The following is a 144179-nucleotide window of genomic DNA, read 5'->3' as shown; positions in this document are numbered from 1 at the left end:
TAGATTCAACATCTTTCTTCAACAAAATTGCAGGCTGCACAGATGGTACCTTTCCAAAGGAAAAAGTACTATAGCTTACTAGGGTATATATATTAGACTTAATAGTCACTATATACAGTAATTGACTTCTATTCATTTTACATCAAATTAAAACTTTGGGTGTAAGATTCGGATAATTATTTATTAAAAGCTAGACATTTTAAATGAGAATAAGAAAGAAAAGTATGTCTTTGTGCCCCCTTTTCCCTGTTAATGCCCTATCGGCCCCCCTGGCTAAACTTTGCTAGATCCGCCCCTGCACAGTTACCAGCCGTCAGCTACGTAGAAAAAGATCCTCGAGTAGAAAGTAATAATAAATAAATTCTAACAACAGCTGATCAAGCTTAAACGTGCTGCTGTTGTTCAGCCGATGGTTTCCTCTTTCTGGTGCAAAGTGGGCCAAAAACAAACCAGAGAGACGGACTCGCGACAGAAAAGCCGATCAGCTGATCATTAAGCAGTTTCATGATTGAAGTAGCAGCCAGAAGAGGCAGTCGCTCCATATATCGTTTGGTAAGCTTAACGCAGGAATGCTTTACAAACATTCAGAGATGGACTTACAAACTTGCTTTACTTCTCTCGGGGATAACTTTGTCAGAGATGAAATGCCGGGTTGCTAGCGAAGCTCCAAATGCTATCCAGACCACCGACAGGTCCCGCATGCCACAGCCGCTCTATCACGTGATGCATACTGCTCCGACGTGCTAACGTTCTGAGGTGAGTTACGGCGTGTTGCAAGTTTTGTGAGGTGCTTTCGTGATATTTAATGGATCGGATTACATTTTTTATTTTTCTCCGATATCCGATCCAGTAATTTAGGTCAGTATCGGACCGATGCCGATACGTAATATCGGATCGGTCCATCTCTAGTTCAGAGTGATGTGCAGCGTTTTGCATTTTGGCCAAAAAGTTCCATTTTGGTCTCATCTGACCAGAGCACCTTCTTCCACATGTTTGCTGTGTCCCCCACATGGCTTGTGGCAAACTGCAAACAGGACTTCTTATGGTTTTCTGTTAACAATGGCTTTCTTCTTGCCACTCTTCCATAAAGGCCAACTTTGTGCAGTGCACAACTAATAGTTGTCCTATGGACAGATTCACCCACCTGGGCTGTAGATCTCTGCAGCTCATCCAGAGTCACCATGGGCCTTTTGGCTGCATTTCTGATCAGCGGCCTGTGAGTTTAGGTGGACGGCCTTGTCTTGGTACAGTTGTGCCATACTCCTTCCATTTCTGAATGATCGCTTGAACAGTGCTCCGTGGGATGGGATGGCTTGGGAAATCTTTTTGTAGCCTAACCCTGCTTTAAATTTCTCAATAACTTTACCCCTGACCTGTCTGGTGTGTTCTTTGGACTTCATGGTGTTGTTGCTCCCAATATTCTCTTAGACAACCTCTGAGGCCGTCACAGAGCAGCTGTATTTGTACTGACATTAGATTACACACAGGTGCACTCTATTTAGTCATTAGCACTCATCAGGCAATGTCTATGGGCAACTGACTGCCCTCAGACCAAAGGGGGCTGAATAATTACACACACCCCACTTTGCAGTTATTTATTTGTAAAAAAATGTTTGGAATCATGTATGATTTTCGTTCCACTTCTCACGTGTACACCACTTTGTGTTGGTCTTTCACGTGGAATTCCAATAAAATTGATTCATGTTTGTGGCTGTAATGTGACAAAATGTGGAAAAGTTCAAGGGGGCCGAATACTTTTGTAAGCCACTGTATACTGTTAAAGTGATATTATTATGTAGAAGCTCCATTTCCTTTTAGTAACATTCAAAACTGACCTGACTTGATGGCAGAAATCCTCAAGATGTTTCACAATGCACTATATCTGAACAACCACTAAAACAAAAAGAGCAAAATAGTTTGGGAAATACAAAGAAGACTGTTTTTGTAACATATAATAATTAGTTATTTACAGTTAAACTTATATTTGAGTTTTTTATATGGAAACCTTTAGAGTTCAATAATATTTCTAATCTTTTATGTTAAGAAACATTAATACTTTCAGTTTATATTTGCTAAAAACATAAAAACAAAACTACACCGACAAACATGTATCTTCTTTTAGCTTTTCTCCTGTTACTATAATGATCATGGCATATATACATATACCTCTTTATACCATCTCACCTCCTTAATGGGTGTGCCAATCATTGCCATACATACAGCATTAATTAACATCTATATGGGTTTTTTTTATGGTAAATGGGCTGGTTTTTACACGCTGCTTTTCTACTTTACTTGAGCACTGAAAGCACTTTAAACAACATGTCACATTCACACAAACACATTTTTTTCTTTGCCTAAGTGCTGTCTAGCATTCAAACACATTCACTCTCAGATGGATACATTGGAGAGCAATTTGGGGTTCCGTCTCTTACTCAAGGATACTTTGGCATGCAGGCTGGGGCAGTCAGGGATTGAACCACCAACCTTCCAACCAGCTGTATTGTAAATGCTATTTCTTCTGATTTTCATATTCATCATCCATCTGCAAACACAATGTTATGTCCTCAGTTTGCATTTGTTACATGTGTCACTTTAAATGTACTTTGCCAGTACATAACATAACAGTCACCAAAATTTGTATCTGCAACAGAATTTGATCCAGTCACCACTAAATACGAAATGAAGAACTTGCAAAAGCATCACTGGCCTATATACACAAATAATTGTTTTAAAGACAGGTTGGGCATTATGATTCCATGACAATTATAGAAGACCTTAATACATTTAAATGCATGATAGCATGCAGTAAATAAAATGACTACATCACTGATGGGTAATTTTGGTACTGTCATTTTAAGGGGCTGTATCTTTAAATGTTAGACTTCATTGATAGGCATGAGGAATTGATAATATTTGAGAGGGAAAAACTGCTGTTGGTGGTATTTGAGTGAACTTTTGCCAGTCTTTGTCTTTGATTTAAGCTTTTCTGTTCCAAATAGATGTGTTTAGCATCTGAAGCTGGAAAAATGGACACAGTTGCATCTCAGCCAGAAGACAGCTCCTCCACAGACCCTCTCCAACAAACTGCTATCAAGCCAGAGGTCAAGGAGGAGAGAGCAGACACTGACCTCTCCCCTGCCTCTCCTCACAAAGCAGCACTCTTACCTTCGCTCTACTCTCTCACGTCTACCTCCACTAATGCCATTCTCCCACAATTCAGCAGCCAAAATGCACTTGTCAAAAAAAAAGGTAAGAAAAGAGACGTGGCAAAGTCAAATGACAATGATGAGAGCCGGTGTTCATCAAAGAAAGTTATAAAGAAGGCTAACCCTTCAGAAAGCCTGGACAGTGTATTCAGTACAATCGAGTCAGTGGCTAAAGGGGTCTGTTTGGACACAGAGGAAAAGTCCAAGAAGAAGGATGACAATTGTCTTAGTGGTGGGTTGCCCAAAAAGAAGAGTAAGCCGAAAATCAAGAGCTTTGTCAAAGATGAAGAGGAGATGGATGACAGCAGTGGGCAGAGTGGACAGCACAGGTCCCCTGAGGTAGAAATGAAAGAAAAGTTGTCTGATATTGGCTCCAGGACAGAAGCAACAAACGTGGAAAGCACTGATTTCCAAGGACAGACAATAGAACCCCATAAGTCCTCTTGCAATCATTCACTTGTTAATCTTGAAGAGCACGACAAAGGAAAGGAAAGGTCAAGCGATGCAACTTGTGAGTCTAACACTGAAAATCGTGGGTCCAGGAAATCAGAGCGAACCTGTAAAGGCGCCTTATATAAAACTCTGGTCTCTGAGGGAATGCTGACTTCACTGAGAGCCAATATTGACCGAGGTATCTATTTTGATTCAAGAACGATGTGACTGATACATGTAAGGGGCAGAATTTAATTCGTGTTTTGCAAATATCTGCAGGTAAAAGAGGTATTTTCCGTACGTCTGATCATGACGCTAACTGGAGTGATGACAGCTGGACAGTTTCACAGATAGGACCTAATTGTCCCAAGAAGCTCAAGAAGTCCAAGTCCAAAGACGAGTCTTCTCAGGGGTGAGTTGGCTTTTCTTACAGTCATTCTGAGGAATAGGAGTAAGTAACTAATCCTTCATTTTTAATCCAAGTATCATTCTCACTCTTGTGCCCTGTAGTAACTTGAAAATATAATTATATATAGATATATTTGTAATATTGGTCCCAGAAAAAAAGAGAGGTCAATTGAATCAAAGTTTGAAATAAACTTTTTGGGGGGGCGGGGGGTGTAATAATTTTGCCTGTATTTATACATCATATTAGCACTATTCCACTTTTGTGTGTATGTGTTTAGATTTCCTTTGGTGAATAATTAAAAGGTTTTAGAATATATATGTAATACTGACAAAGCTGTAATAGAATTCCTGTCTGGAATGCTTTTAGAGCAGCGGTCCCCAACCTTTTTTGCGCCACGGACTGGTTTATGCCCGACAATATTTTCACGGACCGGCCTTTAAATAAATACAACAAAATAAAACTAGTACCGGTACCGAAAAAAAGAAGATTTATTCATAACACACGTGAAAAGACCCAGGAAAACCGAGTTAATGATAAAAACTATAACAAAATAACGCTGAAAACTGATAAAAACCCTGAAAACCATACATTTCACACCTGAGCCTCTACTCTCGCGGCCCGGTACCAAACGACTCACGGACTGGTACCAGTCCGAGGCCCGGGGGTTGGGGACCGCTGTTTTAGAGTGGTAATACATAAATGATATTTTTAGCTAATAGATTACCAGTGTTGGGTAAGTTACTTTAAAATAGTAACTTAGTTACATTACTAGTTACTTCTCTCAAAAGTAACTCAGTTACTTCAAGTTACTGGTTACTTTCAAAGTAACTAGTTACTAGGGAAAGTAACTTTGGTTTTACTCAGAATTCTCTTGTTAATGTGTTGCTTCCATAACTTTGCCAGTCTTCTAGCTTGCTTACTTGCCACAAGTGCACTGTGCCACCTACCAATAGAAAGGAAAAGATAATGTGCATATTTCCACGAGAGAAATCCCACGCCTGGACCGTCATTGACTACTGCCATGATTCTAGCCTACGTCACAGTGTCATGTGCGCCTTTTACATCCAACACAAAAACTGCAGTCGTGGTGCTTTCGTTTGTACTCAGAACTCAGAAATTCTGCCTTCTGAATAGGAAGATGTAGGCAACACCAGACTGCAGATGAGCTGCATACAGGGCTGGACTGGGACAGAAAATTGGCCCGGGCATTTTGACTAGAGACTGGCCCACCATTATAGGAAAAATCATAAAGCCTTTGAATGAAAATAAACACTGTTGTGACAGTGATGTACACTGTTTTGATGGTATATATGCATCAATCTATCAATCGTTTGTTGTAAGATTCAGATAATTATTTTTTAAAAGCTAGACATTTTAAATGAGAATAAGAAAGAAAAGTATTTCTTTGTGCCCCCCTCTCCCTGTTAATGCCCTACATGCCCCCCTGGCAACACTTTGCTAGATCCGCCCCTGCACAGTTACCAGCTGTCAGCTACATAAAAAAGGATCCTGGGGTTATTTGTCTCTCAGAAACAGTTCATAACTTCCCTTCAACTCATTCATGTCACCTAAAAGGTAAACCTGTTTCTCCATCACCTGTTCAGCTCTGATGATCCAGTAAGGACATCTCCTGGTTTCATCTTCATGTTTCCCTCTCACCAGATAACCAAACCATATCATGACCAGCAGCTTTTTTGCAGCTGTGGCTCCAGCAACCATCAGCTGATACTAGAAATTAATATTAAATAAATTCTAACAACAGCTGATCAAACGTGCTGCTGTTGTTTACCGCGACATCCGCTGGTTTCCTCTTTCTGGCGCAAAGTGAGCGATAAACAAACAAGAGAGCCGATCAGCTGATCATTGATCAGTTTTCATGATTGAAGTAGAAACGGGAGAGGGAGGGGGGAGAATGAGAGAAGAAGAGGCAGCTGTGCAGCAAAGACACAGAATAACTCCAGCTTTGTGCCTTTTTCATTGTAGCTGAATTACGGGACAAACTGTTCCTTTTCACCTCAATAAGAAACGCGTAATATTTTCTCTGAATACCAGACGGGACGGTTGGCAACTCTAATAACTTATGAACAAAATAAAGTTCAACATCATTAACTTCATAGCACCCACCCAGCTGTATAGAAACTCCGTCATGCTAGCTAGCACGCAGTACGGAAAAAGTCAGAATAACGAAAATAAACTCCACCTAAACTTGGTTCATATCTGACCCAGAGAGACTGCAGGTCATAACTTCTTACCTGAAGTTCAGTTCACACTTGGACCGGCGGCTTCCTCGGGTCTCTTTTCCTTCTGCGTCCCTTTTCCTTCATCCATCTGCTGGCTTCCACCACTTGCTAATGTTACTGAATCTGTTGGAAGCTCCGCGATAGCCACCACACGAAGTAACGACTAACGCGTTCCTGATTTTAGCATAATAACTAGTTACCGTGCTCGTTACCACAATAATAACGTAGTGACTGTAACGCGTTACTTAATAACGCGTTAGTCCCAACACTGTAGATTACACATATATAATAGTCAAGTATGTCGAGTATGCCATAATGAACCACTAAAATGGAAACCACACTCAACAGTTCATTGCACCTAAATTTTGTTGTGCAAGTAGTTGTAATGCCCATTCTTTCCCTGTGTCCAGTTTATTGTTCTGTGCTGGTGTTTGAAGAATTTACAAGATCACTGACATTTGGCTTTTTTTTTTTTTTAAAGCTTGTTAAGCTACCCTTTGTGAATCTCTGAAATTTACTTGTCAGCCTAGGTAAACTGGAGGAGGAGTTTGAGAAGAAGTTTAACAGCCTGCCACAGTATAGCCCGATGACCTTTGATAAAAAGGGCACTGCTGTTGCAAAAAAAAAGAAGTCCGACAGCACCACCATCCAAAGAGATGAGTCTAAGACCGGAAAAGGTAGGAACAAAGTTTGAGGTCCAGTCTACACTAGAATAAATAATGTGATATAACATATGAGTGACAAATTAAAGAAACACTCAAACCCTCGGCCCCTGAAGATTTGGAGGATTTTGTTTGGGGGGTTTGTGTTCCCTTTGACTGAAGATTGAATGGTTACTGGATGTGGTCTCTTGAGGATCACGATATCCCAGTGTATAGGACACAACAGTTCACAACATTTCATTGGGTGATTAGATGAGGATTATTTGAATGACATTCTATGGCCTTCACAGTCATTGGACCGTACCCTAACTGAAGATTTCGCCCAGTTGTTAGACAGCAATTTCCACTGCCGGCATCAAAACATCTAACTATAAATATATTTTCGATCAATGTTTTAGACACCTATGGACATTAAGGCACTAAAGCTTGATGTTGAGTTTTTTTTATTAATTTGTCACCCATTTCTACACCCTCACTTATCATCCATAATCCACTCTATACCTGTTTATACAGTCCTATTCAGGTACTAAGGACCAGTTCTCATTATGTATAAAAAAATAGAAACAAACCAAAGAAACCTTTGGACTCCATAACATTGAATTTCCATGATCTTCCTTTCTTTACCTATCTGTTTTTTTGTTGTTTGTTTGTTTTTTTTGTTTGTTTGTTTGTTTGTTTTTGCTATATCAGGGCCATCTCAGAAAAAGACTACATTCCACAAGATTGTTAGGACGAGATTGCACAAACAAAAAAAGGAGAAACCAGGTGCAGTGGAAAAAGGTGAAATAGATTGTTGATTTTTGCGCTTTATATAGCAGGTCCATGAACCATTTTCAAATTAAAACTGAAACACAGGGGATGAAAATGTTCAAAAGTTACCTGTTTTTGTGATTTCTAAGTTATTAAACAAAACTGTAACTATAGGACACAGGGGATATCTATGAAATACTCTGCAGAGAATTATTTGTAAACAGTATGCTTTTGTTTGGTCACAATGAATGATAAAATTGTAATCATTAAGTCATTGTTAAGAGGACTCAAATGTCTGTGCCGGTGATTTTCAGGTTTTTTTTATGTCTGTGCAATGGTCAAATGACTGAAACCATTGTGGTGATTGTGCTCCACAGCAGTGGGACAGACTGATTCCACACTGGATATAGGTTCGGAAGTCAAATTATGTGCTCCCGTTCCCATAATGTGCCCAGATGTCCAGGGCACTGCTACCATGGAGATACTAGTTGGTAGCCAGAAACGAAAGGCAAGGAAGACTAAGATTACACACTTGGTGCGCACGGCACATGGCAGTGTGTCTCCAAGTGAGGGTGAGTAACGTCAATATCCATTTTGTTTTTGCAGTTTAGCTCAATGTATCAATATACATGAAAAAAATGTCATTTTGGAAGTGGCAGGTCCAACTTGATAGTCCAGAATTTGTCTTATGCTGATATTATATTTTAATTTATTTAATTAGTAAGATACTCAGTCCACCCAGGCTGATATATTAAGGAAACTGGAACTAAAAGCTTATTAGCTTGTAGCAGCCTGTACCTACATTGTCTGATAATTCTTGTATACAGTATCTTGGCACTAAACTGTAAATTGAAAATGGCAGCAATGTATTTCTCAAAATCTCCGCAACTCTGAAAGTGTCCGTGTGGTCAACAACTGACACACATCATGCCGCTATCGTGTGACCCAATCAGAGATAGTCAGGGGCGGGACCTCTAAAATTGGCCATGGTCCTGTAGTTGTCCCGTAGTCCTTTGTGTGTACATTTGAAAGTGCAGGTGGAAGAGGGAGGTGAGTAGCTTGAATAAAGCGATATCAATTCATTAAATCCTGAATCAACTTTTAAATATAAATATATTTTGCCAGAAACGCCAGAATCTCAGATTAAAGCTCTCAAAACTATTTCAACAACCACCAAACAGCAAATGAGAGCAGGTACACGGATTCTGCACAAAGACGTAAACACAGAGCACCGACCCGACGCATCAGAATCAGCTTTCTCTTTCTTGGCTTTCTCACCCGACGGCACCTACACGGACACGTCTCTCTCCAACCAAAATTCACTGAACCAGCAGCAAAATAAGATCTAAACTACGCTTCACATTTGATAAATATTGTCATTACTTTCCTCTTACTTTTGCTGTTTTGCTTCCACCACGATAAAATCACACTTCGTGCACAGCTCTCTCTCTCTCTCTCTCTGTACTTCAAGAACAGTTTTCCCATCTCAAATCTTTGTTTTTTGGCGTTATTTATTCGCTTATTACCCACCAGTCTACCGTTGTTTACAGCACTAATGGCTGCTGTCTTTTTTTTTTTTTTTGGACTTGAATGTCCTCAGACAAGAAAGCCTAATTTCTGCTGTTCAATACTGTAGAAATTTATACTTTTTAAAATTATGCAGAATATTTTTAAGGTTATATGCTATAAAAAGCCAGGCCAGGAAAATCTCCTTCATGTTTTTCCGTGTTTTATTCTCAGTTACTTTGACACAAAGGCATCTGCTGTGATGTTCACACCTCTGATAAAGTCTCACATGTATCAGTACTGATAAATGATCAGAATTATAAACAGCCTTTTTGTGTTGTTCTTGTTAGTAAATGGTAAATCGACCAATTCTTTTTTTCCAAAGGTTGATTCTGTTCATCTGGATGTAGCGTTTTCAGATTCTGAAGATTTACTTAACTGGCTGATTGAGAATGCATTAAGATATAGCGCTTTTCTACTCAGTCTGAGCACTCAACTTGTGCAGTCACCCAAACTCTTTTTCTAAGCTGTTTCTACATGCTTCCTGTGTAACAATCACACAGTCTTTTTGTGGCAGAGCTGAAATGCAGTGGAAATAGAATATTTAGTCATATGTTTAGTTTTATGGTAAAGAGGGACCACTGCATTTATGCAAACTGGCATAATAAAAACTGAATCCACAGACTTTGTGAAAACTAATAATTTTATTCTTAAATTTACCACTTTATTAGATAAACCTGCTTAACTTCTTGTTAATGCAAATATTTCAACAGCCAATCAAATGGCAGCAGTTTAAGCATGCAGAGATGGTTGAAGTTCAAACCTAACATCAGAATGAGGAAGAAAGCTAGTCTGAGTAATACTCAACTATTTCAGAAACAGATCTACTGGGATTTTCCTGCACAACAGTTTCCAGATTTTCAATAAAATCCAGTTTGTCTAGGCAAAAATGCCTTGTTTGTGCCAGAGGTCAGAGGGGAATGGCAGGTGAGTGTCTAAAATGTATCCAGGAGTTTGTATCTCACGTATGGTATCGGCCACAATTTCATTGTACATGTACAAAAGGAATAAAGGGCTATTTTATTCTGTTCTACTCTGCTTAAAGCATTCTTCAGATAAAAGAATTAGCGAAAATATTCACGCACTCGTACTCTGACGGATGCATCAGGGGGAACTCGAGGTTCTCGCCCAAGGATACTCTTACACACAAACATAAGGAGCTGGGATTCAATCTACCGAAATTCCAGTCGGTAGATGACCCTTTCTGCCACCTGAGTCACAGCATCCCCAAACATAAGTGTTTGAATATAGCTCCTTCCTTCTTAGTACACCCTTTGCTGTGATGTGTGATGCTACATGTGCTGTAGATAGTGAAAGAACTGAGTGAGAGCACATTTGACCAAATTCATTTCTACGTACCACATAAATCAGCTAATATTTACTTATATGATCCAACCATTTCTACTTTTTGGTGGCACGATACACTCTGGCATCTCATGTCATGACGGTTTTTGGTAAAATTATTTTGAAACTTAATATGTGAGCAGAAACTATTAATGACATGTTCTGAAAAATATTCAGTTATGTTCCTGAGAATTGTACATATGTGCTTTGTTACTACAGAAGACAAAACAAGGGACCTGAACCAGGACCAGGATAAGAAGCCATTACCACAACAGAATTTATGCAATGAAATGGGGTGCTATAGTCACAGAGGAGAGGAGGCAGAAAGAAGCACCATATCACAAGAGCTGCCTGCCTTGTTCAGCTTGGCTGCCCTCGCTGAGGTTGCAGCCATGGAAAATATTCACAGGTAGAGACCGGTTACCGTATGCATGGACTTGGCTTGTGATTGTTATTCTTTTGCTAACACTTAAGGATTGTAATATACCAGAGATTAGTTAGGTTTTATTTATTGGGTCATTTTAATTAAGGTAGGCAAATTTTTTTTTTTTTTTTTTTGGGGGGGGGGGGGGGGGGGGAGTATTCCTCACTCAAATGTTATAAATTTGACCATTTAAAAAAATAGAGTGCACTGCTAGCACCCTTACATGCTGCTGTCTAGAATTTAGATATCTCATATGAACCATTCAGTTCAGTTCAGCTTTATTTATACGACGCATCCATATGACTCATTGCAACCCAGTATTTTTATTTTCATTTCTACTCTCTGATTCAGCTTTATATCAAATGACTCTTTATTTGTGTTATTCAGCACTGCAATAACAAAGCTTGGAGAGTTATAGCATTTTTAATACTCTTTCTTTTTATTGTATATTGTGTTATTTTGGTTTTATGACTGATTTGTCTTCTGTCAAGAATGAAGACATGAAAAAAGGAAAGAAAAAAATGCTATTCATATGTCATATAGTCTTTTAGACTATGGTGGAAATGCAGAGAACTTGAAAGAATTTCCAAGAACTTTGCATTAAAAGACAATGGGCCTAGTGCTTGAAAGCAAAATCTTTAAACTAGTTTAAAAAATGAAGCATACTCTTCAGTCTCTCTTACTGTCTTGTTTCAGAGGTCAGAGAGGCTTGGCTGAGAGTCAGAATAACGAACTTTCCCAGACTCCAGTTCTCATCTCCTGCGCTGATCAGTGAAACTCTTCTGCTGTTCTGAGAAGCCACAACACGAAGGTTTGCATTGGATCTCAACTTTCCTCTGTGGTAGCCCCACACTGAATGAAGACTTGATCGAGAAGCTTTGGACATATTCCACCTTCCGCTTTGTGGTAAATTTCCTCGAAGGAGAAGGAGACCTTCTCCTCCTCCTCCTCTTCTTCCTCCACCTCCTCGTTATCTCAGTGTTTCCCCTTAAACCTTCTTTTGGTTTGGGGGAAAGATGCCTTTCTTAAGTCCATACATCCCCATCCCCACTCCCAGATATGCTAATAGGGCCTTTGAAAGTATCAAGCTATCAACCAGTGCATGGCTTCTCTTATAGAGATGGATGTCATGGGTTTATTGTACATGTTTATCAAACAGAGGCCATTTTAAAGTTAAGGCATTTTAGATGGAAAGAAAAAAGAAACTGCATTTGTTTTAGAGACAAATCAGCTTTCTCTCATCTTTTATACCTCACACATACACCTGCTGAAGAGTTCCCTCCACCTCTGTTACAATACCTCTGCATTTAAATAGCTCTTAATCCCTTTTAGCTTCAACCCAAAATGGCTTAAACCAGGGTAACCAACCACGATTGGTAGACCATTACTAACTTAGTCTTACGGTGTACTCAAACACTGAAGAAATCTTGGTTGAGGTTTGGATATGTGTTAAAATTGTGATGCTTTACTACAAAAGTGTGGTAACCGCAAATAAATGTGTTATAGCCTGAATATGAAAAGTAGACCTGTGCATCACTTGCATGTAAACAAGGAGCCCTGTCTAATTTCTAGCAGTAGAATCACAGTGTGGCTGTGAGGCTTGTGGGGGAAAAAACACATTTTTGTGATGGGGAGATTGAGGAAAAGTGCTTAAACTATAGTCTTAACCCTCCCACCTACACCCTCTTTGCCACCAGAAAGCCCTCAAGCAGCTTCTTGCTCAGTGTCCCAAAGTCAGTGCAAACATTTCTGAAAAGTGAATGCAGTTTTTGTCAATACTTGATCTTATTGCAGTTTGCGTAGCAGTTAGAAAGGTTAATTTATGTGTACGTCTTACTTCATGAAAGAGGTGTTTTGCTTGTTTATACCATAAAAATAGACTAATCTTAAGTTTAAATTGCTCATGTAACGGGGTAATAAAATGCATCATCTCCACCAGAGGCAGTGTTCTTACTTAAGTCAGTAGTATCTTTAACACCCTCAGGACCTGGCTAAAACCAGCCACAATTTCAACATAGATGAGAGGAGTCTCAGTGGAATATATGTATGTATATATATATGTATGTGTGTATGTGTGTGTATGTGTGTATATATATATATATATATATATATATATATATATATATATATATATATATATATATATATATATATATATATATATACATACATACATACATATATGTATATGTGTATATATGTGTATATATATGTATATGTATATATGTATATATATGTATATGTATATATGTATATATGTATATATATGTATATGTATATATGTATATGTATGTATATATATATATATATATATATATATATATATATATATATGTATATGTATGTATATGTATATATATATATATATATATATATATATTCATTCCACTGAGACTCCTGTCATGTATGTACCACGAGGAGCCTTCCTCTTTGGAGACCAATACTTAGATTCAGTCACATTTAATAACTTTTATAGCTTTTAGCTTTCTATTTGATCGTTCTTTTTTGGGTGTGTGTTTATGATATTCTTTCAACTAAGTCCCTTAAGAACTTCACTGTTTTTCCTGAGGTGAAGTTTACTGGATTAGGACTGTTGTTAAAAAAAAAAAATTAAGCTCACGGATGACAAATGTGTCTCTACTGTGATAAGCAGAGAGGCACCAAAAAATGCACTGTCTTCAAATAATGAGGTGTCTTTCAGTGCTTTCAGACACTTAATGACAGGAGACAGAAATATTGTAATATTGGATCTCAGAGAAGTCATTTTTTTAGAAATACATTATTTCAGAGTCATTCATATCTTATATAGGCCTTACAATGCAAATATTCCTGTACATGCAACAAGTCTTTAATTCATCTAAGAACTTGTTTTATTAAAAAAAAAAAAAAGAGTCAAAGTTAAAGGAACCCCAAAATGCTTTATGATAATCCTAAGAATGGATGTATGTAGTTTTTTTCTGATATAAAAGAAAGTTACATTTCTGTCACTTGGTACAATGGTAAACTGTATAGTTCTTCCACTGGTGGAAATCAGTGTAGTTCTTTGTAAAGACAAAGAAGTTGTCTTCCCCCAGACCACACAGAGAAAAAAAAGAGACAGATACTAGCTTGTAGCAAGTGAGTATGTTGACATTTGCCAAAGAAGGGAAAGGTATATTCAGCCACAAATCCTGCTTTTTTTTTTTTTTGGGGGGGGGGGTGCTCTAGATTGTTTCTTTTTTTTTTGTTTTTTAGGTATTTAAATATTCAGGTAACATTATCAGCACAATTCATCCTGTGTGGGATACAGAGTTGGAATTAAGTGCAACAAAAAGGCACCACTAAATGCCTGTATATATTCAGTATTTGCACCTTATGACCCAAGGCAAAATGGTCATGGTCTTGGAAGCATATATAAATTTTACCCACTCTGTGGAAATTATGCATTTTAATGATATATGTATACAGTGTCATGGAAAAGTATTTGCCACCTTGCTAATTTCTTTGTTTCTTTGCCTGTTTGTGAAACACAGAGGTTTGAGAGCATTAAACAAAACGAATATTAGACAAAGATCCAAGTCCTTGGTGGCAAGAACTCATACACTGCACTCAGTCATCTCTGATAACTGGTGATTTTTTTCATAGTGCTGTGGAGGAATGTTGTTACATTCTTCTTTGCGGAATTGAAATCTGCCACATTGGAGTGTTTTAAGAATGAAAAACCTTTGACTAGGCCACACCAAACCCCTCACAGGTGGACTTTCTAGTGTGGTCTCTGGTAAGTCCAAATTCTCCTTCAGGATTTTCTAGTAGAGAGCAGAATTAATAGTTTAAACAATCATGCAAAGTCATCTGGGTCCCAGACCTCACACTACCATCATACTGTTTAACTGTTGGTATGATGTACTTTTTATGAAATGCTATTTTGGTTTTATGTTAAATTGTACGAAATGTATCATTTCCAAAGGAGTTCAACTTTTCCCTCGTCAGTCCATAGAGTATTTTTACCAAAATTCTTGGATCATCAAATTGGAGTTTTTTTGTTTATTTGTTTTTTGACAGCAGTGGCTTTGACCTTGGGTCTCTTCCATAGATATCCCTTATTGTTGAATCATGAACACTGCTTCATAACTGAGGCAAGTGAGCCTTGCTGTTCTTTACAAGTTGTTCAGTGTACTCTTGCAGTAATTTTGGTAGGCTGGCCACTCCAGAAAAAGAATCCCACTGTTCGCTGGAGTCTCAAAGCCATAGAAATCCTTTCCAGTCTGATAGATGTCATCTTTTTCTTTAAGTTATGGGATGATGTCCTTTCGTTTAGCCTACTTTTCTTTGTCAGACAGGTTCTGTTTAAGTAATGTCTTAATTCAGCAGGTCTGGCAGGAGTGTGGATAGTGAAAGTGAACTCGGGTTTCTAAAAATGTGGTTCATCACAATTTATTATGTAACATGTTGGGGCAAATACTTTTTCAAGGCACTATGTGTGTGTGTCAGTAACAAAACCACACATCTACAATACAGCCATAATTTTGTCATTTTCCCTCACTTTTTCTACCTAGAAAATGCTTCTATAATGTTGAATTCCTATATTAATGACCTAAATGATTATAATACCCTTTTGTGTTAGCACTGTCTTCTTGAATGTAATCATTTTGTACCTGTATTTTTCTAATTCAGTCTTGATTGTACTGTATTGTATGCTATGATGGTATACTGTTTCTAAGGTACATAGTTGTTACAACCAACAGTTCTCATGACAGAAAAGCTGCTGCACCTTATAGTCACTGGAAATGTGGGGCAGTTTTAAGTCCAAAGGACTGTCATGTCACCATCCATAAGACTGATAAAAGAAAGATTTGTGCATATTGAGTGGTTGGAAAATCTCTTTCCCCGGTTTGTTACTTTTTTCCTATACAGTAAAAGTAAAAGTCTGTTCAGAAGAGTTCAACTGGGACACTTCTGCAATCACAACAATGAAATGCTTGAGTCCCGGTTTATTTATTACTGCTCCTTTTTATAGTTTTAGTCAAATAAAAAAACAAACAAACAGTGAAATATAGAAATGAATATGCATCTGTTTATACATGCACATGTATAAGGTTATTTACCCTTTACTGGATGTAGATCATGACTTTTTTGTGATGAAGAGATTGTCGGATCTTCTAAGTATCTTTCCTCCAATAGGGTTGTATATCATGTGCTTACTCTAATTTATGTTACTGTAATCATTATGAAACGTCTGTTTTTGATTGTTAAAGCCCAGTTGTTACATGCAGCCTTGCCTTACTGGAACCCCTGCTTAGTGTGGGATCCCTTAGCCACCCGACCTTCCATACCCCACATCGTCCTAAACTATGTCATGACACTGTTTGCTGATGCAACTGTTATTCCTTTGACACTTTCTTCTGACGCAACTTTTGCTTCTTGAACACCTATTAAAATAACATCTACTACATCTGTGTGGAATAAGTGTTTTTATATACATTCTTCCATTGCCTCATTATATTTATAATGAACAGCTAGTGCCCTGTTTTGTGTGTGTGTGTGTGTGTGTGTGTGTGTGTGTGTGTGTGTGTGTGTGTGTGTGTGTGTGTGTGTGTGTGTGTGTGTGTGTGTGTGTGTGTGTGTGTGTGTGTGTATTAGGGGTGGGCTATGAGGTGCCGTAAGGGACATTATTACTGAAACGCTCTCACACACACAACTGAAACGCTCTCACACACACTACTGAAATTTTAGCTCTCACACACACTACTGAAACGCTCTCACACACACTACTGAAATTTTAGCTCTCACACACACTACTGAAACGCTCTCACACACACTACAAACACAAATAAATATACCAAAAAAATAGTTGATAACTGTACATGGACCACAGCACAACCACCATACTAACGTTGTTTAAAACAGATCTGACCTGTAAAGGTGTCCTGTGGAATCTGCCAATACGGCGAGAGCAGCAGGTTCTTTAAGTCATGCAAGTTGAGAGGAGGGGACTCCATTGATCAGACTTGGGATTTGGGAGGATTATCCATTTGAAAGAGGCCACTGCCACGAAGGGGTGTACATGGTCTGCAGTACTGTTCAGGTATGTGCTATGTCTAGAAATGACATCCACGTGAAGTCCAGGACCCAGGGTTTCTCAGAAGAATTTTGCCCAGAGTGTCACACTATCCTTGCCAACTTGCTTTCCTTCCCTCTTGCTGCCATGGATAGCTGTGGATCAGTCCCCATCTTCTCTGGTCTGCATGCCAAATATCCTTGGGCAAGATACTAATCCCATGCATGTCAATGTTAGATAAAAAGCACTTACATAGCAGAGCATAGAAAAAAGTGCTTGTGCGAATGGGTGAACGAACCAAGTTGTCTAAAGTGCTCAGAGTAGAAAGGCGCTATATGAGAACCAGTCCATTTACCATCTCGTCCACAGATAAATGCTGCACATGCATCTGTCTGTCCTCATCACGTAAAAGAAACCGTGATTCACCAGATCAGACTACCTTCTTCCAGCGCTCCAAGGTCAAGTTTTGATGCTCACATGCAAAGGGACTGTGACTGACCTGTGACTTTGCAATCCCATACAAAGCAAGCTGTGGTGCACTGTGTTTGGACTCTTATATGAAACTCTTTTCTGCTATTTCTGTTATATTAGCTCTTTTTTTTTTTTTTTTTTGTTAATATTGTACCACATGGGCCAGCCTTTGTTCCCTGCGCCAATCAATGAGCATTGGGCGCCTATGTCCCTGTCACCGGTTTACTGGTAGCCCTTCCTTGGACCGCTTTTGGTTGGTACTCACCACTGCAAGATATTTTTTAAAACACAAGTGTAATTTGGTCTTGCATTCTTTTAGTTTCTTCTCCACATTCAATGGCTGATTTTGTTTTAGGTCCTTTGATATCAAATATTCTATTTGTAATTAAACAAGAATATGTCAAATATCTCTTTGTTGTGTATCATGGACAAAAAGAATTCACTTTTTTAGTAGGATTGGAATTCAATTTCCAATATTTTTGGAAGATTACATTGGCCTCCAGCAACACTGTGAGGAATGCTGGAGTTGTTTTTGATCAGGATATTTCCTTCAATGCACATATTACACAAATATGCAGGACTGCTTTCTTCCATTTCCACAATATCTCCAAAATTAGAAACATTCTGTCTCAAAGTAATGCTAAAAACTAGTTCATGGAACTGTTACTTCTGGGACTTCTGTAATTCATTATTATCATTCAGATTATCAGATTATTATTTATCCTAAAACTCCCTGATCCAAAATGTTGCAGTAAGAATCCCTGGCATTGGCACTTGCATGCTCACTCAGCCCCATTTATCTCAAAGACCTTATAGTACCCTATCAACCCAATAGAGCACTTCACTCTTCAGATTACCGGCTTACTTGGTAAATAGACTGATTCTTATATAGCACTTTTCTACTATCCTAGAGTATGCCAACTGCTTGTGACTTTACTTGTGGCATTTAAAAGTAGAATGGGAAGCAAAGCTTTCAGGCCTCTCTTCTGTGGAGCCAGTTTCCAATTTGGATTCAGGAGACAGACACTATCTCTACTTTTAAGATTAGGCTTAGTGGCGCAAAGGTCAGCACTTTGTGAAATAGTCCATCTGTCACAAGCAACCTTGCCAAAGTCACTTAAACCACTTTTCTTCCTCATTCTGAGGTTCGATTAGAACTTAAACAGGTTTTTTCAACATTCCTAAATACACTAAGGTACTGTGACTTGATTGGTTGATTAGATATTTTTGGAGGATCTGCTAAACAGGTGTACCTAACGAAGCCCCAGTAACCCCCCTCTCACCTTTATCTGTACCATATATAACCAGTGTTGGGGAGTAACGGAATACATGTACCGCCGTTACGTATTTAAAATACAAAATATGAGTAACTGTATTCCGTTACAGTTACCGTTTAAAAAGGTGGTATTCAGAATACAGTTACTTTGTTGAAATAAATGGATTACACTGCGGTACTTTCCTGTTTAATATTGTCGCGGGTCAGGACTGTTTGGGTTTTGTTTGACAGCTACGTGCTGTTGTTCCAGGCGGCAGCGTTACGGTTGCCATGGTTACAGGGCGACGCTCTCTCTCTCTCTTTTGACTGTGTGTTTCCTGAGAGCCTTTTCGTTGTTGTTGTTGTGCTAAGCTAACAGGCTGAATGCTACAAGCATAGCTCTAAAGAATGTAGCATCATGGGCAGTGTAGTCCGTGTTGCAGGGAGAATGGACTGCCATACACGTTATGGGTCTGTGAGCGCGAGGAGGGAGAAAAAGGGGAGTGGAAAGGTACGAGTTGTCGTCGAGGAAAAACGGGAGCTGGAAGCATGTAAATATAATAATAACCACTGCAGCCAAGAAGAGTGCCTGACGAGCCCAGTTGTAAGTAACAGAGGTGTGGACTCGAGTCACATGACTTGGACTCGAGTCAGACTCGAGTCATTAATTTTATGACTTTAGACTTGACTTGAAAAAATGTTCTAAGACTTGTGACTTGACTTGGACTTTTACACCAATGACTTGGGACTTGAATTGGACTTGAACCGGTTTACTTGAAAAGACTTGATATTTTACCCCAAATACAAAATTTAACATGCATATTATATAGAGATTGAAAATGTGACGTCATTCACGGGTAGAACCGCAAAGGATTCTGGGAACTCGTGGCAAGCGGTACTAGCGCACGCAGGCTTTCAATTAAAATCAGTTATACAGCGATAAAAAGAAACACAAGAAGCCGTTGTATTATTAACTGCAATAGCCGGTCGCATGACAGCCACGGGAAGCCGACGGGTAAAGAGATCGGTTGTTATCGGATTACCTCGTTGAAGAGAAATTGTTCGAGCCATGTTTCCGAAGTAACAAAGAGGCGACGGGTGGCCTGGATTGGAGCCATTCAAAGGTCAAATATAACGTCCCAGAACCCTCCAGCTCACAGGTTAGTCTGCTCCAAGCATTTACACAAAGGTCAGTGTTTTTTAGTAGTTAATACGTCACTTTCATAACATAACTGGTGATATAGGTTACAAGCAAGTCTGAACAGAAATTGTCGCCCTATGCTCCTTTGTTTATTGTGCATAAATAGTGAATTGTCCTGACACAATATTGCGTTTCGCCTCTGTTATTATGGTACATTAACAAAAACATATACTTTTATTCACAGGATAAAACAGGTTTTTTGTATCACTAATTGCCCAGTACGATTACAGCATACAATATTATTGTCACTGCTACATTTCTGTGATGCTACCAGAAATTATTTCCACTACTAATTAATTACCGTTGAGCTCAAAGGTCCTATTAATAAACGGTTAACGAATGTGTATTTATGACGACGATTTGTGAGACTGGTAAACTTATGATACGTACGATGGTCTTTCGTTCTACACGGTGCATTTCAAGGTCCTGCACCCATCCGGCGGTAAACTGTACCTGGGCTTGTTGCAGTGACCGGAAGTTACTAAACTTCATGAGTGTATGCACTCACTCCAAGAACCGTATGATTATAAATATGCATATAAATATGCTACGATGAGATAGCTGACTTCATCTAACTAGCAAATGTTGTCCAGGCTACGTTGGTGATACAGTTTTTTTAATGTGTATGATATTTTTGTCATGCGATTTTAAAGCCGGTCCTACAACCGCATCCAAGAATAACATGCAGCTTATCTCAGAACTGTCGGTGAAAATTATTCTTGGAGCTAGGTTTAATTGAGCTGCATTTTAAAGAGGTGCAATTTCACAATTTGTGTATATTTTCTAAGTTCACTATTTTGTCATGTGTTGAGAAAAACACAGATTTTAAAATTACATGGTCTAATATTTACATTTAGCATATAACTGCAACATTATTTTTTCGTTGTTTTTTTTTTTTAAAGACTCGAAAGGACTTGAAATTCAAAGTTTCAGACTTGTGACTTGACTCGGACTTTTACACCAGTGACTTGAGACTCGACTCTGACTTGCCTGACATTACTTGAGACTTGACTTGAGACTTGAGGATAAAGACTTGAGACTTACTTGAGACTTGCAAAACAATGACTTGGTCCCACCTCTGGTAAGTAAGCTATTAAGACTCGACTGTACACCGTGTTCGTGTTTTCCTCCGAAAACAATAAGTTCCGTTGGAGCAGTCTTTCAACGCCTCTCTCTGTCTCTCGCAAGAAAAGTTGACCCACACAACAAAGTAAAGCTATTTTTCGGCTACGAGCCGACAGGGACCCCGCCGTATTAGTCAGAGGTCCCTTTACTACAGTTCGGAGTCGCGGACCTTCAGTAATAGTAATAAATCACACAGCAATAGTACATTCACGTTGTTGTAAAAAGCATGATAATATATTAAGTAATCCAAAGTATTCAGAATACGTTACTGTCATTGAGTAACGTAACGGAATACGTTACAGAATACATTTTGGGGCATGTATTCTGTATTCTGTAATGGAATACATTTTAAAAGTAACCTTCCCAACACTGTATATAACTGTAAACTGTATAACCGCTGCCATAGCTGGACTGGCCATCGGGCATACCGGGCATCTGCCCGGTGGGCTGATGGTGATTTTTCGTTTTTAATGGGCCGACGGTTTTTTTTTGTTTGTTTGTTTTTTTTGTAACGGTATAAACAATGAAAGGTGGTGGATTGGCCAAATGGTCATGATCGACTCTGGGCTGGACCAATTACAGCCGATGAGGTCGAACTTTAAAGTTCTGTATTTTGGTGTAAAGGAACGTCATTTGTCCCGAACTTCAGCAATTTTTTTTTATAAAAAAGACACAAAGCTGGAGTTATTCTGTGTCTTTACGCTGCATAGCTGCCTCTTCTTCTCTCATTCTCTCCCCCTCCATCTCCTGTTGCTACTTCAATCATGAAACTCATCAATGATCAGCTGATCGGCTTTGCTGTCCTAAGTCCGTCTCGTTTGTTTATCCCCCACTTTGCGCCAGAAAGACGAAACCAGCGGATGTCGCGCTAAACAACAGCAACACGTTTAAGCTTGATAAGCTGTTGTTATAATTTATTTGATATTACTTTCTAGTATCAGCTGATGTTTGCTGGAGCCACAGCCGTAAACTTTTCTTTCTTATTCTCATTTAAAATGTCTAGGTTTTAATAAATACAACCAAATCTTACAACCAAAGTGGTCATCTGATGTAAAATATATAAAAATTCATTATTGTATATAGTAAATATTAAGTCTAATATATGCCCTAATAAGCTATAGTACCATGTGTGCAGTCTGCAATTCTGTTGCAGAAAGATATTGAATCTATTTAATTACTGTAGAAAAATAACTGGTTTCTGTGCATTTGTTTTACCCTGGCAATACATTAAAGTCGATTACGTCGATTAAGCATCATGAGGCGGAGGGTGGGGGGGTGGTCCCCTATTTTTTTACTGGGAGTTGGCAACCCTGCTAGTTAGGTATATGTAATTATTGATTAGGTTGTTTGATATTTCTGGTAAGTAAGTACCAGAATAGGGAGGATGGTGTAGGTTTAAGTTTATTAGATTGATACATATATACCAACAAGACAGTGTACATCACTGTCACAACAGCATTTGTTTTCATTCAAAGGCTTTATGGCTTTTCCTATAATACCTGGTGGGCCGTTCTCTAGTCAAAATGCCCAGGCTGATTTTTTTGTCCCAGTCAAGTCCTGACCGCTGCTATATGAACAAATACACACATTTTTCTCTGCAGGGCCCTATTTCAGGAAGCCGGTTTAGTGCAAACTTTGAGTAAGTATACCCTGAGTTAACGAAAACTCTGGGTTTTCGGTTTCACAAAGCGAGTTTAGATTAATTCTGAGTGAGTTACTATGACGACACACTCCGTGAAGCTAACCTGCCCCCTAGCAGGTTTACTTCAACTAACCCTGACGTTCTCTGCCTCTTTGTCGGAAACCTGACTGTAGGAAGTGTCAGACATGGCGTGCCCCTTCCTTGAAGAGCCAGTAGATGTTGAAGCCCAAATTCTCCGCAGAGCTCTCCGCTGGGAGAGAGTGATTAGAGCGCGTTTGGACATTTTATCATTTCCTGATGATTTCCTGTGTGAACGTTACCGTTTTTCAGCACAATCTATAATTTATTTGAATAACATCCTCAGGCCTAATATTGCTCATGTGACACATCGCGGACATTCTCTCAGTTCTGTACATATTATTTGTATTGCACTTCGGTTTTTTGCAAACGGGAGCTTTCTGTATAATATTGGTGACGCTGAGCACGTTTCCAAGGCTACCGTCTGTCGGGCAGTCAGGAATGTTACAGTTGCACTGAAACGTCTCCTGTACTCGTTTGTGGTGTTCCCCGGTCATAGACCCACACGATTTATCAAAGAGGGATGCCACAAAATTGCAGGTATCAGGATGAACAAAACTTAATTCATGATGTGGTGATATTTGAACTACTACTTAAATTTTACATTTATTCTCACGGTTCCCAGGCGTGATTGGCTGTATAGATGGCACTCACATTCCAATCATTGCTCCTTCAGTAAATGAAGGAGACTGTGTGAACAGGAAGTCTTTCCACAGCATCAATGTACAGGTACATAGTTCCCTGTAGCATTTCAAACTAACAAATTATTTCACTATAGTAATGGATGCTAATTTGTGTTCTCTGCACTGTGAAGATCATATGTGATGCTGCCAACATTATCACAAATGTGGAAGCCAACTGCTCAGCCTCTGTGAGTGGTGGTGGTGGAGGACCCCCACCTGTTTTTCGGGCCTCCGCTTTTTTTTCTGTTGGCTATAACGGGTCACATTTGAGCATACAGAGTAAGCAAATATGTACTTGTAATGTGCTCAGATAATTTCAATAAGTGCTTACAGAAAGAAAATTAATGTAGCCTCTAACTGCAATCGATTTACATCGGACAAACAGACCAAGCACTATGGCTCATAATACAATTACACCACCTGTTTGGACTATATTTTTATATTTCATTTTTACTTGCTGCCAGGAACGTTTGGGGCCTGTTGGGTTGCACCTGCGCTCACATCACGTCACAAAATAAAATGTATGAAATAAAAAATAAAATATAATAAAATAACGTGTTAAATGGGTGGAAATCCCTAGATCAATGTTTAAATTAACACTCACGCATTGACTCTGTCGGCTATGTTTTGCCATGCATGCTCCCTTTCTTTTGCAGCTGAGCCTGTGTTACTTTTTTTCCGCGGAATTTGCATGTTATCGGCATATGCTGCCATCAGAATTTCGGCCTCAAGCGCTGTAAAATACATTGACCGCGCCTTCTTTCCCTCCGTCTCCATGGTGACTCGCTTAATCTGTGCTCCACTAATCAGGGCTTTATGTATCCTCGTGCGCGTGCTTAACTTGGGGTTAAAGCAACTCCGCGTTGACTGAACTACTTGTTATCAGCCTTTCTGAAACCGAATATTCCGAGTTGGACAGTTCGGGGTTACTCAACCCTGAGTATCGTTTTTCACTCTGAGTTTTCTAAACCGGCTTCCTGAAATAGGGCCCAGAGGTCTGCCTCATGCCTGCTATAGCCAGGAAATGGAGAACCAGCGATTTGGTCATGTGACTCACGTGTCACATGACAACACCCCAGTCTGCAAATACTAACAAAATGGCAGCGTTCTTACAGTGGAGGAAATTTGTCTTCTTTGATAAGGATACGGTGAAGGACCCAGATGACAATGGGAAAAACTTTCTTCTCCCAAAAGGGATCTCGGCTTCTGACTCCGGTCGGGGTCATATCGTTCTCGGAGATATCCTTAAATGGCAACAGTTAGCTACATTAGCTGATGTGATGCTAGCTTGCTGATAACTGACGCTAAATAACCCAGAATTCGTGACAGTAAAATTTTAATTCAGGTAATGTAGAGCATATCTTCGAGATAAGTAACTATTGTCTTTGCAGGTTATTGAAGCAGTAGGTTGTAGGCGGCGACAGAGCTAGGCTGGCTTCGTTTTCTGCGCCATATCAATCTACATGCAAATGTATACGTTATCGTTGGAGTTGAGGCTCGACTGCTTGTCTGAGACTGCACGAACCCTCGTGGACTTCTTTCCGCCTAAAGCTACATTTTACGTATTTCCCACTTAATCTTTAGCTTTACTGGGAACTTGTAGTTAGTCATCGTGTTTATTCCAGCAAGAAAAAGTAAGGGAAAAGCCGCGTAAAGTTCGTAAAAAATAGTGTACAACAGAAAGGGTTGACATGCACACCAGCACGTTAGATGCTAATCGAGCTTATTATAACCGCCTTGCACGGGTTTCCGATGGAGACCCACAGGGCTTTAGAAAATGATTAATACTGGCCTAGTATCCGCCTATATCCATTGTATCTACATAAATAATATATTTTTTAATATGCACCTTTTAAGACACACCTTGGAATGAAAATGTGTTTTAAGACTATCTTTTAAGATGAATAGATGTTAAATAAATGTTGGGAATGTGGTGCGGGAGACAGCTCCAAAGATTAGGGGCCACTCAACTGAGATGTTCAGAAAATCATGAAACTGCAAGACTGTGGAAAAAGTTCAATTAAGAAGCAGAATCTTAAAATTGATTCACTATTTTACATGATGCCAGTTGAATGACAGGAGTACACATGGTCTCTGAAAGTGTTTCTGGTAATGACATGATCACCAACATTTTGGAAGGTTTAAGGCAATAGAGGTGTCTGTGGTCAGCCAGAGAGGATGGATTTACTGTAACCAGAGCATAAACAAGAGCTGTAAGGGATGGGCTTAGCCAACTACATAAATGTAAATCTCCAGACGGTCTGATATAATTTTAACCTGGGAGGGAGGAAAGATTAGAGAATTTCAGCTAGGGCAGTGCGATATGACCAAAATCTCATATCCCGATATAAGACATCTATCATCCTGATAACGATATAAACCACAAAAATGTAACATTTTCTGTAATTCTCGGGCAGCTCGACTTGCGTGAAGTGTTTCCAGCTGGGCGTTGTTTACCTGGAGGCGAGTTTTTTAACCTTTGTATGAAACTATACATTTTTAGACATAAGTTGTAACGGCCGCCATTTTTTGTGTAAGTATTTATTACACAGCCTGCTGCTGGGAAAAGCCTATTCTAACGTTTGAGTATAAGGTTTATTTTTTAGCACCTGACGGCTCTTTTTTTTGCTTCTCATCCGTAAATACTCTGCATAGTCTTTCAAGTGATTCAGTTTATTTTGAAAAGTCTCAACAGGATCTTGAGCTTTATTGCGAAAGGTTTATGTGGAAAATAAACAAGCGGACACGCGATGGTTATACCGTCATTGTTGCTAACAATGCATAAAAACAGGCGCTTGTCCGTCCATAGTGTGGTTATATTAAATATAAGAGAAAGAGTGAACTTTAAGAAATTAATATAGCCACTACAGTGACCATCAAAACGATGACAAAATATTGCCGTAAACAGTTTATTTTGACACGCCTGGAAACAAACCATAGCGTAAAATGAAACGATAGACGTTTTTATATTGTCATCCGATATATATCGTTATATCGAACAGCCCTAATTTCAGTACACATAGAGATTTTTGGTTTCTACTAGAAGAACATCTGTTTTAGTGAGAGAAAAAGTTGAGACAGCGGAACTCAATTGAATGGCCATGAAACTATGTCATTTCTATGTCATTGGCATAGAAATGAAATTGAGTAAAAATCTGACCAAAACATAAATAATAAAATGGTGATCTAAGAAAGACCCACGTGGAAAAAAAACCACTGACAACTGGAGCAGCACAAGTATAGTTAAAATCATAAATGATCTTAAGTTTCTGTGGCTGAAAACGAGACTGCAATTGTTTAAACAGGTTAAACATTGTCTAGTAAGGTGATAGTAAGTTTTTCTTTTGAAAGAAAAGGTAGTTAAGGTGAAAGGGTCTGCACCAGGTTCCTCAAGTGTTGGAATTATCACAATTGTTTTAAGAGCGGAACAGTTAAATTAGACAAGAGTGAATAACGTCAGGAGAGGGGATAAACAGGACTTCCACTTGAGTTGAAGTGGGTTAAGATGACAGGCAGAAGGCCTAGATTTATTAATAAATTCAGGTATTTCCTCATCAGTCACAAGTATGAAACTACAAAGGAAAGGAGTATGACACTTTCACAATATAATATAACTTGTGAAATTACTTGGAACCAGGTCTTGATGAATAATATTAAAATAAAATATACTGTGCATATAGTATGTAAGCATATACATTTATGTAAGTATATTGAAAAGAGAAAAGGATGGGGTATTTTTTTTTAATTAATTTTGCAGCAATTTTATAAACAGCTTTTTTGTATTTTAGAAATTGTTTTGTAAATATATTTATCCTTAACCTTTGTAGTGTTACATATGGAAGGTAAGATCTGGCTTTTGATGCGCTCCTTGCAGCTGATGTCTTTTCAGGCCTACAAGTTGCGAGTTACACATCTCTACCAGCTTAAGCAACACAGCATCCTTGTGTCAGTGGGTCAGGATGAACATGGAATAAACCCTGTAGTAAGTCTGATGTTTCCCAGAGAAGTCTCATTTTCAAAACACACATACAGAAACCACTGCTAAACTTAATAATTCTTATTTCTTAGGTAAAGGTCTGGAACCTGGACAAGAGGGACAGTGGAAATCCTCTCTGCACTAGGATATTTCCTGCAATTCCAGGCAACAAACCAACTGAAGTTTCTTGCCTCAGTGTGCACGAAAACCTGAACTTTATGGCAATTGGTAAGACTCGAAGAAAGGTTCTTTTGGTCTACTGACCCAGTCGTCATTCTGAAAGGTTATAGCAGATTCTGTGTTTCCTGGCAGGCTTCACGGATGGCAGTGTGGTTTTGACCAAAGGTGACATCACCAGAGATCGTCACAGTAAAACTCTGACTCTGCATGAGGGAGCTAGCCCTGTCACTGGCCTCGCCTTCCGCCAAGTAGCAAAAGTTACCCATCTGTTTGTTGCCACCCTGGAGAAAGTCTACGTAAGTCACCATGTGCTATACAGAAATGAGGACCATCCTGTGCAATATCTTTGAAATGTCAATTAATGGAAGTGACCTAACAGTCGCTACATTCCTTCAAAGTTGAACACTTTGGCATTTGCTATTCAGGGATCTAGACTAACTTTTAGCCACGGTTACTTAACAAAAGTTAAGTCGCACCCAAATTTTTCAACTGCACCGCTTAACACTGCAGTTTTACATGTTCACTTTTTTGTGGGGAAAATTGCTGTCCATATAGACAATATTCATTTGTAAATGATTAACTAACAATCTTGTCAGCACAACGTTCTTTATTTGGAGCACAGTTCTACAAGAAAGATAAGTTACTGAAAAAGTGCTTGTGCTTAAAGTGCCAAAAAAGTATTAGTACTAGTATTGTAGACAATGTTAAACTTAATCATCATCTCTGCCTCCTCTGATGAGCTGTTTGCTGATTCGATTCAATTTTGCCTCAGACATACAGAAATATTATAATTCTGATCATCTATCAGTACTGACACTGTGAGACTTCATCAGAGGTGTGAGCATCACGGCAGATGCTTTTGTGTCAAAATAATTGAGGATAAAACAGAAAAACATGAAGCAGAGTTTCCTGGCCTGGCTTTTTATATTATATAACCTTAAAAATATTCTGCAATTTTGCATAATTTTAAAAGTGTAGTTTCTTTAGTATTGAACAGCAGAAATTAGGCTCTCTTGTCCGAGGCTCATTTGAGTTATTAAAAACAAACAAAACAAAAACAAACAAACAAAAAAAAAATATATATATATATAGCGGCCAACAGCGCTGTAAACAACGGTATGAATAATGCCGTTTTGCTTCGTGGTGGAAGCAAAATAGCAGAAGTTAGAGCGAATTAATGAAGACATTTTTCAAATGTGAAGCGTAGTTTGGATCTTCTTTTGCTGCTGGTTCAGTGAATTTTGGTTGGAGAGAGACAAAACCTGCAGCTCAGAATCTAGCGCAAAAAAGACATAAACACAAAGGGCGAACCCACCGACGCATCAGAATCAGTGAGCTCTTGGCTTTCAGCCCCAACGGCGTGTCCCTGTATGGGCCGTCGGGTGAGAAAGCCGAGTAAGAGAAAGCTGATGCGCCGGGTCCGTGCTCTGTGTTTACGTCTTTGTGTGGAATCCGTTTACCTGTTCTCATTTGCTGTTTGGTGGTTGTTGAAATAGTTTTGTGATCTTTAACCTCAGATTCTGGCATTTCTGGCAAAATACATTTATATTTAAAAGTTGATTCAGGATTTAATGAATCGATATCGCTTTATTCAAGCTACTCACCTCCCTCTATACACCTGCACTTTCAAACGTACACATGAAGGACTACAGAAATATCTGGACCACGGCCAATCAGAGAGGTCCCACCCTTGACTATCTCTGATTGGTTTAGACCACGATAGGGGCATAATGTGTGTATGTTGTTGACCACACGGAGACTTGAACAGCTGTTGGTCGCACCGGTGTGACCTAGGATGCTTTTTTCAGTCGTACCATTGAAAAAATTTGGTCGCATTTGAAACCACATTGGTCGCACTCTAGAGCCCTGCTTTTATGTAAGATTTAAAAGTGAAGGTTTACATTTACTAATATCAAAAAAGTACAGGACCCACAGTAAAAAACAAACAAAAAAACCACACAGTCTGCTGAGCAAATTCTCCTCGCCATCCAGAGGTCCAGATTAAAGGATTGGGCCTTTGCAATTTGTGTTCTGAAACTGTGGACGAACTACCCCTTCAGATCAGGAACTCTCCCACATCAGCTGCTTTCAAAACCCATTTGAAAACTAATTTTTATTCTCTGCTTTCAAATCAGAATGAGTTCAGACGACTTTTTTTTGTGTTGTTTTTTACTCGTGCTTTCTCATTTTATCTTATACTGTTATTTTGTTCTGTGATTTATGCTGTTAGAATATATTACATGTACAGCAGCGGTCCCTGACCCCCAGGCCAGTCATTTGGTACCGGGCTGTGAGAGTTGAGGCTCGGGTGTGAAATTTATGGTTTTCAGGGATTTTATTGTTTTTTGGGGTTTTTTTTAATAGTTTTTATCGTTAACTCGGTGTCCCTGGGATTTTCCTGTGTGTTATGAATAAATCTTTTTTTTTTTTTTTTTTTTTTTGGGGGGGGGGGTGTGTACTGGTTTTATTTTGTTGCATTTATCCACGAGACCTTAAAGGCCAGTCCGTGAAAATATTGTCGGACATAAACCGGTCTGTGGCGCAAAAAAGGTTGGTACAGCAATTTGGTCACCAGCTGTTGTTTTTAAATGTCCTGCAGAAATGACTAAAGGTTAATCTTTCACTTTTGTGCCAAAGATTAAATATGTTTTTGTGATACTATGCAATATCTATAGCACTTAGCCATCTTAAGAAGTTGATTCAATTCACCTGGATATATAATGGAGAAAAGAGGAGGTAGAAGAAAAATTTCACCCAAGTGATGTCTTCAGAGTTATTAAAAGAACAATCAAAATCAGCACTACTGCATAGCTTTCAGCCACAATATCAGTTTCATGATCATTAATATATCAGTTGTCATGACCTTAAGTCATGAATACTATTTGCATATAGTTGGGGGATCACGGTATTGTAAGATGGTGAAAGATGTACCTAGTCCCCCTCAGTGATTCAGAGATTGTTGTTTGTTGGCCATTAATTAATTTCTCGGATTATTGAGCGTGTATCAAGACACATACCCATCTATTATTGAGTGCTAGATTGTGCAGTCTGTATTGTCTTTTCAATGGTTTACTGATGCGGCTTTGTTCCCACTGGGGATTTAATTGGTCAGTGATCTTAATGTTCTGTCATTACAAAGGCTGACAATCATCATGTGGAGCCAAAAAGAACACATGCAGTAAACGTGGTGTTGATGTTGTCTAAATGTTTTTATTGTTCATAAGAGTTGAGATTATTTGAAGTATTGGACATTTAAGTGATATTAAACAAAGGTGTGCTCATTTCGGTTTTATATTGGATTACCTTGTTTATCCTGTAGGTTTTAAAGAGAATGTTCTCATAGTTTGAAGGTAAGCATACAGTCTTTCAGTCTTTTGAAGTACTCTTTGTCATCTTTATTTGTTTAGTGTTACACCCTGTCCATCAAGGAGTATCCAAAAGTGGAGCTGGATACACACGGCTGTGCACTGCGCTGCTCATCCCTGGCAGATCCATCCCAGGATTCTCAGTTCATTGTAGCTGGTGAAGAATGTGTGTACCTGTATCAGCCTGATGAACGAGGGCCCTGTTTTGCTTTTGATGGACACAAGCTATTGGCCCACTGGCACCGTGGATATCTGTTTTTACTCATAAGGGATGTAAAGTCACCCAACAAGTAAGAACAGGACTGAAAGAATGAGGTGACAGTAATATTCACGGAGTATTTCATCTGAAAGAAGAGAATATTGAATTTTAATATTCCGTTATTCAAAGCCATCTTTAAATCACAAATCTTAATTCAATAATCCATATTCATCAGGTGACTTACAAAAATACATGTCCTATGAGACAATGATTCTATTCATTTTTAATTCAGGACATGCTTCAGTAGTGGAGAGAGCTCGCCATCAGACAAACAGCTGCTAACTATCTATGACCTGGACAACAAATTCATTGCCTACAGTGCCTCTTTTGATGATGTCATTGACGTGGTAGCAGAGTGGGGTTCCTTCTACATTCTGACTAGAGATGGAAAAATGTTTGTTCTCCAGGAGAAAGACACACAGACCAAACTGGAGGTCAGTTCAGTCTCTGTAACTGCTGATTGAGGAGTTGTTTAAAAGCAGTGATGAACAGTGAATTGAATCATCTATAAATCTAGTTATTCAGGTAGAATAACTTTTACCTGAATGTTTGTCTTTAAAGATGCTGTTTAAGAAGAATCTGTTTGTGATGGCCATAAACCTGGCTAAGAGTCAGCACCTGGACAGTGATGGAGTATCAGATATCTTCAGACAATATGGTGATCACCTGTACCTTAAGGGGGACCACGACGGTGCCATTCAGCAGTATATTCGGTAATTGCATTTGCCAGGACTGGAACTCGCTGGATGAGAATGAGTTTTGCCATTATTCAAAGGCTCAATTTATTGAAAAGAGTGCAAAGATAGCAAGTGCTGAAATTGAGAAATTTCATTATTGAATGATGATATTATTATTATTTCTTAATTTTCAAGTGTTTTAATCACTGAACATATTTAGTGATATATACATTACAGATCAAATGAGCCATTAATAAAATCCCTCTTAAAAATACATTGTTTTCTCACACAGCACCATTGGGAAGCTGGAGCCATCATATGTCATCAGGAAATTTCTAGATGCACAGAGGATCCACAATCTGACAGCCTATCTGCAAGCCCTGCACAGGCAGTCACTGGCCAATGCAGATCACACTACACTGCTGCTCAACTGTTATACCAAGCTCAAGGACAGTTCCAAGCTGGAAGAGTTCATTAAGGTGACTGACTGGTGAACGTGAGCACTGATGTGTTGGGCTTTTGATGATTAAGACTGCTATTTAATTCGGACTGTCATTAAAACCCAGATTGGCAAGAGTCAATAATGGTTGGTATATCATAAATGTGTTGTCTTCCCACACTGTATTTAAACAGAGCAGTGAAAATGAAGTACACTTTGATGTTGAAATCGCCATCAAGGTTCTCCGGCAGGCTGGCTACCACAGCCACGCTGTCTTCTTGGCTGAGAAACATATGCACCACGAGTGGTACCTAAAGATCCAGCTGGAGGACTTGAAGGTACAAATGTTCAAACCTTTCTTTAGAGATAGATGTTCATCACTTCTCTGGGCTACTAGGAATTGTCCTCTTCTTTTTTTTTTTTCTTAACCTTAAAAAGCCATCCAATGCATTACTAACGTTTCCTTTGGCAAACATTGCAACTTGTAAACATTTTTTTATTAGCAACTAAGAGTCTTTCAGTTCTTGTCTGAAAGATTTTGGTCTGTTTTTCGTTCAAAGTTTTCTGTTTCTATGACGTTCCTAGACTGTCTGGACTTGCATTCACTGTTTTTGTGCTCTTAGAATTGAGATGGTCTTCAGGTAAGGCATATCTTGGATTTGGGTTACGATCACTGTGATATTTGCATTCAGAATTCTTCCATTCCACTACAGGACTTCTTTGCAAAATGGATCTACTGACGCTAAATTTTTGTTATGAGTGGGTCCCACAAATTGGTTTGTTATGTTCATAGCCATAGTATTATATTCTCTAAGCAGTGCTAGACAACTGCTTAGAGCAGCTCATGGCTGATTATTATTGATATAAGGTGGTGATTAGTCAAAATAATTTTTAAAGCTAATTAAGACCTTTTAACATTGTAAAAGTTATTTGTGAACTTGTGCACAGTCCTGTCCTTTTTACCCCTCCACTGTAAAAGGTGAATCAGAATCAGAGAGACTTTATTTATCTGAAAGGGGGAATTAAGATAAGGGCAATTAATGAGGGGTAGTGTCCTCACCCAACCTTGGGCGGGCAGTGTGGACACCCGAAGGAGGCAACGTAGTATTATCAAATTCATTTCATAGGTGCGTCTACTATTAAAAGCTCAAACAAGTTGGAATTTTAGTAACTTTAGTGTCTGTAAGGTCAGATGTCAAGTTTTCTGAAAATCTTGTGAATGCAATTACTCAAGAAGAAAGTCAGCTAGAATTTTGGAATTTATACCACATCAAAAATAAAATAGTATTTAACATATTAACTCTCTTTCTAATGGAGAGTGGATATTTGGCAGAGAGTGGCAGCTTGATAGTTTAGTGGTAAGACTACACGTTTTTGGAGCGGGAGTTGCAAGTTCGATTCCCACCCAGTATTCAGTAAGGCTAGACCCCTCTTGCTAACCTAAAAAAAGCCCTGGAATGGTGCGGCTACGTCTGCAGCCTGTCCACAGTACGAACACAAGAACATTTCACTACACATTGTACTCTATGATACCGTATGTGACAAATAATAAAAAGCTTGTTGTTATTATTTTCCCACAGAATTATCAAGAAGGGCTGCGCTACATTGGGCGTCTGCCTTTTGAACAAGCTGAAAGCAACATGAAGCGTTATGGCAAGACACTGATGCACCATGTCCCTGAAGGTACCACGCTCCTCCTGAAGGGCTTATGCACTAATTACCAACCCAGTGGAGACGCTGCTGAAAAAGACAGCCTGGACAGGAGTGTGGTCAATAAGGTCTCTGAGCAATACTGTTATTCTCCTAGATAATCATTAATTTTGATCATAAATTTGAAGTGTTTATCAGAAATATTCTCCTCCACTACTGTTTGTATTTTAGGCAAACTCTGAGGAATTCATCCCGATTTTTGCCAATAACCCTCGGGAGCTCAAAGCCTTCCTGGAGCACATGATTGAGGTGGACCCCCGTTCTCCCCAGGGTGTGTATGACACACTACTGGAACTACGGTTGCAAGACTGGGCACATGAACAAGATCCTGAGGTCAGTGCATAACATTTAGACAGTTATACAAGCTGCCATGAAGATTTTAAAAATCGAGTGTAATTGTCATTTCAGGAAATTGTTTTTCATTTACTTGTTTATTTATTTTAAACAAGGAAAGAATCCTTATAATAAACTTTTTTTTTATATGGATAAAAGCATTTCAATAAATATTTAGACAAAACAAACCTATATGGAATATTATAAAAACTTGTGGATTGGCGAAATGATTGAAAATGTGATCCATTCTTAAAAATGTACCAAAAGAAACGGAAACCGATTCTCATGAATGGAAATATAGAGGGTTTGTAGCAAGACGCAAAGGACTGGTTATGCTCACAGTTCTTGTATAGTGCTTTTCTACTCTGCCTGAGGACTCAAAGTGCTTTATACAATCTTATTCACACCAGCACATTTTTCTATTCTGAAGTGCTTTCTATCTAACAATTGATGCATTGGTGAAGGGAGTATCTGCCATCAAACAAGAAGACAGCCGCATGTAACTACGACGGTGTTTGCTAGTTCACCTTACATGCATTAATGTAATAACGTGATTAGCCTACTCAACGTAAATCACACACAAACAACATTAAGCTACTCACGCAGAGAAGAACGGCTGCTGCTGCCATCATCATCCGTCATCATTTCTGCTACACTGGCAGGGCTAGGGGCCAGGACTCTACTCTTCGGGTTTTTGGGGGATTTTGCTAACTCCGGGTCTGATAACGGGCAACCCACCCACAGTAGATGTGCTCGGTGTGAGGTCTCGCAGCAAGCTATCAAATCCGGCGCATTTCTCGGCTTTTAACAAAATGCTATGCATCGCCAGGTGTTTCATCAGATTCGAGGAGTTACCTCTGCACAGTATCAGCTTAAAGCACTTGTTGCAGGCTGCTGAGTTTGCATCTTTTGCTGTGAAGTACAGCCAGACTTTTGACCGCTTCGCCTTGGGCATTTTTAATCTGTAGCTCTGCTCTAAAAGAACGTACGTATCTGGGCCCGCCTACTATCCTCGGAAAGGTAAAATGATTGGCTAGAATCCAAAGTGTATGACATGTCAGGGGAAAAAAAAAGCACTGAAATAAAGCACCAAAATGTGCGCTGCTTTTCGGTCTGGTTACTACCGTTTATGTCAGAACCGGTGCTATAATGGCACCGGATACCGGTACCCATCCCTATCAATGACAAAACAATTAGTTGTCTGGCCATCAACCCACCAACCTCCCTCTCACCAGCCACCTCTTCCATCTTATCCAGGGAAACATGAAGTGTTCCCATACCAGTCAAGCGTTGTAATCTCTACAGGCTGTCCTGGGTGTCCTCCGGGGGTCTCCTCCTGGTAGGATATAGTAGTTATACAGTGGTCCCTTGCTATTCACCTTTTGCAGCCTCGCTTTTTCGCTGATTTTTTTTTTTTTTTTTGTGTGTGCAATTTTGCATGCTTTTTTAATTTTATTTTAAACAGCACATTGTGTTCTGTGTCCTGATTGGCTGTAGACCAGGGGTCACCAACTTTTTTGAAAGTGAGAGCTACTTCTTGGGTACTGATTAATGTGAAGGTCTACCAGTTTGACACACACTTCTGAAATAACAAATTTCCTCAATTTATCTTTAATTATATGTTATCATTAATAATTAATTATATTCATCTATGTAAAGACACTGATTATGTTAATTATTTTTCACCATAATTATAAAGAATGCAAGTAGGAAACAAGGTAGGAAACGGATAAATATCAATATGCAACACTTTATTTCTATAAATCTCTGCAAGTATTTACATTTTGAAGTGATCACTTCTACAACATTTTTACTTACCACTAACACATTTTAACAAATTATGCACTGTTACATAGGGCTGCTCAATTAATCGAATTTTAATCACGATTACGATCTGGGCTTTCAACGATCATTAAAAATGACTGAGCCGATTATTAGCCCCTCCCTCATTTATCCGCGACACCTTAAAGGCCGGTCCGTGAAAATATTGTCGGGCATAAACCGGTCCGTGGCGCAAAAAAGGTTGGAGACCGCTGATTAAGAGGACCCGAGGGAAGCTCGGAAAGCTAAGCAGAAGTTATTTGGAGAGTGACTGCCGTTGGTTGAAAAGAGAGTTAAAAAAAAAAAAACTTCAGTGGTGTTGCACACTATTTTATATTATTTTTTTTAAAGTCATTATTAACCCTTTAAAGCCGGTCAGAGCAGTAAGCTCCGTTTTGCGTAACTATTGTTAAATCCCTGTAGAACCTGAACCGTGTAAGCTAGCGCAATAATTTGTTTTGCATATGAAACCGGAGGAGTTGTACTCACATCTTATGCCATCAGCTTGTCCTCGGTCACGGTTTCGTTCCACATATAGCTTTGCAAAAATTGCATAAAAAGCGCTTGCAGGAACAAAAACATAATATTCCAGAAACACGCTTTGCCGTTCCTATCAGCTGTTCGTAACACTTCCCACAGTGAAATGATGCACATGCTGTTTTCTTTGCAAATTTGCATCATAGGATTGTTTTTTGTTTTTCCTGCAGTATATAAAAATTGCTGTATCTCCAAAATAAAACTATGAAGACACTCAAAATAAATTTCCTGTGGTGGGAAACTATTTTTTGCAACTTTATTGTATTTAAAGTTTTGAGGGATAAACCTCTTAAATTTCTCCAAGTAGAAATATATGTAAACAAAACAAAAGCGATTTTCAATTTTTTTTGTAGTTTATTGCACTTTTTTGCAATTTATGTAATTACTATGGACTTAATGCATACATATTATTAAAATATGGGCTATAACAGTTGTATTGATGTATAGCAACTTGAAATGCTCCCACAAATGGCACTACAGCATGTAAAAAAATAATATAAGCTCTGGTGGACTTGGTTCTATAGTAGGTCTTAAAGGGTTAAATAATTATCGTCAAATAATCGTGATCTCAATTTCAGTGAAAATAATCGTGATTATCATTTTTGCCATAATCGAGCAGCCCTACTGTTACATACATTATTTCTGTATGTATGTAACATACAAAAATCAACTTTCACATTTTACAGAACTTTTCACCAAATTTGCAGCATTTTAAAACAAATTATCATATGTTACACTTAGAATCAGAATCAGAATCAGAATGGGTTTATTGCCAGATGTTGAGGTTTACAACATTAGGAAATTGCTGCGGTGCTTCAGTGCAGACAATAAGAATTAAAGTGCTATGTAGAAAGAAAGATATGTGCATGAGATATACATGAGATATATATATGAGAATAAGAATTATGAGTGCTACGTAGAAAGATACATTTGTTTTTCAATAATTAAATTCAACTTTGACATGACACTGTAATGTTGCCACTGAGAACATCTAGTATGGCTTTCTTTGTCTGTTAGTGGGAAACCTGGCATTGCATGCTGTTCACCAGTGTGTTGTAATCTGGGGTATAACTTGACACTGCAACTCTGAGTGAGTCTTGCAGATGTGTATCAGATAGGCGTGTTCTGTGTTTGTTCTTTCATTTCATTTATTTATTTCACACTTGGTACAACAGTTTCCACAGTTAGTTCTTTCAGACAAACCAACCACACTTTCTATCGGTAAAGCACTGCAACCATGTGTGAAAAGGAGCAGGAAGAAGAAAATATTCTTATTAAACCATGCCCCCTATCTACAATCCAATTTATATTGCAAGTGGGCACCAAAAATCAAGGAACAAAGTAACATTTATCTCCGGTCCTAACGCAAACCAAACAACAAATTTACAATCAGAATATACCACTCCACATAGTAACAAGGAGAAAAGATGAGTAAATAGAATAAAATGAGGCAAAAAATAAAGTTCTGACATGAACTTGATGAAGTTCATGTCAGAAAAGGCTGATTCACAAAGATAGGTTGAACCAAACAGGCTGGCAACTTTTGTAGCTGCTGTGCATACACCACTGTACTTTTCTGTGTCAACAAGGCACCAAAAGTTTGGTGTACCCTCATAGGCTTTGAGGTGGAGGTCATTTTGCAATGTTACAATTTCGATTTCCACCTGTCCAGCATCCAAGCTGAACACTGAACTTAGTTTCTCAGCAATGCATGTTGTGTCCACATTCATGAAAGGATTGGAAATGAATGACACGCATGGCTCAAGCTGATCAAGGTCACAAAACCTATTCTCAAACTCTTGACCAAGTCGGTTTATGACTTGTGTACTTTTCTGCAACTTTGTCAAAAGTCTCAGATGCAGAAGCATTGTCTTTCAGCACCATCTGCACAAAGGGAAAGTGCAGCATCTTTTTTCTCTGTAAATTCACAGAGAAGATGCTCATCTGGGCTTTAAATCCATTTAAAGCACTTATCATGTCAGCAACAGTCTTACCTTTACCTTGCAGCTCACAGTTCAAATGGTTCAGTTTCCCAGTAATGTCCGTTAAAAACGCAAGGTCAAGTGTCCACTCAGTGTCCTCCAGCAGAGATGTGTCTTCCCCTTTGGATTGCATGAACTCTTTGATTTCACCCAAAAGTGACAAAAAATGAAGCAAAATCCATCCTCTGCTGAGCCATCGGATTTCCGTTTGTAGTAGCAAGTCACCATATTCAGCTGACAGCTCCTCCAATAGCACCTTGAATGTTCTGTGCTGTTTAGCTCTGGAGCGGATGCTGTTTATGATCTTCACAACGGGAGTCATGACGTGCTCGAAGCCGATCACCTTTGTGCATAACGCCTGCTGGTGAATGATGCAGTGGTAATGCATGAAGTTTGGGAACTCTGTGTCACCTTTACAGTGAGTGATGAATCCTGCATGTCGGCCGATCATAGCAGGAGCTCCGTCGGTAGTCATTGATACCAGCTTTTCCAGCGGTACCTTTTTCTTCGCAAAAAACTCCGTCACCGCGTTATAGATGGCAACTCCCCTCGTAGTTGTCTTTAACGGCAGTAATGTCAGAAGTTCTTCTTTTGTGGAGAAACCATCAAATACCACCCGATAAAGACCATCAGCCGTGCTCTACTGCTGCTGTCCACAGACTCGTCCCACTAGATGCTAAACCACCTGCACTTTGCCAGATCCTGATCCAACTGATCGGCCAAGTTCCCGGACATAGCCGACACTCTTCTAACAATTGTTAGAAGAGCGTTGGGCGACTCCTGTGGGTGTGCCTTTGGTTTCATTCTATAATACTGGACTTATTTTTCTACAAATGGTTGAACTTTGGGAGTGTTTAAACAAGATAGAAAAGCGAAAATTTTCTTCCCTGTTTGAGAAAAGTGTACAAAGTGTGTAGTGAGGGGTTTTACAGAATTAATAAATCTATAATTGTAAAAAATACACTTGGCTACTCTGCGGATTTCACTTATCGCAGGTTTTTTTAGAACGTAAATCCCGCAATAAATGAGGGACCACTGTACTCTCATTTCCACTGCTTGTATGCACAATCTCATTCTAATGGTGTTAACAAAAAGATCAGGCCTAGACTAACAGATTCATGGTGCTTCTCAAAAACGATGCTCCATCTTCATCTGGTCGTACATGGCAGCATAACAGTTAGGATACATCATTTTACCAGAATTGTGCATCAATAAAAATTATTAACAATTAGATTAAATTATTAGTAAATCTCGTAACAACAACGACAATCAGTCATCTAGTCAACTAGTTACACACTTCTCTAGTTTATACATCACTATTAAATTTAATAACTCTTAAATTTAATAACTCTTGAATTGAATTCAAATGAAGTGTTCAAGGCTATGTTCTCTGCATAGATTCAGTCAAATGCTGCGAAACGGATGGGTTAGCACTTCATGATGCAAAAGGATAATGACCTAAAGCGTTATACAAAAGCTACCCAAGTGTTTGGTCACCTGATCTCAATCCAACAAAGCATTTTTTTTTTAGTTACTGAGGAAAAAACTAAAGGCAGCAACTGAACGGTTAACTGCAAAACACTTGAATCAATTTTATACATATTACATTAAAAATAATGTTATTTTGTTCAGAAAATGAGTAAGTGACTAAAACACTTTTAACTCATAAACATTTCACGCAAAACTTTTGTTAAACCACTTGAATTAAAGCAGATAATCTGCAGATCTGAATGTTTGATTTAAAGTTCATTATAGTAGTGTTTAACAAAAACAAACATATTACATTTCAGTGCTTCGAGGCAACTGCTGTGTGACGTTATTCTAATAAAGCTCAATATTTATTGAATATGTAATATTCTGCTTCTCATTCTGTTTTTCTTTTTGGCAGAGAAAGAAGGTCCTGCAGGGGGAAGCTGTGTTGCTACTGAGGAGTGACAACACTGTGTTTGACAAGGCCCTTGTCCTGTGCCAGATGCACAACTTCAAAGAAGGCATCCTCTACCTGTATGAGAAAGGCAAACTGTAAGTGAGCAAACAGTCTGAATACTTATCAAGCACCACCTCACAACATCTCATTATTCACTGTTTTAGTGTGATAGGTAAAACCGAATGAAAGCTGTAAGATGTGTCAGTATCAGCAGAAGCCAGTTTAGTTCAGTAAATAAAGTCATTGTGTCACTGTTTGTGGTTGAATATTAATGATGCGAATGCACTCATTATGAGTTAATTTATGTTTTAAACATAACCCTAACATATTATTGAATCTAACACAGTAGTAATATGTAATAATTATCATTTCTAAATCTGGGTCTGGATTCAGATATAGTGTAGGTATAGTGCATGATGCAATCTTTTCACCAGAGCCACCTAACTGAGGGGAATTTTAGTCATGAATCACTTAAAAAGACACTCAGCTTTCATCAATATATCTCGTCTAATGAGGTGTAACAAAACATTGGATCATTGTTACACATCACTGAAGGATGTTTTATCAATAAAGGATGCTTTATTATACATCCTCAGCTTATGTGTATGTCAGCAAAAGATGCTTATAGGTCACTCCTGTTACCTACCTATGCTAATACCAAGCCCTGGAATGGCGTGGCTACGTCTGCAGCCTGTCCACAGCTCGGACACAAACACTTCACTACATGTTGTACTGTGTATGATTGTGTATGTGACAAATAATGGTTTGTTTGTTGGTGATCCTGCCTGTGTAAAATTACTGCTTTTTTATAAAACTGATGTAATTTACTTGTTCCAGTCTCTTGTGAAAACATGATAATTCCTTTCAAGCTTTTAAGTCCAACCCCATACTTGGATCTTCTCTTTGGGGTGATGGTTTGGATAATTATCTGTAAGAAACTGAAACTCATTCCATCAAATTGATAAATGGTCTGACTTGTGAGTTACAGCTGTACCAGCATGGCTGCATACCAGACAGTTAGAGCAATTAGCTGATTTAACTTGACTTTTTCCTTTGTGTAATGTCCTTCTAGATAAAGTTTTAAAAGTTTTAAAAAGTGCCCCAGCATGCATCAAATCATAGCTAGGATGTCCTACACAATGTGGTAAGGATTGTTTGTTGTACTGACTTGCACTGTGTTTCCAGATGACATTGTGATCTGTCATGAGAGGAATGAGTCATCTCTCATTCCTTTTTATTTTTCTAGAAAAAATTGAAGTCCCTCATTTAATGCGGGACTTATGTTCCCTAAAATAACCTGCGATCGGTGAAATCCGCAAAGTAGTCAACTTTATTTTTTACAATTATTACAGGTCTTTTAAGGCTGTAAAACCCTCACTACACACTTTATACACTTTTCTCCGACAAGCATGAACATTTTCACGCTTTTCTCTCTTGTTTAAACACTCTCAAAGTTCAAACCTTCGTAGAAAAAGAAGTCCAGTATTATAGAATGAAAACAAAGGCACCTGCAGGTGCCTTTCACGGTGCAAAACGTTTCGTCGACATTGTTGTGTTTGTTGGGGAGAAAACTTACAAACATACAGTACAGCACTTCATAGTCACACTGCCAGCGATCAAAGATTTCTGTAAGTTTGACAAGCCGAACACATTCTGTACTGTGCAGGAGATACAGCATGGAGGAGATCGATTGACAATGGTCTACAGCCGAGCAAGATGCAGAACACGATGCACTGAAAAGAAAAAAAAAAAAAATTGCACACACAAAAAAATCAGCGAAAGTTGAACAGCGTTATAGCATGGGACCACTGTATTTGCAGTGATTAACCTTAAGTCAATATTTGGCAAGAGTACTTTTGTTCTTTACAACACAGCCTGAGCTGTCTTAGGCAGACTTGTCACTTCTTTAAGTAGCCTTCAGGAATAGTTCTCGAGGCCTCTTGAAAAATTGTCTGTACATACCGATGATGATTTGAACCAAAAAAAGAAAACCACAAAGGAATTCATCATAAAAAATGTCCTAGAAATATATAAGACTCGCTGGCACTGGTTTTGAGTCCAGCTCTTGTGCAGTTTGGCATACTTCAGCCTTTCCATTTCCCTTCCTTAAAAATGACTTCCTGGTGATGGTGAGGAGGATGGCTCTAAACAGAAGCCCTGTTGATTTCGCAATCAATTGTTTTTGCCCAAATTATGGTTATTGATGATTCTGTTTTGACACATATGAAGCTACAGACACCAACAACCACTGTGAAACAATATAGCATCCATAACTGCACCAAAGAGTAAAACAGTAAAATATGGATTATTAAATATTAGGTCTCTCTCTTCTCTGTTAGTACATGACTTAATAATTGATCAACAAATCGATTTATTCTACCTTACAGAAACCTGGTTACAGCAGGAGTTAGCTTAAATGAATCAACACCCCCAAGCCATTCTAACTATCAGGGGACTGGGAACAATCCTCCCCTCCAGCTTATTAATAAACCAAAGACCCAGACAGTTTTAATTAATTTGAAAGCCTGATGCTTAATCTTGTCAACCCCCCCCAAAAAACAGTTTTATTTGCTATCTGTCATCTACTTAGCCTTTACTCAGTTTCTATCTAATTTCTCAGACTTATCTGATTTAGTGCTCGGCTCAGATCAAATAATTATTGTGGGTGATTTTAACATCCATGCAGATACTAAAAATCACAGCCTTAATGTAGCTTTTAATCTTTTATTAAACTGAATTGGGTTCTCTCATAATGTTAAAAATAAAAACAAAAAACAAACACACAGCACTTTAATCAGACTCTAGATCTGAATATTTAACAGTATTCCCCAAAAACCCTTGTTTGTCTGATCATTTCCTAATAACATTAAAATTTACAATAATGGATTACTCAGCAGCGGAGAGTACTTTTCATTACAATACATGTCTTTCTGAAAGTGCTGTGTTGCTTATATAAACTCACACTTTAAAGCAGAAATGGTGTCTCACTCATTTGTAAGCTGTTCGTGTAGCCTAGAAAAATAGTTTGTTGCTCTATTTAAAACGGGGAAAAAAAGCCCTGCGTAAAGCTAGAACATCTTACTATTTATCACTAACTGGAGACATTTGTATGCAGGTACCAGCAGATTATGCACTACCACATGCAGAATGAGGAGTATGGAAAAGTAGTGGAGGCCTGCAAAAGTTATGGGGACCAAGAGTGTTGCCTTTGGGAGCAGGCGCTGGGATACTTTGCCAGAAAGGAAGAAGACTGCAAAACTTATATCAGTGAGGTCCTACATCACATTGATCAAAACAACCTGATGCCTCCATTACTTGGTAAGTACATTTTTATCTTCATGCATTGGTTGTTTAGAGTGTGATCCACACGTTACAGTATAGGTTCAGGTAAAGATCATGTCAGTTGAATGTAATTTTAAAGGTGTCATATTTTTTTTTCTTTTGTTGCTGTAGTGGTGCAAACATTAGCCCACAACTCGACAGCCACTCTCTCCGTCATCAAAGACTACCTCATCAACAAATTGCTTAGAGAGAACCAACAGATTGAGGATGATGAACGGAAAATCCGACAGTATCGCGATGAAACGGCTCACCTTCGCTCAGAAATCCAGGAGCTCAAAACAAGGTTGGTCACATAAAGGATGGGATTTTCTGTAAACGTAACTCTTTCATAGCTAATACATCAAGTCCATGCCTATGAGTATTTGGAAAGTAACAATTATTTTTAACCCTGCTAAGAGGGTTTATGTGATTTGCTTGCTGTGTATTTGTCCGACTCTATTTCAGCTTAGGGGGAGCTACACAGTGGGGCTGCCACAAACGATTATTTTGATAGTCGACTAGTCGCCGATTATTTTTGCGATTAGTCGACTAATCAGATCATGCATCCATTGGACGTAAAACGTACAGCTTATTGCACCAGCATGCGTCTGCTCTTATATAGCTTACAGCTTTAAGTGTTTAAGGTATGTGCTAACTAAAAATAAAGACAAGATGATAGTTTATTAAATTTTAATGAAATTTGCAGATTGTTTCGGTGAAGTTTAATAAACTCCTTGCTATCTAAAATATAACAGGACACCGGAGTATATTCTCCAGCATCTCACACTTCTGATAATCAGTTGTTTGCTTGACGTTTATTCAGCTGTGTAAAAACTATAACTTTCATCTCAGCCAAACCGATTTTGCTCAGGAACAAATAAAATACTAAAAAAAAGCCAAACAATAACATTTTTAAGTTATCAAAGTGACTTATATATGTTTAACCTGAGTAGCGAAAGACGGCGGTGGGTTTGAAAACGATTTGCCAGGAGTCCGCTGTTCTCACGGGCTCTAGTGAGCCTTGCCCCCGGCTAGCTATTGAGCTAGTGGGTAACAGACGTCTCCGAAAACGTCGGAGCGCTTTTGAAAATATGTGGTGTCTTGATAAACTGAGCAGATATTTGAGGTTTACACAGTTACATTCTCGCCTGAAAATATGTTAAATGTTTATTTTGTGACCCAGAAAAAATAATAAGAGTAATATTAAAACAAACTAGCTGCCGCCATTGTTTGAAACTGAGCTGGGCTGCGCTATGAATTCTGGGACACAGCTTCTTCTTCGGGGTACAACGGCAGCTGGCATCCTTGTACATGCAGTGCTGCAATCTTCTGTTTCAGTCCGTTATTACACTCTTAAATCCTACCTAATCCGACGTGTTGACTATTAAATCAGTCGTCGACGATTTTGATAGTCGACGTAATCGTGACTAGTCGACTAATCGTGGCAGCCCTACTACACAGTCTCAGACTGCTCTTTGTTCATGATGTGTTCAGCTGATACTGGGAAGAAAAGTGTCCGTAAATATCAAAAACTTCATCAGATAGGAATTTTGCAGATCTCACATTCAGGTCATTTTCTGGGACATTTCCAAACAACTTGCAGTAGATACATTTCTCAGATATTTGTTCCATTCTGACTGCTTCCACTGTGAACTTTACTAAATTGTGTAAAAATCCAACTGTAGCTCTGACAAACTGACCTGATGTTCGTGTAATGGTGAGGAGAGTCGTGTCTGCTGCTATAAGGTCCTAAGCATCTGAGGGAGAATACTGAGAGAGAACAACCTGAACTGCAGTGTCATGGTTGCCAAGCCAATCTGTGTCTATGTGCATAAAGATTAATTTCGCATCACTCTAGCGACAATCCGCAGAGTGAATGGTAAATGGTAAATGGACTGGTTCTTATATAGCGCTTTTCTACTGAGCACTCAAAGCGCTTTACACAACTTGTGCATTCACAAGCACATTTTCTAAGTGCTTTCTAACTAACATTCACTGCACGTACCAGTGACACTGCACGTACCAGGTACAAGATATTGTCGACAAGACATGGAAAGAAGTGTGGGCTTACCTGGACAGCGACCCTCGTTGTAAAGTCACGAACCAGGCTTCCATTTTTAAGATTTAGGCCAGCTCACTTGGTCCAGTCAATCTTGAGTTGTGGTTCCTCACCCCGCGAACAGCTCAGTGTTTAATTGATGAGACATAAAATAATAATAATTTCCAAATAAACAAGAGGAGGGAAGCAGAACCCCAGAGATGCTTGAGTGGCCTCTTCTTTCAAAACTCTGCGTCTCACAGCCTTGCCCTGATTGAGGACAGTTTAATACACCTGGAGGCTCTCAAACCCATTTCCTTCACATCCTAGTGGCTAAATCCTTGAATAGGCATATAATTTCATTCCGGCTGTAAGTTTATTGACCATATTTTGACCTGGCACAAAAAGGTATGGCAGCTGAGAGCAGCTGCAATAACATGCCAAATCCCACCGTTACACCTGCTTTATTTTCAGTACTTGTATGCTTTCAAGTGAGTGAAATCTGAAATCCTTGTAAATTGCCAAATTCTTTGGACTTCCTGCTGACTTGCTGCTTGTTTGTGGTTCTTTCTGCTGTTTTGACTTCATTTCAAAAACAAGAGGAATATTTGGATCATTCCATTTATTTACCTTGAAATGTGCTTGAGTTGCTTTCACTGTGTTCACCACAGCTGATGGTGGTGTATGATGAAGTGTTACTGGCTTTCCATCTCTTATGTGTCTGCTAGTTCATTTTAGTTTCATATATAAATTTGTTGTTTATAAGTGTAAACAGAGGTTTTCATATTGAGGTAAATTGTTTGAATATTGTTGAAGAAGTCTTTTATTGTTGACTTTGACAGTAAAACTTGTTTTCTGAACTTGGTCACATCCTATTTTCTAGGTGTTTTGGTGATGCAAAACTCTCCCCTTAAGGATTTATTGATTTTTTGTGTCACACTCTAGCTTGTGTAAAAAGTGTTTACCCCCTTTTTGATTTTACTTTGTTTTTGCGTATTTGTCACACTTACATGTTTCTGAGTGAGTACAAAGATAACCTGAGTAAATACAAAATACAGTTTTGAAATGATGATTTAATTAATTAAATCACTACCAAATGTGAAATCATTAATTGTCTGTAACCACATTTTTGGAAAGATGAGTTCAGTTTCACTAGACACACCCTGGTCTGATTAGTGAAACACCTATTAAATTAAAAGAAAATCACTTAAATGACAAAGTAAAAGTTCACAGAAGAAATAAGTTTTGACATCAGTCTGGAAGGGGTTACAAAGCCATTTGTAAGGCTTTTGGGATTGGAAAACAGACATGGCAAAAATGGCAGAAACCCCCTCCTTGGAACAAAGACTCATCTTACACAATGATCTCAAAGATTTTGCAGAAAATACTCTGTTGACCGACAAGAGAAAAGTTGAACTATTTGGAAAGTTTCTGCCCTATTACATCTGGTATGAAACTAACACAGCATTTCACAAAAAGAACATCATACCTACAAACAAACATGGTGGTGGTATGCAGCTGCTTTGTTGCTTCAGGATGACTTGTTGTAGTTAATAGAACCTTGAATTTTGCTCTCTATTCTAAAATTCTGAAGGAGTATTTGGCCATCAGTTTGTGGCCTGAAGCTCAGGTGGAGTTAGGTTATGCAACAAAGATAACACAACAACAAGTCCACCTCATAATTCCTGAGGAATAAAAGGTGGTTTTGTAGTAGCCTAGTCAAAGTTTGGACAGATTATGTGTGAAAGCCCTCCAATGTGGCTGAACAAAAATGGTTCTCGAAAGAAGAGTGGGGCAAAATTCCTCCATAGCAATTTGCCTGTTATTACTGTTGCTTGTTCCAGCTCCAACTGTCAAGGGTAGCACAGCCACTTATTATTTTTAGGGGGCAGTTACTTTTCTATATGGCCAGATAGGTTTGGATAGCTTTTTTACCCTGATAAATGAAATAATAATTTAAAATTGCATGTTGTATTTGTTTGGGTTGTCTTTAATAAAATTAGTTTGAAACATGTAAATCTGACAAATATTCAAAAGATAAGAAATCAGTACCCAGGCACCTACTTTTTCACAGCACAGTATATCAACACCTCTGTGGACAACTTAAAAATTCCTTTAAATAGTTACTATGCGCAGATTGAGTACTTGTAATGAACTTCTGATGTCACGATACAAGCACAATTTTGTATCTGAGAACTAATTTTCCCATTGAGATTATGAAAGTAACTGAAACTGTTAATGCGGTATTTTTGGTAAACCCCTTAAATTAAACTCAAAAGTCTGGACTCCAGTCACATCTCGATCATGTTTCTTTCTATTGTAAGATGTATGAATCTTATTGTAGTGTACATCAGCAAAATAACAAAGAATATTGTCACCATCTATTTACTTATGCACCCAACTTATCTCTTACTGCTCATGTCAGTAGAGTGCTGTAGAGTTATAGAAACTGCCAAGTATGACCATAAATCTTAAACTTAATATTTCCACACAGTGCCAAGATATTCCAGAAGACAAAGTGTAACATGTGCAACAGCCCACTGGACCTGCCATCTGTTCACTTCCTGTGCTGCCACTCCTTCCACCAACACTGCTTTGAAAGCTATGCTGAGAGCGAGGCGGAGTGCCCAACTTGCACTCCAGAAAACCGAAAAGTCATGGACATGCTGCGTGCCCAGGACCAAAAACGCGATTTGCACGATCACTTCAACAGACAGGTAACAATAAGTCGTACACCAAAAGACAAAGAACGTGTTCATGTTGAATATGTGCGTGGTCTGCTTTAATATTGTCTAATAACCTGCTTTTGTTATTTAAAAAGCTTATTTGAAAACTACAGGAATATTGGAAAATACAAGTTTTCTTTTGTCTTTGCTCTGGTTTACAGTTACGCAGCTCTAACGATGGATTCTCTGTGGTAGCTGACTATTTTGGCCGAGGAGTCTTCAACAAATTGACCCTAGTTACTGACCCACCTGGCAGCAAATCTGTAGGGAATCTGGAAGTCAACCTGCAGAGGGACCTTCTCATCCACACCAAGAGAAACAGCTAGAAATCTTGTATTTACAATCTCAATTTTACCTGAGAGGCTACATCTTATTCAGGTTCAGGACAAGATGCTGCATGTGTTGCCCCCTTTATTTATCAGAAATTAAAGCCACCTGCTTTTAGTAATTTTGATGGTCCTTTTTACATAATTGTTTCAGTTTGGGCCAATGACTGGAAACTGCCTACATTTGTGTTTTAAAATGGTCATACTGTGATTTGAATAGTCACGTGTTGGAGGCTTTAGCTAATGCGTGTATGTGTATGTACTGTCTTGCACATAGCAATCAAAAACAAGTCAGCCATTGATCTTTATTGAAATTACGCCTGGCACTATAACCTGAGCATTACATTTGAAAATAAAGTCGTCATTAAGTGTTTCAGTGCTTCCTGACATATTTTGTGTTGTGTGCTCTGTAACCTTTAAACTGTCAACATTGCTCTTTGACATTACTGTTTATGGCATTCTGAGTATGTAGATGTATGTTGTTCGCTTTGAAGTGTTCATCATTTGGACTTGGCACGCAGCTTTTGTACACAAGCACCTTATAAACCACTAATTCTATTTCCTACATCAGGTAGTAATTTGCAACTGACTTCCATGCATGCATGCGGATTTCTATAGGGTATATATTAAAATCACACATGAAGACATTAAAACAGCCATTGTGAGAGCAAACAACATAAAGTTTATTAAAAAATTGACAAAAATGTCCTCACTTTTGTCAATAAAACAGTTTATTCCATGGAGGCACGTGGCGTGCTCACGCTTTACCTGGAAATTGCGTCATTCCGGATACGCCCACTATGTTGACGTGTAGCAATGGGATCGAGATTTGGGTTCAGGATTTCGCGTGGACCAATCACTAAGCAGTGCGTGGAACACGGTGGGCAGGCTCTAGCGTTACATTGGGACCAGTCGTCAAGACGGTGGAAAGTAATTACCGGAAGCTTAGAGGTGTCTCCTTCATAACAAGAGCACATAACTAGTTCAGCTCCTTTAATCAATAACACCAACTTTATACGACCCCCCCTGCGAAATTAGAAAATGTCAATGATAACAATTTTAATATATAAATATAAATGTGTTCTTTATTTCCAATTCAATCAACTGTAGGGAAAAACTAATAACTTGCGCTCGGTCGCTTTATCGTCAGTCTTCGATTGGTTTTCATCCCAAAAGGTAACCGGTTACAGTATACTTGGTTTTAAGTAACTTGACCACAGTTTTTCTCCCGGTCGCGGCTTCAGTGGATCCAATGAGGTGACGCCGCGTTCCGGGCCCGACAACTGAGAACAAGCCGGTGATAAGGGGAACCAAAACTACCGAGTGTGACAACAAAGAAGCTCTGAATAAAGATACCAACCGAGAAACTAACCTCATAACCCGCCTGGAAAAGCACAGTATGTTGGTGTCTTTCACTTTTATTTGTGCCGACTGAAGACTGATTCAATGCTAGCGCTGTAGCATTATATCGATAAATGTATGCTTTTATAGTGATGGTTTTGCAGACAGTATACTAGCTAACTGTAGCCTTCAACTTCTGTTAGTGGTCTTTGTATCAGCGTATCGGTACTTTTGTTTAGAGCGTACACTTCTGGTCCAGCTGTACTTGAGTAGACCGTTTACTGGTGTGTATCTCACCTGGCTCTGTAATGGTCAGGAGCGTGTTGGTCATCTTATCGTTAGCCAGCACGTATAGAGGTTCGGAAAAGCTAAAAAAGCGGTGGCGTATTAATATGTAATAAAATGAAAAAGTAAGGCTTTCTGGTGTACATCCGTTTTTCATTCATGTGTCATATCTCGATGGGTACTAGAAGTTTCTATTTGTGTTCCTTTTTGTTTTCTCCCTTTAACAAAAGCATTGTGCAGGTACTTGTGTGGATCTGAAGCTGTGGCTTCAGCACACTGTTTGACAATGCTATTAATGCCACGTGTTCAGAATAGTGTATGCCTAAGTAGGTGGAATCAGGTGCAATACATGTTTTTCATATCCTTAAGCCAAGGTCATCACCAGGCGAGGACACATTAAAACTTTTGGACAGTTGTTTAAAAACCGACACACAGCAGATAAAACAAGTCTGTTTTATCAAGACATATACTCTACAGTTGAAAAACGTTCAAGAAAAGTATAGGATAAATGAGCAAAAGAACATCTTAAAGCTTATGTGAGGATACTTGTTAGGACCAGCTAGGGTATATATCAGTTCTGCTAATGCCTTTATTTTTTTACTAAAATGTTTCCCTTTTCTGATTTTTACAGCTAGTGATGGAGGGTAGAAAGCTGGTGCCGGCTGCTCTCTTCTGTCTTGTTCTGGCAATGTTCCCTTCTCACATAGGTAACATAATAATTTAGCTTGACTTTTCTTCTGGTACTTAAGGTTAACAGTAACCATAGGTTACTGTTAAAAGCAGCACAGTTTGAAACATGGTCTCATTGATGAACACATGCAGTGGAATAGAAAAAGTACACTGTAGGTAGGTGTTAGCTGTCTGCCTGCTTTACTTAACAATTGATCTTTTTGTCTCCAGTGACCGTGGCTGTCATGTCAGTTGACCTGGGCAGCGAGTGGATGAAAATAGCAATAGTTAAACCTGGCGTGCCAATGGAGATTGTTCTAAACAAGTGAGAGCACATTCCCAAATAGAGAAAATGGCACCATTGCGTTCCTTATTTCTTGTATATGCTCAAAAATAGAAGAAAAGCATGCGTTGCTACCATTGTATGTATTGTCTTTTCCATCAGGGAGTCGAGGAGGAAAACACCCACAGTTGTATGTCTCAAGGAGAACGAGAGACTTTTTGGAGACAGTGCAATGGGAGTAGTAAGACTTCTTCTAAAATTTCCAGAATTGACTTAATCGGCTAAATCACAACTGCATATTCAGATATTGCCATGTATGCTGTTAATGTTTCCATGCTTTGTACCACATTTCAGTCCGTCAAGAACCCCAAAAGTGTTTATAGACATCTCCAAAGCCTCCTGGGTAAAAAGCATGAGAACCTCCAGGTGGCACTCTACCAGAAACGTTTTCCTGAACACCATCTGCAGTTGGACCCAGTGAGAGGCACTGTCCACTTTAAAAACTCAGAGTGAGCCTCTTTATATGCTACCTTGTTTTTATTTATTCACTACACATTCACGCATATTCATATTACAAAATCTGTATACACTAGGAACAGATGTAAAGTAAACACCAAAAGTGTGTTATTGTGTGCTACCAGTGTGGCTTCACAGCTTTGACATTGATTCTTGGATCTCTGGAATTTCACTGGTCAATGCCATTCCTCCAGAAATTATTACCTGATTTTGTGTTTTGTTGTTGAGAGTTCTGCCTAACACAGGGGTGGGCAATTCCAGGCCTCGAGGGCCGGTGTCCTGCAGGTTTTAGATCTCACCCTGGGTCAACACACCTGAATAAAATGATTAGCTCATTACCAGGCCTCTGGAGAACTTCAGGACATGTTGAGAAGCTAATTTAGCCATTTAAATCAGCTGTGTTGGTTTAAGGACACATCTAAAACCTGCAGGGACACCGGCCCTTGAGGCCTGGAGTTGCCCACCCCTGGCCTAACACATCAGTCCAGAATTTTACCGATGTTATTAATCGGTTATTACCAGAAACACAACACTCTCCTAGTGAGGCTCACCTAAGTGTATTATGTTTCTGTCAGAGAAATGCAGTACACACCAGAGGAGCTCTTGGGGATGGTCCTTAATTACTCTCGTGGACTGGCTCAGGACTTTGCAGGTTAGTTTGCTTGACGCAGATGATGTATCATTGTGAGGCATGTTCACATATGTTCAGGACATATTAAAAAATAAAAACATTCTCTTCAATTCACAGAACAGACAATCAAAGATGCAGTGATCACTGTCCCAGCCTTCTTCAACCAGGCAGAGCGCAGGGCAGTCCTGCATGCTGCACACATTGCAGGTCTAAAGGTCCTTCAGCTCATCAATGACAACACGGCCGTGGCCTTAAACTATGGGGTCTTCAGGAGGAAAGATATTGACAGCACAGCTAAGGTAAAGGTTCAAGCTTCATACCTAAATACATGCATTAACTCTCATCCTACCAACACATTTTACATACGTGGACTACCAACTGGCGATCTCTGCGGACACTGCAAATAAGCAATCATAATCAACAACTACTCTTCGAGTAGATCTTCCTACATTCAGCAATTGGAGTTTTCCTCACTTGCAGAAAGATCCTTATTCCTCAGATTGGAGCTTGTATTGTGTCGTGATCATGTCAGATTCGTCTCTCATGCTTTAGCTTTTAGGTACACTAGATTTAGCAACATCTCCAATTAGGGCTGGGCCATATTATACCGTTCACGGTAATACCGGTATAATGTTAGGCAACGATAGGAAAATGAAATATCGCGATAGAATGGGAGTAAAACGCGCATGCGCAGTGCCTTTGTTTTCATACGCACATGGCCGATTGTTGAGTGAAATAGATGAACCAGAATTGGTTTGTAAAAATGGTGCAACTTCCGTGATGTGGAACTGGTTTGGTGTTTGTCCGTCAGATACACAACAAAGCACATTTTTTTGCAGAACATGCAAGCGGCCGTTGTTATTGTCGTATTTGTCGGACTAAGATGCTCTTAAATCTGGGAGTAATCTGGGTCCTAAACTCCGTATGCAACACTGCAGCATCACTTAGAGTTAAAAACTGTCTAAATTCTTTCATCTTTAATAAAACGATCAGCATTGCTGCTTTACCAGGTGTAACTATAAAGTTTAACTTCCAGGCATCCATGAAAACAAAAGTTATTACATTTAACGGAGTTAGAAGTTAGCAGGAAGCTAGCGGAAGTTAGCTCGCTAGTTTCGCTAGTTACCTAAGCATGATATTACATGTTCTGACTGAGAGATTTCTGAAAAAAATCAAACGTACAGCTCTGCTATCACTTCCAACATAAATGAAGACAGGAAACTAAACAGCAGTGACGTTTGTAGGGTTACTGAAGTTGGGCTAGCTGGTATATAATGATGTGCTACGTGATCGCTAGCGACACAGCTATGTTAGCATAACATAAACAGTGAAGCTGGAGGACGAACACTAACACTTTTCCACTTATAAAAGTTAACGTGAAGGTTCCTCATGGTTAGAGACAAATGCAATCGCATGGCAGGATGCTGTAAACGGACCAAACTTCAGTCAGGAGAACAACTGAGATAATCCATCCACAATACGAGGTTAGTCATTAATATACTGCAACAACATGGGAATAGAGCCGCTGCCAGAGAATTCAACATTAATGAATCAATGGTACAGAAGTGGAGGAAGCAAGAAGAATGAGTTTAATAAAGTTTGATTTATCTGACTGCTTTTTTTCGCTTAATGTGCCTTATAATCCCGTGCACCTTATGGTCCGAAAAATGCGTACTGCACACTGCAGTTTAATGTTGCAAAGCACCTCTTTTTAACTTCAGTGGATATTATACATGGTTATGCTCAGGATATGTCAGCCCATTTCTACTGGAAATGCCTTTTGGTTAAACTTTCAGCAAGGAATTTGAATTTGCACTGTTACATTTTTATAAAGCTTTAATATACATAAAAACCAGCTTCTTGTTTAAGTGAAAATAAATGGAAGGTTGTCTTTTTGTGCTAGTAATGTTGTGGAGTTGTATTTTGTCTCGCATCAATTATATCGTCGGTTATATCGTTATCGCAAATTTTCAAATATATATCGTGATAAATATTTTTGGCCATATCGCCCTGCTCTATCTCCAATTATATGACAACTTGCAGTCTGGAAAATTCCCTTTCCATTTGATTTGATTTCATTTATTTCATAAAACTTTATTAATCTCAGAAAAAGTCTGACTACAGGGCTGATTGATCAGAGGTGATATTTGATGTTGTTTAAAAATGTGATGAGTGATTACAAACTGCTGAAAGCCTGATCTCGTTCCCTTCCAGCATGTGATGTTTTATGATATGGGCTCTGGCAGCACCACTGCCACAATCGTTACCTATCAGACTGTCAAAACCAAGGAGTCCGGGACTCAGCCCCAGTTACAGATCCGAGGTGTTGGGTGAGTCCATTGATCCATGCAGCGGCACTGCCACTGACAGAGAAGCAGATATTAGAGTTGATTCTGATAATGGTCGAACAAGAAAAAAACTTGGATATACCTAAACTAAAGGAGTTTGGAACTAGAGTAGAATAGAATAAACCTTTATTATCCCACGGATAAGAAATTTCGGTGTTACACAGCTCTTATAGCAAGGGGAATATAAAATATAAAAAGAAGACACAAAATGGTCCTCTATACATAAGCAACTGAAGTTCGTATATACAGGTAACAAAAATTGTATGGAGATGCGTACAAAATGTACAGGGATATGTATAAAATGTACAGTGGTCATCTTACTCACTAGTTTGTTTGTTCAAAGGATGTTAAACTGTGTTATAAACTACCTGCTTAAAATGTAATTCAGAGATTACAAAATATTTTTTGTTGGCTCTCTTATTCTATAAGCCTGATCACAGTCTAAGTTGCAGCTATAACAAGAATGCCAAATGCAGACACAAAACTTGCCTCTTATTTTATTATCTTAACAAAGATACACGTTCTATGTACAGTCCAGTAAGCTATCTGGGTATAGTTTTTGACTGTATACTGTATATGAAATACTGCATTCATACTTCTGATCATTTTACTTCCACTTAACGTTAATAACCACCTGTTTATTTGGCATCAGTGGGAAGTTTTTCCTTTCCCATGACGCTAAAGTGCTTGCTCACAGGGATTCGTCTGATTGTTCAGTTTTTCTGTGATATTGTAAGGTTTTTACCTTACAAAGTCCAAAAAGACATAGATGAGCGAGTTTGGTGTCGAAGTATAGAGTAGGTATGGCTGTTACTTATCTGCTGCATGGAAACAGGACAGTACTGTTTCCATTGTACGCCTCTGATTTCCAGTATATCTGCCATCTGCAGAAGTTCTCTGACACCGCAGTGGCAGGAGTTGGAATACAGGGAGCTGGTGCTTCATGCGTTTGCTTGTTTATCATGTTGTAGCTGTTACTAACTAGAAAGGGTTTTGTATTTGTTGGTCAGTATTAAAACTATTAAATTGTAATTTGCTCTATAAAATAACTGCCTACTTTACATCCATCCAGACTAAAGTGTGCAAATGTGTTCTAACTTAAGGTTTGATCGGGGTTTGGGGGGCTTTGAGATGGACCTGCGACTTCGTGACCACCTGGCCAGACTGTTCAATGAGCAAAAGAAGAGCAAGAAAGATGTGCGGGAAAATCACCGGGCTATGGCCAAGCTTCTCAAAGAAGCTCAGAGGCTCAAGACTGTGCTGAGTGCAAATGTAGACTTCATGGCCCAGGTGAGTCCAGAGACAGGAACTTCAAGCACTCACTCCGTCTTACCGGTTGCGTATGTCATTGTAATGGTCTATGTTGTAGCTAAAGTCACTGTGATAAACTGCAACACATGAAAACGCTTTGCCAGAATCTCAAAATCTGAAATCCACACTGCACTCTTAAACTCGCAGAAATCTTGCACTTTCTTACTTTATCTTTTTTCTTTTTTTAAATTACCCAGGTGGAAGGTTTGATGGATGACATTGACTTCAAAGCTAAGGTGACCAGGAGTGAGTTTGAAGAACTGTGTGCCGATCTGTTTGAAAGAGTGCCTCGGCCAGTGCAGGATGCCCTGACTGCTGCAGAGATGAAACTGGTCAGTATGCTCAACGTGACAGGATGTGGGCGGATTTGGCTCCAAACATGGGATACAACAACAGAATTAGAAGTTCTGTCATCACCAGACTATTAGACGTTTTATGTTTGTGACAACAGGAGGATATTGAGCAGGTGATTTTAGTAGGAGGCTCCACTCGTGTGCCAAAGGTCCAGGAAGTGCTCCTTAAAGCTGTGGGCAAGTAAGTGTTGTCCATAGAGATGTTTCCATCATTCTCAAAATTTTAATTTTCCAAACTATACTAAGTTTGTTTTCTCTACGTGCAGAGAGGAACTGGGGAAGAACATCAATGCAGATGAGGCAGCAGCCATGGGTGCAGTGTACCAGGCCGCTGCCCTGAGCAAGGCTTTTAAGGTCAAACCTTTCTTGGTTCGAGATGCAGCTGTTTTCCCCATTCAGGTCAGCATTCAGGTCCTCTGCTGCCTCAAACTGAGTGCATCATGAGTACAATCATACTTAACTGAGCTTTGATTAGTCTGATTAGAGTAATGGGAAATTCAGAGTAAAATCCATGTCAACACTGACTGCGTGACATCTCATTGTATTAGGTGGAGTTTACCCGGGAGGTGGAGGAGGAGGAAAGTGTCAAAACCTTGAAACATAACAAACGCATCCTGTTCCAGAGGATGGCAACCTACCCCCAGCGCAAGGTCATTACATTCAACCGTTACAACGATGACTTTGTTTTCAACATCAACTACGGTGACCTCAGCTTCCTCAGTCAGGAAGACCTCAGGTTGGAACTCTTTGAAAAATACTATGAAATGAGGTTCATTTTAACAGTTTATGGCAAAACCCCATAAAAAGAAGATATTTAAATGTATTCCATCCCATCAGTGTGTGCCCTCACGCTTTAATTGGATGCAAGTGTAAGGCAAAACTGTGTGCTTCTTGCTCGTGTGTCACAGTGTGTTCGGCTCTCTGAACCTGACCACAGTCAAGCTGTCTGGAGTGGGGAGTAGTTTTCAGAAGCATGCAGATGCAGAGTCGAAAGGAATTAAAGCCCACTTCAACATGGATGAAAGTGGAGTGCTCCTGCTAGACCGGGTCAGTTAAACTAACATGAGCTGCCTCACGACAGTCACTTATTCAAGTTCTGCCTTCTCCTCCTGGCAGAGTTTCAACAAAGCATTTCACTACTGTACTATCATTTGCAACTACTATTAAAAGAAGATAACTGTGCTTGTGGATTTCCTTTTTTTTAATCTTTGGCTGTAATGTTGGTAATTAGGATTGATGAATTTCAAGCCAAAACATTGGACTCCAAATGTGAAATCCAAACATGGGAGGATTGACGTTCCATGCTCACATAACAGCTTTCAGTGTTAATGGAAAAACTTTGTGATATTTAAGCAAACCAATGTTTAAAAAAATGTCATTTTCATACACAGGTGGAGTCTGTCTTTGAGACTGTGGTAGAGGAGAAAGAGGAGGAATCAACATTAACTAGTAGGTTTCTTGCAAACATGAGCCAGTGCTTGAATCCATTCTCAACTCATACTGCTAACATGAGGGGACTAACCCCAGACTGATATCTTGTGATGAAACTTTGACTGCAGCCAGACATCCAGTTAAAGCTGACACAAGCATCTGATACTGTTACATAAAAAGCTCTCTACTACAAAGTAGAAAAATGTAGCTTGACAGAGAAGTTAAATTGTTGGATTCTTGCTGATGTTTAGCACATAAGTTGATTAAGGCTCTGTGCCCTTTACTTTCTGCTTCCTGCCTTATTTGCTCATTATGCTAATGTGATAGCTAGTATTTAGTCACAGCTCGGACTCCTTTGGTGTCAGTAACAGTAACTGTTCAAAATTATTAGCGCTAAGACCAGCTTTATCAGTTGCAGTCATAGCAGAGGAGTTTATGCACTCCAGCAGCCAGGTCATTTTTAATTAAAAAGTTAATCATCTTAAATATTTTTGATGTTAAGATAAAAATTAATACGTTTACTTTTATTGAGTGACCTAAAGTCTGTTATAGAATAACTGCAAACACCTGTAGATGAGAACCCTCGTTCCTTGGCGACTCACTGCTCTTGTCCATCATTAACTCCTTTTTTTTTTTTCCACTCACTTATGTTTCACTACTTCTGTTATGCAGCACACAGGAAGTTCTGCTCGTTTTGATTGATTTGACATCGTATGTACTTTTGCAATGGCCTATATTGTAGAGCGTGTGAGTTGTCGTATTTAACTGAGGGAACGATTTGCTGTCTTCCAGAACTCGGTAACACCATTTCCACTTTGTTTGGAGGAGGATCGTCAGAACCTGCTCCAAATGTAACTGAACCTGTTCAGGTAACGTCACCTATAAAAAGCAATACATGCTGGTCTAGGAATGTTAATACGTTCTTGCCAAGTGTGATTTAAGGGTCGGCATGGCATTGGCTCTTGATTTGTTGTGCCTAGGATGAGGAGGAAGTACCTCCAGAATCTGGGAAGGACAGCAAGGATGAGGACGGCAAGGATGAGAATCACAAAGACAAGGCTACCAGTGAGAAACCCAGTGATTCAGAGAAGAATTCAAGTGAAGACAAAAACCAAGAAAAAGCCAAAGAGGCAGGAAGCACGACCGAGGCCAAGGTAAGAGCTTCATTTATAATACTCTGTGAAATGCCTCGGTCTGAATTCAAATGCTGACATTTATCTGCCTGTGCACCTTTTTAAAATTTTGTGTAGTGTTTGGTGAAAATGTATATTCATGAGAGATTAGCCTTCACAAAGCTGTTATTGATATTACCCATCTGTCTCCCGGCGAAGGAGGAAAAAGACGGAGACAAATCTGTAAACACTGAGGTGGAGAAGAAGGCCAGACCTCAGAAAAAGAGCAAAATCTCTGAAGAAATCACACTGGAACTCCTTATCAATGACATTGTTGATCCCACGGCCGATGACCTGACATCCTCTAAGAAAAAGTACAGCTTGATTTTCATTTATTTTCTGTTTTGGTTTCCTGGTTTTCTCAGCTAAAGGAGTCTTTGTGTGATTTCAGACTGCAGGATTTGACAGACCGAGATCTGGCCAAACAGGAACGAGAGAAAACACTCAACAGCTTGGAAGCTTTTATATTTGAGACACAGGTAAACAACATGAACATCCTGTGTGTACCTGTTTATGTTTATTTATTTACTGCAAGTGTTTTCTATCTGACATTCACACAGAAATACCCCAGCCCTCCCTCTCCCTGGCCATCACCCAGGAACTTTGATTCCAAACTTTTTTGTGTTAGGGAATGGCGACATGAAGGCTGAAAACATGTTAGCTTTTGGACCTTCTGATACTGAGCTAGGTCCGGAAGGGCTGAAGAAAGCTTGCTGGAAGTGATGTTGTAGTTCATGGACTGATGGTTTTGCTTCTGCTGTTGAGAACATCACTCTCTAGACTGGGAGAGAGGCAGCAGTGGTGGTGAAGAGCTGGTTAGTGGTGAGGTGAATGGCTTGTTGATAGGCAGGGTTTGAGTGCAGGGGTGTGGCTATGAAACTCTGAGTCCTAAGCATCCCAGAAACGACACAGAAAGTCATAAAGTCAAACATAATTTTTAAAAACACCAGTATAGGCTCATGAGGCCCTGATGGTAAAAAACTACATTTCCGCAAAATGACGTCACTTCTGGTTTCGGGCAGGACATGGCGGACATGCGATAGTTCGCGCTGATGGACGTAGGAAGTGTTACAAACAGCTGATCGGATCGGCAAAGTGTTCCTGGAATATTATGTTTTTGTTGCTGCAAGCAGTGTTGGTCAAGTTACTTGAAAAAAGTAATCAGTAACTAATTACTGATTACTTCCCCCAAAAAGTAATCCCGTTACTTTACTGATTACTTATTTTCAAAAGTAATTAATTACTTAGTTACTTAGTTACTTTTTAAAAACACGATTTACAACCTGAAGAGGTGATAAAGCGATAGATCTACTTTCTACATTCTACTTTTTCTGCATAATCCATCATACAAAATGTAATCAAATGGAAAAGTCTCTTTTTTTAAACTTGTTTTATTAGTTTTAATCTTTTAACTTTATGCATCAAGCAAAAATTAAATTATATGCAACATTCACTGACTGGAAGAAATTTGTTTAACATTTAAACCTAATTTTTGCACATTCCAGCACATAAAATAAAATATTTTTTTGTGTTTACACTCACTCTTTCAAATAAATGCAAGTAAAACACAGCAGAAAATATATAAAATCAAAGACTAGCGGTTCTGTTGCTCTATTCTCACCTATAAAGCAGGAGTGGCGTAGGCGGAGGTTAGGGTGCAGGTGTGCCACAGCGGTCAGTTGAAGAATCCGCGAGTTTCTCTCTGAATTTCACATTACGTCGTAGGGCACTAGGTGCTTGCTCGGAAGTTAAGGGGTTTTTTTTCGCTGTAAAAAGAAGTTTTCTTCCCACGCAGTGATCAGCGGACGCTAATGTTTTTGTCACTTTTTATGGAATCAAACTCAAAGTAAGGTCAGTACTTCCACGCTTTAAACGCTGCACGCTCATACTCTCTCCCGCACTCGATATATTATCCATTGTTCATCTGCACACAGCTGTTGCCACAAACATCGCACTCGCTTACGTCACTGTCATGAGACACTCTCGCAAGAAAATCACGGTTTTAGTAACGCAGTGTGCTTACGGGAAAGTAACAGTAATCTAATTACTGTTTTTGCAATGGTAATCCCTTACTTTACTCGTTACTCGAAAAAGTAATCGGATTACAGTAACTCGTTACAAGTAACGCGTTACTGCCCATCTCTGGCTGCAAGTGCTTTTTATTCAGTTTTTGCAAAGCTATATGTGGAAGGAAACTCTGACTTAGGACAAGCTGATGGCATAAGATGTAAGTACAACTCCTCCGGTTTCATATGCAAAAAAAATTATTGCGCTAGCTTACGTGGTTGCAGTGCTACCGGGATTTAAAAATAGTTATGCAAAACGGAGCGTGCCCGCTCCGACCGGCTTTAAAGGGTTAATAAACTCAGCCGTCTGCTCCTTGCTATCTAAAATATAACAGGACATTTGCGTAAATTCTCGATCATCTCACACTTCTGTTTAATCAGTTTTCCGTTTGACGTTTGTTCAGCTGTAATCTCAGCCAAACCGATTTACTCACAAAGAAATAAAATACTGAAAAAAGCCAAACAATAACATTTTTAGGTTATCTAAGTGACTTATATTTCATGTTTAACCTGAGTAGCGAAAGACCGCGGGGAGTTTGAAAACGATGTGCCGGGAGTTCGCTGTTCTCGCCCTGACTAGCTATTGAGCTGGTGGGTAACAGACGTCTCCAAAAACGTCGGAGCATTTTTGCAAATATGTGATGTCTTGTTTGAAGCTGAAGGATGTGGCCCCTAAATTTGGACACAGTGGGGGCTGCATCCTCCCAAGGCCTATTACGTCACAGCGATGTGACGAAGGCTGTCCAAATTTGTAGACTCCTCCAACGGAGTCAAGGCTCGCTAGAGCCGGCGAGAACCGCGGCACATCATTTTCAGAAAAAATAAGGCGACTAGTCAACTAATCGTTTGTGGTAGCCTTATTAAAGACCCTCAAGGTCACCTTACAACAAAATAAAAACATCAGGTAAACAAAAACTAAAAAAAAGAAGTTAAACAAGGTAAAAAATAGACTAAGACTGTGTCATGATAAAGCATATAGATGGGTTTTAAGATGCCAAGCAGAGTGCTGTTGTGTCTTTTGAGATGTGAAGGTGATGGCTGACAATGACAAAGCTTGAGTGCAGGGCCGCTCTTACAGCAACAGGGATAAAAGAATGAAAACAAATTCCTCTTACCATTTTGGCAATATCTGCTGGGGGCAGGAGCGTAGGAGGATGCTAATTCTTTGCCCCACTTCTTCCTTGCAGCCCATGCAGAAGGAACATAGCCACCATCCCAGGAGAATGAGAAACTGATTTTGAAACTCCTCGGATGCTGCGTCCACTGGGTCCATTCTGAGCAGAGTGTACAGTCATTAGGTGGAGTGTGAGGAGTGAGAGCTCAAATATAGGACACGAACACAGGCAGGCAGAATTATAATCTATAGAAACAACACAGTGGGTCCACATGAACTGGCATTCAGACAAAGAACAAGACTCTAAATACATAGAACGTGTGACAGCGGGGGAGAGGGACATATGGCTGAAAGGGAAGCAAAACTAAAAGTAAAGCATAAGGAACAGGCACTCTTAAAAATAAAGCATTAAGTGAGAAAACAGACACATGCATGAATGTACACAAGAGGTTATTTCAAGTTTCTGTATTAACCCTAAAGCATGGGTGTCAGACTCATTTTACATGGTGGGCCACATGTAGCTCACTTCGATCTTAAGCAGGCCGGACCAGTGAAACTCTCGTCACTGTCAGTGTAAAGAAGTTACATGTTTAATTGTTTTTCTGCATAATGAAGAAAAAGCTGCTGTGACAAAGGTAGAAATCTGCCAGCATGAAAAAGTTCTGGTAGCTCACTGCCCAGAGGCTGCCCAGCTTTGTTTTTTGTTTTTTGTTTTTTTAACTGTAGTTGTGGAAAAAAAAAACTTGAAATTTCTATAGTCTGTTTTTCACAAAGTTAGAAAGGTTTTATTAGAGACATAGCTTTTGCAAGCAGTGTTTCACAAATTATGCCAAATTGGCATCCTTTGCTGCTGGTTCAGTGAATTTTGGTCTAAGAATGATGAAACCTGCAGTTTCAGAATCTGTGAGATGTCAGCTTACAGCACCGGTAAACAGACATGTGGATCGTGTTTACGTCTTTTTATGGAATCTCCTGCTCTTTAATCGTTTGGTGTTTTACCTGTTTGGTGGTTGTTGAAATGGTTTTGTTGCTGAGATTTTGAAGTTTCTGTGGATACCACACGTCTATATTTAAATATATAGAGATATGGAACATTCCGTTTAACCTAATGTTCTCCCTCTCGCCCCCAGTACTGGGTAGCATTGAGTTTCAATAAGTTAATTGTTTATTGCTCAATTACTTTGTTTAGTGCGAATGGCCATATGGGAAGTTTTAATCATTAAGAAAAACTGTAAATACAGTTACAAGTCCATTTGTGTCTGTGTGCGGTGAGCACAGATCGCGCAAGTTAGGAATTCCAAATAACTTCAAGCGCACATTCAGGCCTATGAAGACTCACTTAGACACTCAGGCACTCTGTATCATTGACATGCAACCAGATGCTGCTAATTTTATGTTTTTGCTTGTTTCTTCACTTTTTCCCAACACGCTTGCATTTAAATCTGGCCCCCCATCTCTCTGTGTACCTGGCTGGTACTACTATACTTGCTGTCTTCAGAATGTCTGCCCCTCCTTCTTTCACATAATGGTATGATCCCAGTCTGACTTTGAGTCTGACTGGGCACATGGTGTGTCCATCAAAATAAAGTCCCACCCCCACTTGCATGGATTCTCAGCAGACCTAAAGACTTGTATACCAGCGATTAATAACTGACATATGAAACTATGTGGCACCCAGGCTGTACGTTTGACACCCCTGCTCTGAAGCAACCGGGAACTAGGACTAGAGTGAAAATTTCAAAGTTAAAAACAAATATACAACAAAATAAGAAATTAAATTCTTTTTCCCCATGTAAGGGTTCAGTATGCTCTTTTTCCAGGACAAGCTGTACCAGGAGGATTACCAGCAGGTGGTAACCGAGGAGGAGCAGGGACAGATCTCAGCCAAGCTGAAAGAGGTGTCTGAGTGGATGGATGAGGATGGCTATGCTGCCACCACCAAACAGCTGAGAGAAAAACTCTTTCAGCTGAAGAGCCTGTGCAAGGACATGTTTTTCAGGGTTGACGAACGACGCAAGTGGCCGGAGCACCTGGCCCGCCTGGAAAGCCTGCTCAATAGCTCCAGTTTCTTCTTAAAGTAAGTGGTTAGAAGGAAGGAAATGTAAAGTTAGTCATGAGCCAGTCGTTGACTGAGTTTTTGTTCTCTTAAAGGAGTGCGAGGCTGATCCCAGAAGATGATCAGATCTTTACTGACGTCGAGCTAAACATGCTAGAAAAAGTCATCAATGAAACAGTGGTAGGTGGTGACAAGCTTTTTCTTGCCTGAAAGCCTGTGTATCTGAAAAGCCTTTCCTCTTGAGAGAAATCCAGGGTTTCTCGCCCAGACTTTACATGCCTGTTCACATGGGCTGAATTTGTTGCTATGTTTATAACTGAGCTTCGTGTGTGAAGTCACCTCTGCTTACTTTAGGTGTGGAAGAACGAGACGACAGCAGAGCAGGAGAAACGCTCTCCAAAAGAGCGACCGGTCTTGTTGTCCAAAGACATAGAGTCCAAACGGACTCTTCTTGAGCGAGAGGTCAACTACTTGTTTAACAAGGCCAAGTTTGCCAAGCCTAAACCCAAAGCCAAAAACAGTACAAGCACAGATAAAAGCAGCAAGGCTAACAGCACAGCTGAAGAAAATGTCAGCCCTCCTATAGAGGAAAGCACAGACACCAAGAGTGGTGGGTCAAACAGAAAAACACACATTCTTTCCCCATTATTCTGTTAAACTAATTAGAAGTGTATTAAAAGAACTTCATTATATCTTTTTTTTTCTTAAATTTAGATACAGGAAGTTCAGAAGAGATACCATCTGATGAAACCCCATCCACTGAGAGTACTCTCGACAGCCAGTCACAACCTAAAGAAGAATCCGCAACTACAGGTTTGTACACCACACCTGTTAATTAGTGTTAGTTAATGGAGCCAATTAATGGTTTGACAATCTTACTGCTTCCATAGAAACTGGAAGCCAAAGTAGCAGTCAGATCCTCCTAATCAAATGTAGTTGATTAACTAATGATCCACCTGTGACCACATGTATACAAACTTTGACCAAGAACCAAGCTGAGGTGGGTGTCTCCCGAGTAGAACCCGGGATAGATTTGGGACCCGCTGGTGAGACTATATCTATCGGCTGGCTTGAGACACCTCCGGCAGACTTCAACACCTAAAAATATAATTTCACTCACTCACCACTGTATCTCCAGCTTGCAGAGAGAACATGGTCATAGTGGAGCTTTTACTGTTTTGCATATTTATGGTTCCGATCTCTGTCCTTTTTTCCAGGAAAACTGGAGAGAACCCAACCTGAAAACCACATAGAGGATGAATTATAACAGCTGGAACTGTAGAAGAAAAAATATTTATTGACAGTGTCTAAATGTTCAGCTTCTCTCTCAGACTGTTTTTTTTGTTTTTTTTTTTTGTTTTTTTTGTCTCGTTGACTCATTTGTTGAACCTCTGGACACACGGTGAATAGGAACTGGACATTTTTCTGCTCCTTGTCTCCACTTGAGTGTTTCATCTTCATGGATTCTATAAATGAGAAGTAGTTTCACATGAATCAAGCCCCAGACTGCATTCTTCCTGACAAAATGCCTTTTCACCATTATCTTATCAATGCTAATCCAGAGGGAGCTGTTTGGCTAGTTTAAAATGTCTTTAATAACAATATTTGATGTTTTAAGTTGGTGGATATACAAACCAAGTTAGTGCAGCACTTAACAGTTTTGGTTACAGTCACAGCGGATACAGTGTTCTTGTTTTTGCACCAACCTATAATTCCTTTGGCCCTTTAAATTGCTGCCAAAAGTGTCATCTAGTATATTAAGCATATGTAAAACTATAAGAATGAAAAATGTGTTAATTTATTGAAACTTTAACTACACATAATGTAGAGGAAGCCCCTATGTTTTTCAGCTAAAATTCTGAATCCAATGTTATCAGAAACATCCAGTGTAATGTTCAGAGGGTGGGATCCTGCCCTTCAGGGACAACTCGCTTATTTCTTTTTTTTTCTTTTTTTTTAAACATTTTTCCTAAAATTCTGCTACTCAATGGACATTTTATTTATTGGTAAATGTTCCGACATGTTATCCACCAGCAGCACTTACAGATATTCACATGGTAGTGTCCTTTATGTGGCCCTTAGTTTTGATAGTGGACTGCCCCCGTGTGTGCAGACAAAACAAGATAAATACTGAGCTCCCAAATGGTGATGATTTAACAGTTCAACAGTGAGTTCACGCATCTGCCTCCTGCTGTCATGATATGGCTGGATTTCAAAGACGTTTTCTACTGATGCTAATAAAGCTTTTGACAAGTGCTTCGATGTTGTTTTATGATGCCAGTCACACTGAGTGCTTTCAGAGTCTTCATATAAGCTGCTAGTAGAAGTGTTTAGCTTTTTGTTTACATAACAGTGTGGTGCACATGTTTGCACCATTTTTCCTGTTAGAACACGGGAGTAAGGGGTTTGGGTCTGCTATATCCTTCTCTGTACTCTGAATAATGCAAAAGAAATCAGGGTGGAACCAAGAATAAAATTTGGAATGGGAGATGGAAACGATTCCTGTATTCCTAAACTTAATAAAAATATTTTTGTTTGTAATTTTAAGACACTTTGAAGAGTAATGTATATGTTCCTCAGTTTTTGTAAGTGTCTTAGTAAGGCTGAACTGGGGTTGAACTGCATAGTCCCTGATTTACCATACTGTGTATGTTTAATATATGTACCTTTACAACTAAATTAAGGAAAAGATTTTAAAAGTGGCTTGGTTTGTAATTATTGAGGCTGCTCATTCAAAAACTGAAACAAAGTGAAAGGTGACATGAATCCTCCTGTCATTAGGATTATTACATTAAGAACTGAGGCTGGCTGAGGGGTTTAAGAATATATATAAATCACCCCTGGTGGCCAGAAATCCCAGGGCAGTTTTTTTTCCACACTTTGTGGAAAAAAACAACAAAAAATGGCATTGCATAAAGTATCTCCCACACAAATACCAGGACAGTAAATGAAATTCACCAGAAGTTGGAGGTGTCTGAGGATAATTCTCTCCAGGATCTTTATCAGGTGGGAAACAGACTACAGGTCAGGTTTGTGGCTCTGATTTGTCAAAACCACATAGAAAGTCTTACACTTCAGACCAATGCCCAGAGTACACTGCCGTACCCACTCCAAGGCTGGTTTTATGCTCTTGTGTCACGCAGCGATTTTCACATCACATCCTGTGTCACAAGACACAATCTTTGTTGCGCTTCAGCTGACAAGCAAAAGATCTTGGACAAGGGCAATGAGGTCATTAGCTGACTGGAAGAGAGCCAAGCAGATATGAATGGATATGGAACTAATTAAAAGCTCAAATTAATATTGTGTTTGTTCGTGGTTTTCACTTCAATTTATTTTAATATTTATGGTTATCTGCTAAAAGAATATGCAGACAGAAAATTCTGGTGGTCTCTTATTTTCTTGAATTATGCATATCTGTGGCTTATGGCATATTTAGGAGACCATCAAATATTGCTGGTATGTCAATATCAGTCACAGTAGTGTTGTTGTCAGCATGTAACTGTAACCATTTTCCAACACACTATGTTGGTTGGCTGTTGTATTGAATGTGTAATATATGACTCACCACAAAGAAAACATCTATACGTGCAGTTTATGAAATGTTTGGACCCTGAAGATTAAATTATGACCAAGGCAGGTTTCATTTTTTAATTTGTGTTTGTGTAATAAACATTCATTATATTTGTAAGCTTAAGTGGAATATGTTGGTAATAACATTAAATGTTTTCCATGAATACTAATGACAATAATATTGAGCCAAGTAACAGTTAACATATACCCTGCTGCAATGAAACAGCTAAACACTCCGTGCCAAGCCTTTGTAAACAGCATATGGCTAACTACAGGATCCTTCTGATTCTCATTTTTGGTTATTTTAAAAACAGACATTGAAAATATTGTACGTATTATTGAGAAAATGCATTCACTTTCAATTCAAATGGCCCTTGCAGAACTAATACTGGCAAAGTCCAAGTGTACTATGTGTATTTGTTAATGCGTTTATGAACAACAGCATACACACGAGGACTTCAAGCACAGGAGGGTCAAGAAATTTACATCTTCCGTTTAAATCGGGAGAAAATGTTCATGAATCATAAAAGAACAAAATTTTTAGTTTATTACAGTAACGTGAACTCAAATTCATAGCAACCTACTTTGACATATTAGTCAATGTGAAATCTTGTAAACACCTCGCATTGTTCCACTGAAGGCCAATCTCTTTTGTGAAAGGAAGAATCTAAATGAAGAGAGAGGGGAAAAAATACTTAGTACCCCTGAACACAACACCACAGCCAGAGAGGCCATTTCTGCTCAGCTGTCGTTTGTTCCATCGAAGAGACGAACAGCAAAACAACAAAAATAAAGACTTAACAGATTTCTTTATTGAAACACCATGACATAAACAATAAAACACATTTGCACGTAGCAGCATTGCGAAACTAAAACATGTTCCGGCCCATACTTGGTCCACTTTAAGAATGGATTTTTCCCCCCTATGGCCGTCATCACCACCCAGCCCGCAGAGTGCCTCCATTTTCCAGAGCCAAAAAACGCAACAACAGTCAATAAAAATGTCCCGATACTGTAAGTTATAACGCAGAAACAGCAACACCATCCCCGTTCGAAAGGTTGTTTATCAAAAAAAAAATATTAAAAAAAAAAGTGGCTGGCCCCACGGGAAACCTTTTGTCCCGGCTGAATCCAGACCTCTAGGCAGTTTGTTTTGTCTGTTTTTTACTTGCTCTTGGTCGGTTTCTCCGTCTTCTTGGGAAGGAGGACAGCCTGAATGTTGGGCAGCACTCCTCCTTGGGCGATGGTCACTCCCCCCAGCAGCTTGTTGAGCTCCTCGTCGTTTCGTACTGCCAGCTGGAGGTGCCGGGGAATGATTCTGGTCTTCTTGTTGTCCCTGGCCGCATTCCCTGCGAGCTCCAGGATCTCAGCAGTCAGATACTCCAGCACGGCCGCAAGGTACACGGGAGCCCCGGCGCCGACCCGCTCCGCGTAGTTTCCTTTGCGCAGCAGCCTGTGGACTCGACCCACCGGGAACTGGAGTCCGGCTCGAGAGGAGCGGGACTTGGCCTTTGCTCGGGCTTTGCCTCCGGTCTTTCCTCTGCCAGACATCCTTGATAATGTGGCTATTGACGACGTAAACAGTATAACAACCGTACAATGACGCCCTTAGAGCTTTACGTAATGCATTCGTGAATATAGCGCTATAAACCAGAAAGCGTTCTCCGATTGGACGAAAGGAACTGAACTCCACGAACCAATGGCACACCACATCCTTTACCAATGCAGGTCCTCGGATGAGCAATGGCCCAATCCTAAAGAAGGATCGGCACGCTTAGATTTACATAGACATGCTATAAATAGGAGATTGTGCAGGAGGCGGTATTTTGAGCTGTGCTGTGTTGGGGATTTAGTCAACGCGACGGAGAAACTGCCTGAGCCGGCAAAATTAACCCCGGGCCACAGAAAAGGCTCCCAGAAGGCCGTGAGCAAAACCCATAAGAGAAGGGGGCGCAAAAAGTAGGAAAGAGCTATGTTATTTACTTGTGTAATGGCACGGTAAGATAATGGCCATTGTTTTACACATAAGCAGGCATTACATTTTGTACTATGTATTTAATATGGTTGAAATACATCAAATGCATCAATAAACACTGTATGTAACTTTCTCATTTTCTTTAGACCACATAATTAAACGTTTATGTTACATAAAAAAAAACTGAAGTAATAGTCTTTGGTGCCAAAGAAAAACGATTACAGGTCACCAGAGAACTTCAATCTATACACCTAAAAACCACAAAACAGGCGAGAAATTTGGGTGTAGTGATGGATGCAGACCTAAACTTAGAAAAACACATTAAGACAATAACAAAATCAGCTTACTATCACCTCAAGAATATATCAAGGATAAAAGCTCTGATGTCTCAACAGGACCTGGAAAAACTAGTCCATGCATTCATCTTTAGTAGGCTTGATTACTGTAACAGCATCTTTACAGGTCTAACCAAAAAATCAGTCAGACAACTACAGCTCATTCAGAATTCTGCTGCTCGAGTCCTCACTAAGACCAAAGAAGTGGACCACCTGAGGTCTTCACACCGGCTGCCTGACCGTCAGAGGATAGACTTTAAAGTTCTGATGCTGGTCTATAAAGCTCTGAATGGTTTAGGACCAAAATACATCAGTGACCTCCTGACCCAGTATGAACTTTCCAGATCCCTCAGGTCATCTGGATCTGGTTTTTTATCAGTTCCCAGAGTCAGAACCAGACATGGAGAAGCTGCATTCAGCTTTTATGCTCCATATATCTGGAACAAACTCCCAGAAAGCCTCAGATCAGCTGAAACACTCAGTTTATTTAAATCCAGGTTGAAGACTCCCCTATTCCCAGCTGCATTTGAATAAAACACCAAATCCACACTTGTAAGCTTAAATTTCAAAACTTACATTTTAACTACTGATTTTATCTAGTGTTTTTTTTAATCAATTTTAAATCATGCTTTTTATTTGTTTTTGTTTTTTAATGTCTCTGTAAAGCACTTTGAATTACCTTGTTGTTGAATTGTGCTATATAAATAAACTTGCCTTGCCTTGCCTAAAAATGTATACCCCAATAAGTATATTACAGACAGCTACACAACACGAGGTCAGTCAGTTAGAAATACAAGTCTAATTTCAGCTTCACACTATTTTTCATTAGAAAAAATCAGATGGTTACATACTTAAATTTACATAAAGTGTCATAAATCTGCACTGTCATCAGCACATTTTTCACCAATGCAAAGGTAGTGGAGCCCAGGGTACGACTGGCCATTTTTGACTACTTTTCATTTTACCTTTAAAAACTATTTACTTTCCCTTGTTTGGTAAAATTATTTTCAGCATAATCTGACATGTCTGAATTTACAGTTATTTTTTTCATTCTGAGATACTGCATAAACACCAAATCACACAAAAATGAATTCAAAGTAGGAAGGGTTAGGGTTAGGGGTTAGTGAACCCCCCATGTTCAATGGTTTACTTTGCCAAATTCTTAATTTTTGCACCAGCACTGGAGAATGAAGAGAATGAATTCCATTAGAATCAGGCCTTACACTGAACGTCTTAATTCACTGGACCGGTCTGTTATGTTTTAATATAGTGTTTCATTTGTCTCCGATTTCTTCGTAGGGAACTTAAGTCTGACTTGTTAAAGTATGAATGTCTTTTTTTTTTTTTTGCACAGCTTGTACACATTTTACTTTCACTTTACAAAATGGTTATTGTATTTAATTGTCATGAAGTGGAAAGAATGAGAGGACCCAAATGCAAACACTGGAACAGAACTTAAACTGAAAACGTGCCTTTATTTGTGGCAGAACAAAACACAAACGAAAAAGCAAAGGGAGACAAAGACTAAACTATCAAAACCTGAACTGGGAAACAACTAAACATAAGTACATGGAACATAAAGACCTGAAACCCAGACCATGAGGCACCTGAGACTCACAAACACAAGGGGAGATGAGCAGACAATCCAGCAACAAGCAATGAAAGATGGAAGATAGATTTATTTCACAAAGCAGCTGATGTGTAAGTGCTGTTTTAGCTTTGAAACTTAACATCGGCATTTTAACAAGTAAACTTAGTGGTTTGGCTAAAAAAGTGTATGCTCACTGGACACTTTATTAGGTACCCCTTGCTAGTGCCTTCCAGACCGCCTTAATTTGTACTAACAGATTCAACAAGGTTCCTTCAAAACTTTAGACTATATTCATGTGGGGTATATTACTGTGCATCGACACAGTGAGCAACAAACCCTCGGTAGGCTGTTGTAAAAAGGAAATGAAAATCAGATACGATTACACCACCTGCAGCCTGAAATGTTGATACAAGGCATATCTATGCTGAATTCTGACCTGATCATGTAAATGTTGCAGCAGAAATTGAGACTCATCAGCTAAGACAAGGTGTTTTATACCTACCACTGTCCCGTTTTGGTGAGCCTATGCTAAATGTAGCCTCAGTTTCCTGTTCTTAGTTGACAGGAGTGGCCAACAGTGTGGTTTTCAGCAGCTGCAGCTCATGTTTTAAGCTTCATTTTCGGTCCATTTCGGTTACTATTGCTTTCTCCATCAGCTCGAAGCAAGTCCAGTTATTCTCTTATGACCTCTGAAATCAACAAGGCATTTTATTGCCACTCACTGGATATTTCACACAATTCTTTGTAAACCCTCGAGATGATTGTGTGGAAAAATTCCAAATCACCACCTGCAACTGCCATGTTCAAAGTCACTCAGTATAACCTTTCTTCCAGATTATAATGCTTGGTTTAACTAATGTGTCTATATGCTTAAATATACTGAGGTGCTGCCGTGTGACTGGCTGATACGAATATGATATAGATTAGATATTAACATTAATAAGCAGTTGAAAAGATGTACCTAACAAAGCAGCAGTGAGTGCACATCCATACATAGATAAAATCCATATTAGAAGAGTATATTAGTAATTTATAATAATGTTAAGAAATATACTCTAAAACACTTCTTCAGTAAAGACTCAGAGAAGAGAAACACACAGAACTTCTTGCTAGCAAAGGCAGCCTCCAGCACTGAGAAACTGCCCCGGTCTTTATTTATACTTCAGTGAGCGTTTGTTCCTTACATTGGAATGTGGAGGTGTGTGTGTGTGTGTGTGTGTGTGTGTGTGTGTGTGTGTGTGTGTGTGGCCCCATAAACAACTTCCCTTAACCTGCTGGTCTGGAAAATCCAACAGTTCATCTATATGTAAAAAAAAAGCACTTAAACTAAAACTGACATAGCTACGTTAATCCTACCGTAAAACAATAAGACAAGGTACGACCTCTCTCATGCTAGGATGTGGGGTTGAACACCCTAGAATGTTACAGACCTCCTAGGATGAGACATTCTTTCAATATGCCACCAACTATATACTTCTACACACAAATGATTACATGCAGTATTCTACCATATGCAAACTTATATCATTAAAAGACTATACTGACTACTAAGTACAATTTTCCATTGACAATTAATATACTTAATTTGTAATAGAATAATAAAATAATAAAACAGTAAAATAAAAACAATTTAAACTCAATTTAAAATAATCAATAAAAAAAAACACAAACAAAAAAAACAAAAAAACAAAAAACAAAAAACACACAAAAAAAAAAAAAAAAAGGTGATGCATAAAACTAACCACAGTTGGCCAGATTAGAGTCAAGTACAGCACAGATGTGATTACTTACATGCAGTTAAACAAAACAGGTCACAGTTGCTGCTAATAACACGATGAAACCAACACGAGCCTGCTCAGAATACACAAGATGCACCTGAGCTTATTTTTGATATCAACAAGTACAAGTTCAAAGAAAAGTTATTTGCTCTTTGTGTGTTTACTATGCTGTGAATTTAATTTAATAATTTTATTTCATTTAAAGTAGCCTCAACTCGTCTCACCTCATGTCTCAACCTCCACTGAGATCTCTGGTGCAAGGAGAGGATTTGAGGAAAGAAATGGCGAAACTGAAAAATAAGAACTGAGAAAGAGGATTGGATTCAACAGCTGCATTTAGTTTGTTCTTGAGCACAGTAGTGAACTCCAAATTGCTCCTGGTCTGATATAAAAGCTTAATATAAATGCCAGTAAATGAAGTACACTGTGTAACCTTGAGGTGCAAAACACAACATCAAAGTTCAAAAGACAAAAATGAACAACCTGATAATCAAATCAGTGAGCCCTTTCCTCATAGTATCTACCACCAACAAAACATTTTTAGAATGCTAACACTCTCCTCCAGTACCTTGGCGCACCCTGTACCCCCACAACATCCAAAGACTTGAGAAACTCAGCATGAATCTTATCTTGGGCCACCCCCTCCAAACAGAGGCTAAAGAACCCCTTTGAAACCACAGACTGCAGTCCACATGGGGAGGACATTGACAGTCTTACCCACTGCATCACAGGTTTTACATCAGCTCTTTACCCTCAGTGCCACTGGAGGAAAGAACTTTCAGTTGCTATCCATGTACAATGTCCCCACACCTCCAGTCCTGCTGGAGGTGTGATGGATGTAAACACTGCTCTCCCTGAAGTGTTCAGGACCCCAATCATCCACAATGACCTGGCCAAGATACTGAACTCTAAGTTGACCCTGCATTCAGAATAAAGTGGTGTAAAAAGTCAAAGGACTATATATAAATAACAGTGCATTTCCATCTGCTATTGGCTCTAATTCTCACTTCTAATGTCCAAACTACATCACTGACTTTAATGAACATACAACCTCAGAGTGATTTCTTTAGTCAAGGTAAATCCATTCATGTGCACGGTATAGCTGCCAAACATGGCTTTCCCTGATCATTCTTAGCTAGCTAGGAATGTTAACAACTGATTAGCTTACAAACACACATTTAACTTACAAGAAAGTGTGCCAGGGCCTCAAGTCTTTTTGTCAGTCCAGTTTACTGCAGAACACCTCACGCTGTCAGTTTGAAACAGTCAGGTTTGGTTTTGGAAAATAAAGGCTGGACCTCCTCTCTCCATCCCCACTCCATCCACCCTTCCCAAACTAACATATGCAAGTTTCTCTATGATTGCAGCTCCCAGTCAAAGCTGTCATTATTACGTTGCATGCCAATCTTACAACATTAAGTTAGTAATTGGAATTAAGCTTATGAGAAAGAATACCCCATGAACACTAAGCAACATGATGAGAACTACTAATATTGGCAGAAATATTTATTTGAAGATAACTTTACTGTTTTAGTTTACCCCATTTCCATCTGCCGAGTGTCATGTGATGGCTGTGTGCAGGCAGAAATGGTGGACCCAAAATGCAGACTCACGGAAACTAAACAAATTAAACACAAGGTGCTATAAATCAAAAACAGCAAATACTGGAGCCCAGAAAACAACTCTAAACAACCAAACAAGAAAAGGTTGCCAAAAGGTGCAGGCGGTCAGGAAAACAGTTCCAAAAAAATTCAGGGGCCAGCCTGGAGGTTGACAGCACAAAAGTCCAAACCTGGGCAGTTCAGGAAGCCGACCGTGCGAAAAGCAACGGCAGCGAGGCAAGCGAAGGAGGTCCGGAGGCCGGCCATGCAGAGAGCAGCGGCGGCGACACAGCTGGCCGCGACAGCGATGATGTCCAGCCAACGGCCTGGAAAGTGGCCAGACAGGGCGAGGACGAGCAGGGACAGACGGTGCGGGGACAGACGGTGCGGAGACCTCCGGCGTAGACAAAGTGAAACCAGCCCGTGCAAAGGCCTCAGGCAGAGACGAAGCAGGACCAGATGGCAGCATGGCAACCGCAGGCAACGAAACAGATGGTGGCGCTGCAGGCGACGGCGTGGAAGCCGCAAATGGTAGCGCTGCAGGCGACAAAGGCTATACAGGTCTCTCGGACCCTCCAGTGGAGACAGGAGACGGCTGGAGTAGTCCAGAACCCCCAGCAGGAACAACAGACCAAGGCCGGACGGGGCCCTCGGACTCTCCAGCAGGAACAGGTGGCTGAACGGGCCCCTCGGGTCCTCCAGCGGAGACGGAAGACAGCTGGAGCGGTTCTCCAGAACCCCCAGCAGGAACAGATGGATGGACGGGCCCCTCGGGTCCTCCAGCAGGACCAGGTTGCAGAACAGATGAATGAGGAGAGGAGTGACAATGGCGCCTGCGCCGTTTCCTACGGGATGAAGGAACAGGAACCAGTGAAGAAATGGAGACCTCCTCCTGATCCTCCGACCACATAGCCGCTAGGAAAAAGCCAGGCGAACGAGATCCCCACTGGCGTGGGGAGGGAGAGGAAGTCCGTGGCAGCGGTGCGGAAACTGTCCCGTTGTGGTGACCACTGCGGAAGCTGCTTTACAGCGAGCTCAGACCGCTGCTGCATTGGCGTGGTGAGAGAGGGCAAGCTCACGTGCCCTGACCTACTCCCTCCATGCAGTGATGGTGCTGCCCAGATTGGCATCCGAAGCAAACTGCTGAAGCCGGGAGCTGGTTTTCACCATTGTTTCCACTGTGCTCAGTCCCACAGACATAGCCCGTAGGCTGTCGGACTGGGATATGCGGTCCAGCAATTTAACCAGCCTTTCCATCTCAGCGCCTGACTCCGAAGTGAAAAGGTTTGCGGGGTCCATGTTCTGGTTGTGATCTTCTGTCATGTGACGGCTGTGTGCAGGCAGGAATGGTGGACCCAAAATGTAGACTCACGGAAACGAAATGTGAACTCAAAACAGCTTTAATGCTGAATTCAAAAGGGAAACAAAACTAGGAATACAAAATAAGCTTATGCAGCCAGAACACACAGGAAGATGAGGGTAGAGCACAACACCAACAAACTGAAACACAGGGCTTAAATACATAGAGGGAGCAATCAGGGAATGGGCAACAGGAGGGAAAAACAGCTGGGGCAAATCAGGCCTAACGAGACAAAGGAAGCAAAACCAGACGCATTTACATGAGACACGGTCTTTCAAAGTAAAACAGGAAACATAACACAGACTGAACTTACAGACACTGGCTGTTTCCCAAGTAAGAGACTGCACGCTTGAAGTACGCGCACTACACGTACTACGTACGGTGCGTACTATAAGTACGAGAAGTGCGGAAGTGAGAGGCCTGTGAAATGGGACGCTTCGTCGCGCTGTTCAGGTTGCCTAGCAACCATGATACGAACCGCGAGACACGTTACATACAGCTTTGTTTGACAGAAATGAAGGAGAAAAATGTTTTGTTGGTCATTCATTTTTGTCATGACATCACTTTAGTTGAGTATCTGAGGCTGAGACCACGGGACTGTAAAACATGATTGTTGGGCTTCATTTCTGTGCTGAACAGTCATTTAAGATTAGTTAGTAAATAACAATTAGTTAATGTTGTTCATGAGACTAAAGTCAACTCACTGTGGCAATGTAAATATAATATGGCCAATATTATAGTATTGTCAGATTATTATGAGATATATATATATATATATATATATATATATATATATATATATATATATATATATATATATATATATATGTAGAGTCACTGACTTTCAGCTTGTTGTGTTTGTGGATATATGACTGACTTTAATTATTAAGCATTCGCACATAAATGGGTGACGTCATATTCAGTACTTTTGACAGTTCACTCTTCGGCCGCTCCATCTTATTAGGGAAATTCCACATACATGTCAGTTTCAAAACTCAACCCCATCATTTAATTTGTTTTTGATTGAAATTGAATATTACTTAAATTCTCTTAAATTAACTTCCAATATAAAAGGTTTATCATTGATTGAAATTCATTCAGAAATGTTTAACGAATGAGCTGTCACAACTTTCAAGTACAAAGTTGTTATGAAGTCTGTCACATTCCTCCCCTCTTTTTTTCTTTTCTATCCTTTATTTATTTATCCTTCTTATTTCATTGTACTGTATATTGTTACTCTTATTTGCCTTGTATGTCTACTGTACAAACTGAACTGGAATGACTGACTGTTCGCTTTATAATTTCAATAAAGTTTAGAAAAAAAAAACAAGAAAAACCTCTTCGGCCGCTCCCTTCTGCTGTATTTTGCGGCAAAATTATCCACACCCATCGCCGCGCTATGAATTGTGGGATATATGGGACCATGAAGCGTGCACCGGACCACGCTTGATATTTGGGGAAATCGACGGCGCATTTGGAGTATGCATTTGAAGTATGCATTTGAAGTACACTTCGAATTGGGACAGCCGTCGTCACGTGGCGGTGACGTAACCGCACTTAAAATGCGTACTTCAAGCGTGCAGACCCTGAATTGGGACACAGCCATTGTTCTCTAAACATTTAGGTCAAACATAGTTCCATCATCTTTTGTTGCTTGACGTTGAGAGTCCTTACAGTATTCAGGTATTGTGCACAACATTACAGCAATTGACACAGACTTAAAAAAAAAGAGAAAAAACTGTTTTAAGTAGACACTTTGATGTACTCTGGATAGCAATCTCCTTCATCTTTGTCATTTGGAAGAATTAATAATTCAAAATCCATATAAATCCACCTTGATGTGACCTTACCAAAGACCATCTTCAATCAGCCTCTCAGTATCTGTAAAGGCCACATAGCTGTATGTAGTCTTGTTGCTCTGATCATTGTCAAGGATTTCAACTCTGCCATGTTGGAATACACCAGCACAGAAGTAGGTGGTCCCAAGATCAATTCCAACTGCTGCCCCTTTGGACAGGAATGTTCTGACACAGTTAAAAAGCTCACAAGATGTATTATTCCAGCAGGGGCTGATAAAGGCCTTTAATGCAAACAAGCCATTCCATATTGGAAAAATTCTGTAAGTAGTAGTGTTAGATTTTTTATTTCTATTTTCTGTTTTAACCCTCTCGAGGCAGGCGTTGCAGATTTGCAACAGTTAAAAACTAACAACCTGATTACCTCAGATACATGTTTTATGAGTTTTTTTTACTCAGAAGTACCACTGCAGGACTTGATTGTGCATTAGCAACAAAAAGTTTAATTTGAGCCTGAGAGGGTTAACAGCAAACACTAATATAAGTTCATTTTGGAATATTTATTTCAATGGGAATCTGTTGATTTCCTTGAATTTTCAACAATGACAGCCATTGTCACCTCTAAGGTGATTGCTGGGATAATTGAATAGGTAAGTGTCTGATGTTCTTGGATTTGAGCCATCTGAGGGATTTTTATCGTTTTTACTTAATGAAGTAGATTTCATGCAGGCTTGTCTATTCTGTATGGAGCCCCACAAAGAACATTGGAGAAAAAAAAATGCATTCGAGATCTCACAAAATGTTTGCGAGATCTCGCAAAACTTCAAACTGGTGGGTAACATACGTCTCCGAAAATGTCGGAGCACTTTTGCAAATATGTGATGTCTTGATAAACCGAGCAGATATTTGAAGTTCACACAGCTACATTTTCGGCTGAAAATATCTTGAAAGTTTATTTTGTGACCCAGAAAGAATAATATTAAAACTAAGTAGATGCTGCCATGTTGGAAACTGGAATTGGCTGGGCCAAGCTATGAATTCCGGGAAAGGTTGGGCCATGAAGGATACACCTGACACATCCTTCAAATTGAAATGAAATGAAGGACGCATTTGTCAGCCGCGTTTGGAGCAGCCTTAGAATTGGGAGAACCTTCATCGCCTGGCTGTGATGTAATCGGTCTACAAATGCAGCCTCTGAAGGATGCAGTCTAGGTTTTGGGACAAAGCTAAAGTTACATTACAAGATTTTATGATAGCATAATGTGCATAATAGCATTAAAAAGAAAGTAGCAAAATTAATCCAATATAAAAATATGTAATCTTTGCTGTGGGTGCTCTAAGGAAATCACAGGAATAACATTGCAATAGAAAGAAAGAACTAACAGCATCTATGGGTCTGAGTGGTTCCTGTATAAATCCAAAAATGCATGCAGGAACTGAGGGGATCAAATGACTGGAAAACTCACAAAGAAAAACTAGTTTAGGCATGAAAATGAGACAGTGTTATCATGGAGGTTGTAGTGATCAGGCGGAGAACTGCTGTGCCAGCTGCCATCTTAATGAGAGTGATCCCACACAGCTAGGTGAGCACCTCACTTGCAGTAGCTCCACCCCTAGCACACCTGCCCACAGAGAAAAAAATAAAAATAAAAACAAAATACAAGGACAAAGCCAGCTCCAGTTTGCTTTGTGGGTCTATAAGATGGATTTGTTTTAAACCACTGTGTTGCATTACCTTTAATGTCTATGGCATGGTCTAATCTCTGTAATAGAATACTATGGCTAACAGTACTGAATGCTGCACTGAGGCCCATTAATAGAGATAGGCCGATCATATCTGAAGCAAGACTGAAGCAATAATTATTGGTAAGACTTCTTTGAACAGTCTTATAGGAATGGAATCGAATAGACATGTCGATGGTTTGAAATGATTACCGAATTTAACTCAGAAAGATCAATCGCACAATTTAATTTAAGGACAAAACCACAAACTCTAAATTGACAGTGTAAAATTCTAGTGAAACATATATATTTTAAATGTTAAATTCCTGGAAAACATGGACCAGTATTCTTGAAGAAGTTTCTACTTATGCAAAGTGGTTGCTGTCTGCTTTTGCCTTGTTCACCAGGTATTATAGTTGACCTCACAAATAAGGTTACATTAGATAGGGCATCACAGTTTCTCCACCTCATCCTACTTTTTCCATAAAACAAAAACCCCTAGTGGACACCATACATTTTTTTTCTTGTGCATGGTTGAAAGTTACATACTCACATGAAGATCATGCAAATGAAACAGAAATAGTGGAATAAAAAAAAAAGAAAGACAAATTGGATGCTCTAAAATTCGTATTTGTCAAAAATTCGATGCAAATATTCTATGATGCAAAATTTTAATGCTTTTTCAATTTTCAACAAACATTATGTTTAATCACACCAATTCATTGCAATGAAAAATGTATTTTAATAACATACAAATACTTTAACTTTATATTTATATGCACACCATAGATCTTTTATTAGTTTAAACCCATACAGAAACAGAAAATCAGTCAAATTTAATGAATCATATGTGACATGTGAAAACTTACAGGCATCCTTAAGTCAGCAGGATCTGATGACAAGATATGATTGAAATACACGCTTTAAGCTTTGATTCTATATGTTTAACAAAAGTAATGCATTAACTGTTCAGGAAATGCAGGCATTTTTATAAATAGTCTTCCATTTTCAGTGACTCCAAATTAAAAGGACAAACTAACACCTTTTTCAGTGTAAGGATTCTGCTTGATACTTAGATAACGATCTTTGGCAGATAACGACTGCTGCATTTCCTCTCTTGAGATACTCTACTAGGCCACCTTTAGTTGCTGCTTGTTTGTAGGTCTGTCTGGTTTCATGTCTGGCTTTAATAACTGAAAACCCTGCTCTATTGGTAAATGGGGCACCTGTGCACACTACTTTATACAACTTACCTAATTCAGCTATTCAAACAAGCACTTTTTTCTGTGCTTTTTCTATATACAGTGGTGTGAAAAGGTGTATGGCACCTTCCTGATTTCCTATTTTTTTGTATGTTTCTCACCAAACAAATTTAAATATGAGACAAAGATAACACAAATAAACACAAAATGTAGTTTCAAAATGAAGGTGTTTATTATTAAGGGGGAAAAAAATCCAAACTTACATGACCCTGTGTAAAAAAAAATGATTGCGCGCCCCCATTATAACATAAAAAAAAAAAACTGTGGGGCATCACATCTTTGGAAACCTGAGTTCAATTTCTCTAGCCACATCCAGGCCTGATTACTGCCATGCCTGTTCTCGGGCAAGATACTGTGGGCCAAGAAACTAGCCCCAAATTGCTGTCAGATGCATCCATTGGAGTATGAATGCATGTCGATGTTAGAAGGCACTTAGAGAAAAGTGCTTGTGCCAGTGGGTGTGAAAGAGTGAATTAGCCAAGCTGTGTAAAGCACTTTGTCTGGTCAGAGTAGAAAAGAACCAGTACATTTACCACCCAAAAGAAAAAGTCTTTTGTCCATCTTCTTCCGATTATCTGGGGCCGGGTCGCGGGGGCAGTAGCCCAAGCAAACAAGCCTAGACCTCCCTCTCCCCAGCCACTTCCTCCAGCTTGTCCGGGGAAACAAGAAGGCATTCCCAGGCCACCCGAGAGATATAATCTCTCCAGGGTGTCCTGACCCAGAGTGGGGACTCCACCCTTTTCCGAGCCCAAATAAATCCAGTCCATTTCCCATTTACAGTATTTACACCTGCATTCAATTTAGAATCACCAGTTAACCTAGTATGACTGTGAACCGTGAACCCCTCTATGTCGCTACACTGTTGTTAAGTTAATGAGGATATTTAGGCAACACTGAACCCCATGCTGAGTTTTACAGAGTGAATGATTTGTAAATTATGTGTTCTATCCAGTTAACTTTTTTGTCTTTCAGGATTTAACATACTTGATGACTGACCCTAAGACCATTCCTCTCCTGTTGTTCTTTTAAGAGTGGGTAAGAGGCATTTAATTTCTGTGTTCACATACAAGTGAACAGAATGTGATAAATGTTTTAAGTTACTGCTTGATATAACATTTTAAGCAACCTGACTTATATGACACATAGTAAAACCTCCCCAAAAGAAATTCACACAGGTTTGTTTCCACTTCTATATATAGTTAGTGAGTACAAGTATGTTTCTGCATTTGCTTTTAAATTATTCTTCCATTTTCTTCTGGAGACTGTAATGGCACCTAATTACTGCAATACCACATTTTTGATCTGACTAAATTCAGTAAATGTTTGTGTCGAGTCTACAGTGGAAAACATCATAAAACCATGAGGGCTATGGCTTTCATTTTCCCCTCGGTACCCACCTGACACAAGTTTCCAACTCAAACATCTTTTGCTTTAGAAAGTAGCCATTTCCTCTTAGTAAGCCACAGATTGGTGGCAAGTTGTTAATCTTGTTGATGTGTGAGTTAAAACTGCAGTGGCAATTCAACCTGAAGTTTAGTAACTGTGTTCAAACCACAGTTACTAATGATAGGTACTAGCTGGCTACTTGGTTGATAAAGCATCTCTACTGTTTCCAGAGTTACTAATTCCAGAATTAACATAATTTTGGAAAATAAGGAAGGATAATTTTGTCTCAGGTCTTTTACTATAAATGGTAACTGGACTGATCCTTATATAGTGCTCTTCTACTCTATTTAAATACTCAAAGCACTTTTTACAACATGTCATTTTCACACTTTCTATGTAACATTCATGCTCTGATGAACCACAGCCATCCACAAGATAGATAGTTGTAAATTCAACATTCAACTCATGTTTGGCAGCAAAACTACAAACAGGAATAAAATGCAATCATGGTCAGCTTCCACTTCTACTGTAAGGAGTCACATGAGAATCTCTCAAATCAAAAAGTTAGGGGAAACCACAGAGCTGTGATGTCATGGAAGGTCCCGTAGTAGAGTACATATAGATGAGTGATGAGGAAGTGCACCAGAGTCAGTGTGTTTCTTCGTGACAGAGATGGAACTAAAACTTGTGCTTAGCGTCTTTGTGCTGTACATTGAGGGTGAGTGTTTGACTTTTTACACTCTTTGGCAGTGTTCGATCTGATAAGTGCTGAAATAGGATCGTAACCTACATGACTGGAAAAAGCAGATGAACACAGTGAGGATGACTATGCCTTGGAGTAAACAACTTCCTTCTGAGGCTGTTTGTGATCTTTTACATTTAGATGATTTATTATATAGAGAAAATTATGGTACAATTACAAGCTCTCATATTTCACACAGAAAGTGCTTCAATTTTCAGTAAAAGACTCTGTTTCATTAGTTATGCATTAGAGGAATTTGCATTTGGATTTCTGTTTGCTCATGTTCACATCAACTGAACCTAGAAAGTTGGGATGCTGCATAAATTGTAAATATAAACTGAATGCAGTAATTTGGAAATCTGCTAAACCCATATTGTATGCACAGTAGAACATAGAAAACATATCAATTGTTTATACTGAAACTTTGTACAATTTCATAAAAATAATAAGCTCATTTTGAATTTGATGGGAGCAACATTACTTAGGAACACTTCCTATCACTGTGTTTGTGTTTGCCATAAATGCAGGTTAAAGCTCTATCGTGCAATACATTAGTCTCTATGCGTAGCACATCTGGTAAGACACCATTAGTGCTATTAAAAGCATGTAAAACAGCTTGGCTTGATAGGAGGAGGTCTGGGTGAACTGGCCTACCAGGATCCTGACCTTTCACCTGTTGAGAACATGTAGCATATCGTGAAACAAAAAATACAACAAAGAAGTCCCAGGAGTAGCTATAATCCTGTCATAAAAGAACAGGATAACATTCCTCCCCCAAAGTCCAGTAACTGCTCCCTTAAGTCCTCCTATGTTTATGGACAGCTCTTAAGAGAGTTGTATTTTTTTTTTTATTAAAATGATAGATTTTCTCAGTTTTAATATGTTATTGTTTTTGTTCTGTTGTAAATAAGATGAGGGTTTGTGGCGTCAAATTGTTGCATTGTGTTTTATTTACATGTTACAGTACCCTGGCATTGTTGGAACTGGGGTTGTATGTTGAACCAGTTCACAACTTCTCAACTCTGTTAAATGACTGACATAAAATGAAAGTTCTTTAGGACAGTTTCTTCTATGACATAGAGTATATATGTAGACTGGCCCTTTAATAGTTGTCAGTAATGGAATGATACAGATGAAAACCTTATAATGAGACAAAATAGACAAAGGAGACTGGCTTTAGCTTTGCATAAGAGCAAACAACGTAACATACACAGTATACAATGTATATATTTTAGTTAGCATTAAGAACTTACTGAGAAATTACATTTTCTGTATTGATCAGGCAATACAAATAAAATTAAAAAAGAAACAGAGACAACCAAAGCCTTGAGGGACATAAAAATGACTGTACTGATGAAAAGTCATCAATACAAATATTGGTGGTTGTCAGTTGATGTAATGGCATGACTAGCACACAAACTGCAAAAATAGCTTTATGACCTCTGCAGTGGTGTCAGTGTGCCCCCAACAAATGTGTTTTCCGTGTGTTATTTGAAACCCACAGAAAAGAAAAAGCCCCCAAAGGCCCCATGAACAACCTACAGCAAATATATATTTTTTCCTCACACCCGCCCTACTTTCTCTTTCACCTTGAAAGCACTGACCACATTACTTCCTGTTAGAACAGAAATGCATCAGATGTATAACAGGGGGGCTGCTTATTTTGTAGCTGCAATGAACAGCATTTTTTTCCTGTCACACCTCCTCCACACACCTACTGTATATATACACAGTGACAGGCCAGTGGCAGAGGTGGTGGCAGATGAGTCAGACTGTGAAAAGTTTAACTGAACTGTTTAAAACTTAACTTGGACATCTGTATGTGTGCCACTGACTTTTTAATTTCAGCAGATGGTTGCTCACTTGTTTTTACCATGTTAGGAAATGTGTTATGCACATTTCGTTCTCAAAGAAACTTTAACAACGTCAAACTTCCTTTTATTTTATTGCAGTTTCACTTGCAGTATTGCAGCATGTGACGGTCATGGAAGGTGAGAACCTCAGCTTAAGCTGTCCTGTTACCAATGCTGACAAGACCAATGTGGACTGGAAAAACCCTGAAGGATTTGTTATGTTCTTCAATCACAATCAAGGTGAAAATGGCATATTCAGTCACAGTAATGAATGTAAAAACAAAAACTTAAAAAGTGGCAAATGTTTGGGCCAAAATTCAAACAACCTTTGGTGAAAGGCAAACATTAAATAACTTTAAATAAATTGTTTCCAGCCTTAAAGGACAAACGCTACAGAATCGACACACTGTCTGAGTCAAAATTCTCCATCAGTGTTTCCAGCGTCAAATTTAACGATGGAGGCAATTACACATGTTCTCATTATGGAGACCAAATAACAGAGAAGATAGTGGAGGTGACAGTGTTGGGTAAATATTATCTTACGTCTTTCTTTTTACTTTCTTTTCACATCTTTACTAGCGATGGGATCAGACTTTGACAGTTATACTAATTACCAAAACAATTACCACTGTGTTGATCTTGTTTCATAAAACTTTGTCTTTTGTGATTCTTTTGAAGGTTATCCCAAAATGTCAAAAACAAAGCATGAAGGAAAGACTGTCATAAAATGCACTGCTGTGGGGAACCACTTTGCTCCTCAGATTTCTTGGAAAATCGACGATGGGTCAGAATTTCTTGGTAAGTTGGAAGAAAGTGAGAATGATAGTTTGAGGTGTTAGTTAGAAAAATTGCCCTTCAATCAGGATTTTTCCCAGTGGATTTTCCAAAAAGCTGAATTGAGGTGACTACACAAGGGGATGCCATTTTGATATCATTCCCTTGCTGATTACTCATATTTATGTATCATAAAATGTTTTATGATACATAATTGGCAAACAAATGTTTGCTAATTTCTATACATAGATAAAAATAAAAAAAGTTACATGTATATTGTGAACTCAATTCAATTCAATTAAGAGCAGTTAACTAGGAATAAGCACAAAAAGTGAATTTATTTGATACTAGGAAAGGTTGATTCTTTTTGATAATAAATGCAATGTATTCTTCCTAAAACTTAACTACTGTGCTTAAAACCACAGCAGTTAAGAGTGGATGGATGGGTTAGGGTTAGGTTAACATGGGTGTTAACACTTACGTTGCGGAATTTAGACATTTGTAGGTGTATTAAAATTAGTGACAGCAACCAGTGAGTGGGCTCATGTGATGATGATAGCATGACCCACACTTTCTGGAATCTTTGCTACTATGATGAGACTGAACAACGTTCAAATGTTTTTTAAAAAAAAGACTTTAAACAAGGGGGATTTTGAATTTTATTTTGAATTCCACAGAAGAGTAGTTTCCGTTACAAAGGGTTGATTTGATCAAGTGTTGCATTTGTGATGGTGTAAGTTGATGCAATCGATGCTAATGACATCTATCCCATTTTACAGCTCGTAACCAATTCCAACAGGAAGCTAAAAAATACATCTCCACTGGGATGATTGAAATTCTCTCAGTAGAGAAAAGAGTTACTGTGAAGTGTCTTGTTCGTCACCCTGCATTGAAATCAAAACATCTGATGAACTTTGTAAAAATTAGACGAGGCTGTGAGTATATTTCATTCATTTAGTTTTTCAACACCACCACATTATAGCAACAGTTTTAAACATTAAAAGAGTAAAATCATCCATTTTATTATCCATGACTTGTGTACAGTGAATAACTTCTACATAAAATGTTCAATTTGAGGAACAGTGACTGTGTAGTTGTGTCGTCACAGAACAGGGAAAGCACTGGGGTTTTTAACTCATGAACTGCGCCACAAAACAGTCCATAGAACCAGACTGTGAAACTGTCTGACCAAAAATAAAAACAAAAAAAATGGCAAATCCACGTAATTTCCCCATTCTGTGTTGTTAAAAAAATCTAGTTTCCTCTATTCTAATAAAAATGAAGTGTGATTTGCAGATAGTTTTCATGACATCATGAATTTTAACTTTCTCTGAACTGAGTGTTGTTTCTACTCAGTAGTAACACAAGTCCAATTTCTGTCACAGCAAAAGGATCCCACCACACATCCACAGTCAGTCCACATACTGTTAAAGGATCAACAAAAGTGCCAGGGACAACAACCATGTGGATCAGACATAATAGAACAGCAGTGTACTCCACCACAAGAAATGAGAACAAGCCCTTATCAGAGAGCTCAACGGTTCCCTCCAGTCTGCAGGCTTCCACCAGTGACCCAGAGATGTCTATCACTAGATCTCCTCAGATCCCTGTTACAGGCCCTACAGACCCACATCTCAGCACTAGTGGTGAGTGGAAACTGTCTGCATTTTTATTTGTTTTTTATGCCCCGTGGATTTCAAGAAACATAAGGTTTCATATTAGATAACACACCTTAGGATGAGCTTAGGGACACAAAAGAAAGTAGTGGAGAAATGGAAGTTTTAAAAAGAAATACATTTTATTTAGTTCACAATGAATAAAACCCCATTTTACATTTTAAGTTATGCCATACATCATATTTTAAATGAAACTTAAATCCCTCGATCTGCTAAAAAGGAAAGTGAACTTTAGTGGAGAAATTAGCCTACAATACATCTCTTTGTTACTGCTTAGTATTGTGTGTTTAGCATATTACACTAACTGTGAGCCTATGGGGTGGAAACAAGAGTGATCACATACAGTGTCTAAAAGGTCTCTTAACCACTACTGTGGTTGATATAACACCAGATGTGTTTCCTGCAATGGAGAGCTTGAGCTATATGAAACTCTGTCATGTTAGATGTATTCACTGATTGGGAGGCTGCAGCTCTGTGGGCAAACAAAAACTGTTCCGAGAGCATATCTGCTCTGATCGTCAGATATGCTCCAAAAAAAGCAGTTTACGTCTTCTGTCTTCAGTGTTTCAAACCTTGAACACTACTGACATGTAATTGGTTAGAAATGCACTATATATGTGTGAATTTACTCACACAGTAAATTCAGTGTAATATTAAAATTTAAGCAGAATGTGTGCAAAACAGTTATTTGTCTTCCATTTTCGCATGTTACCTGAGCTTTATATATTCAGAAAATTACTGTAAAAAAAAAACAAACACTAAAAATTAATTTTAAAAAAAGTCCTATCGTGTTCAAACAGGGTAAGCAATGACACCATTGAGGCAGTAGGCCCAACAGGTTCTTCAAATATGTGTGTTTGATGCCACCTATTGGTTACTCTGGAAAACTACAAAAAAATGGTTCCATTTGAAAAACATAATAGACCTGGACTGTAGTAGCTTCATAGAGTCTGTGTTAATTATTGTACCTCTTTTCTTTACTACACCTTTAAAGGCTGGACATATTCCCCTGAAACCACAGAGAACATCACCATTGATAACATGGACAGTAACACAACAGGTACATTTACACTCAGCTTGAATAGTTAAAATAACAGTTCCTCTTCTCTGAGAATCACAGAGAACACCATGTGTTTTAAAATCCTTAAGGTTCGGGGTTTTCTCTATTTCCAGGGAATTTTGACTTAAACATGCATAGAAAAGACCAAGAAAATTCATCATTGCTGGTTTTGCTAGTGACATGCCTGATCTGTGGCCTTCTAGTGGTCGTCATTTTTTTTGCTATCAAGCTGAGGAGAGCACACATTGCCTGGAAAAGAGGTAAGCAGGTCACGTTTTCTGTTTGATGTCAGACTAAAGTTGCTGTTATTTATAATTTTACTTGACTATAGTCTGGCTAAAAATCATACATTCTTGCAGCAAGTGTGTTGTACTTTCAGGAATTGTGATCTAAATGTATTTTTATTTATCTTACAAAAGATTTGACAGTTTTTATTGTTACAGAAAATGAAGACTCTAATCCATCAGAGGAGAGCAGTAAATCTAAATCAAGCCATGAAGAAAAGACCTCACAAGCACAACGGAGAAGAGGTACAAAACCTTTTAATTAGATGGTTGTTCGCATCTATGACTGTATTATACCTTCTGTTTAAATGTGAATATTATAAAATGTAGCATTTGCTAAAACATGACTAGGGTCATGTTGGCAGCTTAGAGAAACAGCACACTTGTCAACCAGAGGATAAAGTTCACTTACTTAGGGAACTCAAACTCAAAAATCCAATTAACCTTTACATATTTTGAATCCCAGTTAATGGTCAGGGAGTGCTTTCATTGACACATTTTGCCCAGTACACTGTAAAAACTGCCTTATCCTATCTTAAAAGAGAAAATGGGATATTTATTGGTATTCTTTATTGTTACAGGCCTCTTCAATACAGCCTTCACACAGTATGTTGTTGAAGAACCAGCAAAGACGATCACTTCAGTGCAAAACACAGCTGTGATCACAGCAACAACTTCTCAACATCAAACTACAGCACAAACTTTAGCCAAATGTGATGCGAAGGAGACATCGCTATAACTGTCTTGAAAACACAGTTTTCATGATATCAGCAATTTTCCATTTTTTTCTGCACTTGCATGGCAGAATACAGGGCAATCATTCACTTATTATTGTTAGGAATATGTGCTTACTTATGGTAGGTAGAACCTACCTTTGATCTTCAGCAGCATCAGTTCTTGGTGCCATGAATGCCACAAGATGTTGAAAAAAACGACTTAAAGTATCTACATTATGTTGACATTATTCATCACATCATTTGTCTACTGTACTTTTATCCTTGTTTTCATTCTGTTACATTGCTACAGCTACCGAAGTCCACTGAACTCACTGTTATGTTCATGAGGGTTAGATTTCCTGTGTGTAATGGTCAGTAGAAGATCTCATAAACATATGCTCATGGTCAGACAAAGGAAAACATTTCCCCATACCGATACATAACCTGGACTGTCGAGGTCCATTCAGTCTAACAATTGACGACAAGTTAATCCCCCCCCCTTACATCATCAGTCATGCCATGTTTTTGTTTTATATGAACATTATATGTAACGCACCTGACCTGTATTTACAATAGTAGATAGCACTGCTGCTATATGACTGGCGGATGACCAGCATCAGCAAGAATAAGCATGTCTGCAGGTGTTCCTAATGAACTGTTTGAATGTCTACACAGGATCAAATGTGGCAACATAATATCTGTAATATATACTGTGTGAATATAGCATATATGTTGCCTTGTATGTATATATTTTGTATGTTTGGGTTGAACATGTAGCAATAAATTATATTTTGCTATAATATATTGTTTTTGAGCATAGATAACAGGCTATGGGAAACATTCATATCATATACATATTATCAGCACTCTGTGGCTTTGTCTCTGAAAACGTGTCGAGCATTAATACGGTAATATAACACTAAGGTCTATATGCATATTTTTAAAAATAGCTCCATAATATATCAATTATGTATGAACTTAAAGAGCGTTATGTAGCTTACAAAAAACAGAAGCCAAATCAAGCACCGAACATGACTGACATACTTAACGGTAAAATCTAAAAAAAAAAAAGAAGAGAGAGATGATTTGCCTTCTACACTTCACACAAAGCTTCCATCTTATGGCATGCGGGTATTCACAACCATTATGAAGCAGTCACAATAAAGCAGGAAGTGGGATGGATTGTGTCTCGCGTCATCGGTTCACCAAAGCCTCATTGGTGAACCGATGAGGAAAGACTCAGTGACTGCGCCGATTGGATGCTGTGCCGGTGATATAAAGGGTTCGGCTAAAGGTTCAACCTCCTTTCGCTTCTCATACCGGCAGGGTTGAGTCACCGTGGCGCTAGTCCATTCCAGCCCAACAATACCCACAGTCAACCTCAGTTCAGTAACTCGGTAAGTCATTCTGAAATACATTGGTGTTAACAAAAAGTTCTAGTATATTAGTTGAATTTGCTGGCAGGATTTGCTTTATGTATGACTGATGTGCATGTTCACTGGGGAATGCTGAATTTTCTCCTCGTGTTAAATGCTTGACGGTTATTTTATTAACAAATATGTATCGCATAGTGAATTATGAAGGTGAAAGTATTCATATCCTTGTTATCGAGGCGTAATCATCGGCTCAAATGCTGCATTAAGGCTATATAATGGCGGAGGGGGAGGGGGGGTGGAGAAATCCTGACGCGTTCGAGAATGTTCTCGAACAACTGTTAAGCTACCCGGATACCCGGAATATACAGGCTTCCGGTTTTTGTTTTTTCTTTTTTTGTTGTTTTTTTTTACTCTAGAGCAAAAGTAAAAGGTTTTGTAAATCTTTTCAGATTTAATTCTTTAAATATTTTCTTGTGCTTTAGACACATTTTAATACAATAGTTTTAGTATCAAAGCACTCTAGCTTTTAGATTTCCGGTTGTACCAGTTTGCTGTGCACGTGATTTATGACTGACGCATGGCTATTGCTTGGCCATGAGCCACGCTCTTTCAAGGCGGGTTCCTTCATTTTTTTTCTGTAAGTGGGTGGGTTGTTGGAATTGGGGTTTGTTAGCCCAATAACGTTGTTAAAATGCTTAATGTTTTATGGCCAAGGGGAAAATAAAAGCTCTTAATCAAATTTATATAATCAATATAAATTTAAAAGACAACTCTAAATTAAACTTGAAGGATAATTAAAGCAAATCAACTAAAACCATATGTTTTTGTTGTACATTCTAGTTCTATTAGTCTAAATTGCCTTAAATTGAATAATTGGGTAAAATGTAGTTGTTCAATTGAATTTGACATTAAGCATGTTATAAAGGATTGAAGTAAAAAAGTTACAGGTAACTAGAAGACCAATATAAATGTAACACTGTTCTTGCATTTCTTTAGGAAACATGTCAAAGGGACCAGCAGTTGGTATTGATCTTGGGACCACCTACTCCTGTGTTGGTGTGTTCCAGCATGGCAAAGTTGAAATTATTGCCAATGACCAGGGCAACAGGACCACACCCAGTTATGTGGCCTTCACAGATACCGAGAGGTTGATCGGCGACGCAGCCAAGAATCAGGTTGCCATGAACCCCACAAACACAGTCTTCGGTAAGGGTTAAAATTTTACTTAACAGTAAAAGTCAATTTGGTTGATGAATACCAATTTTTTTTCAAGGTAGGACACCTTGAAAAAATTGGTATTCATCAACCAAATTAAGTTAACGCCTCAGTTTTACCACCCATGAGCTTGTCTTGAAGCAACTCATCTCTGTTAAAGACCAGTCTTGAGCCTTGTGGATTTGAGGGAAGAATGATAAGACTATTGCAGAAGTGTATTGCATCTTTTAAAAAAAATAACTAAATATAACTTTCTCTTTCAGATGCCAAACGCCTTATTGGCCGGAGGTTTGACGATACAGTTGTGCAATCAGACATGAAGCACTGGCCATTTAATGTCATCAATGACAATAGTCGCCCTAAAGTTCAAGTTGAGTACAAGGGTGAATCAAAATCATTCTACCCAGAGGAGATTTCCTCCATGGTGCTGACAAAGATGAAGGAGATTGCTGAAGCCTACCTCGGAAAAGTATGCTCTGAATTTTCCTTTGTGGAATAGTCGCAAGTTTTCACATGACTCATCAATTTAATGTCCATATTTTTTTTTTTACATTTCAGACTGTCAACAACGCTGTAATCACAGTGCCCGCTTACTTCAATGACTCTCAGCGTCAGGCCACAAAGGATGCTGGCACTATCTCTGGCCTGAATGTTCTGCGCATCATCAATGAGCCCACTGCAGCTGCCATTGCTTATGGGTTGGACAAAAAGGTAAATGGGTAAAAATTTATTCTGGATTATACTACTTTTTTGTTAACTGTCTGTTCTTAAGCACTATCAAATCTGTTCTCAGGTTGGATCAGAGAGGAATGTTCTCATATTTGATCTTGGTGGTGGCACCTTCGATGTATCCATCTTGACCATTGAGGATGGTATCTTTGAGGTCAAATCCACTGCTGGTGATACTCATCTTGGTGGGGAGGACTTTGATAACCGCATGGTCAACCACTTCATTGCAGAGTTCAAGCGCAAGTACAAAAAGGACATCAGTGACAACAAGAGGGCTGTCCGTCGTCTGCGCACTGCTTGCGAGAGGGCAAAGCGCACCCTGTCTTCCAGCACACAGGCCAGTATTGAAATCGACTCTTTGTATGAAGGAGTTGACTTCTACACCTCCATCACAAGGGCTCGATTTGAGGAGCTCAATGCTGACCTCTTCCGTGGCACCCTGGATCCTGTGGAGAAGTCACTCCGCGATGCCAAGATGGATAAAGGGCAGATTCATGACATTGTATTGGTTGGTGGCTCCACCCGTATCCCGAAGATCCAGAAACTTCTCCAGGATTTCTTCAATGGAAAGGAGCTCAACAAGAGCATTAATCCAGATGAAGCTGTGGCCTATGGAGCTGGTAAGTTTTCAGAGGAGAAAAAAAGCTACTGATGATAGCTGCCCTATTATAATCGGAATTTAGTTTTTATCTTGAAATAATTTTTTGTTTTTAGCTGTCCAGGCTGCCATCCTGTCTGGTGACAAGTCTGAGAATGTGCAAGACCTTCTCCTTCTGGATGTCACACCTTTGTCTCTGGGTATCGAGACTGCTGGAGGTGTTATGACTGTCCTGATTAAACGTAACACCACAATTCCTACCAAGCAGACCCAAACCTTCACCACTTACTCTGATAACCAGCCTGGTGTGCTCATCCAGGTAAGTGTAGCCTTATTTATCTTGGCCTTTTAATTGCAGTTATGTTAATTTCTGCCATTCACATTCCACTAGAGATTGAGACTCATGTTGTCAGACATTAGCATTTGTGTAGATGTGGAGTGGAAAAATTATTGGCTGACCTCTATTTCAACAGGTTTATGAGGGTGAGCGTGCCATGACAAAGGACAACAATTTGCTGGGCAAATTTGAGCTAACTGGAATCCCTCCTGCTCCTCGAGGCGTTCCCCAGATTGAAGTGACATTTGACATTGATGCCAATGGCATCATGAATGTCTCTGCTGTTGATAAGAGCACTGGCAAGGAAAACAAGATTACCATCACCAATGACAAAGGTGGGTTTTGATTGATGACAGTTTTGATTGATGACATCAAAATTCTGGCACAACTTGTGACTCTTTGCTGTCCTTCTAGGTCGGCTCAGCAAGGAGGATATTGAACGCATGGTTCAGGAAGCAGAGAAGTACAAGGCAGAAGATGATGTTCAACGTGACAAAGTGTCTGCTAAGAACGGCCTGGAGTCATATGCTTTCAACATGAAGTCCACTGTGGAGGATGAGAAGCTGGCCGGCAAGATCAGCGATGATGACAAGCAGAAGATCTTGGACAAGTGCAATGAGGTCATCAGCTGGCTGGATAAGAACCAGGTAACCCCACCCCCAAGCACACACCAGAAAAAAATCACAATAGTATCAATTGCTATGAAGGGCTTATACAATATCTATATTTTGTAGACTGCTGAGAAGGACGAGTATGAGCATCAACAGAAGGAGCTGGAGAAGGTGTGCAACCCTATCATTACCAAGCTGTACCAGAGTGCTGGAGGTATGCCTGGAGGAATGCCAGAGGGCATGCCTGGTGGCTTCCCTGGAGCCGGTGGTGCCGCTCCTGGTGGTGGATCCTCTGGACCAACCATTGAGGAGGTCGACTAAACATTCAGCTATACCAGCTGCCACCTGACGTGTTTTCTAATAAAGTAACCCTCCTAGAACAAGTAAAATGCAGGAGTGAAATTTAATGACCTAAAAACAGGGTTCAGAGATGTCATTTATGGCCATTGTTTGCAACACAGGTGCAAGGGAACAACTTGTAGTTGGCATGATTGAGCAGAGTCTTCAAATGTCAAAGTGTTTTGTGTATGGAGATGTAACTGCCTTGACAATAAATTAATCTTGCAACCCTTATGTGTTGTACATTAACTTCTAACTTGAAACTGGAAGCTCTTAATTTATCTCAAAGCAGGATCTGTAAATATCTTGGGGTGGGGTGGGCACTGTCTTAATGCTCTATTGACTAATTTGTGAAATTCTCAGGATTCTTTGTCAAATGTGAAATGAAACTAGAAATTCCTATGGCTTACCTGTAGGTAGGTTCAAAGTAAACAGGGAAAGTATCCTCCCTGTTACTTTACCACTATGGAACATGAATCTACAGAATGGGCTCAACATTTCTAACAAATACACTCCAGCTTTTTTTTTTTTTTTTTTTTTTTTTTTTTTTTTAAAGTTTTAAGTGACAATTTATTAAATGGTAAAAGGAGGAAAATAAGCATTTTGTATAACAAATTTACTAAAACAATGTTTTAACCCTTGGATGCACAGCCTACCAATATCTACACTCTTCCACAAATGGGGTCAAAAATAACCCCAAATAAAATCAGTGTTTTGCTGTAAACTTAGTACTTCAAAATCTTTAAAATGAAGAGTTGTAATATTTTTATATTTGAGGTATTCCTCATGAGGCGCTTTGCATTTTTATTAATTTTAAGGAACTGCAGTTTTTGTATCGCTTGTATCACTTTTGTATGCTTGTTCGGCATATACTGCAGAAGCTGGGTCCTTCCCTCTGAAAGGCACAAGTTGTTCATCCACTGTAACACAATCACGTGAGGATGAATTTGTGCCTGCAGTTGACCAGGAACAGGCCCCATATGTAGCAGAAAGCTGCCATGTGGTTTGTTTAGGCTCTGGTCCTCTTGTCATCAAAGTGCAAGAAACTGCAAATATCTTCAAATCTTTGAATTGACATAGTGGCCTTGTGCAATGGGTTATGCAGAGAACTCTCAAAAAACACAGACTGGTACATCCCAGTTCTTCTCACTTCCTGCAAGAATGGCCAATCAAATGAAGTCCATTAGCTTATGTTTGATTACATTTTTCCACTCTTTTCCCCTGTCTGTGGCTACTCTTTGTGCCTGCATGTCAGCACCTCTTCTATTAGGCTACGTTCACATTGCAGGCGAAAGCGCATCAAATCCGACTGTTTTGACCCTATGTGACCCATATCCGATCATGGTAGGACAGTGTGAACGGCACAAATCCGATCTGAGTCACTTTCGTATTTGGTACTGAATCGCAGGCACGTGCAGAGCGGGGGGCTGGAGGGGCTTGAGCACCCGCCCCTTTCCTGATGGGTGCCCAAAGTGCCCTTTTGTTGAGGAAACTTTTAAAAAATGTTTAATTTTTTTTATGTGTGCGTGCGTGCGGAGTCCTGTCTGTGCCCCTCAACAATAATATATACTATAATCACAGTTTTGCTAAATAAAAGGATCTGGCTTGCATCAGTCACATGATCACATTTAACCAATGATCGCCCTTGACGGCAGAACGCGCTGGTTATGAGACGGGAAAGAGCTCACAAAAAGCACGCGCATTTTTTGCGGTCCAGAGCCGTAGGAGAAACACAAGTTAACTCAGAGATACAGACTGATGCGACAAAACCAGTAAGTAGGTGTACAGCGTACACTGTAGTGTGTAGCACACAGGAGTATTAGCTTATTACGTACACGTTGGTAAGCTGTCTTGTGGCAACTGACGAACTGAAACAAACGAGCGTGCTGTGTGTGCAACAGCGCGACAAACATTACCTGTCCTTTTATTAACTGCACAAGTAGTGCTGATCATAGCTGCTGGCTACCTGTGTAAGGCTGTCATGGGTCTGTAGCTCTGTCAGCGTTTTAGGGAACATATTTAGTTTTAAAGTAAGTTACAGAGCTTTTCCTGTCTTTCTGGAGGGATTATAGTTCACTAAAAACGATCTAATATGCATGTCCACATAATTATGCATTATTATAATATTTTAAAAAACACGCTGTATTTTAAAGAACATACATTAAGAAGCAGATTATATTAGATTTATATTTTAAATAAGACAAAATTTGGATTTTACAGCAGTGAAATTATTGTATGTCTACAGTTTAAAAATGTAATAAGCTTTGCCCCTGCACAGAGTGGATAGTGAAACAAATGGAATCATCATAATGACATTATTTCATATTTATTACTTCCCCCTCCTCTTTGCTTTATTATTGTATCTCTAGTAATAAATAATAATGTAAAGATTCTGGATCAGCACCATGATGCCCACAGTATATACAGTATTCTGAAGAAGGTCTAAAACGTCACTGTGTGTGCGTGCATGTGTGTGTTTTATTTAGATGGATTTTTAAAAAAAATACTCATGATATAACATTGTCCAGACATGGCTGGTAAGGACATGAGGAGGAAACAGTAGAGCTATGTGAGGCTACTAAAGGCAGTGCTATAACATTTTTCTCTCATCATTTTATTATAGATTAAGTGCAAGAGTTGTTAGGTGTGGATAATTTTTTGTTGCCTTATGGTTCCAAGCGCTGTCACCAATCTTTGCATTTTGTTATTATCTCATGACACTTGTTTAATCAGCTACCATCTCTCCTATGGACTCTTTAATGTCTACAGTCTCAGATCAGCACAGCCCTGCCCTCCAGCACTATCAGCAGCAGGAGCAGCAGAAACCCCTCAACAGCAACATTGTACCCATCAGGTAAAACATCGGCTACGTTTGCTTTGCCTTGTTGCCCATATTAGATTCTTGATGACTGTGTGTTGTTGTTATTCAGCCTGGTTCAATGCGCCCCTTTTTAACTTTGAGCACCCGCCCCTTTAAACCTCTCTGCACGGCCCTGCTGAATCGGATACATATCTGATGTTTCAGAAAGTGACTGCTGTTTGAATGGTCATGTCGCATTAAATCCGTCTTTTATGTCACTGACACAAGACAGAAGCCAATTATCAGCGCCTGATAAGACATCGTGAATGCTTCCTGGGCATCCCTTGTAGATGTTAGTGAAGACAACGTTGGAGAAACGTGAACATTTTATTTGTACTGTATAATCTGCAGATTCTGACAGAAATCTGCAGCTATCCTTTGAAGCACCGCTCCTCTCTCAAACATCAATAAGGATAATTATTAGACCGTATGTAAATAACAAAAGCAAAATTGGGAAACGTAAAGTCGGAAACAAATCTTTATATTAATCTCCAGTGTTGGGGAGTAACAGAATACATGTACCGCCGTTACGTATTTAAAATACAAAATATGAGTAACTGTATTCCATTACAGTTACCGTTTAAAAGGGTGGTATTCAGAATACAGTTACTTTGTTGAAATAAATGGATTACACTGCGGTACTTTCCTGTTTCATATTGTCGCGGGTCAGGGCTGTTTGGGTTTTGTTTGACAGCTATGTTCTGTTGTTCCAGGCGGCAGCGTTACGGTTGCCATGGTTACAGGGCGACGCTCTCTCTGCGACTGTGTGTTTCCTGGGTGAGAGAGCGCCTTTTCGTTGTTGTTGTTGTTGTTGTTGTGCTAAGCTAACAGGCAGAATGCTACAAGCATAGCTCTAAAGAATGTAGCATCATGGGCAGTGTAGTCCGTGTTGCAGGGAGAATGGACTGCCATACACGTTATGGGTCTGTGAGCGCGAGGAGGTAGAAAAAGGGGAGTGGAAAGGTACGAGTTGTCATCGAGGAAAAACGGGAGCTGGAAGCATGTAAATATAATAATAATTATATTTACAGCCTATGGGTGGCTGTAGCTCAGGTGGGAGAGCAGGTCAGCCACTAATCAGAACGTCGGTGGTTCGATCCCAGGCTGCCTCCTGGCTGCATGCCAAATATCCTTGGGCAAGATACTAACCCCGTGTTTGCTTACTGGTGGTGGTCAGAGGGCCCGGTGGCGCCAGTGTCCGGCAGCCTCTCCTCTGTCAGTGCGCCCCAGGGCAGCTGTGGCTACCATAGCTTGCCGTCGCCAGTGTGTGAATGTGTGTGTGAATGGGTGAATGACTGAATGTAGTGTGAAGCGCTTTGGGGTCCTTAGGGACTAGAAAAGCGCTATACAAATGCAGGCCATTTACCATTTATAACCACTGAAGCCAAGAAGAGAGCCTGACGAGCCCAGTTGTAAGTAAGTTCGTGTTTTCCTCCGAAAACAATACGTTCCGTTGAGTTGAGCATTGAGCGTTCCTTTCAACGCCTCTCTCTGTCTCTCGCAAGAAAAGTTGACCCACACAACAAAGTAAAGCTATTTTTCGGCTACGAGCCGACAGGGACCCCGCCGTATTAGTCAGAGGTCCCTTTACTACAGTTCGGAGTCGCGGACCTTCAGTAATAGTAATAAATCACACAGCAATAGTACATTCACGTTGTTGTAAAAAGCATGATAATATATTAAGTAATCCAAAGTATTCAGAATACGTTACTGTCATTGAGTAACGTAACGGAATACGTTACAGAATACATTTTGGGGCATGTATTCTGTATTCTGTAATGGAATACATTTTAAAAGTAACCTTCCCAACACTGTTAATCTCAGACATTCACCGTCAACTTAACTCTTTAGGAGCTCCTGACTCTGAAGTAGACTTCCTGGTTCCCCCACTGTCGTCCTGTCAGTGATTTTCAAGCTTTACTCTTCTCTCCATAACTGACGTATCTAATCTCATTAAAAAATCTAAGTCATCCACCTGTCAACTTGACCCTCTCCCTACTGTGTTAGTTAAAGCCTGTCTTCCCTCGTTAGCACCTCTCATAACCAATATTATTCATTCCTCCCTGAACACTGGAATTGTTCCTGAAGCACTGAAAACGGCTTCTGTTATCCCAATTCTCAAAAAGCCTGGTGCAGACCCCAATAACTTTAATAATCTTCGCCCTATATCAAATCTCCCCTTTATTTCAAAAATTCTTGAAAAAGTTGTCGCCGCCCAGCTTCATTTACATCTCAATGACCATAATCTCTATGAACAATTTCAATCTGGTTTCCGCCCCAATCATAGCACAGAAACTGCTCTGTTAAGAATTACCAATGACCTTCTGATGGCAGCTGATTCTGGTCTCCTATCCATTCTCATCCTTCTTGATCTTAGTGTGGCGTTTGATACCATTTCTCACAATATTCTCCTGAACCGGTTAGCTTCCATTGGTATTAGTCACACCCCCCTTGCCTGGTTTACCTCCTATCTCTCAGACTGCACTCAGTTTATCCAACTTAAATCCCATTCTTCAACTCTATCCTGTTTCTGCTGGTGTGCCCCAGGGTTCAGTATTGGGGCCTCTTCTATTCATTATTTATATGCTTCCTCTTGGTTATATATTCTGAAAATATAATATAAATTTTCACTGTTATGCCGATGACACCCAGCTCTACCTTTCTTCATCCTTCCCACCTACTTCCCTCTCAGACTGTCTTATTGAGATTAGATCCTGGTTCTCCTCCAATTTCCTCAAACTTAACAGTAATAAAACTGAAGTTTTACTTGTTGGTACACCATCTATCTTAACCAAATCCCACAGTTTTTCCATTAACATTGAAAATTCTCCCACCCTTCCCTCCCCTCAGGTTAAGAGTTTGGGTGTCACACTTGATAATACTCTTTCATTCCAGTCTCACATTAATTACATAACCTGGTCTGCTTACTTCCATTTACGTAATATTAACCGACTCCACCCCTTCCTTACTCCCCATGCTGCCGTCATCCTTGTCCATAGTCTTATTACATCCCGTATTGATTACTGTAATTCCCTCCTATTTGGTCTCCCTAAAAGGTCCCTTCATAAACTCCTTCTTCAAAATTCTGCAGCTTGGATTATAACCCGTACTCCGTTAAGTGCTCATATTACCCCAGTTCTTCAGCAGCTTCACTGGTTGCCCATCGAAGCCAGGATAAATTTTAAAATCTTACTTCTTACATACAAGTGTATCCATAAATCTGCTCCTTCATATTTGTGTGACCTGCTCCATATCACCACTGTTTCTCGCCCTCTCAGGTCATCATCTGCTATTCATCTTACTGTTCCGTCCTCACACCTTATTACTATGGGGAACAGAGCTTTCAGTCGCTCTGCTCCCCGGCTCTGGAACTCTTCCTCCTGCACTAAGAAATATTGACTCCCTCTCCGTATTTAAGACACAGCTCAAAACACATCTGTTTAAACTGGCTTATTCACTTTAATGCTGATTTTATCTGTTGTCATGCTCCGTTTTGTAATTTTAACTTATTTTATCTATTTTATGACTACTGTTCCTTTTATTAATTGTGTTTTTTGTAAGGTGACCTTAGGTTTCTGAAAGGCACCCTAAAATAAAATGTATTATTATTATTATTATTATTATTATTATTAAGGGCCGTCAGTCAAACAATACTGTCTGTAGGGCTGCCACGATTAATTGACTACAGCAACTATCAAAATCGTCGATGACTGATTTAATAGTCGACGCGTCATTTGAAGCTTTGTAAGATCACAAAAGACGCAGTAATAAGTAGTAGGATTTAAGAGTGTAATAACGGACTGAAACAGAAGATGGCAGCACTGCATGTACAAGGATGCCAGCTGCCGTTAAACCCCGAAGAAGAAGAAGTAGCTCTGTCCCAGAATTCATAGCGCAGCCCAGCTCAGTTTCCAACAATGGTGGCAGCTAGTTAGTGTTAATATTACTCTTATTATTCTTTCTGGGTTACAAAATAAACATTTAACATATGTTCAGGCGAGAATGTAGCTGTGTAAACCTCAAATATCTGCTCAGTTGATCAAGACGCCACATATTTTCAAAAGCGCTCTGACATTTTCGGAGACGTCTGTTACCCACTAGCACGATAGCTAGCCGGGGGCAAGGCTCACTAGAGCCCGTGAGAACACCGGACTCCCGGCAAATCGTCTTTCCGTCTTTCGCTACTCAGGTTACTCAGGTCACATTTTATTTGTAGTGTGAACGAGCAGACAAAAAAAATCAGATTTGATCAAAAAATCTGAATTGAGCATTAAGACCTGCAGTGTGAATGTAGCCTTATATTATCAGACATGAACATCTTCCATGCATCTACTGGGGAGACAGTACTACAGGGAGTGCAGAATTATTAGGCAAATGAGTATTTTGTCCACATCATCCTCTTCATGCATGTTGTCTTACTCCAAGCTGTACAGTCTCGAAAGCCTACTACCAATTAAGCATATTAGGTGATGTGCATCTCTGTAATGAGAAGGGGTGTGGTCTAATGACATCAACACCCAATAGGGCTTTGGAGCGTGATGTCACGGGGGTGGGCGTGGAAAGGATTTTGGCCCAATCCGCCATTTTGGGGGTCTAGCGCAAGTGAAAAGGGAGCGAAGTCACACACAACAGCCATGGTTCGTATTTGCTGCAATGTTCGATCACACGACCGGCAAGAGAATAAGGTTGAAAATGGTTTATCTTTTCATTCTTTCCCAACCTGGAAGCAACATGAGGCAGCTCGTGTATCGGATGTTACCAAACGAAGGCGTCTAGCCTGGATAGCAGCTGTGAGACGAGCTGATGTGCAGTTCGCTTCCATCTCCAAATATCTGTTGGTGCTCCAGACATTTTCATTCCGGTAAGTTTTAAATATGTTCATATCACTCTTTATAGCCTATTAGTTTTATTTTCTATGCGCTCTGAGGTCATAGCAAATTAGAACAAACATCCTACTGAGTGATTTTGCAGAACTACCTTCTATTTATAGAGTTGCTAATTATTTGGCATTATTGCAGCAAACCAGCCTATGAAATGGATGACATCGTGACTGGGTTCCAGTGCTACACAAGGGACCTGCTTCAAACATACCACCATGCCAATCAGATTACTTCTTCCATGTGAGGGTGAAGAGGTGACCCTCCTGGATAAGATGGTGAAGGTTTGCTGCGTTTTGGTGAACAGTGTGATAATAAAACCAGGGGAGAATGAAACTTGCTCCTGTTAAATATTCTTAAGTATTGTGCTGTTAAAATTGCTGTATTTTTTCAAAAGATACAGTAAATAATGTTAGTAGTGGGTGATATCATGTAAACACTCATGATTTTGTGTAAACATTTTGTCATTTGTAAACTATAAATGACATGGATTCTACATTGTAACTGATGTGATGTTCTTTAAGGTGGTTTTAATAAAAAAAAAAAAGAGGCAAAAATTTGTTTGTTTCTTTATTCAACTTTTGAACAGTGGTACTCAGTCAGTATATATTCAGTAAATGCAAATTATTTACACGGCAGTGCACTACAGGCATAAATCTAGACCCCTAGATAAAACATTATGGGTCATTCCCACAACCCACAGCTTTACTGTGTTCCAGCAAAGTATCCAATAGCAGTGACAACTCCTCCAAAGTAGCAGGTGGGATTTTTCTGTTTTGAGGACGGCTCCTTTTACCTGTCAATACGGATGGTCTGTTTATATTTTGATCAAGAGCCTTTTTTTTGGGCAGCTGAAGAGGAGAAGTCTATCTTATGGCCAACCTCTGGCTGTATCTTGGTCATATTACCCAGCAAAACCCAGTATGCAGGTTCATCTGTAACTGCCCTTGTGCCACGGATCAACACTGTTGCTTCTACATTAAACAGAAGAGCAGCAACATGGCTGCAGGTCTCTGCGACTCCGGCTATACAGGTGCAGTGGGCTGCTTCAACCTTCCCTGTGATGCTCACAGTGACCCATGGCTGCAATGCTGGTTCAGTCAGTCTTTGAGAGTGCAGTACCTGAAACACACACAGACAAAGTTCATTTAAAGACAAGAACTATGAGCCAAGGCTGACATAAATGTGTTTTATCTACTTTATCATAAATGTAACAAAGTGTTTAGAAAGTTAGCACATACATGTAATTTTTGATTTTTTTATGTATCCATCTATAGAACGCTGCATGTTATATTCTAAATCTGCCTGTTCTCTGTCAGAAACCTGCCTGCAGAAAAATGAACCTAAAGTATGTAATGCAAGGATGTAATCACTTTCAAGATGGAGAAAGCATAAAGTGACAATTATGAATCACTTAATATGATAAGGAGATTCTGCAGGTCATTAATCAATGTATAAAACTAAAATAAAATGTATTTTTAGTGACACAGGATACAAACATGGAAGCAAGATGTATAATTAGGATTATTTATAATAAATATGAATAAATTAGTGCAATTTCTTTAACCATAAAGAATAACAATCCTTCAGGACAATGTCACATCAATGCACTGAACTCATTATGTTATCCACCTAACAGCCTCCACATGTTCTCACTGTAATTTCCCCCTCATGAATGAATTTATGCTGCACTAATCTGAATGTTTGCAGGGAAATCAAACGCATTTCACACGCAGTACTCAAGCTGACTTACCTTTGTTTGAATGACGACTTGTACGCGCTGACTCCACAGACAAGGTCAGGCTATGTCAATAGCGGTTGGTCTTCAGGGTTTCTACTCCACGGCCGTATTTCATACGGGTCCACATTTCCAATGCACGCTATTTTCTGCAAGTACCACTGCTTTGCCTCTGGACGCAATCGGTCTCTATACAGTTCATTCTCTTTTGAGCTGCTTTTAAGCATCTTTCTTGTAGTCATCATTCCAACACAGTGTGTTTGTTTTGATTCGTAGACCCCGAAAATGGCGCTGCGCTCCCATAATGCATTGCGGCGTGACGTCAACTCCAAAGCCCTATATCAGGTGTGCATAATTATTAGGCAACGTTCTTTCCTTTGGCAAAATGGGTCAAAAGAAGGACTTGACAGGCTCAGAAAAGTCAAAAATAGTGAGATATCTTGCAGAGGGATGCAGCAGTCTCAAAATTGCAAAGCTTCTGAAGCGTGATCATCGAACAATCAAGCGTTTCATTCAAAATAGTCAACAGGGTCGCATGAAGCGTGTGGAAAAACCAAGGCGCAAAATAACTGCCCATGAACTGAGAAAAGTCAAGCGTGCAGCTGCCAAGATGCCACTTGCCACCAGTTTGGCCATATTTCAGAGCTGCAACATCACTGGAGTGCCCAAAAGCACAAGGTGTGCAATACTCAGAGACATGGCCAAGACGACCACCACTGAACAAGACACACAAGCTGAAACGTCAAGACTGGGCCAAGAAATATCTCAAGACTGGTTTTTCTAAGGTTTTATGGACTGATGAAATGAGAGTGAGTCTTGATGGGCCAGATGGATGGGCCCGTGGCTGGATTGGTAAAGGGCAGAGAGCTCCAGTCCGACTCAGACACCAGCAAGGTGGAGGTGGAGTACTGGTTTGGGCTGGTATCATCAAAGATGAGCTTGTGGGGCCTTTTTGGGTTGAGGATGGAGTCAAGCTCAACTCCCAGTCCTACTGCCAGTTTCTGGAAGACACCTTCTTCAAGCAGTGGTACAGGAAGAAGTCTGCATCCTTCAAGAAAAACATGATTTTCATGCAGGACAATGCTCCATCACACGCGTCCAAGTACTCCACAGCGTGGCTGGCAAGAAAGGGTATAAAAGAAGAAAAACTAATGACATGGCCACCTTGTTCACCTGACCTGAACCCCATTGAGAACCTGTGGTCCATCATCAAATGTGAGATTTACAAGGAGGGAAAACAGTACACCTCTCTGAACAGTGTCTGGGAGGCTGTGGTTGCTGCTGCACTCAATGTTGATGGTGAACAGATCAAAACACTGACAGAATCCATGGATGGCAGGCTTTTGAGTGTCCTTGCAAAGAGAGGTGGCTATATTGGTCGCTGATTTGTTTTTGTTTTGTTTTTGAATGTCAGAAATGTATATTTGTGAATGTGGAGATGTTATATTGGTTTCACTGGTAAAAATAAATAATTGAAATGGGTATATATTTGTTTTTTGTTAAGTTGCCTAATAATTATGCACAGTAATAGTCACCTGCACACACAGATGTCCCCCTAAAATAGCTAAAACTAAAAACTACTTCCAAAAACATTCAGCTTTGATATTAATGAGTTTTTTGGGCTCATTGAGAACATGGTTGTTGTTCAATAATAAAATTATTCCTCAAAAATACAACTTGCCTAATAATTCTGCACTCCCTGTAAACCCAGGTGCAAGCCCTGGCCGATTATTCAGAATATTGTGGCTAGAGCAGTAAGAGGGGCTCATTCTGTTAGACACAATATCCATTTCCTCTTCAGAGGACTCATCAGAGGACGCCTCTGTATCTGACTGGCTTTGTTCAGCGGGGGGGGGGGGGGGGGGGGGACAATAGTCTGGGTCCTCTATATCTGAGATGTCACATTCTGAGTCAATGCCTCCGATGGGCTCTTCATCCCATCCGTCCTGAATCATTTGTAGGGCAAGGTCCACAGGGATCCTAGCTGGCCTCATAACAGCCATGATACTATAGACTCTATAGTATAGAGTCTATAGTATAGACTATTAAGAAGAAGAAGAAAAAAACATCAGAAAGGACAGTGTTTGAAATGTACAGAAAACTATAAATCATGTATGTTATTGTGTAAAAATGAATTCCTGATCCATCACAAGTGTAAGTCAGAGTTGCTAAGAATGAAAGTTTCATAGAAGGCTCCATAGGACCTGTTTGGGGTCATTTCTGACCCCACTTGTGGAAGAGTGGGGTAGTGATACAAAAACTGCATTTTTTTTTAATTAATGAAAAAATAAATAAAAATGCAAACGACCTCATGTTACAAACATATTTTATGAGCAATACCTGGAATATGAATATATTACAACTTTTCATTTGAAAGATTTTGAAGCTAGAAAAACAACCTCACGTGTGCATCTAAGGGTTAAAACACATTTTTAAAACAAATATTACCCTATCACAAACCAAAAATAATTGGGACTTTAACAGAATTATATGGATCAAATTAGTGTTCAAGTGAAATAATTCTCGTTTCCGTAATTATAATGGTGGGTAGGAAGTAGAGCTGGGCGATAGAACGATAACGATATGTATTGCGATATAACTTTTTCTCGATAGAAAAATTTAACTATTGCAATAGACCTCGCTGCTCTTGTCCTCTTAAAAAAAAAAAGAAAAAAAAAGGACAGCCAATCCAAATTAAGTAGCGCAGAGCCGAACCAATCACAGCCGCAGCGTCACGTCACGTCACGAAATCTAGCTCCACCTGCTGCTTTGGCATGTTCATAGCAGCGTTTTCCTTCATTTCTGCCTTTATGTGTGGACGGGATTATTTTTTAAAACGAAAAATCTCCGTTTTCAAAAATACCTGTGTACGTGTGGACGTAGCCTCAGTCTCTGACTGGAAGCGCTAATTCGTCATTCGGCTTTTGTCAGACTAAAGTAACTGTTAAAACTGTTTGAAAAGCTAAGCTATACAACAAGGAGAGATTGAGAATTTCCTTTTAGTTCTCAGTTTATTTGATATTGACAAAAGTTAGTCAGTTTTGTCTGTTCTTCTGTAAAACAAACTAAGATTTATTTTTAGAATTAATATTTTGTTTCTAAGTGGAATTGACAATTTAGTCTGTTTCATTTGTTCTATTTTGAAACTTAAACGCTTTAGCGGCTGCCTTTTGTGTAGTTTGCAATATTTGCCTTTATTTATCTGAAAAAGTCTCATGTTCCTTAAGTACATCTACCCTGTTGAACTTATTATGGGAAATAAATATTTAAATAAAAACAAGCTGCTGATTATTTCACATTTTACTTGTGAGCAACGGCACATTTAAATCTTACAAATATAGTTATTTGGCTTATATCGTGATAGATATCGTTATCGCCTGAAATGAAAAAAACATATCGTGATATGAAAAAATCTTATATCGCCCAGCTCTAGTAGGAAGCTATATTATGTAGAGCAGATTACTGTGCAGCAGAATACTGGCATAACAGGATTGTCTTTTTGTCACCTAACCTTAACACAACCTGTCCAATCCCAAATGGGATGGTTGAAATTGTACCTGGATTACGTTATATTTTTTTCAATCGGCCTTTTATTTTGAAAACCCTAAACAGGAATCATTAAATACAACCATATAATTTTATCTTATTCTATGCATTATAAGTTAAAAAGACAGACATGGAATTTTCTGTTTCATAAACTATTTACAGTAGCTTCTCTACCATTTCTTCTTTCATTTGGCAGTTTTACCGTCGAAAAAGACAGCTATTTCTCCTCTGCTGAACTTGACTCTCAGGCCACTATTATATTTATTTAGTCACATATAGTTTTTAAGTGGTGGAAACAAGCTGTTGTAGATTTTACTAATCTCCTTGGGCCCATTGTTCCATTGGAAGACTAAATTTAGGGTTAAGCATTTCTTGTTGGATAGTCGAAATCACATTTATTATACAAAGAAATTCATGGTCGACTCAATGACTACAAGGTGCACAGGTCCTGTGGTTGTTGGCTCCTGTGACAATTACAACTCTTCTGGTAAAGTTTAAGCAGAGGTGGATCGAGTATCCAAAAATTGTACTCAAGAGTAGCATTACTTTAAAATATTATTACTCAAGTAAAAGTGAAAAGTAGTCTTCAAAAATGTTACTCAAGTAAGAGTAAAAAAGTACTTAGTGAAAAGCCTACTCAAGTAGCGAGTAACTGTTTGAAATGTCTGATTTGTTTTATAAATAAATGCTATCAGACAAACAAAAATAAATAAATATACAAATTTTAGTATTTTCAACAGGAATATATGTAAAAATATCAACAATTTTTTTTCCAGATTTCAGTTTTTCACAACATAAAGCTTTTTTCACCAATACCTACAGTAAATAATATAAACATATAAACAGTACAAACAATGAAAAGATATGCTGTAAACTTGCTCCAAATGGCACAGCAGCCTCAGAGAAAACATTAGAACGAGGCCACTTCAACATATGTACATACAAGGCAGCTCAGTTTAACATAAATTGTATGGGTTTGCATTTATTTCTGCATATTTAGGAAAAATGTGCCATTTCTTCACTCAGTGAAGTGATGGTTAAGCTTCAGCAGCAGTTTGCTCTCAAGGTTCTTGCTGTGAAGCTGTAACTGTTTAGCAGTGAACAGGAGTCCTGCATGACTGAGAAGTCCTTCACAAGCTTCAGATGCATGAAGAGCTGTATTGATTTTGATCAACAGCTTCTTGATGTGAGGAACGCCATGCAATAGATCCACACCTCCAGTGAATGGACATGAAAGGTACCTCTCCAGCTTCCCTGCTTCTGGCTTTCCTGACGCCATGGATCCATCATCTTAGTCGGTTAGGCTGCTGTTTGTGCTGGTCTCATTCAGCTCGGAGTCTAGGTGATGTCTGATGAAGTTGAGACCTGTGGAAAGATGTATGGTTTTTGAAAGAATTAGGTCTGGTGATTATATTGCTGTATACACTGCCAAGCTGCAGATGTTTGGCAAGAAGATTTGATCACACTGGAGATGTTTTTTACTAACTCTTGTAGAAAAACAAAATCTTGTCATTCATATCCCGCACAAACAGTTTGCAATGAATTCCAGATTAAGTTTAAAATAAGAATGCGTGCAGATGCGGAGGCCCTAGCGGACTGATCCCCAGCTGCCAAGACTGGCAATAGGGACAAGTTACTTTGAAAAAGTAATTAATTATAGTTACTAGTTACTTCTTCAAAAAAGTAACTGAGTTAGTAACTGAGTTACAAGATTATAAAAGTAATTAATTACTAGAAAAGTAACTATTGCATTACTTTAAATAAAAATGTTTAACCCGCTGGGGTCCAGGGTATAATTGGCCATTTTTAACTACTTTTGATGTTCCCTCTAAATTTCACCTTTAAAAACGATTTACTTTGCCTTGTTTGGTATCATCCTTTTCAGCACAACCTCACATTTCTGAATTTACAGTTGTGTTTTCATTTTGACATACTATATTAACACAATTGATCTAAAATCAGACAAAAAAACATAAAATCAGAGTAGAAAAAGTTATATTTTTTACTGTAACAACCACAAACATGTTTAATGAATCACATTTCATAACTTTAAATGCAAATATAAATTGTCAATTTTAAATGGCCTGCATTTGTACAGCGCTTTACTCAGTCCCTAAGGAGCCCAAAGCGCTTTACACTACATTCAGTCATTCACCCATTCACACACTGGCAATGGCAAGCTACGTCGTAGCCACAGTTGCCCTGACAGAGGCGAGGCTGCCGGACACTGGCGCCACCTGGTCCTCTGACCACCACCAGTAGGCAAACATGGGGTTAGTATCTTGCCCAAGGATATTTGGCATGCAGCCAGGAGGCAACCTGGGATCGAACCACCGATCTTCTGATTAGTGGCTGACCTGCTCTGCCACCTGAGCTACAGCCACCCTAAATTCATATGCACAAGTTTTGCAAACAACAACGTTATTTGCAGCCATTTACCTTTTACCTATTTTTTAAATAACCATTTCAAACCATTTACATAACAATCAGCTGTTCTGCATTCATTAAGATGCCACACAAATTATTTGAGCCACTCCAAAAATTTTGGTCCAGTATAAAGGAGAACATCACAAGTCTGATACCTGCAGGTCTGAAGGCAGCAGGTGTATCACTCCTCCTGTTTTCATTCAGAAGTTGCCTCATTGTTCTTCTGACACACAACACAAAACTATCCACAGTAGTTTCCACAGTAGTATCTACACCAGGGTTTTAATAGTTTTGCAATTTTCATTAGTTTTTATTTTTATTTAGTTTTGACTTCAGATTTTCAATTTTATATTAGTTTTAATTAGTTTTTACCAATTGTTTGCTAGTTTAGTTTAGTTTTTATTTTTTTGAAAATCATTAGTTTCAGTTTAGTTTTGATTAGTTTCAGTTATAGTTTTAGTTGTGTTTGCAATAATTAAGTGTAACAAAATCCCAGTTTCATCACATCAGTCATTCTCTTCTGCTTATCCTTGGGTATGTTGCTATTCCAGCTACCATACCCTGCACCCTGCACAGGTCGCCTGTCTGTCGCAGGGCTAACACGCAGAGACAGACAACTCACATTCCCACCTATGGGTTCTTTAAATAAATAAATAAAGGCAGATGAACAACCATTGATACCAGGCAACTATAAAATGTATATCTTGGCCCCAATGAGACTATTAACTCTTGCAGCACTGGGTGTTAAGGCAATTGACTCACACAGTTATGTAGATATCCCAGTCCTGTTGTCTCGGGATGCATCACGCTGCCTTGCCTGGTGTTAGCTTCTGTTTCTGGGGATGAGGGTTGAGTGTGCTCCCTTCTCAAGTTAAGCTAGGTTAGCCTTCTTGTGCGAGCTTTTCAAGCGCACTTTAAGGTTTGTGGGATTTTTTTCCCTTTAGAAATATCCCTCATAATTTGTCTCTTTCCACTACACTTGCTTTATCCAAAACACAGTCATATTCAAAGTAATCCCAAATTGGACTCTGGCGCTTTCTCCCGACTTTTCCTGACATGATTCTGCGCGTGGACGGAGCAGCGACACAGACGACTCGACTAACGTGCTTGCCACCTGCTGGCATAATTAGACAGCAAGAAAAAAAAATCTGGAAACGAAACTTCTTTTTCACCCTTGACTATTGTATGACACGCACACATCAACGAAAACTAAACACATTTTTGCTATAAATTCAGTTGCCAATTCACTTGCTGTGCGGCAACAGTGCTAACCACCGTGCCACCGTGCTGCCCTAGTTTTCCTTTTTTTGTTTTTATTTTTATTTCCGTTAACGAAAATGTTTTTTCACTTCTAGTTTTCGTTATTTCGTTAGTTTTCGTTAACGATAATACACACACTAACTACACAAGACAACACATTAACTACACACTCCAAACACGCTAAATGTCACAAATTTCTCACATCTCAAAACTTGCTCTCTCTCTTTTCTGCTGTCTTTCTTTCTCTCTCTCTCTCTCTCTCTCTCTCCGTCACTCCTAAAACTTCTGACTCTTCCTAAACAACCAAATGTCATGTTGCCATATCATTTTTGATTAGTCGACACGGTGCATTTTTACACAAACACCACAGGCCTGTTTTTTGTTTTGTTTTATCATTTTTTGATCATAAGCAGAGAGTGCTTGCTAGTGCTATCCTTAGACAGTAAACGTGATGAAACTATTAACGAAAAAACACCACGTATATATTGTTTATCGTGACTCTGGTTTTACGTGGCCTATCAAGACAATTTGAAAACTGGTATATATCACCTTGTTGCTTTGTCACCTTGAAGTGGTTATGTGATTGGCTTACCGCGACTACTTTATTCTTCCCCAGTCAAACAGCAGCACTCATGCGATTGTTTTGCCCCCTTAGCTCCAGGTGTTGTGCCTAGTGATGTGTCGGTCGCGAACAAAATGGCTCTTAAGGTGTGTTCACACCGAACGCGATGGACGCGAACAAAACGCCCCAAATTTGACGTGTGCACATTCGCGTCTCAACGAGTGTCCAAGAAAAATCCATAGCGCATTTTGACGCGCGTGAACTGGAAATGTGGGAGGAATGTGGGAGGAAGTTGTGCCAGACCGGTGTCTTTGCAAGATGGCAGCTGTCGAGCTAGCGCTTGTGTCATGGTCCTGGGCCGTGTTGGCCCAGTATTCTTAGTTCTCTTGTATTTTTGTATTCAGTTCCCTGTTTAGGTTCTGTTTCCCGAGTTGCCCTGTTATGTTGTTCCCTGTGTGCTTTCCCTTTGTGACTCTCACCCCCTGTGTGCCCCTCTATGTATTCATGAGCCCTTGTCCCCTTTCGTGTTTTATTCCATTCCCCAGCCTGTTATGTCTGTGTTCTCCCCGTGCTCTCTCCTCCTGTCTGAACCTCTGTGTACTTCCTGTTTGACTCTGCCCGTCTCCCGTCAGTGTTATGTTCACCCCGCCCTGTCTCGTTAGGGTTATCTGTGTCAGCTGTGTTCCCCGTGTGTTCCCACTTTCCTCGTTAACCCTCTGTGTATTTCTGTCTGCGTCTCCCTCTGTTCGGCGTCGCGTTCTCCCTCATGCTGTGTGTGGTTCTCCCCGTGTCTTCTGGTATATGTTACAATTAGCTTTTCCCAGTGTAGTTTAGTTTTGTATTGCTTTGGTATCACTGCTTTCGTTTGTCACCTGTCAGCAATAAAGCTGCATTTTGAGTTTATCCCCTGAGTCCGTGAGTTTGCATTTTGGGTCCTCATCCTGCCTGCCACACAGCGACCATGACAGCTTGAAGAGAGAGTCTCCCTTCTCTATGTACTGTGGAGAGCAGAGCAGCGGCGTAAAAGACGTCCTCGCTGTACCTGGGTCCATCAGGTCCTCCATAGGCGTGAGCAGTTTGGTGAGTTTCACCACTTGCTCCAGGAGCTGCGCCTGGATGACGGCGGATTCCAGCGCTATCACCGATGTTCACTTGGCCAGTTTGAGGACCTGCTTTCCCGCGTTGGTCCCAGAATCGCCCGCCTAGACACCAATTACAAGCGCTCAATCCCACCTGCAGAGCGCCTGTCCATCTGCCTGAGGTTAGTAAAAGTGTTTAATATGGTAGTCCTTTATTGATACCTGTGCTAATATATGCTAAACTATCGTTTATACACTGCTAACATGGATGTGCTATGCTAACAGTGAATGCTCTTGGTGTTTACTGATAGCAAACTGTGGTACGGAGACTACTGTTTATAATATTTCTAGTGATACTCAGAAGGTCTCATCAAGTCCCGATTTAATTCAATTTATGCTGTTATCTAGGGATGGGTATCGTTTAGGTTTTATCCGATGTGCCAAATCGGTACTTTTGAAACGGTGCCGGTGCTCAAACCGGTGCTTAAAGAATGGAGAACACAAAATTGGTCCAAAAACCTCTCATGTTCAGCTGTTTTTTGTAAAAAGATAACAATGTTAGCCTTTTCTGCAGCTATGGGGCATATATGGTATCACTCTTGGCTGGAAGCAGTGCTTAAACAATGGAAAAAACACAAACTTTGTCCAAAACCTCTCATGTTTAACTGTTTTCCACTTTTTCTTTGGTCATTTTAGCCTTTTTGGCCAGGGTGAAGGGAGTATCTGCCATCAAACAAGAGGACAGCCGCATGTAGCTATGATGTTTGCTAGTTCACCTTACATGCATTAATGTAATAACGTGGTTAGCCTACTCAACGTAAATTACACTCGAACAACATGAAGCTACTCACGCAGAGAAGAACGGCTGCTGCTGCCATCATCATCCTCATCATTTCTGCTACACTGGCAGGGCTAGGGGCCAGGACTCTCCTCTTCGTGTTTTTGGGGGATGTTGCATAACAGGCAACCCACCCGCAGTAGATGCGCTCGGTGTGAGGTCTCGCAGCAAGCTATCAAATACGGCGCATTTCTGGGCTTTTAAAAAAAACGCTATGCGTCGCCAGGTGTTTCATCGGATTCGAGGTGTTACCTCCTTTGACAGTATCACAGTATCAGCTTAAAGCACTTGTTGCAGGCTGCTGAGTTTGCATATTTTGCTGTGAAGTACAGCCAGACTTTTGACCGCTTCGCCTTGGACATTTTTAATCTGTAGCTCTGCTCTAAAAGAACGTACGTACCTGGGCCCGCCTACTATCCTCGGAAACGTAAAACGATTGGCTAGAAGTGTATCACAGCTCAAGAAAAAAAAAAGCACCGAAATAAAGCACCGAAATGTGCGCTGCTTTTCGGTTTGGTTACTACCGTTTATGTCAGAACCGGTGCCATCATGGCACCGGACACCGGTACCCATCCCTACTGTTATCAGTGTTTGCAATGATAGCATGGCTGTGGTGTCACATCAATGTATGCGCTCGGTGCTTGCTGATATCAAACTGTAGCATTAGGACCACTGAGTTAACCTTTGTAGTGATACTCACTCCTTTTTATTTAGACCTGGTTTAATTCTGGTATAGTTGAATATTTGTATATAATCCCTGCAGCTGTCAGACTCTATAGCAGGGGTCACCAGCCTTTATTAAAACAGAGTTAGATAAAACTGAACAGTTTGGTTCATCTTTAGTTACATGGTTCTATCTTGATAAGCTATGTCTTATCACAGATTAATTTTTCAAAAAGATTAATGATTTAAGCAAGGAAAGGGCTACATGTCAACATACAACTCTTTATTTCTATTAATGTCTTACTTCATTCCTACCTGATTGACATGTTTAGGAATTATGAGTGATTGGCACACTGTAGTTGTAAAAGTTGCTACCAATCAAACTATGATATGTTAAAGTTAAAACAAAACACAACTGTTTTAGATATTGTCCAGGTTCCTTGTCACCGGGGACTCCTTCAGGACCATCGCGTTCAGTTTCAGAGTCAGTGTGTCCATGGTGAGCCAGATCACCCCCCAAGTAACGACGGCCATCTGGGACTGTCTAGTGGAGACTTCATGGCTGTGCCTTCACCTGGAGACTGGCGGTCCATCACAGAGGGACTCCAGGAGCGCTGGAACTTCCTTCTGTGCTGTGCAGCTCTGGATGGGAAGCACGTCCAGACAAAGGCACCCCATATATCATATAGGAGACACACACATTGATATACACTAAATATTTATTTCATTTCTTTTTTGTGGTGCCCAAATTTATGCACCTGCTTAATTTTGCTTAAACAATTATTGCACACTTTTTGTAAATCCAGTAAACTTCTTTTCACTTCTCAAATATCACTGTGTGTCTCCTGTATGATATTTAACTGACATTTTTTTTTTTTTATTGTAACAACCAATGATTTATACAGGAAAATAATGGCTATTAACAATGTTGCCCAAACTTTTGCATCCCACTGTATTAGTATATTTTGTCATTAGTATAATATGAAATAAATTCTACATGTGTCAAGTCGTGTGCCAACATTTGCTGTGTAGTAGAACTGAGACATTAGTCATTATAAAAATTTATTTGAAATAATATTAAAATTCTCAAACAGAAAAACATTAAACATAAATATATAAAATATAAGAATTTACAGAGACAGGAATAAAAAGGACCAGCTGCTCTCCAGAGCAGGAACAAGGCTGAGGAGGAAATGCTCCATTGGAGACTGGTGTGAACGCTTCAGGGACACCAGGATGGCCAGCTCCAGCGCCGATGGACCGTCCTGGGACCCGTCCCTCATCTGCCTCGGAGCCGTCCTCCCCTGTGGGCCTGTAAAACAGCACAAAACACAAAGAAATTAGAAGGCTGCTACTAGATTTTAATTTCAACATTGAAAAAAACAAAAACAGGATATAATCAGATTGGTTGTAGATTTTTAGTAAAGGTGATCACAAGGCAATCCCACCGACTAAAAAGGTATCAGTGCTTGCTGTACATACCTGTGGGTGCAGGAGCTCAGGGACTGGGGATGCTCTGCTGCAGAATCAGTTGGTTCTATCAATACAGTATTAAATGTTAACAGGTTGAATATAATAATCATAGAGTAGACAGTGGTCCCTCCTTTATTGCAGCAGGGGTTCTCAGAATAACTAGCCCCTGGTCACGCACTTTATACACTGTTTTCCCCACACATATGAACATTGGTTACAGTTCTCACAATTGATTCTCAAAGTACAAACCTTTGTAGATTGCAAAACGTAAAAGTATTATTATGCCGCGTTTTGTCTTCATCTGCCTGCCACTTTCGTGCGCCTTTTTCCCTCGCGGTGCAGGTGTCTATTTCCGAATGAGGCTCATAGTTATGGGTGTTTTTGTGCTGTTTTTCCTATTGGACGTGATGGTTATCAAAACCAAGCATGATAAATTTGGCAAGCGCAGGAGACACGACACAAAGGAGATTTGTCAATCAGGCTGCAGAATGCAATGCTGTACTGTGCAAAAAAAAAAGAAAAGAAAAAGAAAATCAGCGAAAAAGCGAAGCAGTGACGGATGAACAGCGGGACCACTGTGTACTGTTTATTAATAAACAATAAAATATATTCCTAAATGACAACATGCATAAAAGCAGAACGGTATTTGCACGTCAGTGGGAAAATAGCAGGGGCTTGCTAGTTTTTGTGCGGCTTCCCCGGGTCAGCGAAAACTTTAGAGAAAACTTAAGAGAAATGAATGAACTTACCAGGTTGCCCGATCTCTTTACATATCTTCCTCCAAGCTCGGTCCTTTATATTCCTGTCTCAGTACAGAAAGCAGCTGGTGTCGTACGGCTCCGGGTTGTTTGCTACGGCATTGATTAGCCTTCCCTCCATTGAAGTATGAAGGGCTTTGGCTGGATCTGCCCCTTCACTCCTGTGAGCATGTGAGCCTTGTGCTTTAGCTGGGATGAGGGGGGAGGGGCGGTAGTTACACTCAGTAGCCCAACCCGTTCTCACTCCCAAAGCGTAACATTTTACGCTAGGTGACAAATCGTCACCATATTACGTTTTCGGCTACCCACCACGTTCCTAAATGACGACCTCGGAAAAAGAGGAAATATGAGAACCGTCTGGACTGAACCTACACATGTTCGCTCTTTTTCTTCAAATCGCTTAGAAACACGCTATTTAACATCATTAAAGTCCTGGTTAAGGTCAGGAATAAGGTTATGGTCAGGGCTAGGGATAAGGTTAGGTTTAGGGCTGGAATACAGGGCTGGAACGTCTACTACCGCGGGAGCGTCATTGCACTGGATTCCAGCCATAACCCGCCGCGTACCATAAGAACGCCGAAGGTCTCCTTTCGCGTTCCTCAGGAACGCCGCGGGACGTGACAAAACGTCGACATGTTACGCCTCGGGAGTGAGAACGCTCTGCAGTAGCACAGGAACAGAGCGGGAGGGAGAGACAGACAGAGAAAGAGAGCCAGGGACAACAACGTCACATTAGAAAGGTATAGTAATCATCCACAACTATTTTCAGTTGCAGATGATAAAGGATTCAGAAAGTTTATTCATGCAGGTCCATATGACAGAGAATGTGCATGTTCTTTTTGTTTTCATATTTTAATGAATTGAAAAAGCTGAAAATTTAAATAGTTAAAAGTTGAAATGTGAATAGTTGGTTTTTGTATTATATGATTTATTTATTACATTTTATGTGGAGTGAATAAATAAAAGTATACTTACGGTGGCCCCTAGAGACAAAGTACGTACAAACTCCGAAGCACGTAAAAACTCAGAAGCACATAAAAACTCAAAACACGTACAAACGACAAAAGAAGGGCTCCAGGATGCTAGACGTATGAGTGCTTGTGTATAAATACACAAACAATACACATATGTTTTCAATTGTGTAATTTAGCTCTGTTTTGGAAGAAATATTGCATATATTTATATATAAACATATATAAATAAAACCACTTTTTTTTTACATTAGTAATTCCTTTTGTGCATAATTTTATATTATTGTTAATAATAAATTAATGAAAGCAACAAAACAACCTGAAGAGCCGCTTTGGAGCCGAAAGAGCCGGCTCTTTTTAGAGAGTTGAACCAAAAGAGCTGGCTTGGTTCGACTCTCTAAAAAGACCCGGAAATCCCATCACTAGTTGTGCCAAAAAGTGATCGGGCAGAAAGTGATAGCCGTCCGCGGGAGCGCGTGCAGCTGCTTAAAGCTGTAGCACCCAGATTACCTACAGTTATTTCGGTGCAACTGATATAAGATGCGTTAAACTGAACACAGCTTAAACCGTCTGTTTGTTGAAAAATAGTAATGCGACTGCACCGAATTTTCTTGTTAGTAACGGTAACGACGTTGTAACGATAGAAATAGTAATTAGTTAGATTACTCCTTACTGAAAAACGTAACGCTGTTAGTAACGCCGTTAGTAACGCGTAGTACTTTTTCCAAGGTACAAATACGTACTTCAAAGCAATGACACATATACAATGTTAATTGTAAACTATGATCAGCATACTTATCTCTATCATTATACTTCAGTCACTTATACAATAAAGTTAGTTTTTGGTTATTTGGTTGCACTGTTTTACATGATTACCCTGATGCAACTTACTTTTATTAATCACTGTCAACCACACTATTCAGACATGGATAAAGGATTCAGACATTGAAAAATGGATCACGGATTAAAGATTGAGGAAAAGTGGCGCACTTCTACAGGACTTACAGTTTTAATCAACCTGTTGGTCCTTTTGTAAGAAGACCGAAAGCCTGCCAAACACAGCTAAAAATTAATACTGTGATCAGATTCATACTGTATGCTGTATGTATCCTTCTTATGGTTGGAGAATGCTGACAGCTGACCTCAGCAAGATGGAGGGACTATGAATGAAGATGAAAGGGAAAATGGTTGACTCCCAAACCAAGAATAATTCTGCTTTGTTTGACACTGAAAATTTGAGAGGAAACAAGGTAACTTTTCTTCTTTGTCTTGCAAATAGTAACTAATTTAGTGTGGCAGATAATATCAGAGTATATACAGACAGCTTTAGCAGTGGTCAGAAGTGGTCAGACTGATACATAATGTGTGTGCGCGCGTATGTGTTAGTGGAAAAACATATGACCTGGTGTAACACTGAGTTGCCACAGATACACTGAAGCTGTTTGGCAGATCACGATATGAACTATCAGGCTTCATGGATGAACAATACTTTTTTCTTCTTTTAAGGAAAAACAGAATATATCCATACTTTCCCTGTAAGAAGCATAATATATTCAACTGAACAGTTAAACAGTTTGGCCAGTAGATGGCAGTAATTGACATTTAATGCTCGCTAAGGACTTTGTATTAAACTAGAAGGTGGAGTCTAAACTTCAATGTTGATATTAAATTTGATTTAACAGCATGTTCAAAACAGCATAGATATTGTGCTGGAACACAAGTCTGAAAAGCCTTGTTTACCACAATAAATCTAGAAATGTTTTATAAGCTCAGAGCTCTTTTCATTTTTCTTATTGAACCAGTCTGTCACTTTTACTGTCTGCTCCAAATTAATTAAAATTAAAGGAGATAATAACGCTGCTTTGATTGAATACATCATAGAGACTGGCAAAAGAAATTAAAGTCTTTACTTTAATAGAGATGATAAAGGATAAACGACCTTCATTCATCACCAAACAATAAAATGGTGTCAGCAATTTAATGAGATGCAGGCACCGATGCTTCATATAGTTAGAAAAGGGTATAATTCAGGTGCATTCAGCTTTTATTTGAGTGAAATTAGATTTTTGTTTTGTTTGGGTGAATCACAATAAGTGGTCACTTGTGCTCCATTAGCTAGGATCATTGTTGCTGTAAAAGAGATCTCTTTTTTCTCTTTCTTTCTGTTGAGGGAGCAGGGTTTGGCATCTGTGGTGGGAACAACGCCACATCTGTTTTTGTGTCGTTATTTCTTCTTTTTTCTTTAGACACTGACACACAGTAATTTCCCTCCGAAATAGGGCCGTCGTTTTCAATTTATCCGTCATTAACCTTTGCTGTGTGATGCCTGGCAAGTGTGAGTCATCTTACAAAGTGCATTGTTTCAGTGGAAAATGACCACAACATATTCTTACAAAAGGCTCAATTTCCCAGAGGCGAGGCAGTGGACACAATCTCATTCCCATCATGGTCCTCTCTACTACCTCCCCAAAACATCTAAACCATTTTACACAATACCACGGCATAGTTTATGAATCCAGTGGGCATTCCTCATTCAACCAAAAGATTCCTATTTAGGCAACTCCATTCAGTTCATTCTCTTCACAATATTTTTGCAGCTCTTTCATTTTTCAGTCTGTATGTCCATTTTCCCTCCTGTTTTCTCATTTAGTATCGGTCATAATAGCTTCCTGCCTGTTGTGTTTAGGTGTCTGAATCTTGGGAAAGAAATTGGCTGTGTAGCCAGTGCTGGAAGCATCACACCTAGCTGCATATAATTCATTTTCTAACTTGTTTGAGTCTGAGTCATTAAACAGACATCCCTTACCCTTTTTGGCCTCATCAAAGTGAAGGGCCCTACACCTAGGCAACCCTCCCTTACAATGCACAACATCATGGCGGGAGAATTAGGCTCCCCTTGTCCTCCCAGTAAGCACAACAAAGAGGCTCTCTACTATTTATTTTAATGAGATCTTTTCATCACCATCAGAAAGAGCATTTTAGTCTGCAATTTTCAAGCTATTTCATAAGCTGAAAATTGCCATTTGTGAACCACTCTCCTGCTAGTAGCTCTCAAATACACTCTCATTAGTGAGCCTGGAGGTGAAAATACGAAAATTATCTGTAAATACAGGCTCATAATCCCCCTCATCTGTTTCAATTTCAGAAGTCTCTGATAAGGCCTAGCTCTTTTTGTTTGAGGGCATCATCACTCTAATAATTGTGTAATGCCTCTTGTTCCTTTGACCTCTCTTGACAGACATATGTGTCTGTCAGGTAAAACTAAACCTTCTTTTTTTTAATAAATGTCATTAAAAAAACTACTACTAATTAAATCAACAATGGAGACTACTTTTAGCCCCTGCTGAATTTGTAAATGTACTTGCTTATGTGGCAAATTAAAAGTCTCTAATTTTTTTTGTACTTTAAATTTAATGGAGAAAGACACGATATCAACAAAAAAAATCCAGAAATAACACAAAGTTATACATTGATTTGCTTAACTTCCTTCATCAACTTCCACTATTTAATCCTTGGCTCTACCTTCACTTGCTTCCTCTTCTTGATTTCCAAAGTTGATTTCAAGTCAGTTCTATTCAAATTTACTTATATAGCAACAAATCAGAACATCAGTCGCATATATTGTAAAGACCTTACAGAGGAACGCCAACAACCAGATGACACTCTATTAGCAAGCACTTTGGTGACAATGGGAACAAAAAACTCCCTTATAACAAGAATAAACCTCCAGCAATGCCAGATTCAGGGAGGGGCAGATGGCTCCTGGGGGTGAGGGTAAGAAGACAAGGCAAAAGACATGCTGTGGAAGAGAACCAGATATAATAATAATAAGCCACAATAAAATGCAGAGTGGTGTCTGAAAATGGGTGAGAGAAGAAGAAACGCTCAATGCGTCATAGCAAGCCCTCAGCAACCCAAGTCAATTGCAGCATAACTAAGGGTGGATTCAGGGTCACCTGATCCAACCCTAACTATAAGCGTTTTTAAAAAGGAAGGTTTTAAATCTATTCTTAAAAGTAGAGAGCATGTCTGTTTCCTGAATCCAAGCTGGGAGCTGGTTCCATAGAAGAAGGACCTAAAGGCTACTACTTTTGAAATACGTATTTGAACCACAAGCAAAACATGACTTATGTGATGGAGAATCCCTTGTTGGCCTGCACAATGGTAAGATGTTTCTTGTAGCTGGTCACCAGGTTGGCACACACATTTCAGGAGGGATTTTGGCCAACTCTTCTTTAAAATTCTCTAAATCTGCTGCTGCATGGCACATCCTGCAAGTTTCTACAACAAGAAACTTACAGGATGTGCCATGCAGCAGCCAAGAAATTTCCTCCACAGACACTTGCTCCACAGATTTTCTTTAGGACTAAGGTATTTTGATTGGCTAGGCCACTCCATAACCTTAATGTGCTCCTTTAACTGTTTCTTTGTTGCCTTGGCAGTATTTATGGGGTCATTGTCATACTGGAAAACCCACCTCTACAACCCGTTCTGGCCGAAGGAAGGTTCTTGTCCAAATTACACATCACATATTTATGAAATGAGAGGAATAACTGGATTTGTTTTGGTTCTTAGCAAAGTAGAGCTGTTTAGGTATCACTAACATAACCAAGCAAACACTGCTTCAGCCCACTCATTGGTAGAGCCTGGTTAGGTGGCGATCAGTGGTCATGACAGTTTGCATATTAATGATCATGAAACTAACCTCATGGCCCATTGTTTGTCAGTAGTGCTAGTTTCAGTAATTATGCAGATTTATTGTTTTTAAGGTTGGGGAAATCTGCATTCAACCAAGACTGATGATTGAAGAAACGTTTCTTCCACCTCACCAAGCTTCTTTCTGATGGTTTTATAGCGTGTTCTGGCCTTATGCAGGTCTGAGTTGAGGGGCACAACACCAAAATACCAAACTGAAGGGAGCTAGCTGCTACAGTGATAGTCCACACATTTCTATCAATGAGCATCAGTGATATTCAGTGAGGTGGTCACCACGGGACTGCTAATTAAAGTGAGTGTCTGATCACTCCCACAGTTGAGAGTGGCCACACTGCTCTCTCAACCATGGTTTAAAGCTTACATCACCTCTTAGCATTTCTGCTAACAAACAATAAAAGTCACAAATTTGTGAATAACTGTGACAGCGTTGGTGAAAATAATAATAAGTGGCCAGATCTATCTATCTATCTATCTATCTATCTATCTATCTATCTATCTATCTATCTATCTATCTATCTATCTATCTATCTATCTATCTATCTATCTATCTATCTATCTATCTATCTATCTATCTATCTATCTATCTATCTATATATATATATATATATATATATATATATATATATATATATATAGAGAGAGAGAGAGAGAGAGAGAGATACATTCTACTGCCAACAAGAACAAGGGCCACATACACGTGAGAGCTATTCAAACTCATCAAAGGAGAGCATCATTGTTGATGAGTCCCAGGTTTTTATCAAACAGAAAGCTTGGAAATCTGATGGAGGACACAGTGGAATGCAACATAATAACCCTGGGGTATAATGAATCCAAATGTTGCGCTTGTGTGAAGGCACATGCACTTAACAAAAAAATGCTTCACAGTGTAAAAAAGGTGGTTCCAAGAAATATTGCTAAACCAGAAGCATTAGCTTACGGTTAAAATCACGGAATCATAATGTTATAAATGAAATGTGTCAGTGGACTCTGTCACAGCTGTCACCTCATTCAGAGGAACAGGCCTAATCTCCAAACCAATTGCAGTTATTGGGACCAACACTAGGAGCTGCACGAGCACTGACAATGAATCTTGGACCGCTAAGCTATTGTTATACTTAAATGACTGGGGACAGGCTTTTTAAAAAAATATGGAATGAGAGAGTTATTATTTTCTAATCCCAATAAAAGGTGTATCAGTTCACACTTGATTTGCACATTAATTGCTTTCATCATTTTATTTAAACAAAATGCAGAAATGAGCTTCTAATTATGATGAAACACATTCTGTTGTTTCTTTATACTGTTTAGAGATCTGTATTTAGATGAAATAGGATCTCATCATACCTCTAGTCTTGACACTTTTAAGGCTCAGTTTTTTTTTTAAGGCTCAGTTGTTTTTTCATAAACAGAATATAAGCCAAAAATTTGTGTTGTGTGATTAACTAAGCTTATATTCATCTAGTAATGATATTGTGCCTTTTTTTTTTTGCCATCTCAGACAATAACTAAGAGAATATTTTGTGATGTTTCCTTTAGTATAGTCTGTGAAATTAATTTGGAAAAGGAGCCTTGCTGTTTTTATCTGCCTTGTTCACTATACAGAAAGAGACATGTCTGGCTATGTAGTGCTTATTATGAATTGATGTGTACAACAAGAACATCAGAGCCACATGGTTAGGCTCTTAGAGATCCCTGCACCTGGCACAGTGGCATAATTGGTCAGGATGGCCCACATTCCCCATTTGTCGGGCCACAAGACTGTTTGCTGGCTATAATACCCCTAGCCTTGTTCACCCATCTGAGCCCCAACCCTCTACAATGTCTCATATCATCACCATTTACATAGTCAAGAGCCGTTAGCTTTGTGCAATGGTAAACAGAGACAGAGCCCTTCCCTCTCCTGAACCCTTGTTTTTTGTCATCTTCCCTGTGAATTTGCTTATTAGTTTTCCATTGCCAAATCTCCACAAAGACATGTCTTACTTATTGGGGGGCACGGGGCATAAAAGAAAGGGCAGCAATTTGCATGAAGTCTCTTTGCCATTTCAAAGGATCAGTGTTAGTTTTAGTGTGTTCAGGGAACAGTTATATCAAAGCTTTACAGACCTAGGCCTAATTGAAAAACCCAAAACAAATTGTAAGCTATCATAATATCAAAACTGCCATTGATATCATCATTGTTATTAAAATGTTTATATGGACTGAAAATGTTTATTTGATTTATATGAAGTCAAACAGTCAGATATGAAATGTATGCTTCTTGACATATAAACATGCACAGGACCCTGTTAGCCATTGTCACGGGATCATTATTTACGAGGCTAAATTAAATTACACTATGGATTATGATCAATGTCAATTTCATCGTTAAAAAAACAAAACTGAAACAACATCATTAGAGTAGCTACAGAATATTTATCCGACTTCTTACTGCAAAGATACGACCACTCTTTGTATAAACCGCATCAGTTTCACAAATTAGTACAAGTACAGACAAGCTAGTTGTTACCATCCTCTTTAAAATAGCCCATTTGGTCTTTTAAGGAGAGCAGCCATCTGAAGGCAGCCTATGATAATTAGAAACGTTATTAAATGTACACAATTTCCTAATGCAGCGAGTGCTTAGCCCGGCCAAGTGCCAGAGTGGCAGTAGCGATGATTGGCTTCATCGGGGCTTGTGCCTCCTTTGATAGAATACAGAAGTAGCAGATCAATCTTCTGCTATTGCACTCAGCCCTCAGAGTCCCTACTCCTCTTGCAGGCCCTTACTTCAAAGCCAGGGGAACATAATGTACAATCTTTTAATAGCTTTAGACCAAAGCTCTGGGGAGCTCTTGGCCACTGTATACCCTGCCTCAGTCTAAACACCTAATCAAGATTACCTGGGCTGGCCACAATAGCAGCTAAAATGCAATTCAAGATCTACAGCCCCTTTGAAGTCTTCATTGAGAAAAGCAGATGTTTCCTGGGTACAGGAGGTAATACAGCTAGCTGCAATTGCCAGACTTTGTTGTGACATCGTCTCACAGAGAAGCAATTACGGGCCTCCCAATTTAGTAGAAAAGATATTACACAGCTTACCGTGCTCAAAATGCAGTACATATTCGATGATTTGGTCCAGCTGATTGGGATTTTTATAATGGCTCACAAAAGGCAATGCAGGGAAATGGGTAAAGGTGAGAACTGCACAGCATTTGTGTGTGGGTGATCTTTTATACTGCTGGACCTACTGTGGTTTGCTGACAACTGCACTGTGCGTATAGATCAACAGCACCCAAATGAGTATTGTGAGTGAGTTCAAATGAGTTTCAGTTAATTACCAAAGACATAGAAAAAAAAACAGGTGTACTCAGTGGCGTGTCCAGCGGGGTGGCCTGGGGGGGGCGGCACAGGCCACCCCTCCCAACCAGACTGGCCACCCCGAAGCAATAAAATTTAATGAAATATCAAATGTACGATTATGGTTTCACAGTGAAGCTCAAATATCCGAGGGTAAGTGAATGCAGCACCGGCTTCTGCACTATGAGCATCATGTTAGCAAAGGTAGGAGAGCCAAGCACGAAAGACAGCACCGCAGAAAACATTTTTTCGGCAAAAGATTAACAAGTTAACATAGCTGGACTAGCCATCGGACGTTTGCATGGTGGGCTGATGACTTATTTATTTATTTATTTTTGTAATGGCATGAACAATGAGAGGTGGTGGATTGGCCAGATGCTGGCCGATGTGTAAAAATAACTCAGTTGTTTGGTGGTGGCTGTGGCGGAGCTTCCACAGAGGCAACAGGTGGATGAGGGAAGGTGAGGCAGGAGGAGAGACCTGAGGTGGCCGCCGGTCCAAGTGTCAGGTGAACTGAACTTCAGGTAAGAAGTTATGACCTGCAGTCTATCTGGGTCAGATATAAACCAAGTTTAGGTGTAGTTTATTTTCGTTGTGCTGACTTTTTACAGTCACTTACAATACCTCATACTGCGTGAGCTAGCATGACGAGTTTCTATACAGCTGTTCGGTTGCTATGATGTTACTGATAGTGAACTTTATTTTATTCATAAGGTTAGTTAGTAGAGTTGCCAACAGCTCCTTAAAGAATGGAATGGTCCCTCATTCAGAGAAAATATTACGCGTTTCGTATTGAGCTGAGAAGAGACGCAGTTTGTCCCGGACTTTAGCTAGAATGGAAAAAGACACAAAGCTGGAGTTATTCTGTCTTTACAGCTGCCTCTTCTATTGCTACTTCAATCATGAAACTGATCAATGATCAGCTGATCGTCTCTCTTGTTTGTTTATCGCCCACTTTGCGCCAGAAACAGGAAACCAGCAAATGTCGCGCTAAACAACAGCAGCACGTTTAAGCTTGATCAGCTGTTGTTATAATTTATTCAACATTAATTTCTACTATCAGCTGATGTTTGCTGGAGCCACAGCTGTAAAGCTGCTGGTCATGATGTCGGTTTGGATATGTGGTGAGAGGGAAACATGAAGATGAAACCAGGAGATGTCCTTACTGAATCATCAGAGCTGAACAGTGATGGAGAAACAGGTTTACCTTTTAGGTGACATGAATGAGTTGAAGGGAAGTTATGAACTGTTGCTGAGAGACAAATAACACCAGGATCCTTTTTTAGGTAGCTGACAGCTGGTAACTGTGCAGGGGCGGATCTAGCAAAGTGTTGCCAGGGGGCCAGGTAGGGCATTAACAGGGAGAGGGGGGCACAAAGAAATACTTTTCTTTCTTATTCTCAATTCAAATATTTAGCTTTTATTAAATAATTATCTGAATCTTGCGAACAAAGTTTTTATCTGACATAAAATGTATAGAAATCATACATATACCAAAAAGACAGTGTACATCACTGTCACAACAGCATTTGTTTTCATTCAAAGGCTTTATGGCTTTAATACCTGGTGGGCCGGTCTGTAGTCAAAAGCCCGAGTTTTTGTCCCAGTCCAGCCCTGCAGGTTAATACTGGCAGTGTCACCATGCCAGCTGACTGTATTTCATCATCAGCCAGTGTTGTTCTTTATACATCAATATTACCAAAGTTTACCATAAGGCAGCATATAAAGTATTTACTTGCTTTCAGGTTTTATTCAAATGTTAGTCTTTTCGTTTGTTTCCCCACTTTTTTCCTGTTTCAAAATCAAACACCAGTTTGTGAGAAGATTATCTTCTTTTTTTTAACAGGCATTGGTTTTGCATTGGCATTGGCTAATTTGGCAAGGCAAGGCAAGGCAAATTTATTTGTATAGCACAATTCAACAACAAGGTGATTCAAAGTGCTTTACAGAGACATTAGAAACAAAAACAAATAAAAAGCATGATTTAAAATTGATTAAAACAAACAAACAAATTAACTAAACACACACATTTCACACCTGTTCGCGCGATCTGAACCCTTATCGTAAGGGGAGCTACCAGTCCTTCTGTGGACGAGCTACTTTCTATTTTAAATTCCCTGAATTTAAAATACTCTCTAGACCCAGTCTAGACCCAGTTGGGGAGCTACCCAGAGCTCTAATCCCACACCTGTTCGCGCGATCTGAACCCTTATCGAAAGGGGAGCTACCAGTCCTTCTGTGGACGAGCTACTTTCTATTTTAAATTCCCTGAATTTAAAATACTCTCTAGACCCAGTCTAGACCCAGCTGGGGAGCTACCCAGAGCTCTAAACCCACTTAACAAACAAACAAACAAAACAGTATATAAAATCAAAACAGATAAAATCAGAACAGTAGATAAAATCAGTAGTTAATGTAAGTTTTGAAATTTAAGCTTAACAAACAAAACAGTATATAAAATCAAAACAGATAAAATCAAAAATAGATAAGATCAGTAGTTAGTGTAAGTTTTGAAATTTAAGCTTAAAAGTGTGGATTTGGTGCTTTATTCAAATGCAGCTGAGAATAGGTGAGTCTTCAACCTGGATTTAAATAAACTGAGTGTTTCAGCTGATCTGAGGCTTTCTGGGAGTTTGTTCCAGATATAAGGAGCATAAAAGCTGAATGCAGCTTCTCCGTGTCTGGTTCTGACTCTGGGAACTGATAAAAGACCGGATCCAGATGACCTGAGGGATCTGGAAGGTTCATACTGGGTCAGGAGGTCACTGATGTATTTTGGTCCTAAACCATTCAGAGCTTTATAGGCCAGCATCAGAACTTTAAAGTCTATCCTCTGACGGACAGGCAGCCAGTGTAAAGACCTCAGAGCTGGACTGATGTGGTCCACTTTTTTGGTCTTAGTGAGGACTCGAGCAGCAGAGTTCTGAATGAGCTGTAGTTGTCTGACTGATTTTTTAGGTAGTGTCATGAATCGCTGTGCGGCAGGCAGGAGTTGGACCCAAAATGCAGGACTCACAGACTCGGGGAGGTGAACTCAAAACACAGCTTTATTTGCTGGTAGAACAAACATACAAACCAGACTAAACTGGGAAACCATAAACTAAGAACTCACAGGGAGACACAGGGAGATCCACACACAGCATGAGGGACGACGTCACGCCGAACAGAGGGAGACGCAGACAGAAATACACAGAGGGTAAACGAGGAAAGTTTGAACACACGGGGAACACAGGTGACACTGATAATCATAACGAGACAGGGCGGGGTGAACTGAACATGACATGTACGGGCGTGAGAGTCACAAAGTAAACAGGAAGTGCACAGAGGTTCAGACAGGAGGAGAGAGAGCACGGGGAAAACACAGACATAACGGGCTGGGGAAACATGAAACAACCACAAAGGGAGACGAGGGCTCATAAATACACAGGGCACACAGGGGGGGGGGGGGAGAGAGAGCACGGGGAGAACTTGGACATAATGGGCAGGGGAAACATGGAATAAAACATAAGGAGAGACGAGGGCTCACAGATACACAGAGGGGCACACAGGGGTAAAAGCCATGAAGGGAAAACACTTAGGGAACAACACAACAGGGCAACTCAGAAAACATGGCCTAAATAAGGAACAAAATACAAACATACAAGAAAACTAAGAACACTGGGCCAACATGGCCCAGGACCATGACAGTACCCCCCCCTCAAGGGCTGGCTCCCGACAGCCCAAACCCGAAAAAACAAAAACAGAAAACAACCCACCCAGGGCGGGAGGCGGGGGACCAGGACGGAGGGACCAGAACGGGAAACAAAAACAAACAACAGAAAACACAGGAGCACATGACTATAGTCCAAATAAGGTTCAGGGGGCCGACCCAGAGCCCACAGGCACAAGAGTTCACGGGTCACACGGTCGGGGGGCCGACCAGGTGGGTGGCACAGGTGACAGAGCTGGTCCGGAGGCCGGCCGTGCGGAAGGCAGCGGCGATGGCGAAGGGGGGGACGACGACGGAGCAGTTCAGGGGGCCGACCGCGCGGAAGGCAGCGGCGGCGGCGAAGGAGACGACGGAGCAGTTCAGGGGGCCGACCGCGCGGAAGGCAGCGGCGGCGGCGGCGAAGGAGACGACGGAGCAGTTCAGGGGGCCGACCGCGCGGAAGGCAGCGGTGGCCCTCCAGTCTCAGGCGTGCTGGCCATGGCCTGGTGGGCACAGGACCAGACGAGGCAGGACCAGACGGTGGCGATGCGGGGGCCGGACCAGGCGAAGCACAGGCTGAGGCCGGACCAGACGAGGACGAAGACTCGGAGGCCGGACCAGACGAGGTTGCAGAGGCCGAGGCTGGACCAGAAGCAGAGGCTGAGACCGGACCAGGCGTAGCAGAAGCACAGGCAGAGGCTGGCCCAGGCGTAGCAGAAGCACAGGCTGGCCCAGGCGTAGCAGAAGCACAGGCTGGCCCAGGCGTAGCAGAAGCACAGGCTGGCCCAGGCGTAGCAGAAGCACAGGCAGAGGCTGGCCCAGGCGTAGCAGAAGCACAGGCGGATGCAGCCGGACCAGGCGACGACGAGGCGGTCGCAGGTGGCGGCTGGACAGGCTCCTCGGGCCCTCCAGCTGATGCGGCGTGAGGCTGAACGGGCCCCTCGGACCCTCCAGCGGAGACAGGAGGCTGAACGGGCCCCTCGGACCCTCCAGCTGACGAGGCGTGAGGCTGGACAGGCCCCTCGGACCCTCCAGCGGAGACAGGAGGCTGAACGGGCCCCTCGGACCCTCCAGCGGAGACAGGAGGCTGAACGGGCCCCTCGGACCCTCCAGCGGAGACAGGAGGCTGAACGGGCCCCTCGGACCCTCCAGCGGAGACGGGTGGCTGAACGGGCCCCTCGGACCCTCCAGCGGAGACGAGGAGGTGCTGGCTGGGCTCACTGGAACCCCCAGCGGACGAGGTAGATGGCGACACGGGAGCCGCGGAGTGCTGAATGAGCTCATCCGAGCTTCCAGCAGGAGCCGATGTAGAGCCAGAGAGAATTGGGACCCCGGGCTCAACGTTAAGCTGGCTAGAAAACTGCACTGCTACGGGGAACTGGGCCAAAGGTTCAGGTGCGAGCTGAGCTGCTGGACACACGGGGACCTGAGCTGCTGGACACACGGGGACCTGAGCTGCTGGACACACGGGGACCTGAGCTGCTGGACACACGGGGACCTGAGCTGCTAACGGTGGAGAAGTAAACGACTGCACAGGGGACTGAACTGATGTCTGTAGTAACGGTGGTGGTGAGAGTGGAGTAGGTGGTGGAGTTAATGACTTCACAGGGGAATGAACTAGAGGTAGTGACGGTTGTGGTGCTGGTGGTTGAGTGGGTGACTGTGCTAAAGGAGGCTGCACTGGGGACACTGGAGACTGCACTGGGGAAAGCAGGGCTGCAGGAGGCTGCACTGGGGACACTGGAGACTGCACTGGGGACACTGGAGACTGCACTGGGGACACTGGAGACTGCACTGGGGACACTGGAGACTGCACTGGGGAAAGCAGAGCTGCAGGAGACTGCGCTAGAGACTGCAGTGATGGTTGTAGTGGAGGTGTGACGGGTGGAGGAGTGGCTGAAGTGGCTGCGGGTCGGGCGGCTAATGGCTCGGCTACAGAGTGCCTTAATGGCAGGGCTATGGGTTGAATGACTGACTGAGTAGCAGCCTGAATGGCTGGGTGTAGTGACGGTTGTGGTGGAAGAGAAACAGGTGGTAGTGTGGATGATGGAGCTAAGGGCGACTGAGTGGCAGACCGAACTGATGACTGAAGCGATGGTAGAGGTGAAAATGGAGCTTGTGGTGGAGTTAATGACTGTGCTAGCGGGGACACAGGAGACACAGCTTGTAGCTGGGCAGCTAAGAGAGCTTCAGGAGGCTGGGCAGCTAAGAGAGCTTCAGGAGGCTGGGCAGCTAATAAACTGTTCACATTACCATCCGTAGCACAAAACACAACCCCTGAACGAATAGTCCCACGGTTCGACACAGAAAAAGAGTCCTTATTCACCACAGCCGGCGATGTAAAAGTCCGAACGTCCGGCTGTGGGGTGGCGCGCCCGCGGCGTGATCGACGTTTCTTCCCCGCAGATGGCTCCAAAGGGCCGGGAAAAACCACATCCGGCCGGTGAAACTGACGCGGCTGCTCCAGGGTGGCTGTTGTCTGTTGCTGCTGGGCCAAGTCTGATATTTCCCGAGTTCGCGCCGCCTCCCGGGCTTCATTCAAATTGGCCAATAAGTCCAAACATCCTCTGACCTGGCGGAGATGAGAATTTCCTTTGAGGATTGCTTCGATAGCATTTATCCCCACAATCTTTGCCCTTGTATTGGAAGTGTGGGTTATCCACTCGACTAGGCGTTGGACACGTATCAGATCGCTCTCCCCGGGTAAGTCTGCTGGGTCCATGTTGTGGTGACGTCGTACTGTCATGAATCGCTGTGCGGCAGGCAGGAGTTGGACCCAAAATGCAGGACTCACAGACTCGGGGAGGTGAACTCAAAACACAGCTTTATTTGCTGGTAGAACAAACATACAAACTAGACTAAACTGGGAAACCATAAACTAAGAACTCACAGGGAGACACAGGGAGATCCACACACAGCATGAGGGACGACGTCACGCCGAACAGAGGGAGACGCAGACAGAAATACACAGAGGGTAAACGAGGAAAGTTTGAACACACGGGGAACACAGGTGACACTGATAATCATAACGAGACAGGGCGGGGTGAACTGAACATGACATGTACGGGCGTGAGAGTCACAAAGTAAACAGGAAGTGCACAGAGGTTCAGACAGGAGGAGAGAGAGCACGGGGAAAACACAGACATAACGGGCTGGGGAAACATGAAACAACCACAAAGGGAGACGAGGGCTCATAAATACACAGGGCACACGGGGGGGGGGGGGGGGGGGGGGGGGGGGGGAGAGAGAGCACGGGGAGAACTTGGACATAATGGGCAGGGGAAACATGGAATAAAACATAAGGAGAGACGAGGGCTCACAGATACACAGAGGGGCACACAGGGGTAAAAGCCATGAAGGGGTATACACTTAGGGAACAACACAACAGGGCAACTCAGAAAACATGGCCTAAATAAGGAACAAAATACAAACATACAAGAAAACTAAGAACACTGGGCCAACATGGCCCAGGACCATGACAGGTAGACCTGTAAAGATGCTGTTACAGTAATCAAGCCTACTAAAAATGAATGCATGGACTAGTTTTTCCAGGTCCTGTTGAGACATCAGATCTTTAATCCTTGAAATATTCTTGAGGTGATAGTAAGCTGATTTTGTTATTGTCTTAATGTGTTTTTCTAAGTTTAGGTCTGCATCCATCACTACACCCAAATTTCTCGCCTGGTTTGTGGTTTTTAGATGTATAGATTGAAGTTCTCTGGTGACCTGTAATCGTTTTTCTTTGGCGCCAAAGACTATTACTTCAGTTTTGTTTTTGTTTAGTTGGAGAAAATTGTGGCACAACCAGTCATTAATTTCCTCAATGCATTTACCAAGAGCCTGTACAGGGCCTCGGTCTCCTGGTGACATTGTGATATATATTTGTGTGTCATCTGCATAGCTGTGGTAGTTTATTTTGTTGTTCTTTATAATCTGTGCCAGTGGGAGCATGTAAATGTTAAACAGAGGGGGTCCCAAGATGGAACCTTGGGGAACTCCACATGTGATACTTGTCTGCTCAGATGTGAAGTTACCTATTGATACAAAGTATTTCCTGTTTTCTAAGTATGTTTTGAACCAGTTTAGTACAGTTCCTGAAAGACCTGCCCAGTTCTCCAGTCGTTTGAGTAATATGTTGTGGTCAACTGTATCAAATGCTGCACTGAGATCCAGTAAAACTAGGACTGACATTTTTCCACTGTCTGTGTTCAGACATATGTCATTAAACACTTTTGTCAGAACGGTTTCAGTGCTGTGGTTCTGTCTAAAACCTGACTGGAAGGCATCGTAGCAATTATTCTGTTTTAAGAAGTAACTGAGCTGTTGAGAAACTGCTTTTTCAATGATCTTACTTACAAATGGGAGATTTGAGATCGGCCTGTAGTTTTTCATTTGTGTCTTGTCAAGATTGTCCTTTTTCAGTATAGGTTTGATTACAGCAGTTTTTAGTGGTTCTGGAAACACACCTGACATTAAGGAAAAGTTGACGATCTGTAACAGGTCTGACTCTAAAGTCTTTGAGACCTTTTTGAAAAAACTTGTTGGCAGGACATCTAAACAGCAAGAGGAGGAGTTCAGTTGACCTAAGATGTCCTCCAGGTCTTTGCTGTTAATCGGGTGAAACTGTTTGATGGTGTTTAAACAGTTTTTCGGTGGACACAGTACATATCCTGGATCTGCTGTTGATGTACTAACTGCTTGTCTAATCTTTTGGACTTTGTCTGTGAAGAATTTGGCAAAGTCATTGCAGGCCATGGTTGAATGAAGTTCAGCTGCCACTGGCACAGGAGGGTTTGTTAGCCTGTCAACTGTAGAAAATAAGACCCGAGCATTATGGCTGTTTTTAGTGATGATGTCAGAGAAGTAGGACCTTCTTGCACTCCTCAGTTGTAAATTATAATTGTGAAGTTTCTCTTTATAGATGTCATAATGAACCTGGAGGTTTGTTTTTCTCCATCTGCGCTCAGCTTTCCTACACTCTCTTTTTTCATTTTTCACTAGTGTGGAGTTTCTCCATGGAGACTTTTTCCTTCCAGAGATAACCTTCACCTTAATGGGGGCAATAGTATCCATTACATTTAACATTTTTGCATTAAAGCTATTGACGAGCTCATTGACTGAACCTTTGGACAGGTCAGGTGTTAATGGGAAGACCTGGTTAAAGATCTCACTACTGTTTTCAGTTATACACCGTTTTGTGATCGCTGCTGTTGATATATTTGTGTGGGCTGAGATTTTACTTTCAAAGAAAACACAGTAATGATCAGATAAGCCCACATCAGACACAGTAATGTTTGAAATGCTCAGGCTCTTGGAGATCAGTAGGTCGAGAGTGTGTCCTCTATTATGTGTGGCCTCTGTTACATGCTGAGTCAGCCCAAAGTTGCCCAGAGTGTCAGGTCTTTAGTCCCTTTGTCCTGAGGGTTGTCCACATGGATGTTAAAATCCCCAACAATAATTACACAGTCGAAATCAACACAGATCACAGACAGCAGTTCACTGAGGTCATTAAAAAAGTCTGTGCAGTATTTGGGAGGCCTGTAAACATTAAGAAACACAACTTTGGATGGGGCCTTCAGCTGTAAAGCCACATATTCAAAAGACTGAAAACTTCCAGGAGATAGCTGCTTACATTGAAATGATTCATTAAATAAGACAGCAACCCCTCCTCCTCTCCTGCTCACCCTGGCCTCACTGATAAAACTGTAGTTAGGAGGGGTCGTCTCGATGAGAACAGCTCCACTGTTATTTTGGTCCAACCAAGTTTCAGTTAAAAACATAAAATCAAGGCTGTGCTCAGTGATTAAATCATTAATTAAAAATGTTTTCCCAGCTAAAGATCTAATGTTTAATAAAGCCAACTTAATTGTTTTAGAGGCATTACTTGTCCCCTCGTGTTTGGGAGCAGTCTGTGGCACACAAGGTATGTTTACTATATTTAAAGATCTTTTAGAGTGCAGCTCTCTGTGTTTTGACCAGGCCACATGTCTCCTTCTGTCACCTAAAAGTACAGAAATTTTAAAACCTTCTAGTAAACAGGGTCCCAGCTTCTCCTGGGAAAAGTCACCACTGCCATAATCCTCGCAGTCCGGACCCTCCACACATCACACATCAGACTGCGGAGACAAAGCATGAAGGTGGTAAGGAGGAACTAAGGGGGGCGAGGCTGGGCAATGTGACTTCGATTGCTCTGTTGAGGGTGGGGCTCGGTGGCGAACCTTTGGCTGCTTTGGTGGGGGGTTTATGGGGGACAAAGAGGGATTGGGCCGGGGGGTAGATCTGAGCCCAGCATTGACCCGCTCCATCATCTCTTCAGTGAATTTCAGGTGTGGGGAGGAGGGAGAAAGGGAGGGAGAGGAGGGTGATGGGGGTGATGGCCTGTCAGGGGTTTGGGGGACTGGGGAAGATCCTGGTCCTGGTCGTTGGTGTTGTTGAGAGAGTTGGAGGCAAATAGGGACCCCTCTTCTTGCCTCTTCTTGCCTCAGATGTCTCTTCTTTCTGAGGCTCTTCCCGGGTGGGGGCAGATGGAGCTCCTCCTCAAGGTTTCTGCTGGGCTTTGTCTGTTCTTGGAGTACTGTTTGTTCCTCTTTATGAGATAACTCCTTGTTTATCTCAGCCTTGGCTCCAAGCACAGATGGATGACGTATGGAATAAAACAAGTTGGAGGTGAACAGTTTCACCCCTGACTTGTTAAAATTAAATCCATTTGCTTTAAACAGATGCCTGCGTTCCCAAAAAATATTAAAGTTGTTGATAAAATGCACTGAGTGGTCAGCACATGCTGATATAAGCCATTTATTCAGTGTAAACAGCCTGCTGAATCTCTCGTCTCCTCCTCTGACCGGCGGTACAGGCCCACTGATGAATACAGCTGCATTCAGAGAGTTTACAGTGTTTAATAATCCAATAAAGTCCCGTTTCAGAACCTCCGATTGTTGTTTGGACACATCGTTTGACCCTGTATGCAGGACAATGTTTGTCACAGTTGGATATTCATCTGCAATTTGAAGAATTCTCTCCTTCAGGATGTTGACCATATCGTTAGGAAAGCAGAGGACTTTAGTGTTCTTACCGCACATGCTTTGTACATCCTTTACGGCAGAGTCACCCACAATCAGCGTTTCAGGCCTAGCCTTTAGCTTTCCCCGTGGATTTTCAGGCCTTACTTCGCTACTTTTAGATGGATGGTTGTCCGATATAGATCCAGGGTCCTTTGATAGTGGAGCAAATCTGTTCTGCAGTTTCACATTCAGTTGTTTTGAAGGTTTGTTGTTAACCTTCCTATTCACGGTTGTCCAGTCCTGTTTCCTCTCGTGTACAGGGGTAGAAGAGCTTCTCTGTCTCGTAGGAAGTGAAGGCCAGTCGGTTTCAGAGATTTCAGCTCGCTGTGCCCTGCCTGTAGTATGTCCTCCCCCTTCCAGGAGACATGATTTATGTCTTGGTTTTGCACCAAGACAGTCCAAGGGGGGATTATCGCTTGAGGATTTATAATAGTGCACAAAGTCTACTTTCTTGGTCATGTTATCTGTGCTCCTTAGCTGTGTGCTAGCTTGCTCATAGCCATTGTTTTGAGTCAAAGGCAAGGTTGTTTCATTTCCACACAGTCCATTTACCTCCACGTTTACTTCTAAGCGATGAATTTTTGTCTCCAGTGCTGCAATCTTCTGCAGGAGGCTGTGGTAGTCATCTGTGGAGAGGGAAGGCATCTTGTTGCTAGTTAGCCTAGCGGTTAGCACCTTTCTAGGCTATCGAGGCTGCTCGGTGCCCAGACGCTGTAATCAGGCTTCAGCTGTGTCTAGGCCACAGACACACGGAGCGCTGAGGATAAGGTAACTATAAAAATGTTGCTGTTTCTGTTAAGAACACTTTAGTCCTAATGATCTATAAGTGTCCAGAAGCTATCGCAGGTAAGCTCATATGGAAAAAAGGGAAAAAATCAGCATAAAAATCGGTAAAAATCAATAAAAGAAGCAAAGCATTTAGAGAGCAAAGAGATGAAGCGTCCACACTCACAAAGGGGGAGGAGTATAAATTTGCCAATTGTATGTTAAAAATGTTCGTATTTTAATATTCAAAAATGTTTTTGCCCAAAACATATGTGCACTACATGTCATTAAAAATACTATGCAAATATTGATGTCCTTGACTGCTGAATAAACACTGACTGACTGTATCTCTTGTACTTTATCAACGCAGTATCTAAAAACTTTGCACCATAGTGGTTAAAATCTCATTCTAATAAGAGCTAAAAGCGCATTCGGTTATTAGGTTTACAGGGTTATTGAATTATGGTTAACGGTTGGTAGAATTGTTTTTAACATTATCTGCCAATTACATCTGCCACCCTTCTCCAAATCTGTGCCCCTACCTGGCCCCCTCAACAAAAATTTTCTAGACACGCCACTGGGTGTACTATAGTACCAAGTCAGCAGAGAATAGACTCTTTTTTTGGACAGCGCTCATGTTTCCATGTGGTTTGACTGTTTTGTTTTGGGGGGTTTTTTTTTTTGGTTTTTTTTTTTTGGGGGGGGGGGGGGGGGGGTGTAAAATACTAATACAAACACCAAAGTTGTGCTCATTCTTCTTATTCTATGTTCCACAGCAATCACATTGTGGACTCTACATTTGTGTCATAAAGATAAAGATAAGTTAAAGCAACGAACGTTTGCCACTCTTGTTAAATGAATATAAGGTCACAAAAGACTGTAGTGTTTACATATTAAAATAAGATCAGGTCTAACATTTTTCTGTTCTTTCCCCAATATATTAGCATCTCATGCCAGAAGGTGCTATCACTGAAACATTATTCTTGGTGAATTTGTTAAATCTGGATCGTCTGATTGGTTATGGCCTTTGCCTATGCTTTCAGAATGAGAAGGATTTAGTGAGAAAGTCTTCAGCATGTTAATGTCACTGATCCTTTGTCACTGAAGGAAGATTTTAAAGTAACAATTTTTTTCATTACAGTGAATAAAACATATTTATATGCTACAGATATAACAACTAACAACCGAAAAGCTAAATGATGTTATTTAATCAGAGAAGTCAGGCATGGATGCAATTCTAAATAAGTAGGTTTTGAGGAAACAATTTATAATACACCACACGACTAAGGGTGTAATTAGTTAAAGGTGGGTACACAAAGATAAGAATAGAAGAAGTTGGGTTTTTACAATAAGCAAAGAATTAATTATACAGTAAGAATGAATTATAAAGTAAATCATAAGTACTATGATTTACTTGCTTTAAGCTGTATATACTATGTTGCATTAAACATAGTACTATGTTTAATACAGCACATGGCCTGAAAAGTACATGCATTACTCATACACTACATCATTGTTTATGCATGATTTAAGATTACCTACACACCCCCCTTGTGGTATAATCCTAAAATTAAAATTGGTAAGCAGACTGTTTACTGGACACAATGGCTGAGAAGAGGTATCAGAACTGTTAGTGACCTATTTGAAGGGGGTGTTTTCATGTTGTATGAGGATATTAAAAATAAGTTTTGTTTAGAGGGTAACAGTCATTTCTGGAAGTATTTGCAAATAAGAAACTGTTTAAAAGGAGGAGTTACAATAACATGTGAAAGTAACTCGATAGAGAATTTCATGCTACTACCCCCATTTCTGTGCACAGCTGCGAAATGGTATAATATTTACCCATGGATTAAAAACAATATAAATAAGAGCCTGAAAAAAGTATGGGAAAGGGATCTAGGGCATACAATGGATGAAGATACATGGGATTCTATATTGTCGAACAATGGATTATACATTAGGGAAGCCAGGGGAAAATTTATTCAATACAAAATTCTTAACAGATACTATTATACTCCTTCAAGGCTGTATAGAATGGGGATTGGTAGAGATGACTTGTGTTGGAAATGCCAAAAAGCCAAAGGTACTCTGATACATGCCCTCTGGGAATGCCTGCTGGTTTTTCCAGTTTGGAACACTGTACTGAATTATTTGCAGGGGTGGACACTTTGTAACCTACCCAGATCACCTAAATTATGTTTACTAGGAGACAAAGGAGAGGTGCCGCAATTAAGTAAACACCAGTTTAGAGTGTTAAGTACTGCATTGGTAACATGTGCCCGTGTCATTTTGGAACACTGGAAGGACATTCCAACTCTTAAAATGTGGAAAGACAGAATGATTGGGAATGTTGCATGCGAAAAGACGCTGGGAAAAATACATCATGTGACAGAAGCTGCGCTGGAACAGTGGGACAATTTTTGCACCTACATGTCTACCTGACTTGGACATTTGAGTTTGCAGTTTTTTCTGAATGCTTAAACCCTAACTGTGATTCCTGTAGCACAATCTCGAAAACTATTCAGACTTATAGCAAAACCACTCACTGAGTTTGCAAAACTAAAAGCACAAAAACTGCTTTGCACTCAGTTTGCAATTTTGTAACACACACTTTGCAAAACTGTAGGCACAATTCACTGCACAACACTCAATTACCAAATTTCCAACACACTCCTAGCAAAAGTATACACATGTATGGCTATCATTAACACTAATTTGCCAACTGTCTGGCACACTTTCACATGTGAAAACTTTTTTAGATAATTAGTTCACTTTGCAATCAGCCTAAGCACTATAATACAGGTAAGCTGTGTGTGCGGAGTACAATGGAGGGAGCAGAAAGAGTGAGAAGTAGAGGAGGCCGAGGAAGAGGACGTGGAGGTGAAGAAGTAGGATGAAGAGGACGACAAGGACAAGGAGGAGCAAGAGGAAGACGAGGAGGGGGGAGAGGAAGATGAGGAGGGGGGAGAGGAAGGGTAGGAAGAGTAAGAAATAGAATTGCTGATGACATCAGAGCTACAATAGTGGACCATGTAATCAACCGTGGAATGACCCTGAGGGTAGCTGGCCAACGGGTCCAGCCTAACTCGAGCCGCTACACTGTAGCAAGTACCATAAGGACATCTTGAAATGAGAATCGGTTAGTACAGTCACTTCGCACAAAGATTTGTAGCACTGCCATATGCCAATGAGAAACACACCAATACCATTGATGTGAAAATACTGAAATTGTTACTTTACAGAATTGCTAGATGACCAGATGCTGGGGCAGAGGAAGCATGTTCACTGCAGACCAAGTAACCCATATAGTCATTATGGCGATTGCAAATAATCCTATACTTGGAAATGAACACTTGTGTTTGTTTTGATGTGTTTGAATAAACACCAGTACTTGAAGTTTGGATCCCTCTATGCTTATGGATCTATGACAGAAGTATGAGCTCAAACTGACATAGCCTACCTTGTGCACAGAGAAAGCAAAAGCCAGATGTGTTTTGTATTCATACCATCAGTGTGCAGTTGGCGCATTGTGTGCTTAGTAGATGTTGGCTTGTGTGTACTGTTTGATACGGAAACACCATTTTTACGAAGGTGTGAAGAGTTAATCTAGCTGTGTTTGCTTTTGCAAGAGAACTACAATGTTTTGATTATTGGGTGACAGGTTTTCTTATTTGTGTGAAGAGTTTTGCAAAATTAGCCAATAGTTACAATAAATGTGCTTAAGCAATCAGAAAAAACTGTAATACAACATATGTTAAAACCTAACTTGTTTTGTTTTGTTTCGTTGTGTTTTTTTTATTTATTTATTTTTTATTTATTTATTTTGTTTGTTTGTTTTTGTTTGTTTGCTTCTTGCTTTTGGTTGTTGCATCTCTGTATTTGCTGTTATAAAATGCAAAATCTAATAAATACTTGAATTATAAAAAAAAAAAATAAAAAAAGATTACCTACACACTACCTTATCTTGCAGTAGAATTGTTTATTTGTTTCCTATAAAACTATTCTATTCTTATTCTAATAACAGGGGAATTACACAGTTAGTCTTGGGCAATATTATAAATTGTTAGTTTCAGTGTATAGATGATAACAATACAAAACTTAATTCTTTAAAATCAGCATATTGCTTTCTCACTGTGTTCTAGAAGTTGAAGGTATTTCTTTAAGGAAGCAGTCAGTGCAGGAAGTTAAAAAGGCAATTAAACACATAAGCTTTATAAAACAGAACAGCTGAAGCCTCCACTGTTTTTTCAGTTGGTTTACATCAACCCAGACAATGGTTTAAAAATATAGTATAGCTTGTCTAGTGTGTGCTGAACCTTAATTGTGTTAGTGGTGCCACCAGCTGTCAGGCTGTCTCACTGTTGCACATGAGCAGTCACCATGTGGAAAGTGGACGCAATCACTGATGGCACTTTTGCTTTGGGGCTTGCCATAGCGATTCAAAACAGAAGAAAATAAAAAAGACTTGGCAGGAAAAGAAAGATGATTATTTTGAGCACTTGAGCAGCCATCTTAATGCTGCCAAACAGAGAAGTATAAATATTTTCCCTTTGGAATGGGCAAAGCTGATGTTTGCTAAATCAGTTGCATTAGATGCATAAGATGCACACTCACAGACCTCCTCCGCCTGCCTCCCTCCTCACCACAACCACCACTAAATAATTCGGTCAGATCATGCAAAGAAGCATGACAGCCACTCTGATCTTGAAAAAATAACTGTGCCCCTTAACTCAGAGCTTGTGTATGTCCTGTCGTTTTTGTGGCGTAAACTGGTTGATTCAGACTATTTCTTTGTGCGCCATATCATCTTGTGATATACGCCAAGCTATTCTTTACAAGTTAGCATACATATAACTCTGACATATATCATATAGCAGGTTTGTCTTTATCATTGTGAATGTCATATAGAGAGCCTCATTGGAGTTTGTTTGCTGGCATTAAAGTAGAATACCAGATGAGTATGATATTGATTATTATCTTATAACACCTGCTTCTCTTGTGTTTGAATAAAAAGGTTGTGTGAATGAGATTTGATTAATAATATTATTGCTTGAATTATTGGCTGTATAGGTTTTGTGAGTCCCCCCTTCACTGTGTAAACCCTTACTGCTATTACATCCTACATCAATTAAAACTGTAAACTGTTAAAACTCACAAACACCACAAACCCATCCAAGCACATGTCTCGTGTAGTACTAAATGCACAATTTTCTCCACAAGGCATGGAGAGTAGCCCTGAACAATGGCAAAGGTGATTTTTTTTAACTAAAAAAATGATATTAAAGACATTCAGAAACATTAAATTTCTGTGTTATCTCTTTTTTCTAAATAGTAAAGCATGAAAATGAAGAAAGTATGGTTAAAAAAACAAGTTCTTGTCTATTACAGCAGTCCATAAAATAAAGTGAAAAATCACAGCTTACAGCTGAAACGCCACCGTGTGTCTTTTTTAATCTGCTAACAATATAATGGCAGTCTTTAATATTTTTGTACCAATAAGCTTGCATTTAGAACACCTGCGTTAAAGTGAAGGGGAGGAGCAGAGGTGGAGTCTAAATGAGCTTCATACAAAGCAATTTGGACAAAACCTCCACAGGACACCTGCCGCCACTTTATCCCAAAGCTCAAGCTCATACACTGCTCTGCCCCCAGTAGGAAAGCCAAAGATAGGAAAGGCCCTGGAGCTGAGCCCTGATCAGTTTGAAAACAGCTTACCCCATCCATAGAAGCAGCTCTGATGGTTATCTACTTTAGATGGAGAAACCGAAACAGATAAGGGCAAGGGGCATTTATAAGGTTAGTGTGCCTGTCATTTTTGTGTGTGTCTCGAAGGACAGGGGTGCAGCAGAAAAGCTATGAATTTCTATATATTTGAAACAATGTTTATGTTGCTATCTTATCTATTTAACAGTTTGAAAACAACAACACCAACAAAAACCCCAGTATTTTATTGGCTGGTGTCATGCATGACCGTGAATACACTCTGAATCACTGCACGTAGAATATCTGCAAAGGTTGAGATTGGTCTTGATAGCAGTATGTGGTCACCATAACAACTTGTTTACTTGTGTTATTAACAAATTACCCCACATTCAGCCAAACTCAATTACTTATTATACTGAGATATTGAGGAAGCAGACTGGTTCTT

At 40.0% G+C, this 144179-nt stretch overlaps 6 protein-coding genes and 2 long non-coding RNA genes across 14 annotated transcripts in view; 6 read left to right on the top strand and 2 right to left on the bottom strand.

Annotated features, from left to right (window-relative positions):
* bbx (BBX high mobility group box domain containing) overlaps positions 1–13117 on the top strand; it is a 46872-nt gene extending 33755 nt beyond the window's left edge. For 5 of the 6 annotated variants that reach the window (XM_080867440.1, XM_080867443.1, XM_080867441.1 and 2 more), the window contains 7 exons: positions 3003–3840; positions 3921–4053; positions 6816–6967; positions 7643–7732; positions 8080–8274; positions 10832–11021; positions 11733–13117. In XM_080867440.1, coding sequence (XP_080723566.1) covers positions 3003–3840; positions 3921–4053; positions 6816–6967; positions 7643–7732; positions 8080–8274; positions 10832–11021; positions 11733–11811 — 1677 coding nt within the window. In that variant the 3' untranslated portion in view covers positions 11812–13117. The remainder of the gene's footprint in view (positions 1–3002; positions 3841–3920; positions 4054–6815; positions 6968–7642; positions 7733–8079; positions 8275–10831; positions 11022–11732) is intronic. The other variant, XM_080867442.1, reaches the window with a different exon arrangement.
* A 10509-nt stretch (positions 13118–23626) lies between these two features.
* On the top strand, positions 23627–49518 carry vps11 (VPS11 core subunit of CORVET and HOPS complexes). Its single transcript, XM_080867100.1, has 16 exons — positions 23627–24771; positions 27366–27510; positions 27597–27732; positions 27817–27980; positions 31092–31339; positions 31541–31742; positions 31870–32021; positions 32278–32464; positions 32619–32762; positions 34005–34202; positions 34306–34467; positions 40696–40829; positions 43850–44052; positions 44188–44359; positions 48588–48810; positions 48981–49518. Exons 1-16 carry the CDS (start codon positions 24593–24595, stop codon positions 49143–49145), a joined length of 2814 nt encoding a protein of 937 aa, XP_080723226.1. The 5' UTR covers positions 23627–24592; the 3' UTR covers positions 49146–49518.
* An 851-nt stretch (positions 49519–50369) lies between these two features.
* hyou1 (hypoxia up-regulated 1) lies at positions 50370–66977 on the top strand. Its single transcript, XM_080867099.1, has 24 exons — positions 50370–50542; positions 51403–51478; positions 51672–51765; positions 51886–51964; positions 52078–52232; positions 52815–52891; positions 52988–53169; positions 55085–55200; positions 56322–56508; positions 56727–56861; positions 56981–57063; positions 57149–57281; positions 57431–57618; positions 57791–57929; positions 58274–58331; positions 59106–59182; positions 59294–59467; positions 59645–59799; positions 59877–59964; positions 64486–64742; positions 64817–64901; positions 65076–65331; positions 65436–65534; positions 65939–66977. Exons 2-24 carry the CDS (start codon positions 51409–51411, stop codon positions 65986–65988), a joined length of 2937 nt encoding a protein of 978 aa, XP_080723225.1. The 5' UTR covers positions 50370–50542; positions 51403–51408; the 3' UTR covers positions 65989–66977.
* Positions 66978–69084: 2107 nt separating this feature from the next.
* h2ax1 (H2A.X variant histone family member 1) lies at positions 69085–69931 on the bottom strand. The gene has a single exon (XM_080867103.1). The coding sequence runs from the start codon at positions 69843–69845 to the stop codon at positions 69459–69461; it is 387 nt and encodes a 128-aa protein (XP_080723229.1). The 5' UTR covers positions 69846–69931; the 3' UTR covers positions 69085–69458.
* A 91-nt stretch (positions 69932–70022) lies between these two features.
* Positions 70023–90953, top strand: crtam (cytotoxic and regulatory T cell molecule). 2 transcript variants are annotated; one of them, XM_080867101.1, is made up of 11 exons: positions 70023–70253; positions 82687–82749; positions 85795–85935; positions 86070–86222; positions 86374–86493; positions 87249–87404; positions 87855–88115; positions 89140–89205; positions 89319–89465; positions 89649–89735; positions 90071–90953. In XM_080867101.1, the coding sequence occupies exons 3-11, from the start codon at positions 85827–85829 to the stop codon at positions 90226–90228; spliced, it is 1257 nt and encodes a 418-aa protein (XP_080723227.1). In that variant the 5' UTR covers positions 70023–70253; positions 82687–82749; positions 85795–85826; the 3' UTR covers positions 90229–90953. The 2 variants fall into 2 exon arrangements, with proteins under 2 accessions (XP_080723227.1, XP_080723228.1); XM_080867102.1 differs by lacking the exon at positions 70023–70253 and having other exon boundaries at positions 81984–82749; positions 89409–89465.
* Positions 90954–91446: 493 nt separating this feature from the next.
* On the top strand, positions 91447–95644 carry hspa8 (heat shock protein 8). The gene is made up of 9 exons (XM_080867544.1): positions 91447–91602; positions 92578–92787; positions 93060–93265; positions 93355–93507; positions 93590–94145; positions 94240–94442; positions 94597–94795; positions 94875–95107; positions 95195–95644. The coding sequence occupies exons 2-9, from the start codon at positions 92583–92585 to the stop codon at positions 95390–95392; spliced, it is 1953 nt and encodes a 650-aa protein (XP_080723670.1). The 5' UTR covers positions 91447–91602; positions 92578–92582; the 3' UTR covers positions 95393–95644.
* Positions 95645–98013: 2369 nt separating this feature from the next.
* LOC308386923 lies at positions 98014–103488 on the top strand. The gene is made up of 3 exons (XR_013969874.1): positions 98014–98264; positions 102998–103131; positions 103289–103488. It is a non-coding gene; the product is annotated as an uncharacterized lncRNA (long non-coding RNA).
* Positions 103489–115574: 12086 nt separating this feature from the next.
* Positions 115575–117664, bottom strand: LOC308387166. The gene is made up of 3 exons (XR_013969897.1): positions 117483–117664; positions 116743–116797; positions 115575–116572 (listed from the first exon to the last, which is right to left on the bottom strand). It is a non-coding gene; the product is annotated as an uncharacterized lncRNA (long non-coding RNA).
* Between the last annotated feature and the right edge of the window lie 26515 nt (positions 117665–144179).

The sequence above is a fragment of the Rhamphochromis sp. 'chilingali' genome (genome assembly GCF_963969265.1).
Source record: "Rhamphochromis sp. 'chilingali' genome assembly, chromosome: 19".
Lineage (NCBI taxonomy): Eukaryota > Metazoa > Chordata > Actinopteri > Cichliformes > Cichlidae > Rhamphochromis > Rhamphochromis sp. 'chilingali'.
The sequence above is the reverse complement of the archived record's forward strand: the minus strand, read 5'-3'. Positions and strand labels throughout refer to the sequence as shown.

Coding starts and splice junctions, on each gene's coding strand:
- hyou1 (XM_080867099.1), top strand. CDS start 51,409: ATGGAGGGTAGAAAGCTGGTGCCGGCTGCTCTCTTCTGTCTTGTTCTG. Junction 57,064..57,148: donor CTCCTTAAAGCTGTGGGCAA/GTAAGTGTTGTC, acceptor CTCTACGTGCAG/AGAGGAACTGGGGAAGAACA. Junction 65,332..65,435: donor AAGCACAGACACCAAGAGTG/GTGGGTCAAACA, acceptor TCTTAAATTTAG/ATACAGGAAGTTCAGAAGAG.
- hspa8 (XM_080867544.1), top strand. CDS start 92,583: ATGTCAAAGGGACCAGCAGTTGGTATTGATCTTGGGACCACCTACTCC. Junction 94,146..94,239: donor AGCTGTGGCCTATGGAGCTG/GTAAGTTTTCAG, acceptor TTTTGTTTTTAG/CTGTCCAGGCTGCCATCCTG. Junction 94,796..94,874: donor TACCATCACCAATGACAAAG/GTGGGTTTTGAT, acceptor CTGTCCTTCTAG/GTCGGCTCAGCAAGGAGGAT.
- vps11 (XM_080867100.1), top strand. CDS start 24,593: ATGACAACACCCCAGTCTGCAAATACTAACAAAATGGCAGCGTTCTTA. Junction 24,772..27,365: donor CATATCGTTCTCGGAGATAT/CCTTAAATGGCA, acceptor AGTGTTACATAT/GGAAGGTAAGATCTGGCTTT. Junction 48,811..48,980: donor ACGATCACTTCAACAGACAG/GTAACAATAAGT, acceptor TCTGGTTTACAG/TTACGCAGCTCTAACGATGG.
- crtam (XM_080867101.1), top strand. CDS start 85,827: ATGGAAGGTGAGAACCTCAGCTTAAGCTGTCCTGTTACCAATGCTGAC. Junction 87,405..87,854: donor TGTAAAAATTAGACGAGGCT/GTGAGTATATTT, acceptor TTTCTGTCACAG/CAAAAGGATCCCACCACACA. Junction 89,466..89,648: donor ACACATTGCCTGGAAAAGAG/GTAAGCAGGTCA, acceptor TTATTGTTACAG/AAAATGAAGACTCTAATCCA.
- h2ax1 (XM_080867103.1), bottom strand. CDS start 69,845: ATGTCTGGCAGAGGAAAGACCGGAGGCAAAGCCCGAGCAAAGGCCAAG.